General features: G+C 44.7%; 4 protein-coding genes and 1 long non-coding RNA gene across 13 annotated transcripts in view; 2 read left to right on the forward strand and 3 right to left on the reverse strand.

Moving 5' to 3' along the window:
- Positions 1–3,336: 3,336 nt before the first annotated feature.
- MYOG (myogenin) lies at positions 3,337–6,338 on the forward strand. Its single transcript, XM_051998615.1, has 3 exons — positions 3,337–4,056; positions 5,004–5,085; positions 5,457–6,338. Exons 1-3 carry the CDS (start codon positions 3,502–3,504, stop codon positions 5,576–5,578), a joined length of 759 nt encoding a protein of 252 aa, XP_051854575.1. The 5' UTR covers positions 3,337–3,501; the 3' UTR covers positions 5,579–6,338.
- Positions 6,339–12,538: 6,200 nt separating this feature from the next.
- PPFIA4 (PTPRF interacting protein alpha 4) lies at positions 12,539–73,608 on the reverse strand. Of its 7 annotated transcripts, XR_007953790.1 has the most exons (32): positions 73,486–73,607; positions 52,139–52,776; positions 49,218–49,319; positions 48,926–49,090; positions 48,605–48,679; positions 48,292–48,381; positions 47,481–47,672; positions 47,220–47,366; positions 46,207–46,341; positions 40,190–40,273; positions 39,503–39,634; positions 39,295–39,357; positions 38,139–38,230; positions 36,823–36,943; positions 35,673–35,881; positions 34,754–34,994; positions 34,139–34,174; positions 33,660–33,793; positions 33,232–33,395; positions 31,722–31,815; positions 31,239–31,320; positions 30,631–30,831; positions 29,543–29,605; positions 28,927–28,953; positions 27,736–27,911; positions 23,076–23,173; positions 22,617–22,792; positions 20,617–20,685; positions 15,726–15,900; positions 15,331–15,445; positions 12,769–14,882; positions 12,539–12,677 (listed from the first exon to the last, which is right to left on the reverse strand). XR_007953790.1 is itself a non-coding variant. In XM_051998602.1 (30 exons), exons 2-30 carry the CDS (start codon positions 52,370–52,372, stop codon positions 14,833–14,835), a joined length of 3,627 nt encoding a protein of 1,208 aa, XP_051854562.1. In that variant the 5' UTR covers positions 52,373–52,776; positions 73,486–73,607; the 3' UTR covers positions 12,539–14,832. The 7 variants fall into 7 exon arrangements, 2 of the variants coding, with proteins under 2 accessions (XP_051854562.1, XP_051854563.1); XR_007953792.1 differs by having other exon boundaries at positions 12,539–14,882; positions 34,937–34,994; positions 73,486–73,608; XR_007953788.1 differs by having other exon boundaries at positions 12,539–14,882.
- A 1,234-nt stretch (positions 73,609–74,842) lies between these two features.
- Positions 74,843–97,249, reverse strand: TMEM183A (transmembrane protein 183A). Of its 2 annotated transcripts, none has more exons than XM_051998610.1 (8): positions 97,043–97,249; positions 96,791–96,880; positions 92,613–92,771; positions 85,107–85,263; positions 83,851–84,031; positions 81,163–81,243; positions 77,410–77,565; positions 74,843–76,553 (listed from the first exon to the last, which is right to left on the reverse strand). In XM_051998610.1, the coding sequence occupies exons 1-8, from the start codon at positions 97,155–97,157 to the stop codon at positions 76,368–76,370; spliced, it is 1,125 nt and encodes a 374-aa protein (XP_051854570.1). In that variant the 5' UTR covers positions 97,158–97,249; the 3' UTR covers positions 74,843–76,367. The 2 variants fall into 2 exon arrangements, with proteins under 2 accessions (XP_051854570.1, XP_051854569.1); XM_051998609.1 differs by having other exon boundaries at positions 85,107–85,266.
- Positions 97,250–110,196: 12,947 nt separating this feature from the next.
- Positions 110,197–115,902, forward strand: LOC127562699 (alpha-1,6-mannosyl-glycoprotein 4-beta-N-acetylglucosaminyltransferase-like). Its single transcript, XM_051998607.1, has 4 exons — positions 110,197–110,437; positions 111,746–111,876; positions 112,794–112,950; positions 114,661–115,902. Exons 2-4 carry the CDS (start codon positions 111,769–111,771, stop codon positions 115,806–115,808), a joined length of 1,413 nt encoding a protein of 470 aa, XP_051854567.1. The 5' UTR covers positions 110,197–110,437; positions 111,746–111,768; the 3' UTR covers positions 115,809–115,902.
- A 15,863-nt stretch (positions 115,903–131,765) lies between these two features.
- The window catches only part of LOC127562705 (uncharacterized), a 15,995-nt gene continuing 5,041 nt past the window's right edge, over positions 131,766–142,719 (reverse strand). For both annotated transcript variants that reach the window (XR_007953794.1, XR_007953795.1), the window contains exons 2-3: positions 138,501–138,615; positions 131,766–132,035 (exon numbers count right to left, since the gene is read on the reverse strand). This is a non-coding gene — a long non-coding RNA (uncharacterized LOC127562705). The remainder of the gene's footprint in view (positions 132,036–138,500; positions 138,616–142,719) is intronic.

Genomic DNA, 142,719 nt, shown 5'->3' on the forward strand with positions numbered 1-142,719 from the left:
GTATTATTCCTACCTTCTTCCTAATAGCTCGACCTCTCTGTTTGTAGGCCAAGTTCATGTTAACATTTTTGGCTGCCATATGGTTGACTCCTGGTTGAGGAGTTTTATTTTATTACAAATGAAGAAGTGAAAGAAGTTGTGATTTATCTGAAGTCACACAGCAAGGAAACACAGAGCTATGATTTAAATTCCAGTGCTTACTAACAAACCCTCAGCTTGCCTTGACTGAAATTCATACTCCCCCAACCCTTTATCATCATGCAGAAATAATGCAAAAACCTTCAGCTTTTTCACACCAAAAGCAAATGCCGCTATATGACATCCCCATTTCACAAATGAGCATAAGAAGCCAAACAGAAATGACCCCTCAGCCTCTTCCCTCCAGACCCCTGGCTATCTTCCATTTATTCCACAAACCTTTGAGTATAGGACCTGACAGAAGGCTCACCTTCTCTTCGTGCTTCTAAATATCCTTGAGGCTAACTCCTACCTTGTGGAATAAGAATTTGTAGGACAGGGAGAGGAGAGCACACTATAGGCTTTTTATCCAAAGTGATCCTAGCTCTTGGTCTCCAAAGTGACTGGAGCTGCCTCATAGGATATTTCTATCAGTGATATTTTTCAGTTAATGTCCTTTTCCCTTTTTCTCCTTACAACATACATACACCCCTCATTATACCATCTTTGTTCTTTTCCTTTAGCCTTACTAACATTGCAAAGCAAAACATGGTAAGTACCTGTATGGCAAAAGCAATATGTGATAAAGAATATGGTTTAGATGCTTTTTAAGATGAAAAGGGAATGTCCAAAATGGGTGGAAAATGAATGGTTACTCCAGCATAAAAGACAATGTAGAAAGGACCATGTGTTCTAATGGAAAGAGTAGAGAGGGGGAAAACATACCTATTATGAGCCAGGTACTGTGGTAAGTGTTTTATAAATACTATCTCATTTGATCCTTACAACAAGAATGGGATCTAGGTACTATTATTATTACTCCATTTTACATTTGAGGAAACTGAGGTAGACATACATGAAGTGAGTTGCCCAAGGTCATACAGTGTTGGCAATCATCACAATAATAAAAAAGGAAAAAATCCTAAAGGACATCAAAGCTCAGATCAATGTCCTGACCGATACTGACCCCATAGAATAGATAATGGAACCTAAGCTCACAGCAGGTGATTAACAAGCGCTCATTGATTGACTGATTGATAGTTCTAAGTAGAGAAGTGGTGGGCCACAGGTACAGAATGAGACATGTGCCATTGTATAATCTCAGTTTTGATTGGTTCTGCTTAACTACACTCTTTTTCTTACAAAAGTGGATTTTATCAGGAAAGGACACTGACAAGTGATACTGATTATTCTTAGACATCAACAAATTAGATATCAGCCCCAAAAAAGTTTTAAATAAAATTTTAAAAATATATAAAGAGTTTTTGATCTAGCATCACAATACCTGGGCTTGAATTCTACCTCCTATACACACTATTAGAAAGTCATTCAATTTAGCAAGCCTCAGTTTTCTCATCTATAAAATGAGGATAATAATGCTTGTTGTCCCATTCTCCCTGGGATTTCTTGGAAAAGTGTCTCATAAATCTTAACATGCTATTTAAATAGGAGTATTATTTTGTTTTTGTTTTATCATGACAGAATGTATCAGGGGAGTTGTGAAGCCAGCTTGAGATGTGAAGGTTAACTGTTACTGAGTCAATGGAGGGCCAGGATAGAAAATAGATCATTCATTTATTCATTCATTCATTCAACAACCACTTATGTGCAAAGTAAAGAGATTTAGACTGGGAAAAAAATAGAAAACTACTTTAAGGCAAGATCTCTGCCTTCATGAGGCTTACAATCCATCAAGGGCACCAGAATAAGCCAATAAGCGTTCATGAATGACTGCTTCCTGTGTCCCAGGAACTGCGCTAGGTACAAGATTGTCTGTTCTTGGGAAACTTGCATTCTAGAGCTATAGAATGATAGACTCTTAGCCTTAGGAAATTTCTTTGAAGGCTGATCCAGCTCTCTACCCAACACAGGAATGCCCTCTGTGCCATCTCTGACAGAGAGTCGGGCGCTTCTTCCTGGGTGTTGGACAGCTCTCATTGTTCTGTTAGAAGAGTTCTCCGCCTACGGGGCCAAAAATCTGCCTTTGTGAAATTTTCACTGAATCATCCTGGTTCCCCCCTCGGGGAGCCAATACTTCTTCCACATGATAAATAACACAAGATTACTAACAATGCAAGGCAAAGCATGGCAAGTACCTGAGTGGCCAAGGCAACCGGTGATAAGGAGTATGGTTTAGATGCTTTTTAAGATCAACCCAGATCTCAACCTATGAAACCTTCATCCTGGTAAGCGCCTCTGGAGCTGTGTCTAAAAGACCAATAGTTAGATGCTTTTTAAGATCATTCCTGCTCTCAGTCCTGTGGAATTTATAGGCTATTCTAGGAGTTCACAAGAGGGGAAAGACTTCGGTTAACTGGAAAAGTCAGCGGGTGAAGAGAAGGTGAGATTTAAGGGATCCTGCTTTCTCTCCTCCCCGAGCCTCCAAACTCCCAATCCTCACCCTTCCACTGCAGCCAGAACCGTTCCTGGTACCCCTTTGAAGGATCCCTGATCCAGAAGAAAAGGTAGCTTCAAATAGGCCGGAGAGTAGATCAAAGTCAGTGGGGACACTCAGATCCCCCCGGCTCCGAATATTTGTCCCTCTAGATTTAATTATTCTGTCCCCATAGGCATCAGTTAGCTTCTCCCCTGTTCTGAGACTCTAACAAGAAGCTACGGGGTTTACACTCTAATAAAAGGGGCTTGGGTTAGACCTAAAGAAGAACTTTTTGGCGATGAAGCCGTATGACTCATAGCATAAAGCTGACGGCTTCAGGGATGGCCTTGTTGAGGAAGCTGAGACTTGCACAGAGCCGGTGACTTAGTCATGATCATGGGCTTTGAAGAACACAGACTGCTTATGGAACCCCTTTCCCTAGGCTGGAGTCTTTGCCTCCAGGACGGACTCTCACGAAATTGGGATGTTTATGGGAGCCTCTATCAGAAAACGGGGATGTGGGTGAGGTGACCTTTCACGGTCCCTTCCGAGCGAGCCCACCCCCTCTCCGCGCTGAATCGCCACTTCAGGGACCCAGGGGGGCCAGGCTGCCTGGTTAGGCGTAATTGAAAGGAGCAGATGAGGAAAGAATGCTGGGCAGCCTCCTCCCCTCCCCTGCCCCACGGGGGCTTCAGAGAAACGAAAACTAATCAAATTACACCCAACGGCCTCCCTCCCCGTGCACAGGAGCCACTGGCCCTGCTTGGGGCAGGCTGGCCTGGGCCAGGGGACAGGGGGGGCTGAAAGCAGGAGGGAGGAGGGAAGGGGGAATCACATCTAATCCACTGTAAATGTCTTGATGTGCAGCAACAGCTTAGAGGGAGGCTCAGGTTTCCAAGGGGTCGGCTATATTTATCTCTGATTCCATGCCAGCGGGAAGGGTTTAAATGGCACCCGGCAGTTGGCGTGAGGGGTTTGAGGGGTTGCAGGAGCCCGGGGGCTGGTGGCAAGAGCAAACATCTCCCGACCCCATGGAGCTCTATGAGACTTCTCCCTACTTCTACCCCGAGCCCCGCTTCTATGAGACTGAAAACTACCTGCCTGTTCGGCTCCCGGGCTTCGAGCCCCCCAGCTACGAGCGGGCTGACCTTGGCCTGGGCCCCGACTGCCGGGTGCCCCTGGAGGAGAAAGGCTCTGGGACCACGGAGCACTGCCCAGGCCAGTGCTTGCCCTGGGCCTGCAAGGTGTGCAAGCGGAAGACGGTGTCTGTGGATCGAAGACGGGCAGCAACCCTGAGGGAGAAGAGGAGGCTCAAGAAGGTCAATGAGGCCTTTGAGGCCCTGAAGAGGAGCACCCTGCTCAACCCCAACCAGCGGCTGCCCAAGGTGGAGATCCTGCGCAGTGCCATCCAGTACATCGAGCGTCTGCAGGCGCTGCTCAGCTCCCTCAACCAGGAGGAGCGCGACCTGGCCTGCTACCGCGGAGCCGGGCCCCAGCCGGGGGTAAGTGGCAGCTTCTGCCTCCCTCCCCAAGACCGCATGTGCCTGGGCTTGAGTTCCAAAAGCAGGGGGGCCGTATTTTGCAACAGGAGGGAGGGAAGTCAAGGAGCAAAGTCAGGGAAGATGATTGAGGGTGGCCATTCTGGATGCATTCCCCCCTTCCCTCTCATTCTTAATCAGAGTGGGTGGGAGAGGGGGGCCTGAAATGGTTCGAGAAGTCCCTACTGGGCAGATGTGGGGCTGAGGGGGGAAGAATTGTGGGATGACTGAAGAATAAGTGTCAGCCCCCGACAAGAATGAAAGAGTTAAAGGCAGGAAGGCATTCTAGAGAGGTGAGGAAAACTGCCAGAAAGAGCCTGAAAAGGTAGCTTGGGAGAGGGAACTTACATGATGGAGATGGAGCCAAGAATATTGGTTTGAGCATTTAATTGGGGGTTGTGATGTCAGCAACCTGTGGCAGCCTATTCGGTCCCAGTCCAGAGAGTGGGGAGGACCAGAAATTTATTGCTGAGAAAATGCCCCAGTTTCCCAGGGGGAGTTCTTGTTTTGTAGGGAGCAAGAGGAAGGGTTCTCTCTCTTCATGGCAAATTCCCATCCTCTTCAAGAACCAAAAATACAGGGATGTCGACTAAGGTCACTACACCGATATCAGAGTGGTGGGAACTATGGGAAGGTTGCTGACTAGAGGCAACGACAATGAAACAAGAAGTTGAGGTGGAAGGTACAAATTTGTCACTGGGACCCGTAGAGTTCCTTGGACTTGGAGAGCCTTAGAGACTAGTGTCTCCTGGGCAATTCTCCCTAGAGATGGGATTCTGTAACCCAAGCTACGAACATTGGGGATTTTAGTTCTGGTTCTTCTGGGGTGATAAAAAGGAAGAAACCTTGCAGAATTGGATTGTTTTCTGTCCTTCGAGTCCCCTCACCAAGCCCCCCACCCTGTCTAACAGGTGCCCAGTGAATGCAGCTCCCACAGTGCCTCCTGTAGTCCTGAGTGGGGTACTACCCTGGAGTTCAGCGGCAACCCTGGGGGTAAGTTCTGAGTTACCCAATTTTCCTTACAGCCCCTATTCTCCCCTTCTAGGACTGCAGAATCCATCACACTTGTTATCTCTCATCCTTCTCCCTCTGTCCCTCTGAGTCCAGTCCCGCCTGTTCTCACTGATCAGGGAAGAGATTTGTGTCTTTCATCCCCTCTCCTCCTCTTCCACTTCATTCTCATCCTACTAGCCTTTGAACCTTCCCAAAAGCAAAAAGTGCACTTGCCCAGAGGTGCCTCTACTTATCTCAAATATTCCACCATATCCTATTGCGCTGATATGGTGAGTCCCCATTTCTGGGCTCCAAGTCCCACTCCGCTCCCAACCTACAGCTGATATTGTGCCTTCTCCTCCCTGCCCCAGACCATCTGCTCCCAGATGATGCTTCAGATGCCCACAACCTGCACTCCCTCACGTCCATCGTGGACAGCATTACAGTGGAAGACGTCTCTGCAGCCTTCTCAGATGAAGCCATAGCGAACTGAGGCCGTCCAGAGGTGGGGGAAGCTCTCCAAGGAGTCCAGAGCCACAGGTACCACCGCCTTCAAAGTGGGGACCTCACAGCTGTGGATGTTCCAGTGCCAGGAGGCCGTCCCCCAGACCTACAAGTTTCACAGACTTTCCCATATCTCTAAGAGGTTGGATCATAACCTTGAAAAGGAAGTGTCTTCCCCATTCGGCTGGGTTTTTCCAGCTCCCTTCTCTCCAGGGAGAGGAATCAGGGAATATTGGGTGTCCCCTCCTGCATGTCAACCTGGGCCAGCAGTTGCCCCTTTCCAAAATGCCCCTCTGTCTTATTCCCCCCAAAAAAGAAAAATATTGTGAATGAAGGGGTTAGGATCCTGGGCAGTATGGTTCATATGTTCTCATCTCTCTCTCTCTCTCCCCAATTCCAGTGGCTGGGCTGGGCCCGCCCTAAATAGGGGAAATGCTCTATCCAGGTATACCTGGGGGCCAAGTTATTATTGGGATCCTCCCAGTGTTGTTTTGTTTTGCTTTGTTTTGTTTTTGTAAAGTGGACATTTGACCAATGTCTCCTTGCACCAAAATCAGGGGCTCCTGAAAATGGGGTTGGGGAGGCTGGGGGGAGGGGAAGATGCTGTGGGATTTTGAGGGATGTTGATTTCATTGTTTTGTTTTGTTTTTTTACTAAGCATTGTGTGGTTTTGCCATGTTTTGTAATTTTTTGCTAACTTATTTAGAGTTCCTTTTTTTAAAAAATAAAAATGAATAAAAATCGGTTTATCTGAAGAACACAACCGTGGGGGAAGGAGGAATGGAGATAACTGGCCACGTTCCAGTGGGTAGGGGTTTCTAGCATTGGGATAGGGAAGGGAGGGTTAGGAAAGAGTTTGGGGGAAGGGACAAAATGAGTGACATCAAAATTCATAAGGTCACTAGGAGATAAAGTCAGAGCAGGGGTACTATGGCCACTGCTGACATTCCACCCTCCCTGGGAGAAAAGGGAAAGGCTTCAGACAAAACAATGAAGGGCATCAGGATGTAAGCCTGACAAATATCCCATTGCACTGTATTCCATTCCATTCCATTCCATGGCACGCCACTCCCAAACACTCCCTAATTCATTCCAACTCAACAAACATTTATTAAATGTTTGCCATGTGCGAGGAACCATCTGAGGCACTGGAGGAACAAGGGTAAAAACAGCGAACAGTCCCTTAACTCAAGGAACTTCCATTTCCCAGTAAGGACACAACATACACACACAGATCTAAGGGACCAATAGGTAATTTAGAGGTGGGACATTTTTAAAACCCAGGAGGTGAAAAGGGGGATCACATAGGCTTTGTGAAGGAGATGATACTTAAGCTGAACCTTGAAGAGTATCAAAGAGGTGAAATAAGAAGGGAATTCATTCCAGAAATGGGGGAATTGCCTTCAAAGGCATGAAGACTGAGAATATTGAAATTGATAAATAGCAAAACTCCAAAATGCTGGAATTGGCTGGAATGATGCACAGATAAAGGGGTGTGATATAAAATGTCTGGAAAAGACAGTAAAAAACTTTATTTTGGAGCCAGATTGTAAAAAGGCTTTATTGAAATGCCAATCAGAAAAGTTTGCAGTTTATCCTAAAGGCATAATGTCAGGTTGTAGAGTTTGTTATTTTATACTGGAGATAATTTCAGGAGAATGGAATGGGAACAGTGATATGATCACTCTATTCTGTACATATTCTTAGCTCTCGTAGCTAAGGAGGTGCCTTCTCCTCCACCACACCCCTCCTTTGATTCTTCTCTTAGCTTCCCATAACCCCAAGAGAGAAGATCCAGGAGTCCTCTAGGGAGATGGAGAGTGATTATAACAAGTAAGGGTTAGAGATGATCACAAGTTCACTTGCCTTGCAGTACAGAGACACAATTCTTCCCTTATCTCTCCCCTGACTCAAAACTATGCAATGATCTTTATCATTAGCCCATCAGCTCATTATCAGAGTAATTATTAAAAGAGTTTCAAAGGTTTTCTTACTCTTGAGGTTGTCAGTGTTTCAAAGATTAGATGGAAAAGTTGAAAACTCCAGCTCATCAGACAATGTTAAAAACAGGTCAGATAGTTTTGGAGATAATGTAATGATTAACTGAAAAGGTTTGACATTAGCTATAATTTGAGTTTCCTTAGCTCCCCACCACACATACACACAGACACACACACTGAAACTCAGACTCCTTTGAGACTAATATGAATTATAGGTGATTAAAAAGAAGTTTATTACTTTCCAGTAATATGTCACATTTGCAACTGGGCTAATGTCCCATAAACATCAGACACTAAGAAATGCATTAATGATAGCCATATTTATGCTGATGTTTTCAGGTATAATCATTCATCTTCTTATTTTATTAGTATCATTTACTGCTTCTCAGTTTAAAAAAAATGTATTATCTCAATAACCTAGATCACAATCATATGTGAACTACACACCCTGTATATCCTAACCTGAGGTCCAGCATGGTGGTAAACAAACCTGTGAATTAGATTTCCCTCTGAGCTTCGGAATGGTTATCCAATCCAATTTGATGATAAAAAAAAAAATTAAGTGCCTATCAGGTGCCACAAATAAAAAACAAGGAGTTTACAGTCTACTGGGGGATACAACATAAAGATAGATAAACATATCCATGACAATCTGAAAAGAACAAAGTGCCAACAACTTAGAGGGTCAAGAAACGTTTCTTCAGGCCTAGAAGATGGAGCCTATGTTGAACTCTGAAGAAAGTAGGACTCTAAAAGGTAGAGGTAAGGAGAAAGTACATCCTAGAGCTGGGGAGAGGGGGAAAGGGTACAGCCCCACACTGCCTTTGTAAAAAGGATTCAAAGGCAAGAAGGAAGATGGGCGTTGGAATGTTGAATAATAAGTAGATCTATTGGGCTGGAATGATGAACATGTGAAAGGGAATAATATAAAATGTCTGGAAACAACAATGGAATCTATATTTAGGGCCTCAGAAAGCCAAGTTCAGAAACATGCAGTTGCCTAGTTTGGCTGGAACATAGCAAGCATGTAAAGGAGTAATGTGCAACCAGCCTGGAAAGGTAGGTAGGAGCCAGATTGTAAAAAAGCTTTACAAAAATGCCAAGTTTCCATTTTATCCTAGAGGCAATTTCTACTGCCTCCCGAGGGAGGAAGAAAAGAATAAAATGGGCAGAAAGGTGTTCTAGGAAGAACATGTTGGCAGCTGTGTGGAAGATGGCTTGGGAAGGGACCATATTCCACGGCAGCTAGGTGGTATATTGGATAGAGCAATGACCCTAGAATCAGGAAGGCTAAATTACAGCAGCAAACAATGGCTTGACTTGCCTTCATGACAATTCCATCCTTCAAAAGGTAAAGGAAAAACCAAGGGAGCTCAGGTATTCTGGATCTGATTCTCATTCAGAGAAAGGAACTGGGGAGGAGGGACCACTCCCTCCTCGAGTTTGTAACAAAATGGAGAGGAGAGCATGGGCAAAGTTTGATGTGCATCCCAGATTTGAGGACGATGATTTTTAAGCATTCAGGAAAAGGAGACCATGGATTAAAATTCCACATGAGATGAGGGAAGGAGGAAAAATCTTAACCACAAAATGATGAAGCTACAAAAGTAAATAATTCCATTGAGAAGGAAAAATGTGGATTGTCTAAAGAGACTGATATAAAATTTTGTAGAATTCCCTACTCAGCCCGGCTTTTTAAAAAAAATGTTTGAAGTGTGACATGATATATAAGGTAGCGCCAGGAGTGCCAAAGTTCAGAACGAACCAAGGCCAGTGAATAAACTATGGACAACAGAGAGGTGAGTTAGTTGTATCATAAAAACAGGAGAATCAGAGAAAGGCTAGACCACCGCTCAGGATGGGAGAGACAAGAATAATGGGCAGCTGAGACAGAGCAGAGAAGTTCCTTGTTTTGTCCCTGTTTTCTCTGCCAAGGCCAATGCCCTTGGGACAGGGAAATATAGAACAAATGTGGTTAATGAGGAGTGGATGATCCCAGACCAGTAAGGAGATAACTGTATTAGGAGAGTTCCAAGCTGTGCTTGATTAATTAAAGTTACCTAGGCCAGGTGAGCTGCATCCTAGGTCACTGGAAGAATTGACAGATCTTATCACAGCTGCATTCTCAGTATCTGAAAGGCCAATGAGAGCAGAATATGGATAAAAGTTGCAATTTCAGGAAAGGAAAGAAGCTAAGAACGAGTTTGACCCAGGTCCTTGGAAAGGATGAATCATTAAAAAGATAGTTTGTGAGAATCCAGAAGGGATTACAAAGACTCAGCCCGCATAGCCAGAACAAGAACAAGTCATGGCAGACAGACAGATGTTATTTCCTTTTTCTGATAGGGTTACAAAACTGGGAAGATTGGGGAAATGCCGCATATTATCTTATTTGATTTTCATAACCACCCTGGGGAGAGGATGCTGTTGTTATCCCCATTTTTCTGATGAGGAAACTGGGGCATAGAAAGGTAAAAGTGATTTGCCAAGAGTAACATAGCTAAGCAGTATCAGAATTCCTGATAACACATTTCAATGGATTCAGAATTAGTCAATAGATCAGACTCAAAGAGAGTGGGTGATGGTTCAGAAACCTCCGCTTGGAAGATCTCCAATGGCGTGCAAAGGAGAAGCAGCTAATACCCTAGATGTCGGTCAGGATCCAAAAAGATCTTGACAGCCTCCATCCCTGGACTGAAACTAATGAGATGAGATTTAATCAAAATAAATGTTAAGCCTTACAGTTGGGTTCAGAAAATCAAACTTACCAAGCCTGGGGAGACGGCGCTAGATGGCCCTTTGTTCGAGGAGGATTTGGAGACAGCCCAAGAGATGTGACCTGGGAGCTTGGGGACTGCAAGAAGGCCGGGGAGCTGCCAGTCCCACCAGACTCTGCCCTTGTCCAGCTGTCTTGGGAACAGGGGCCATTTCTGGATGCCCCAGCTGTCTCCAAACATTTTCATTGGTTCAGGTGATTTGGGGCTGGGAGGGATTTTAAAAATTACAAAATCCAACTATTGTTTCAAGGATAAGGAAACTGAGGTGACTCAGAGAGGTTTGTCTGTGGTTCGTAAGCAAGTAAGTATTGGAGATGGGATGGGAATCGGTAGTCTCTTCTTCTCCTACTAGACCAGAAGTTTTCAGACTGATCTGGGGAGTCCTGGAGATTCTAAAGACAATTTTGGGATTCAGTAGAATCAAAATTATTTTCATAATAATATAAAGATGTTTGACTTCCTAAAAACAGTCTTTATCAATAGATAAAACCCTTTGAGGAGTCCTTAAAGTATAAAGGATCCAAAAGCTCGAGAACCTAAATTAACACTACGTTACACCAGGGTCCCTTTCCCTCTCACTATCCTTCAGGATTCATATTTACTCCCCCCTCCTTTGCAAAGCTTCCCCCCGCTGCTCCGCTCCCTGAGGGAGCTCTGCCCCCTGTGGTGCCCGTCTGCACCCCACATTTGGCACTAAGCATTTGTGACAAAATGGCATTTTAAGTGGAAGAATTGGGGAAACTGGCAGGTATGACTTTTATTCCCAGGTATATGTGGAGTGGACCCCCTGCTGACTCATAGCTGCGGAGCTGAGGGGGTGGAATGGATGTCATTGGTTCTTCTCCACAGACGGGCAGAGCTACGGGAGGTCGGAGACTAGGATGGGAATAAGGAAGGAGTCTGCCCAGAGATAACAGAAAAAGAGAAAGGAGTGTTTCTCCCTGACAAAACTGGCTGGGCCCAGTCCCAGACCAAGTGGAGAACAGAAATTTAGATCAGGAAGTGATCGGTTAACTGCTGAGCAGGCAGGTTTCACATGTCCTTGTAAATGTTTGTAAATTTGACTGGCACTTTGTGAACAAATCCCTCGCTACCCTCAATTCTGTCTGAAGTTCGGGAAGAAGTTGGGGAGAAGGGGGCAGCAATTGCCCAGAGATCCCGCTGAGCGGATGCTCAGGTAGCAAGAATCAGCATGGCTTGTGTGGCTGGAACACCAGGCCTGGAGGGGAGGTCTCCTTAGTAGTACAATTACCCCCCAGCTTACAGAGGGGCTGTCTGCAGGTTGCTCCATCGCCCAGCTCCACATCTCTCTTCCTCCCATCATATGTATCTGGCAGATGGAAACTTGCGGGGGGGGGGGGGGAGGGAGGATGAGGGGGTGGATGAGAAGGAATAGAGAAGAATCAAATATGACAACTACCAGGGGAATGGAAATGACAATTGAACTGGTAGGTTATGCAAATTGCATGCAAATGACTGCAGATAAACTCGGAGCCCTCATGCTTTAAACACCTAGATGGAACGAGTCCTTAGTGGAAATCTTAATAGTGTTCTGGGTGGGGGGTAGGGAGAAGAGAGAAATGGGGGGGGGGGGTGCCTGTCCGGAAGGTGAAGCTCCCGACTTCTTGTCTTTGCTCCTGCTGAATTCCCCTTCCCTTCCCTTTCTGCTCCTCAATTTCTCCTCTTACCAGAAGGAAAACTCCAGGAGGGAAAGGTACAGACTCGCTAGGTCAGTCAATTATGCTAACGACCGTCCACAGCCACCCTGCTCCTGTGCCTAACTTTCCTGCTGAGAAGCAAGAGCTGGGCATTTCTCCTCTTCTTAAGAGAAAAGGATGATCTGCCTGCCTTCTGGGTAAGCTGACATGGGAACTCTCAGTGCCGCCCAGCAGGCGATTCTCCCTGGGATCCAGCGTCAGCCCCTCCCCTGCCCTGGGCCCGGAAGGTGGGTTACTTTCTGCCCCAGCATGCTTCCAGCCCTCCCTCCCTACCTTTTCGTTACCCCCCCGTGTCCTCGACTTCTCTCCTGAGAGCTCAAAGTGGCAGCCGCAGACAGGCGGGTTCTTGATTGAAAAAAAAGGCTCATTTTTTTACTGAATTTCGGCCCAGGAACAGCCTCCAGGGAGCCCCAAACCCAGAACATCCCCAGTCAAGAGGACCAGAGGCAGCGTGTATGTTGTTTTAAAACCGGGTTGTTTATTGTTACACACACACCCCTGCCACACACACATACACACGCACACACGCACAGAGGGGCGTCGCACACCCGTTCCTGATGCAGTGATCCGATACAGTACTGAGGAAGGAAGACCTGACGAGACAGAGGAGGCTGGTAAGGGGGCTGGGGTCACTAGTGACTCTTCAAATAAAAAAACAGATGGAGTCTTAAGCAAGGTACACACCGAGACAAGACCCCACCGCCGTGGTGTACCGCAGACCCCCGCTTCCCACAGCCCTTGGAAGGATGGAGACTCTCTAGCTTCTGCCCCTGGATCAGGCCAGCCAGGGCAGCTCAAGGTCCTAGAGAGGTGGGGCTGGAGGTGCAGCTATTGGCCCAGTCTCTCATTCGGCACAGCCCATTTAGAGTGGGATGTTTACAAAAAGAGAAAAACTAAGTCCTTTAAAGTATTCAGATAGCACTGCAATCCCATGATCCTAGACGCCCAATCCCAGGATCTTACTCTTTAATACTCTACAACCCAGCAGTCTAGTATTGCAACAGTTTCTTCTCTCAGCCTAGTCTCCTTCCGGCCCATTTCCTGATTAAAAGTTCCAGCTCCATATCTCCCTCGGCCTGGTGGGAAGGAAGCGGGGAGCAATGAGCATAAGAGAAGTCCCAGAGGACAGAGGAGGGCCTTTCCAGGGACCACCACCTAAACCTCTGCAAGAACTCCTGAGCTCCCCAGGCTGAAGAAGTGCCCGTGCAAGCAGAGGTTTGGCACTCCTCTTCCTTCCGTCACAAAGCAGACAGAAGACCAGGCCAAGAGCTAGCACCATTCTGGACCCCTCCTCCGGGAGACAGGTAGCTCTGTGCCTCAGTTTACCTGGTTTCTAAGCCCAGCAGATAAACCAGCACACAGCTCCTCGAGTCCCAGAGGGAGGCCTACCTGAATAAAACTTGAGCCCTCTCCCAGAGAGAGACCCCGGAAGGACAGTGGCTTGCAGAGGTCCCAGGCAAGCGGTCAGCATCTCTGGCTCCTTACTCTAAAACCCGATCCCGGACTCTCCACCTTCCTCCCCACTCACTCACTGCTAACATAAACTCTAGGCACCTGCAATACTTCTGGGTGGGGAAAGAATATGAGGGGGATTTCCTGGGATACTCCAGGACAGAGGGCAGGCTCGGGGCAGAGGGAAAGAAGAGTCTACAGGAGTCCGAGGGTTGGAGACTGGGGGTCCATCAGATTCTGAGCCACAAAGGATACGAGGGCAGTCACCGTCTTCCAAGAAGTTCCTCTGCTCTCCCCTCTCTTCCTCCCATCTCCCTCCTATTCCCATGGCTTGGGGAGAGCTCAGGGCAAGTGGAGGAGCACCCCCGCCTGCCGCCCTGCCCAGGGCTGGGAGCCAGTGAGAACTGATGACGTTCCCCTAGGACCCACCGCCCCCGGGGCTGCCAGAGCCTGGGCAGTGAGCGAGAGGGGAGAGGCCCTGTGGCCACGGGCAGCTTATTGCTAATGGAAGACAGGCTGCCCTCCCCCCTCCTGCCTGAATGTCCCATTGCTGGCGGACGCTTGCCTGCAGTTCTGTATTCCATTTCTTCTCATCCCTTCTTCCACATCAGCGCCAGCCCCTTCCCCCCATGTTCTCTGGCCGGGCCCGGGGCTTGGATCCCAGAGAGACTGAGCGGGGACCTACTGTGATGGTGGAAACTCTCCCGCTCTTTCCCTCTGCCCCGAGCCGCGGGGAAGCCCTTTGCTCTGCTCCGCTGCCTTCTCAGAAGGTCCCTGTAAACCCCCAGGAAGTCCTGAGAGCTGGGTCTGTGGCTATTGCTAATGGAGAAGTTGTCATAGGGAGTCAAAATCAGGTGTTAGGCAGACACATTCTCCAGGCCTGGGAGACCCTCCCCAGAAGGAAGAAAGCAGACCAGAGCCACAACACGGGCTTCTCTTCCCCGGGAGCCACAGTCCACACTGCTCTACTGGTGCCATGGGCCGGGCCCTGGCTCCAAGGCCGGGGGAGCACAGCAGAGGGAGGGGGGTTGCTTCCACCTCCCCGGGCGTTCTGCCTTCTCTCCCCTGCAGTCTGAGAGCGCCCGAAACCTGGGGCACAGAGAGGTCCCACCAAAGCCTCGGGAAACACATGGACACAGGGGACGGGGTCAGAGCTCGAGGATGAGTATATGCTGAGATCCGGGGGCAAGTGGAAAGTCACAGACAAGACTGGGAGCTACTGGAAAGGGAACAAGCAGGAGGAGGATAGGGCCGGCCAGGCCGGGAGGCCGAGGAGGAGGCCGGCTGGGGCCGTGGCTAGTCCCGGAAGGCGGAGAGCATGTGTCCGTAGAGATAGTGGGAATGAACTAGGAAAGACAGACAGACAGACAGACACAGAGAGAGAAGACGGGGTTAGGAGGCGCCCCGGGTGGCTCTGGGGAAGACCCCATCCGTTCCCCTCAGAGTCAGCTCCCACCTCCCTTACTCCCCAGAGCAAAGCAAGGCAGAAAAGGCAAGAGGGTGGCCAGGCAGGGCGGTGGGCAGGGACGGTGCTGGAGAGGAGGGGCCAGGTCCGAGGGGCCCAAAGCGGTTGTGGGAGGAAGCCGGAAGCCCAGAGGCAGCGGCGGCCGCTGGGCCCAGTGAGGAGAAGCTCTCCTGGTGGGTGTCTGGGGCGCACCCCAGCTCGGTGGGCGTGGAGGGGCAAACGAGGAGAGCCAGTTGTCTGGGGCAGGGTCGGGGAGGGGCTCGTGCGGCAGGAGTAGGGGTGGCCCCACTTGCCCACCGCCAGCCTGGCAGAGGGCCTACCCCACTTACCCCGAGCCACGGGCACACCCCCCGTCAGACCCGGGGTAGGGAAGGTAGGGGGGAGTTCAGCAGGAGTAGGTCCGAACCGTAGAGGTCTCCAGTCTCTGTGACCCTGATGTCCCAGCTGGGAGGAGTCAGAAGCAGCAAGAACACACAGAGCAGGGGTTAGTGCGCCGGGTGGGGCATGGGGACGCAGCTCTGGGCAGGGGGTGAGGGCCAGACCATTAGTGTAGCATCAGCCAGGGCGGCTGGGAAGCCAGGGAATGGCAACCAGCCTTGGGGATGAGTGGCAGGACGGGGCTCGGGGGCCACGCTCATCTCCGGCAGCCCCCCTGGCTGGGCTTCTGAACACCAGGAGGGGGAGTTGGGGGAGACCCTGCGCTCCAGCCCGGCGGCCGGCTCACCTTCTGGCAGCATCTTCTTTGGCGGAGCTGGGGGGGGCTGCAAGGGCCCCAGAGTGGAGACTCGGAAGCTGGTGGGAAGGGTCTCAGCCGAGGTGCTGAGCATCCCTCCGTGGGGGTCCCGGGGGCGGAAGCGTTTCCTCCAGGAGGGGGCACGGCGAAATACCTTGTCGTCACCCTGCGGGGTACAGACAGGCATGGGGGCCCACAGACACACACGGGAGGCAAGGGTTCCTCGGGACCTCAAACCTGCCCTTGTCTGGGGGAGCCTTTCACAGCTGAGTCACTTCCCATCTTCTGGCCCTCAACTTCCTCATCCATGAAAGGGGTCAGTTCGAGCCCTTGGGGCTCTAAGCTCTGGGACTTCCTCAGGCTGTTTCTCTATGGGGGTCCTGTTGCCCTGCTCCAACCACCTCAGCCCAAGCTTAGCATCCCCATTTTTCCTACTCCCTCCTCCCCAGCTTCGTGTCTTCCATTTCTTCCCCCCAAGAGAAAAGGGAAGAGCTTCCCCACAGACACGTGTCCCCACTCTCATAGCAAAGGTGCCATCCTTCCCAGGCCCAGCTACACGGAGACATGCCGGGTATCGGTTCCCTCTGCATCCCCCTTCAGCCTGGTTTCCAGCTACCAGCACCATGAGGTGGCTACGCTGCTGTGTCACACCTCCTGGGTAGTCAGCAGTGGGAACCAGCCAGCTCCCTGCCACCCCCCTCTTCTGGAGGGTCTTTCAGCGGCGTCTCCCTCCCTTCTTTCTCTCTCTGTCTTAGTGCCATAACTCAGCTAACCAGAAATATCACAGTGCATGGAGCTAGAATCAGGAGGACCTAAGTTCAATCTTTCTTCAAGTATTCACTAGCTATATGAGGGATCCTGGGCAAGTCTTTTTTTTTTTAATCTCAAAGGGCCTCAATTTTCTCACCTGTAAAATGGGGATAATAACAGCACCTAGCTCCCAGGGTTGTTGTGAGGATCAAATGAGATACTATTAGTAAAACACTCGTAGAACCTCAAAGCACCATATAAATACTGGCTATTATGACCCTTATTTTTGTGTCCATTGTTGTTATTCTCCCCACTGCCTGCCCATCCCTCCCTTCAAAGAATTGTCACTGTGGGTAGCCAAAGATAAATACGTACTCTTCTCATACTCACCTGGCACTTATCCCTTGGTGGTCCTTTTTAACCCACCCTCTGACTCTAGATAGGCCTACCCTTCACCTGCCCCGACCAAGAGTCAGCTCCCCAACTCTTGAACACGCCCGAGCTCATGCCCTCTCTCTGCCTTTGCCTCACAACTCCAACATTCTCCATCTTTTGAAGGTCCTCCTTCCTTCAAGGCCCCTCTCAGTGCTACTTCCTTGGAACCTCTCCTGGCTCCACATCACCATAGCCCCAGACACACACAGAGCCTGAGTAAAATGATCTCTCCCTCAAGTTTCTCAGAAGTCCTTTACCTGGATCTTTCCTTACTGTGTCCACCTTCCCTTCCTCATTAGGTTCTAAGCCCCTTTAGGCCAGGGTCTGTTTCTAACTCTCTATGTCAAAGCCTAGCACAGGGCCTTGGTGTTTGTCAGGCACTTCAGAAAGTATGTGTCACACGGAAGCCTTGGGTTCCCTCGCAGCCCTCCTCCGGCAGTCTGGTGGACTTGCCGCTAGCACCCCGCACCTATCACGGTGTAAGGCACCTGCTCAGCGATTGGTGACTGGGGGAACAACTGCAATCCAAGCAGCGCTCCCCACAGACAGTCGGAGGCTTAAGGAAGCCTCAGAAACGTTCCAACAAGGAGGAACCTGGTCCTTGAGAAGAACCTGGGGCCACCCTAGACCACCCCTGGATCACAAAGTCTCGGCCTTTTCCCCCCCGAAGCCCTCTCTTCTCCGGAGTCTCCGCAGTTGCCAGCACTGCCACGGCCCCTGCCACATGTCATCCCCAACATTTCCTCCCTCAGAAGTACTTGGAACCTAGAAAGTCAGCCCTCATTTCCCCTTGAGTTGACATTCCAGGCAGAGACCAGGAATACTTAAGAGCCAAAGGAGAACGACATCACAGGGGCCATTAGAACCAAAGCCATATTTTTGAAGATGAAAACAGAGGGAGTTATTTGATATCCACTTGACTGGAAAGGTCAACTTTCCTAAATCAGAACCCACTGCGGGCCCCAGGGCACTGCTATGGAAAAAAAAATTAAAAACAAAACCCAAACATCCCCTCCCTGGGGCTAGCTGCAGCCAAAGGGCTCAAACCCTGGCTTCCTGCTGGGCAGGCCAATTAGTGACCGTGAGCCTCGGTCTCCCTTCCTGTGAAATGAAAGGCTCAGACCAGGCACTTTCTAAGGTCCTTCTCCCCACGAGATCCTGCGGTCACAGAATGCAGAATCGGGCCCTGCTCATCTATCCTTCTTCGATCCCTCCCCGCTCTCAAAGGTCGCAGGAGCAGAGTGCGGACTGGAGCTTCAGACCGGGCAACGGGCCTGAGGGCGGCCTGAGCCCAGTGACAGACAGGGCTCCTGTTATCTGATCATCAGGGTCACCTTTTCTTTAGTCCCAGAGAAGCTGAGCTGTCCTTCCTGCGGACAAAGCCATGGCCCTTCTCTCTAGCCACACAGCGATTGCCCTATGGAGGCATCTTTACCTGAACTACTGCTGCAAACAGCCTCTCAAATTTCTCCCCACTCCAACCCATCACTCCATGGGACTGTCCAAGGGCTTTTCCCCACATCACTCTTCCCCTCAAGCTCTGGTGGGCTCCAGTTTCCTCTAGGATCAAACAGAAACCTTTCTGTTGGCATTTAAAGCCCTCTGTCCCATCCTACCTCTCCAGCCTTGTCCCTCACATATAACATACCATGTCCTGACCATGTACCTTGGTGATCTTTAGGGCTAAAATGCTCTCCTTTTCCGTCTCTGACCCGTGGAAGTCCAGATTTCCTTTAAACTCCACCCAAGTCAGACCTTGTGCACTGAGAGCTAGCCGCCTTATGGGTATTCTGCTACACATGTGTATGTATAGAGAGAAAGATGGGTGGCTGGATGGCATGGATGGTAGGAATAGATGGCTGTGATTTCCCTGCACCACGTTAACTCCTCAAGGACCAGCAATGTCTCACTTAGCTGCTCTTTCCCAACATCTAAAACAGTATTTAAGAAATGCTTATTGACCCAGCACACAAAAGCCAAATGAAAAAAGGAATTAATTAGTGTAAAATCTTCCCAAAAGTGTGTATAAGGTATAGGGAATTGATAAGACCAGACAGATAAACAAAAACTTAGATTCATGGCGTGACTGACAAAGGAGGCAAGTTTCAAAGAATCCTTTTTTTTGCACATCTGTTGAGAGCATATATTAGGCTTCATCATGAAGCTTTTGAAATGATTGATATATTCTGTTGGCTGAAAATTATTAAGTTTGAATCCTGTGAGACTTAGCAAGTGTGTATTGTGAAATTAAATCTCCTTGGCTTTTTTAACTCCTTTCATTGTAATTTTTATATAAAATAAAGCCATTCATTAACATTTCTTTAAAAATGCTTGTTGACTGAATGGTTTTGAAATATGAGGTTAAAGTAGACAAGAACCATTCAACAGATAATCTGATAGATTCTACTACAGAAAAGATAGAGAAAAGGAAGGAAATTCTGAAAAGGAAAGAAAATAAAGCTGGTATGAAAAAAATAGGAATCAGAGAGCAGGGGGCTTTATCAGCAATGAAGAAGCTATCATGAGCAGAGGAAGAATAGCAATGTATTAACTGAAGGGAGACAAGCATATTAGTCAAATGACAAATCAAAGGAACTGGCAGGTGATGGGGTAGGTGTCAGGTGAAAGGTACAGAGAGAATGCAGAGAAGCACTATGTCAAGTAAATAGAAAAGGTCAGGGGGATTTTTGTCAGTTGGATTGCTTCTGGGGGTATGGGGAGGTGGGGCTGCCTGGCCAATACAAGGGAAAAGCCTGAAGAATAGAAATGGAAAGGACTTTGTTTACTTAGAGATCAGGAATACTGAGAGTGACTTGGATTTGGGGAGGAGCAAGGCTGGAAGCTAGAAAATAGATTGGAGATAATTGATGAGTTAAACCATATCAAATTGAAATGACTAACAGGTTGGTTACCTGTACTTCCCTAAAATTTAGCAACCTTTCTTTCTAATATTAAAACACCCCTTGGAGCGTGTATGCTGATATCCTCACATATTGTAGCAATATACTTTTGGGCCCAAATTGGCTAATTGTAAACACCTGTCATATTGAAGTTACCATAAAGAGAGGGAGAACCTCAGAGAGAAATACAAAAGAAAAACTGTGATCTCACTGGTATGATCTTTGGAGGAGGAAACAGAGTCTTTATGTAGCAATGGTAAAATGATACCCTAGGACTGTCTCTACTACAACCTCTCCCAAAATCTATCTAACACAACTTAAGGAGACCCAAACACTGCCCACAAGTAAAACAGGATATAAGCAACCACGGAGGGTTTGAGAGTTTATAATCTAGGCCCTGATGCTTCTCCCAAAGAACTCCAAAATCTCAAGAACTGGAAGAGACCTCAGTGACCATCTGAGCTAACCTATAGCTAAGCAAGAATTCCTTCTATAGGATATCCACAATCATGGGGCCTTTGCTTAAGAGACCTTCACTGAGGGAGAAACTACTTCTCTAAGGAGATCACCCATTCGCCTTTGGGACAGTTCCAACTATAATCACTTCCTTGCTGGCAGAGAGCCTAAGCTTATCTCTTTGCAGCTTTTACCCAGTGTCCCTAGATCTGCCCTCTCAGCCCAATCAACACAAGCCTCTTCTCACTGCACCTCCTGCAAATCAGAAAAGCTTATGAAGGTCGAATCTCAATGATGACCAGAACTCCCCAAATGAATTTCAATTAGTGTTGGGTACTCACATCATCCAGCTTCCGATCTGTGCCCAAGGCCAAGAGGTTGTTAAATTCCCTTTCCATCACTTGGCGAGCCTAGGAATAACAGAAGGAAGAGAAAAAAACAAGAGCTATATAACCTTGAGCCCAGTTCAACTCTCCCCAGACTCCCTCAGACAAAAGGAGAAGCAGCATGTATTAAATGAGAGGAAATAAACCTTAATTTCTTCATCTATAAAAGGAAGATATCACACTTTTACCACCAACGTCACAGGGTTATTATGATAAAAGTATTTTGTAAAATTTTTAGGGTTATATAAATGTACTTTGTAAAATACACATATATATTCTATATAAAGTTATATCAAAGTACTTCATAAAACTTTTAGGATTATATAAATGTGCTTTGTAAAGTGTTATATGCGTATATACACATATATGTCCTACGTGAAGTTATATAAAAGTACTTTGTAAAACTTTAGGGTTATAATAGGATTATATAATGGTAGAGTTGTTTTGTCAAGTACTTTCCTGGGAAGTGTTGCCAGCCAGCATCAAGACCGACTTAACCAGAGATCCTCTCAACTAAAGACTTTGGATTGGTATAGGCTGACAGAATTTATTTAAAAAAAAAAAAAAAAAAAAAAGGTAAGATCATTGACCACATTAGGGGAAAGGCAACATGATTTTTATAAGTAAAAAAAAATGCGTCTTTAAGCTACTGAGGTTCTTTGAGAGGATAAATATGTAATGATGGGAAACCAGTGGACATAATCAAAATAATAAATTATAAAAGGAGAGACACTAAGACAATTGGTAGGAAAGAAGGTTCTTGTGGGAAGAGCTGTTAATTTCCAATCTGTCTCCAAAAGACTTCCATCCAGTTTGCTTTTATGACCAAAATGACCACTACATTTCCGGGTACGATCAGCAAATACCACCCTAAATTTGTAAAAGCCAAAGCAAGTTCACTGTTGGAATTCTGTGGATAGTTCTGGTTGCTATCTGATAGATACAAACAAGGCATTTGGAAAAAGTCCAAAGCAGGATGACTAAAGCCATCAGGAGGTGGAGATTCTTTGTCCCAAAATGACAGACAAGTGCTGGGGTGGAGGGAGGAAATATGATCAGAGTTTGTAAAATGGTGAAGGGCAGGGGCAAAGCTAAAAATGGGCTTGCTCACCAGACCCCGACCATTCGTATTGCTGGCTTTTCTCCTCCACCCACCTTAATGCTTAAAATAGTTTAAATTTGTGACAAATAAAAGCAAGTGCTACTTCCCACATAGAATTCACTGCCATGTTTTCTTGGGAAAGTCTCTTAACCTCCCAAGGCCTAGGGCTTCTCATTTGTAAAATGAGATTGCTGTACAAGATAATCTCTATGATTCCTTCCAGCTCTAAAAACAAAACTGCAAAAGGAAAAATGATCCTCTGAAAGTTATGCAGACCCCAATATAAATAGATTCAAAGAAAATTCATCCAATTCTTGAGTGATGAGTTTCTAATGAGTTATGAAAGAAAAATCAGGAAGATGTCCTAATTAGAAGACCATTCATGCCCTGGCCAAACTTGTTCCTATCAGGGAGAGAGGGCACAAGGAAGCAGACTGAAACTCTGATGGGCTTATACCTTGGCCCACCCCACCCCCGCCATTGCGATCCTACTCAGTTTTCTGAGAACAGACCCAAGGGTGGTCGAGGATAGAGCAGCCTCCTTAAAGCCATTGGCCCGCTTCATTCGAGAGCTAAGGCAGAAGCTGGGACCACTCAGAGACACCACACGATGGCAAGAAAGGCTTTGCCAGACATGAGCTGGCCTGAGGAGTCTGTTGAAGAGGCTCTTTTAGTGGGGTTCAAAATGTGCCTCAACCCACTGCAATCCAATGTGGCAAACCAATTTTCCCAAGCCCTGGAAAAATCCAGTCTGTCCAAGTGGGTGTGTGTGTAATTTTATTTCCCCTAAGCAACCAGGTCCTAAGTGTTGGCTTGACCTGCTGTAGAGAGGAAGGCAAGGAGGGCTTCCCACCTGGGTGTTCTGCGTGGGAATCTGTAAGACCAGAGCCAGGGTGTTGTGGTCAAAGTTCTCATCCAGAGCGAGGAGGGCCCCGTGCACGCCGCTCTCGTGAAGGTTGCCGGCATAGTCCCGCAGCCCGATGGACTGGATCCAGTGTATCACCTGGTCATTGGTCCAGACCAGCACATCTGGGGGGGAAGGATCAAGGGAGAGGGCAGCGGCCCTGCCATCAGCCTGGGCCCCTCAAAGAAGCAAGGGGACACAGTAGAGAAAGAATGCTGGACATGGAGTGCATGGGACTCCTGACTGTCTGCAACGAGCTCAGGTAAGGCAGGTTCCGTCCCTGGGTTTTGCTTTCCCCCTCAGTAAAATGTGGCCAAGTTTCCCTCCGGCTCTAGATGGAGGATCCTAGGGTCCAAGGAAGGCTGTCAGAGCTGGGCTGTGCCCTCCCCCGACCCTCCACCAGCTCACCCTTGATCTCATGCTGGCTCTCCTCCCTTCTTTTCTCCAGCTCCTTTCGGTCATAGTTAAGCCTCTTCAGACACATGATGCCATACTGCAGGCTGCTCCTGTTGGGCACAAAGCATGGTGCTGAGTCCAGAGTGATGGCGGGAGGGGAGCTCGGGCTGTGCCCTAGCGGGTAATTTAGAGAGTGCCAAGTGTACCTTTCCTCACTAGTTCCACCAAGGCTTCCTCCTCTCCCTCCCCATGGGCCAGCCCATGCTCAGCCCACAGCGCTCTCAGGACTTCTTCCCCGCAGCAGCCAGAGTAAGCTGCCCTTCCTCCCCATGGCCCACCTACCATTCTCTCCATCTCATCCAACCCCAGACAGGAGAAGGGGATTCTGGGTGTGTATTCTCCCACAAAACAAGGGGCAGGGGGAATCCCAAGGACAATCAGCCCAAAGGGTCACAGGACTGAAAGTAACTAGAAATGTCCAAGGGACCAGAGCCAGCCCCCAGCCTGACCCTCATTTAGAGAGGAGGGAGTTGAGGCCCCAAGAGGGGAAGGGCCTGATTCTGATTCACACCCTGAGCAGGAGCCAGAATGGGAACTACACCTCCTGAGTCCTGTCCCACTCACTATCTGGTTTCTCTCTGCAGACAGTCACCAAGCAGCTGGGATCTCGAGAGCAGACCCCTGTACTGCCTGAGTCAACTGCACGGTCAGCAACATGCCCTGCTCATTTAGGTTTCAGGACCCCTGGCCCAGCCTGACTGACTGCCCAGGAAGGAGCCATAAGGAACCATTTTTGCTGGGCCAGGATACGATGAAAGAACTGGCCCCAGAGCCCGCTTCACAAGGTGGTAAGAAGAAAAGTGCGGGAAGAAGTAATTATGATCATAATCATAAGTAATTATGATCATAATGAGCCATGTACATTAAGATGGGTGTGAGATGGAGTAACTTCCAACTGAGATGGCCTTTTAAGAGAGGGGAAGCCAAGTCCTAGAATGGGGCAGACTGAGCCCCACACACGGGGCCATCCAATTTCACCTTGGTCATGGCTCCCTTCAGGAATCCTTGATTACTGACTCTCTACTACGTGCTTCAGCCCAACACAAGCTTCTCTGCTCTCCTCCGCGCCCCAACCCTCCCTCTCCTGACTTTGGGAGAACACCGAGACCACCTTTCCTGGGATTCCTCTGGGGTCACAGGGGCTAGATCTCACCCTGGACTCTCGGGGACTCCCCCTCGAGTGGCCTACGAGACTCCTTCGGCTCCAGATCTACCCCTCTGCTCCCTTCAGTCCTCCCCAAGCCTCCCTGCCGGCCTCAGCCCCACACCATCCTCGGCCTCTCCCTCCTCCCCTAGCATGTCTTTGATGCTCTAAAAGCCAGCCCACCGGCAGCCCGGGGGCCCAGCTGTGATCCTGGCTGCCTCCGGCCTCTCCCTGCCCCACCCCCAGGGGGCTTCCCGTCTGCCCCAGTGGCCCTTCGCGCAGGGACCGCCCCATCTCTGCAGGCGCTCTCTGCTTGGCTCCTCCCCACACTGCTCCCCCTGGTTCTTGCGGACAGCTCGCCGTTCCCACTCACCTCCGAGTACTTGGGCCTTATTTTATGTGTATACTGCGCACATGTATGTGTATTTACTTTAGGTACATATATGTGTATTTATGTATCATGTTCACCACCTCACCGGGGCCCTATCTGCATTTTCCTGGCAGAGACACTGGAGGGGCTCGCCATTTCCTTCTGCAGCTCATGTACAGATGAGGAAACTGAGGCAGGCGGGGCAAAGTGACTTGCCAGGAAATAGCTGAGGCCGTATTTGAAGTCGGGCCTTCTCGCCCCTTTGTGGCACAAGCTGGCTCCAGACCATGGTCTAGCCTCCTTCCACCAACCTGCCATCTATAGTCAAGGGGTGCGTCCTGGGCACCCGGCCGCCCCAACAGAACTCAGTACTTGCGCCCCTTCCCCCTCCTACCTGCTGTGAGCGCGGGTCCTCGCCTCTAACCGGGATTTCTGGCACCTTCCCTAAGGAGTCTCCCGACCTCCAACCGCTCCTTCCCAACCCATTCCCTTATCACGGCCAAAGTCACCACATTGTGGTCAAACCTCCAGGGACCTACTGCCTGTAGGACTAAACCTGTGTTTTCCTGACATTCAATGCCCTCCACAGCGGGCCCCCAACTTACCTTCCCAGCTCACTGCATCCTCCTCTCTTTCAGGTATTCTACACTGGAGTGGGACTGGTCCTCGACTCACCTGCCCTCCCCTTACTACACTCCCACCCTCTCGCACTCTCACTCGCCCATCTCTGCCTGCTGAGGGAGCCCTCCAGCTTCAGGCCCCAGCTCAGAGGCCCCTGCTCTAAGGGGTCATCGTGCCCCGAGTTCGCCACCCCAGCACTGCGCTGAATGCTCCTGTGGGCTAAGGAAGGTCTCTATCTGTATATGGCCGGCACCAGGAGAGGAGAGTTGCTGATGTTGGGGGCTTCCGAGCCCTGCTTCTGAGGGGCGGAGGGCGGGTCTGGATCTGAAGGCACCAAGACTAGGTACAAATCCAGCCTCATCTACTTACGATCTATATGGCCCTGGATATGTTACTTAATCTTAGACTGCCTCCATTTCCTCATCTGTAAAATGGGGATGATAACTCCTACCTCCCAGAGTTTCTGTGAGGATTAAAAGTGAGATATTTATAAAGCAATTTGCAAGGCATAATGTGCTATATATAAATGATAACTGTTATTATAGTTGTTATTAAAGTTAGTAAAATACAGACTCATCACATTTAATTCTCTCACTAGGTAAGTATTTTAGTGATTATTTTCCAGTTTTACAGCAGGATGGGACTTGAACTCAGTCTTTAGAAACCAGACCAATCTGCCTCTCAAATGTACACAATAGGCACTTAATAAATGAATATAATAGGGAAAGAAAATTTTTAAAAATGAGCATGATAGGAAGACGTCTCCCTTATTGAGTTACTCCTCTAAGAGTCTTTCCCCTGGGCAGATCTTGTGGCTGGACTGAGGCTCCATGCCCTCCACCTCCAGTTGTGTGGGCAGAAGGCGAATGTGTCCAGTCAGCAGAACAGGAAAGGAGACCATCCGGCTCCCTCCTCCCCTATCAATTACCGAGCTGGGGAGTGAAGGGAGCAGGTGCCCTGGCCTGGCCAGCTCCCTCCGGGAGGCGGAAGGAAGCCTTGACTTTTGAGTCGGCCTCGGTCCTGGTGCCCCAGAATCACAGGGCCCGGGGAACCAGTGCTGGTACCATCAGCTCGCAGTTTGACAGACTTCACCTGTGGGCCTCAGTCTAGCTCTAACCCAAAATGATCTAGGAATCAAGAACACCTTTCGAGACAAACCCACAAGGCCAAGAGAGCGATGAGCGTTAGAGAAACTTGCGCATTTCCTCTATCTGCTCTGGACAAGGCAGGACCTGGCCCTGGTTCAGACAGAGCCCACAGGCTCCTGAAGCACACTATTTCTCCAATGTGCCATCAACTCAAGTAAAAAAAACCCTGGGAATAAAAGTTTTGATTCTCTGAGGAGGCCCTGAGCTTAGAGGAAGGTCTGGGGGAGCCGCCCTTTGAGAGACATGATAGAGTGATGGCTAATCAATAGCATCTTTCCTTTACTCAGGAGTAATTTTGGCAGAGAATCCAGTTCGTGAATCCTCAGTGCAAGCAAAGGTACAGAGCCAGGAGAAAAGTACAGAACCAGCCCTGAAAGAACCAGTTTAAAAAATGCTAGAGAAGAGATTGGTAAAGTGAAGTCATTCTTAATTTCTTAAACATTCAGGGTCAAAGGCAACTGGACTTAAAACCAGAGAATCCCAAAGTTGGGAAGGAAATCCAGCATGTCGTCCCTCTCATGCCTCCAGGATCAAAGGCCATATTCTCTGTTAGGCTTCGGACAACCCTTCAAACCTGGTCCTTCCCACAATTGCATTCTTCGGGACTTTCCTCTCCTCCGAGGACTTGGTAATGCAAAGGCCCCTGCCTCCTGATTGCTCCTCTCATTAGTCCCCTCTCCTGCCTCCACAGCCCCACCCTGGTTCTGCTCCCGGTCTGGAATCTTCTCCCTCCTCAGCTCCGAGTCTCTCTTCCTCTGGCTCCCTGTAGAACTCCACTTGAATCCTATCCTCCACAGAAGACCCTTCCCAGCCCCAGGCCCACTACTGGTACCTTCCCATTAAGATTATCTTCTACTTAAACGGCCTAAGTGTATTTATTCATTTGAAGTTGTCTCCCCCATTGGAATGGGAGCTCTGTGAGGACAGGGACTGACTTCTGCCTTTCTCTGCATCCCCAGCACCCAGCCCAATGGCCGGCACATTTAATAAATGCTTACTGATTAATTCACTGAACTCAGAGGTCACTTAATTTCTCAGACAAAAGATGATTTCCCTCTATGGCATCCCTGTGTAATGGTTATCCTGCTTCTTCCCCAGAGGGGCAGTTATGACTCTCACCTTAAAAGTACAATGAGAGAAACCAAGGCTGGACTTAAAAGGAGGACTTCCTACGAGTGAAGGCTTGGAGACTGCATTGGAATGGAATACCGGCACTGCCGTCTCGCTTCCTACAGCCAGGCAGCCCGCGACCAAATCTGGGGGATGTGCCGTCCACCCCAGAATCAGGGGGCCGGCCCAAACGTCCCTGGATTCCTGACCCCAGCTTACCGATGGAAACTGTCCACCATCTTCAGATGGACCCGAAGGTCCTTCTTAGTGAGATGATCCAGCATGCGGGCATCCACCAAGCACTCCATAAAGTAGCTGCGGTACTGGGGGAGCCCGAGGCTGGGGAGCCACTCATTCCCAATCCACTCGTGATTCATGTCTCCATAAGCCAGCGTCTGCCACAGCAAAAAGGTGAGGGATGGGGGGTTAGCAGCCTTCACATATGGTTAGAATTGTCAATCCAACTTTTACCCAGAAAGGAGTAAAGAGGTTTCAACACTGACTTCCCTCTACAGTTTTTTATAGTTGGAGTGATGGTGAGGGGGTAGAAGGACAACTGGAAATTGGATCTGTTTCGAATAATCTAAGCTGATGGGCCTTTGTCATTAACCTCCCTTCCTTCTCTTCGGCTTAGCCTGATGATGGCCAACTGGATGCTCTACCAGAAAAATGCAATAAGGCCCTCAGAGAGCCCTCAAAGTGAATCACTGAGAGCCGATAACATATGATCCCAAACAGAGCCAGATCTCCATGCCTCAGGACTGGCCTTTTAGCCAGTGGCACATTTAGCACGTGGGTTACACTCGGGCCTTTGCTCTCTGATTACAGGCCATTTCTTGGTTGGTCAATACTTCCCAGGCAGGGCAAGGCCCACAAGAGACTGATCTATCTGCCATTTCTGCCCTCCAGAGAAGGAGCCATAAGAGCAGGGCTAATGTACATGAAGCTCAAAAGAAGACCAGGAACCATTAGGCTCTCCCATCACTTTGCCAGGTATCCTGGCGGTCCTGAAGGAACCATTCCCCAACTTTCTGGATTGTTTCTCTAGGAGGCAAGGCTAAGAGTAGTAGGAGAGTCAGCTATCTGGAACATAACATGTAACAGGGAACTCTCAGAGAGGCCCTAATGCCACTTTTTTAAAAATACACATTTCTCAGTGGCAGAAACTCCTGCTCCTCATGGCCTTTAGAGCATTTATTTTGTGATAAGATAATTATGTATCAGGTGATGGTTCAATATTTCTGACCCACGGTAAAAACCAGTGGACAGTTGCTACACCTTGCTTTGGACACATAAATGTATAGCTAAGGCTCTTCTGCAGAGCGAGACCAGAAAGGAAAACTAAAGTCAACTAGAAGAGTTGGAGAGAGACTCCAGAATCTCCAGAGGGAGTCACGCAGGGGATCTTACCTGGGCCCAACTGCCCTCCTCACTGTCCTAGCAGGAGCAAGAGCAGCATGTCAGGAGAAAGAGACTGAGTCACTTCTTGCACAACCTCTACCTGCACATACCCACCTTGAAGAGGCAGAGGGAGGAGGTCACAAACTGGGGGCAAGTGGGGTGGGGCTTGGGGAAGGAAAGCGGGTGGGGGTGTATGATGTATTCATCTGGAAAAGTGTGCCTCTCACACTCACACTCTCACATCCCCTGTGCTTGGTCCTTGGATTTGTCCTGAAAAGTGATAGTCAGAATGCCCGGATGCTCCCAGCCCCTCCTTGAGGTCCAGGATATGGGGCCCCCTGGCATCAGAGCCCAGGACAGCCCTCTCCACTATTGCCACCACAGGCCCGGGCTGGCCTGGGTCTCTTTTAGAGCACCCACAGCCCAGGAGGGAGCCCAGGAGTTCTCTGTGAGTTAGAGCCCTAAGAGCTCTAACAGAGACAGAGTCCTAACCCTCCTCCTGCTCCTCCCTACTTCAAAGGCAGAGGGTCCCTCCAGCTTTTCAGGGCCCCCTGGGCACCTAGATCCCTGCAACAACCACCCTCGTCTCTGATTCCCAACCCGAAGGGGGGTGGGGTTGACTCACTGTTTTTGTGGATGTTGCCAGTGTCTCCATCTCCTCGTGGGTGACCCAGACATTCCCAGAGGACTACAAATAGTGGGAGGAAAAAAGTTGGGAAGGCAAAGGGAACTACAGTCAGAGCCCTGTCTCTGCCCCTGTGCTTCCCTGCCCAAACCATTAATTTCCTGGCCTCTTGGACATTGGACAATGAAGGAGAAAAACACATGGATTTTCAGAATGCTCAGGATAAATTCTTAATCGCAAAACATCAGAGGCAAAAAGAGAGAGACAGACAGACAGACAGACAGTCAGACAGACACAGAGAGACAGAGACAGAGAGACAGAGAGAGAAAGAGACAGACAGAGACAGAGAGAGACAGACAGACAGTGAAACAGAGAGAGAGACAGAGACAGAGAGAGACAGACAGACAGTGAGACAGAGAGAGACAGACAGACAGTGAGACAGAGAGAGACAGAGACAGACAGAGACAGAGACAGAGAGAGAGACAGACAGACAAGCAGACAGACAGAGAGACAGAGACAGAGACAGAGAGAGAGAGACACAGAGAGAGAAAGAGACAGAGAGAGAGAGAGAAACAGAACAGGATGGTCCCCAGACATGCATTTTCCTTCCTTTCCTCAAAAGCATGAGTCACCAAAGGGCAGTCTTCAGCTTTCCTAGTAAAGATCCCAAGGGCAGACTTTTCCTAGAGCACAGACATGACATGAGTCCTTTCCTCTATTCCTTCCTCCTCCTTCAAACTCCCCTACTCTCACCCATTTCAGGATGGCCTAAACCAAGGGTGGGCAACTCTGGGCAGAAGGCGCGGGATCATTTGCCTGGGCCAAAGCTAGGGACAACAGCTTTCCACTGCCTGGGCTCGGTGAGTGGATCATGTGGCAAGGCCGGGAACGAAGTTATAAAGATCCAAACGGCCCTGGACAGAAAAAAGGCGCCGTCCCGGAGCCGTACTCTGCCGGGAAGGAAGGAAAGCCTCAGCTCAGAGACCCTCTAGCCCAGGAATTTCATTCTCACAGGCGAGTCAGAGTGGCCACAGGCCCAGAGGGCCCCCCCCCCGCCGGGGTCTCCCTGGGGCTGCGCCCCTGCTCACCGTCCTGGAGGTGGGCGGGGCTGAAGGGCTGGTCAGAGACACCATCTCCTGGATGGCCAGCCGCAGCTTGAGCCGGTGCAGGGCGTTGCTGATGCCGATCTCCCGCTGGATCTCCGTGTCTGAGAGGGCCGACATGATGGCCCCGCTCTTGACGTTGGCTCGGCAGGCAGCCACGTACCAGGCCGGCATGCCCACCCACAGCTGCCGAGAGAAAAGATGGGGGGTCGGCTCCCAGGCCCTCCGTTCTCCCTCTCCCCAAAACCAAGCCTCTCCCAGGGATGAGAGAGACCGAGACAAGCTGGCGGTGGGGGATCTGGGAACAAGAGGGCCCTTAGGAGCAGGGCTCCAGGGAGACTCGGTCATCTGGCTGGGCTGTCTGCCTGGTCAGCGCTTGTAGGAAGGGCCATACCAAGGAGCACAACGGCTGCTGGGCACAGGCATTTCCAGGACAACGGGCTCAGCCCATCGGAGGCCACCCCTAGACTCATCCCAAACAGCCGGCCAGATTACCGATTGGACACCTCACACTAACTGCCAGGGGTCCCAGGGACCCCGCAGTCCTATTTGGGGGTCTCAGCCCCTTTGCTCCTCCCCACTGCCCTGCTCACCTCCAGCCATGAGACCACAGTGGGGCCATCCCAGTGGGCAAAAGGCATTCCTTTCCGGCGTGCGTCCTCGAGAAGCTGGTGTCTGGTGGGGAAAAAAGCAAAGCAGACTCAGAGGGTCCTGCCCGGCCCTTTTCTGTGCCCACCGACATGGGAGCCAGGGGCTCTCCCCAGACCCACACCTGGGAACAGCTCCCCCAGCCTCCGGAAGACTGGCTCTGCCCTGTTCCGAGAAACTGGGGAAGCAGGGCATGGGCCTGATGCCCAAAAGGTCTAACTGCTTGTCAGATACTCTAGAACTGCCACACAACCATGATATAGAAACACAAAGACCTCTCTCTGACCATCCTTCCGGAGGCTCCCTTAAATCTCTCTCCACAGTCAGTCCCTGATGTGTCACTGGGGGCTGCCCTGGGAAGATGCTCGAGCCCATTGGGTCGGGGATTGCCCGGGGGGAGGAGGACTGACCTGAGCCCCAAGCCTTACTTCTTTCTCAAGCGCCGGTCCTTCTCAGCCTGGGTTCCCAGCTTGGCAGGCACCAGGGGCTCCTGCAGATTGAGCTCCGACTCAGACAGGAGGACTAGAAATGAAGAAATGGGGATGTCAGTGTCCAGCCTCCCGAGATCCCAGGCAGATACACCCCCAATTTCTCTTAGCAAAGCCCAGCCACATTGGGGAAGATGGGGGCAGGGGGTGTCAGAAGCAGATTCTACTCAAACCTGAGTGAGACCCAAAGGGAGGCCATCCAAGGGGACATCTGTCCAGAGCCTCAAGGCTTCTCTCCCACCCCCAATGAGTGCGGGGGCTTCAGGGAGCCGCCTCTGCCCAGCCTCCCAACTCTGTTCTGTCCCCTCCCCACCTCAACCCATAGCCAGAGAAACATCCTGGTCCTGTCACCACAAGTCATCCCGTGCCCCAAAGCCCTGGGCAAAGGAATGACTACAGGGGAGGAGCCTGTCTGTGGCCCAGCCCCGCGCTTGTCCTGGTCCCTAGGTCACTACTGGGCCTGCACCCCAGAGCCTCCTCCGGAAATCGTGGCTGCTTTCCGAGCCCGCTGGGCAGGAGCTGCCCCCCCCCCCCGGGCAGCAGGCAGCAGTTTGTCCTTCAATCAGTCACTCAATCCAACATTTATTAAAGGCTCACTATTATACAGAGACCTGGAGGTGTTTAGCCCTTCTCCCAAGATAGAGAGCTGTGAGTGAATAAAACCCAACATCAGGTCCCGGCAGGGAGAGATGTGACCTAGCCCTTCCCCAAGGGCTCACTTGCATAAAATGAAGGGCTTTCTGTGCTTTCCTCAGTCACTGAATAACATATTTTCTGAATGGTCCCAGAGCCCTGTGGCCAATCCACTGAAAGAGGCAACATCTTATAAAGAGCGGTCTCCGTAATCCCCACCAACTGATGGCAAACAGTGAAATGGAGAATTCAAAATGGGAGTAACGCCATCAAGTCCTACTCCTCTTGCTCTGGGAGCGGAGTTGTGTTGAGAGAGAAATACAGGTATGGCAGCTCCCCGGGGGGGATAGGGCTCTGGGGTAAAGCTGAAAAGCCTTCAGCCTCCAGAGACCCTCCCCCCGATCCACAGTCTCCTGTTTTCCTGCACCTGAGACCCCTGCAAAGCACTAGCCTGAGTGCGGCTGCAGCCCAGCCCCCATCCCTTCCCCTCTCTGACCAAGCTCTCCTCCTGCCCCGGGCTTTCCTGAGGTGGGGCCGGCAATTGGGAGTTTTGACCTAAAAGTTCTTCCCTTCCAAGTCCTACAGGCTGCAGGCTGAGCTCGGGAGTAAGGACAGACAGAGCTGGCAACAAGGACACAGCCAACCACTGGAAACGCCACAGGGCTGAGTAAGTTCTCCCCAAACCCAGGGCCCCAAAGGCATCACAGCCATAGCACCGAGAGCCTGAGACCAATGGGAATAAGCCCCGGCGCCTCCCGGCCCGCCCCTCGCCCCTTTCCTCTTCGGCCGCCTCCTGCCACCTGAGGGGGTCAGAGACCTTGGCCCGTGGCTCCCTCTCGGCTCAGCTGGATCAGCCTGCCCTTCTCCTTCTTCCCAAAGAGCCGCCCGATGGAGGACTTGATGCCCTTGCGCTTGGTGCCCTTGTGCAGGGAGTCCTGGCTGCTGTTGCTGCTGCTGGGGTTGCTGCCTTGGTCATCGGCACTGCAGGAAGGAGCCAAGGGGGCGAGAGGAGCGGAGGGAGAGGCCGTTAGAGCCGGGAGAGGGGCCGGGGGCTGGGGGCCGCCTCAGCAAAGGCTCAGAGCTGGTTCCGTGTGCCCGGCCGCCTGGCAGGGGGCGGCTGAGACCCCCACCAGGGCGTAACCTCTGTGGGGACAGGGACTGCCCCAGGCCTCGCCCAGGGCCTCGTGTGCCGGCAGGCTGGCGGAGTGGGGCGGGGGGGGGGCGGCCAGGGCCCACCCCGCTCACCTTTTGCCTTCGTCCTGGCTCAGGGCCGGATGGCCAAGCTTCTCTAACCGCAGAGTCCTGGGTGAGGAAGGAGGAGAAGTCTCACATTTTATGGTGGTTTTATCTTCTCGGTTCTCTTCCCGAGCCACTGGTGACTGAACAGACAGTAAAGCCGTGAGGGGCACAGGGCCGAGATGAGGTGCCTGCCGGCCACCAGTGCTCTGACTGACCCGCCCCCACTGACCCGCACGGGCAGCTCCTCCAAGAAGCCAGAGCCTAGAGGCCCCTCTCGGGGGGAGGGGAGACTCCCCGGGGCCGCAGGGGCTGGGCAGGCCGGGAGAGGCAAAGACAGGGGAAGCCCACTTCCTGAGGGGCACCTGGGCCAGTTTCATGAGACCCAGGGCAGACTTTCAGAGCCGGCCACCCAGGAGTGGGCAATGAGGAGGAGCGGGGGTCCCAGGCTTCTGAGAGGTAGCCCCCGGGCCCTCAGGAGCACTCACCAGCAGCTTCCTCCTGTGCTTCCTCAGGTCACTGGGCTGCAAGAGAAAGAGAAAAAGTGGAACATACAAATCCCCCCGGGCACCCCCGAAGCTGGCAGTCGGCCCATGCAGGGTGAGGCAGCACGGTCTGGGGTGGCGGAGGAGCTGGGCCTGCAGCCTAACTCTGCCAGGACCGGGGAGGACAAGGCCGCCAGCCTCCCGGCGCTCTCGGGCGCCCAGGAAGAGCCTGGCACTGAAGGCACTGCCAGAAGGGGCAGTGTCGGTCTTGGGGGGAGACCGACTGGGAGGGAGTCTGACGCTGGCTCCCCACAAGGGCAGGACACGCTAGGCGGAAACCAGCCTCGGGGTGACGTCCTCTAGAGCAGCCAGTCGTTTCTACCCCCAGCAGCGGGTTCCCGGACCTCTCCGGTCCCAGAGACCCGGGAGCAGCCTGACCTGGGAGCGGGCGTCCTGGGCAGAAAGCGCCCCGCTCCCAGGAAAGACCAACCAGACTCTCCCGCCAAAGGCGGCCCCGGCCCCAAGAACCCCGCGGCTCCCTCCATCAGTTCCAAGCAGAGACTCGTGACATCCTGGGTTCCTGGGAAGATCGGAGGAGACCCAGGACGCAGGTCTCACCAAGGTCATGACACCCATTCGGTCCAGGTCCTGGGCGGCACTGCGGGAGGTGAGTTTGGGTGTGGAGCGCCCACTGAGGGGTGGAGAAGCACTGGCCAGAGACAGGGCGGTCAGCGAGGTGGGGATGGAGCTGCGCTTGCGCAGCTGGGTGAGGTTCAGCGCTTCCATGCTGCCACTGGTTACCCGTGTCTCGATCTCTTCCGCCCGGAGCTCGGTCGATTCCTTCTCCTCCTGGATCATCCTGGCAGGAAAGAAAGCCCTTCAGCCACGCGGCCGTCTGGGCGGGGGGAGGCCTGCGGGAGAGCCACCCTCAGCGGCTACTCGGAGGCCCCGTCCTCCTCCGGAGCTTCCCGGAAGCAGCCTCCAGCAAGGCCCGCGGGCCCGCGGAGGAGCAGGCCGGCTCCGAGGCCCCCAGCTCCCCGGGCGGCCTCGCCCAAGCTGCCTCACCCGGACCTGGCTCGCTGGCCCTGAGCTCCTTCCCACTTCGGACCCATGCTCCTCTTTCCCGTGCAGTGCCAGCCAGCAGGCCCTCCGGACCCTGACCAACCTCCCGGGGAACGGCTGCCTCCTGCGCCCCACCGAGGATTCTGGGAGCCAGCTGAGAAGAGCAAGCAGGGCCTCCTCCCCCCGGGCCCCAGGACCCCCTCCTCTTCCTGCACCCTCCCCTCCTTGCCCCGTCAGGCCCCAGAGGAGGGCGCCCGGAGCCCCCTGCCGAGATGAACACCAGCCTCGCCCTGAGACAGTGACCCCTGTGGTACCCGACGCCATTCCTGAGCCGGCCCAGGTCTTATCCCCAAATAATATGCAATGACATCGTGTGTGTGCAAAGCAGCACAGAATCCACATTATCCCCAATTCTCAGATTCAGAAGAACCAGCCCCTCCGAGCCCTCTCAGCGTCGGGCAGCCTCGCCTCCAACCTGATCTCCTCATTGATGGCGTCCAGCTGTTCCTGAAGCATCATGGCCAAGGTCTGCGCGTCCGAGTGGCCGCTGGGAGAGATGACGCCCACGGAGCCCACCATGCCCTCGGGCTCCTCCTCATCCACATCGGAGATCTCGGGGTCACTGTCAAAGGCGGGGGCGGCCGTGGAAGCCAGCCCCCCGGAGAGCGGCGAGGGCTCCCAGTCCTTAACAAAGTTTGGGGGGTGGAGAAAGCAGGAGGAGCGGTCAGACGCCCCCCAAGGTGGCAGGACGCCCCCCAGCTCCTCCCCTGCCCCACCCAGGTGCGCACCCACACACCCCCATCGCTCGGGCTCCCTGGCCAAAGCTGTCACAAGCCACAGGCCACAGGGGGCCTTGGAAAGGCCCGGTAGAACCATAGGCCAGTGCCGCCCGTGAGCAGCACCGGGGTCTCCCCGCAGCTCTCCCTGCAGCCTCCCTGGGCGGGGTTCCCAGCGGCCTCTGCCGCCTCTTTCTCCGACATCCAAACTGGAGCAGAGACAGATAATGGGGAGGAAGAGGGAGGGGACCAGGGGAGGCCTCCTGTCGCAGCCCAAGCCCCACACAGCTCTGGCCGCCTTTCCTCAATCCCGCCACTGTGGAAGTGGGGTTCGGGGGAGCCGAGCAAGGAGAGGAGTCCTTGGGGAGGGCCTCGGAGAGAAGGGAGCACGGGCAGGGACGGGCCCTTCTGCGTACAGAGGGAAGGCGCTGGCTCAGCTACTTCCCAGAAAACACCATTCCGGGCCCACTCAGTTCCTCACTTGTCTCTCCCTCTCTACATGGCAACCACTTTTCTGACCTCACTGTGCATTGTGTGCGTACACACGCACACACACACACACACACGCACGCACACACACACGCACACACCCTGACTGGCCACCTGCCAGTCCCACCCCCCTCTTCCCCACCTCAGGGAGGAGGGGGCTCAGGGGGTCCGGGGCCCCACAGCTGTTACCACTGACAGACGGCCTTGAGCCCCCGCGGCTGCAGCTGTCAGTGGTTGAGGGGAGGGCTGAGGGGCGAGGATTTGCACCACACGCCAGCCGCCGGCGTAACTGGAGCCAGGCACGCGGCAGGCTGGACCCTGAAGGCCCCAGGGGAACTTTCCCCCTCCCCTCCTCCTCACCTTGGTGGGCTCCTCGCGAAGGGCAGAAAACCTGCGGTGAAGGCTGGGGGTGGGGCCAGGGGGAGCGTGGGCCCCGGCACTCATAGAGAACCGAAGGTCCGCAGCACTGCCCATGTGGGACCTGAGGGGAAGGGGAGAGCGTGCCTTGAGCACAGGGACCCCCGATGCTGTGCCTTCCATACTAGGCAGGACTGTCAGAGAAGGGTCCGTTTGGACACCCCCACCCTGGGGACGGGCAGTCTACGCAGAGCTGGATCAGCACCCGGGCCTGTGGCAAACCTTGGGGAGGCTTCAAGCCTGGAGGCCACACCCCTGGGCTCAGGAAACTTCTCGGGCCTGGAACCCCCTTCTAGGGTCCCTGCCAACACGTCAGCTCTCCTGCCCCTCACTGTGCTCAAGGACCCCGAGGGGGGCGGACTAGGAGGGCCTCTTCAGAGCACTTCTAGGGGTGGGAGCAATGGAGGTCCCAGCTTCTCTTTTCCCCCAGCATCAGCCCCCTGGGCCCAGAGGGTTAGGGGTACAGGCCAGAGGGTGCCAAAGACAGAACAGGAAGAAAAAAGGGGCCGAGAGCTCGCTCGCCCTGTGATGCCCCACTAGTGCTTTTCTACCGGCAGCCCCTCAAAGGGAAACGAGGCCGCAGGAGACGGTGTTCGGCAGAGTGGGGCTGGGGGTGGCAGAGAGCGTGGCGAGGGCGCTGGAGGGCCTGGCGGCCAAAGACTGACCAACTGTCTCCTCTGAACCACCTACGTGTCACCCCCCCAAGAGAATCTTGGGGCCACAGTCACTTCCCCTCTCTGGGGTCCGGCTTCCCGTAAAACGAGGGGCTTGGCTGAAGTCCCCCTCACTCAGAGTCGCTAGTGACTCCCAAGGCCCTAGTGTTCCCAAGCAGAGCACAAGTGGAACCAACCAAGTGGGCCGAGGAGCCGGGCTGGGTCCCCCCTCTGTGGGGGAGGAGGGCTGGGAGTCAGAGGCCTGGGGTCCGAGTCCCAGTGCGGACGCTGCTCTAGCCGTGTGACCCTGGGCCAGTCACTTGCCTAACCTCCCGGGCCTTGGCTGGGAGGGTCTGCCTCACGGGGGCAGGCGGCATTCTCCGGACCATCAAGGGCCATTTAAAGGCCCCTTTTTCTCTCTTGACCTCTGGGAGCCATGGTTACCTCATCTGGAGTAAGATGAGGCTCTTGTTTTTATAGGACAGAGGCTGTTGAATGGGATCATCCCAGGAGCCATGAGATGGTCAGCATCCAAAGAAGTCTTTCCTTCTCTCGGGATGCTCCAGGGACCCCTCCGAGCGTACCCAGACTCCTCAACTCTAGTACCTGGAATGGACGCCATCTGCAAATGGCCCCCCTCGACCCTTCAGCTGGTCCACCTCCAGGCGTAGCTTCTCAATCTCTTCTGAAAGGCGGCCCTGTGCCAGGCCAACCCAGGGAGGGTGGGGGTCACAGAGGGGACGGTGGGGGTTGGGTTGGGGCAAAGAGAGGGCAGCAGAGAGGGGAAAGTGGAGGTCAGGGAAGGGTGAAGAATTCCGCACAGGCCGCACCCCAGAAGCCCCACTCTAGGCCCGCTCCTGACACCTAGGATTACAGATCAACCGGTGCCGTCCTGGCCCAGGCCGGCCCAAGAGTGTCAAGGCTCAGAGGGGGATCTGGTTAAGGAGGGAGGCTCCAGCTCCCAGAGAAGCACCCAGCGCGCTCGCTGTCTGTCACACAGAGAGGACAGGGGCTGGCCCAGGGCGGGTTTGGATGGGAATTCCACCTAAGAGACTGCCCGGAGCCCCACTGCCGCTGATTCCACTTGCCCCCTCCATAGACGCAAAGCAGCATCCGGGGGCGAGAGAGCACAGGCCCTCCAGGGCTGGCAGGCTGGCAGATGGGGGGCACTCTGCGGACCACTGGCTCACCAGACTGCCCACAGACAGAGCCACGTCCCCTCTGGGACCACGAGGGGAAGCCCCTTGCGGAAGCAGCGCAGATCTGCCAGGCAGTAGAGGCAGATCCCAAAAGAACCCCCGAAGACCCCTCTGTGGGGCAGCAGAGGAGTGGATCACAGCGACCAGGCCCAGCACGCCCCTCTCCTGCCTGGGCTCAGGGGGCTCCAAACTCTCCCTCTGCCCATGGGCACACCTGGCACTCACAGAGGCAAATGCAAGGACCATCCCAGGAACACTCGCTGGGGCCCAAGCCCAAGGAGAACTTCTCACTGGCTCACACGGGCTCACACCTGGGCCCCAGGAGCTATTTGGGTGACCTTGAGCTGCCTTTTTCTCCCCCATTTGGGCTTTGCCGTCCTCATCCAAAAGAGGAGAGGGCAGAGCACGCTGGTTTAAATGCTCAAAGTAAGAGGCCCTGGAGAGCATCTCCAGAATGGGGGCACAGCCTGAACACTACCCCCCAGAACGGCCTGGCGGCCCCCGCCTCGCCACCCCGGGCGGTTCGGGCGGGCCTGTGGAAGGCAGTGGCGGCCAGCAAGTACCTTGTGATGGTGCTGCTCCTCAATCTGCCTCTGGGAGCTCTCCAGCTCCTGGATGAGCGTGTTCTAGGGAAGAAAGAGAGCCCCCGCGGTGGCGAGGATCAGACTCAGGAGAGCTGGAGGGCGCGCGCCCCTCCCCCACACGCCCCCGCCCCAGAGAAGGAGGCGCACCCACCGGCGGGACCCCCACAGCCCAAGCCCTCAGCCGCACCTTCTCCTCGAGGGCAGCCATCCGCTCCTTCAGGTGTAGCTGCAGCCGCTCATTGGACTCACTTAGCAGCCGATCCACAGTGTCCGAGAGACGCTTGTTGTGGTCTTCATTCATCTTTTCCCGCTGGCGTACCTGCCATGAGACACGCCACGTGGTACCCAGAAGCCCCTGGGACTGGGGTGCTCCTCGAGGAGCCAGGAGTTAGCTTTGCCCTCCTTTTGTCTGCTTCTTTCTTCTGGGAGGCTTCCCTCCTGGGAACCTGCTCTGGGGCCCTCCCTCTCCACTCTAATGCTACCTTGTCCCTTTGCCTTCCCTCAGTTTCCCCACTTTCCCTGTTCACTCCTCCCCACCCCCTCCCCTCTTGCCAGCTCCCTTTTACAGGATTTCTTATCCCACTGTAACTTTTTTCAAGGGCAGGGACTCCATTGGTATCCCAAGTGTTTATAAAGCACAATGCCTGACACCCAATATGTGCTTCCTAAATGCTCTCTCATCCCTTACTCCTCCTCGGCACCGGCCATGCCCTCTGAACTCCTGCCCCACCACCCCCATAACTCTGCTCCCTCTCTGCTCCGTGCTTCCCGAACACCCTTCAGAGAACCCCTTGAGAACCTGACTGGGGCCCCTTCTCCCTGCTGGGCGCCCAGCCACCCCTACAGAGCCCCTTGGGGGCTTTGGTGCTCTCACCCTGGCCAGCTCCTGATTCTTCTCTTCTAGCTGGGCCTCCAGTTGCCGAAGGTGCTCCTCAATGTTGCCGTGCCGCTCCTCAGCCTGGGGATGCCAACACTGTTCCTGACTCTCCCCTTCCTCGTCCTTTCCCCGCCTCCCCTCCCCATCCCAACTCCTATCCCAGCAGGGCTAGCCCCCAGAGCGAGGAACAGCCCAGGCCTTCCATGGCCCGGCCCTTGCCTCTCTGATCCTGCTAGAACTGGGACTCAAAGAGCTACAAACACATTCTTCCATCTTCATTCAAACCAGAACAGCCTTTGTCTTTCTTATAGAAACACCCCCAGAGGAGACTAGAGCCCTTTGGCCTGACATTGTGGTTCACAGTCCTCACCAGCGAGCAGCCCCCCTCCTGAGTCACCCTGGCCGGTAGCCAGCTGCCCCTCCTCCCAGAACACCCTCAAGACTCCAACAAGCAGCCGGCCCCCCTCTCTTCCAGGACAAACTGCCTAAGGCACCTTCAGAAGCCCACCTTTCAAACCTCTTGCCAGTTAAGCCTTCCCTTGATTTCTTCCTATTACAGGAGAATTGTAGAGAGGAAAGAAACTTACAGAGGGAAGAAGCCCTGGGCTCTGGTGCCAGCTCTGTGTACCCTTGTAGAATTACTATCATCTGTAAAATGACAGTTCCCTTCAAAATCTGATGCTGCCAGTTCTGGGCCCACACTCAAGGCAAGGTGCCTAATCAAGGCCTCTCCAGGGCAGACAGAGCCCTTACAGGTCCAGACCATATTCCAGTGCCACCCTGGGCTCCCTGGGCCAGAACCTGAGGCCAGCAGAAAAAGCCCAAAATGCACAGACAAGTTCTGGAAACTCTCCCACAGAAGGATCCCCAAGGAGAAGACACTGAACTCAAAGGTCAACATTCCCAGGTTCTAATCTGAAAATAGCAGGATGAACCTCACTCCTTGGAAAGGAGATGGTATAGGAGGAGAGGCGAGCTGACCTCCCTTAAAGGAGAGGCAGATATTCCCAAGCTCCCTTTAATTCATATATTTGTCATCCATGAATTTACCCAAACTTACTTAAAACTATTTGCCATATTGGTCAGAAAATAAACTGTTCTTCTTCCTCGCAAATCTGATTTATATAAAACTTGCCTGCAGAATCATCATTGTCACTACTACCACATACAGGTACTACTTTTCTTCCTTTCAAAGTGATTTTATCTTAGAGCTGTAATTCCTAAGTCAGAGCTCTATATTTCCACCTTGCATCACCACTTCCTGAGGGGAATGAGCTTCATGAAGTTCACTGTCCACTTAGAGGTTTAAAAGGATCACTCCTCTCCCTGGTGTGTGCTCTCTCCTCCAGGGCAGATCGCAGACCTTCCCCACTTAGTCGTCCTGGGTTATTCTCACCCACATCCACCCATGGATGGTCCATCCAAGGCAGAGGTTCATTGCTGTTTGGGGGGAGGGAGACAGGATGTCATTGCAGCCCCTGGACCACCCACAGGTTGTTTCATACTCTCACTACAAGGCCAGTCCATCTCCTTTTCTGGTTGAACAAGCCCTGAACAATTTTTTTCTGTGTGTTTTCTTATGCTGGTGTCACCAGTGGGGTTGGGAAGCAGTCTAACATTGCCCGCCGTGAATCTTGGTACTGCCCTTGGGCCAGTCGTGATTTCTGTTTTTCTGAGCTTGTGGTGTTCCAAGTTACAGTAGCATAGCAAAAGAGATGAGGTTTTGTGGCTGCAAGCACCTTGGGATCATTCAAAGTTTCACACAATTTCCCAAAGATGCCCCATCTTTTCCTCCTGTACAATTCTGGTCCCAGCTTTGCACTGTCTATTCAAAACATGTGCATGGTGTCCCAAAAGTCTAGGTGCAATTTCAAATTCTAGTAAATTATTTTAAACTTTAGTATTTTAAAACTGCACTGGGATTTTTGGGACCAACAGAAAGACAAATGTGCTAACTCAGTAGATCATTCTTATTTGCACTTTTCCCTCAAAATGGAATTGAGTTGAGAGGGTCTTTTTCATTTGGGTGGGGTTTTTTTTGGTTTGGTTGGTTGGTTGGTTTTCTGGTATGGACAATTAGACTAATTTCTTCTCCATGACTCTGGATTTAAACTGAGGAGGTTTTATAATGCTCTAGAACTCAATACAATTACTGTGATGCCATGTGTGTACAAGGAGCATTCAGAGGACTTCAACCCTTACAGAAAATCTTTCTTTTGTTCGGACTCTGCAACACAGTACTGCATCACATGATCCTGGCAAATGTTTTAGGTGAGCATATGTCTCCAAATGTTATGTCCCATTTGATGCCAATAATTCAACAGTTCACTGAACCACGTTCTCTCCTTACCTGCCTCTATTACAAAAATCATGTTATTACAAAAATCACTGTTTGATGAGGGCTTTAAAGAATCAGTTTTGTTCTGCTGAATTAAATGCTTTTTTAAATAATCAGATAACAGGCAAATGGGATCTGAGATTCTCTTCATCAGTGAATTCGCTGTATAATTGTCAAGATTGCAGACAGAAAAAAAATACATGCAAAAACCTGGCTATTCCCTTCATGTGTTTTCTTCAAGGCCACTCTTGTTACATCCACAGACCACACCCATAAAGATTTTAAAGAAATGAGAAAGAAGGCAAATAAGGTTGGCTACTGCTGATGTCTTTTCAGTTCAGAAAAACTGTTCAGAAACTTTTTAAAAGTTTCATTCAACAATCTTTTCTGATAATTCTTTTGTGATAATAATAACTAATATTTATATATCTTTATAATAATTAATATAATAACTAATATTTATATGTCTTTAGGGTTTGAAAAATACTTTACATACATCATCTCATTTTATCTTCAAAACACTATGCAAAGGATGTTATTTTTAATCATCCCCATCTTACAGATAAGGAAACTGAGGCTGAGAGAAGTTATGACTTGAAGGTCACATAGTGTCTAAAGCAAGATTTGAACTCAGATCCTCCTGATTCCAAGACTAGTAACCTATCCATACATGTCTTGACCCCTGAACATCATTAAAATGCTGCTGTTTCCAGGACAGATTTCTTCCATATTGGCCCAAGAGTTAGCATGGTTAGTGGACAGAGAGCCAAGTCCTCTCTATGACTCATTCTGGCTGTGTTTCCCTGGAGGACAAGTCTGGACTTTTCAGTGTTCTAAAACTAGAAAGGAAAGGGATTGTTTCCTTCTTTGTATTTGCATCTCAGCACATATTACCAAGAAGGATCTTAATCAATACTTACTGACTGATAAGTTGCAGAGAAGGTGCTGACCTGCACTAGAAGGCGGCATTTTGTCACCTGGAAATTCATTAGACTAATGGAATCACAGTCCCCACACCATCCCTATACATGAACAGCTGCAACTATTCCTCCAAACTTGTAAAGGGCCATGTCCTGGCCCTTTACTATCCTAGGTCTTGAGGCAGCAGAGTTCAGCGATGTGTCTCATTCCACAAACAGCACTCACTGATGAGCAAAGACAACCAAAAAATGCCACAGAGCCATCCCATTTCAAATCTTTTGCTATCTGCTGTCTTCCTTCTAATTTAGCCTATGAATTAAAATTCTTGAGATGACCTGGTTTGGAGGATCTCACCCCAAGCTCACTTCATGGCTATTTTCTCCTTTAACTCTTTTTACACTTTGATGAGGCGATGCAACTTGAGATCTTCCTCCAGGATTTTATTTGGTGTTGATAGGCTAAGCAGGTGCTTCTCTTGTATTACCACTGGATGAAAACATGTTTGAAAGCTGGAGCAGTTTCTGTAATCTGTAATAGCATTCTCGTGCTATTTTGAAACAATTTAACTCCTCTAAAATTGGTGAGAAAATTGATTTCTCTCCTTTTGTCCATTTACCCTTCACTTGCACTGTCAGTGTCTGAATAGGTCACACCAGAGGCGCTGTCCCTTCTGAAGCTGCCTTCTCATCTTGAGCCTTTCCTCTAATGGGTTGTTAACTTTGACTTTTGCTCCATCCTTATAATTGTACCAACATTTGCATTTAAAATGATTAAAACTGTCAGGATTTAGCCATTTCCTATCATTCCTGTGATGTCATTCAGCACTCACCTTTTTCAATTCACTCATTGACCAAAGCATAAATGATATGCTTTGTGAGCCTGCACAAGACTGGGAGACTGTGGCCTCTTCCATTTCTTGGCATTTTGGTTCTCACCCCCTCTGGCCACCCCGGCATGGATGACTATAGAGGCGAGCATCAGCGGAGACCATCTGCAGGATTCTCCCTTCCTTCATCTTCTGCAACAGATGTTGGCCATGAGCCACGGTTATCTTTGTGGCATCTTGTGTGCTGACACTCACCGGGCCCAATGGTGCAGATGATCTAGCATCCTGGGAAATGATTCTCCTGCTTCCCTACGACTCCATCATGAATCCAACTTTGCCAGGTCCTTTACTCATCTCTCCAGGGAGAATCACCGAGCTGACTTTCCGCTTAGCTTGTGGCTTCTCCAGTTGCACGTAGATCAGTGGTTCTCAAACGTGGTGCAGAACCCCTGAAAGCACCTAAAACCCTTTCAGGGGATCTGAGGCCAAAACTGCTTTCAGAACGGTGCACGACGTTTTAATTTCAAATATACTATGTCTCAATCAGTAAGGGCCCCCATAAACAAAGGCTCTCTAGGGTCCTTGGTAAGTGGGGTTAGTAAGGGCATAAAGTGACCCTGAGGCCACACGAGTCTGAGAGCCACAGGACTGTCCAACACCAACGTCAGTGTGTGTGTGTGGGGGGGGGGGGGGGGGGTTGGCTCCTAGAATAGTACTGCCTGACCTTGTGCCTGTGGACACAAGATGCCTATGGATGGCCTAAGAACTGTAGGCTTTTTGTTCTTTTTTCTCCCTAAGGCAACTGGGGTTAAGTGACTTGAGGTCACACAGCCAGGAAGTGTCTGAGGTCACATTTGAACTCACCTCCTCCTGACTTCTGGGGCCGTGCTCTACCCACTGCGCCCCCTAGCTGCTCCAGAGCTGTACGCTTTTTAGCGCCCAACCAGGGGTCCTCAAACTACGGCCCTCGGGCCAGATGCAGCAGCTGAGGACGATTATCCCCCTCACCCAGGGCTGTGAAGTTTCTGTATTTAAAGGCCCACAAAGCAAAGTTTTTGTTTTACTATAGTCCGGCCCTCCCACAGTCTGAGGGACAGTGACTGGCCCCCTATTTAACAAGTTTGAGGACCCCTGCCAGTCCCTTGCCATTCTAATACAGTCACTGTAGAAACAGGCTCTGAGCAGTCTCTGCTTTTGCCAGCTTCACCAATCCCCCCAGACCAAAAGAGCCCCCACAGCTGATGACTCACCTGGGGACAAGCTTCTCCACATCTGTCAGTGGCTTGCCCTACAACTCTCTCCAGTTCCCAGGGTGGCCTCCCACCCCAGGCCTCCTTATCCTGGGACTGGGGAACAATCGGCTTGCTCCGCTGTCTCTGTCTTGCAACACAGCAGGTGCTCAACAGGTATCAGTGGAAATAAAAAGGAACGACTGTGTTCCCTCTCCCCATCCTCGCTCTCCAGGACCTTTCTAGGTCCTGGACCTTAACCTGTGGGCCCTGGAGAGGTTTCAGGGAGAACTACTCTGCTAGCTGTACTGTTCTCCCAGGCAGTCCTTTGTGATGCATTTTATTTCATGCATTTAAATATTGTGTCCTGAGAAGGGACCCCGGCTCCATCCGCTACATTGCCAAAAGCGTCCAAGACAGGCACACAAATGCTACTGGGCGGGATGGAGAAGCCGTGTTCTTTCTGATCTGGCCGGGGAGAGCAGGCGTCGCCATTCAGGAACGGGGGTTCCTTGCAGCGGCCAGTGCTAACAGGTTTGAAAGCGCGCCCACGTGTGCGGCTCGTCCTTCTCCCCAGAGCTCCAGGAAGCCTCTCCCACCGACAGACAGCTGGCAGGCCCGCCTCCCGAGTGGGGCCCTCCTCGCACCCCACCCTCTGGGGCCCCGGCCGCGGGCCGGGCCTGGCCCTGGGGGCACTTGCCTTGGTGAGGGCGGCGATCCTCTGGGCCAGTTCGGCCTCCACCTCGGGCAGCGTCTCGGCCTTGCGCATGGTCTGCTGCAGCTTCTGCTCCGCCAGCTCCAGGAGCTCCTGCAGGTGCCGGGCCTTCTCCTCACACTGCAGAGAGGGCGGGTGCAAGAAGGGCTGGGACAGCCAGACCGGCTCCGACCTGGGCTCGTGGGGGGCCGGGGGCGCCAGGGCCCCCACTCTGGGGCCAGGGCTGAGGAACTGCTGACACGTGGGCGCCGCCCCAGACCTCACTAATCCATGAGTTCTAACTCTCTGCGACCCCATTTGGGGTTTCCCTGACAGAGACACTGGAGGCCGGCCATCTCCTTTTCCAGCTCTTTCTACAGATGGAGAGACTGAGGCAGACAGGGGGAGCAGTTCGTTCAGAGCCCCTCCCCCCCGGAAGTGTCTGAGGCGGGGTGGGAGGCCCAGCGCTCTGGGCCCCCTGACGCCACCTCGTGGCCCTTCCCAGAGCGTAGGGACCCTCACCAGCTGTTCCCAGATTCGCTTTGGAAGGAGCCTGGGAGACAAGGCCGGGCCCTTCTCCCAGCAAAGGAACCGGAGCTCTCGGGCGGAGCTGGGCTGAGCAGGGAGACCCAGATTTCTCCTACCCTGCCTCTGCTTCCGGCGTACAAATAAACCCCCCCACAGCCGTGACTCGGGCGCAGAATGGCAGAAGGGAGTGAACGGGGGGCAGGGCAGGCCTTAAGGGACATGGAGGAAACCCCCGAGCACCGTAAGCCTGGCGGGCGTCTGGTCACAGCATTTTAAGGAGGCAGAAATAGGGGGAAGGAGAGGCCGAGCAAGGTGGCCTGGGGAGTCCGGCAGTGGCCGAGTCCTGCTGGCACCACGCAGGCCCGACTCAGGCTGGGAGGCCCCCACGTCCCGCGAGCCCCCACGTCCCGGGAGCCCCCACATCCCGGGAGCCCCCACGTCCCGCGGGGCCCCTCTCCAGCCACCACCCCCGGGCCCACGCCCGCACATACCTGGCGATGCAGGGACTCCTTGTTGGCCAGTTCATTCTCCAGCTTGTCGTTGAGGTCATGGATGGACGTAGCTTCCCGCTGGGCCGCCAGGTAGCGCTTCTCCAGCGTGGTGATTCTCTCTTCCATGTCATCCTTCTGCGCCAGAGCCTGGCCACAGACAGAGGCATGCCGAGCCCTCCCTGGGACCAGGCGGCCCGCGCCCCCTTCCCCGGGCCCTGGCCCCCCGAGGCCCGCCAGGGCAAGCGCGAGCCAAGCTCTCACCTCTCGGAGGTCCCGCTGGTGTCTGTTGCTCAGCTCCTCCGACTTGATGAGGTCCCTGCGGGCAGTGCTCAGATCCTCCTCGAGCTCGGCCACCGTGCCAGCCAGGGCAACCAGGCGCTCCCGGGCCTGATTCAGCTCAAAGGTCTGCTTGTCCAGGCGCTCCTGCAGCTCCCCCGCCCGGCCTGCTTCATCCTCCAGGAGCACGGGTCCTTGGTCAGTCTCTGGGAGTCCCTCCCTCGGGGTGCTCCCCCTCCCTTGCCCCTGAGGAGCCCCGCCTCCCGCATCCCCGGATCCTTCCGGCAAAGCCCCTCCTTCAGGAGCCCACTCTGGCTGACGGCACCTGGGCCTTGGAGAGCTGGCCCCCCAGGAGGCAGCTGCTTCTAGAGCAGTGCCCGAGTCTAAGCAAGGTGCCAGTCTTGGGGGAAAGTGGGCCCTTGGAAGTGGCAATGAAGACCCAGAAGGGGAAGAGTGAAGGCCCAGTCATCACGAGGAAATAAGAGGGCAAGGACCCAACTCAACACGCTGCAATTAATTCAATTCACCAGGTCTCTATTCGGTCCGGGTTCTATGCCCAGCTTCATGGCAGGCAATGCAATCAAGTCAAAGGAAGCGGGGAGAAAAGACACAGAGAGATGTCTGCAGTAAAGGGGAGTGCCTCAAACACCAATGGGCTGGCCCCACTCTCCAAAGTGGGCCCACCTTCTACTGTGGGAACTGGGGATGAATTAAACGATGGCATGAAGGGCCACATGGCCCCTGGGAGGGAGAGGAGGGAAGAAGCCCCTTCCCTGCCAGTCTCCCAAAGACCCACCTTCCATAAGAGTCTTGGTCCCAACTCCAGGGCCCCGTCTTCTCCTGAAGCCCCATCCCGGGGCCCTGCTCCCTGCTGTAGAACAGATACCTGTGGGGAAAGGCTCACCAGTGAAGGGGACATACATAAAAGGGGCTGCTTTGGTGATGAGAACTGCCATCTTCCCACGGAGGAGACATCCCACCCAAAGACCACAGTTGGGGAACACTGGAGGAACGAAGACAGATTAAAAGTACGAGGCAGCCCCCGCACTCCAGGCTCATGGGAGGACACTGCCAGTCAAATGGGGAAGGAGAAGATGGGGGCAGCTTACCTGCTGGTGAGCACCTGCCAGCTGCTCCTCCAAGGTGCTCACACGCTCCAGCGCTGCCCGGAGCCTCTCCCGAACCTGGCCGGGTCAGAGCGGGGAGAAAAGGTCAGCTTGCTGCCTTCCTCACTCCGCAGGGAGGCAGGGGACAGGGGAAGGGGAGGAGGTCCCGCCAACGGTCTGACACTGGGCAGAGCCGCACGGGAGGGTGCCGGCCTAGGAGAACAACAGGCAGCTTTCCACCCTGAACCCAAAGGCGCCAGAGGGCGCTCGGATGAGGAAGCGCCCCACTGGGTGAGAGAGCTGGCGCCGGCGGGCTCCACTCACCTTCTCATCCAGCGCCTTGTGATGCTCAAACAGAGACTTAAGGGCCTTGAGCACTTCCACTTCACTGGAGACGCCAGAGGGGGACTGAGCCTGACGCTTCACTACTGTCATCCGAAGGGATCGCTCGTGACGGGACACAAGGCACTCCAGATGTTCCAGCAGCAGCTGGAGAACAAAGAGGGAGAGGAAGTCTTAGTCCGCTGGTAGGGGCTGTGCAGGACTGGCATGGGGCCCACCCCCACTCCCGACACGGTCAAGGGCTTGGGGCCCTCATCCGGTCCTTCCCACTTACCCTCGTGTTATTCCGCTCAGCTTTCAGCTCTGAGATCTCCTCCTCCCGTTCCAGAAGCTGCTCCCGACACACACTCAACTCCCGGGTTAATGTGGCAAACTCCTAAAACCCCCAAGACATCCATGAGCCTAGGAACCCTGCCCCCAAGGGAGGGGTCTGCACCCTCCATGGCAGGGGACAGGCTGTCTGACCCTTCCAGAATGGCCACCACCGTCCACCCCTGCCCCCAAGCACCCACTCTCCATCAGCCACTCCCTGGCCAGAGAGGGAGCTGCTCCCAGAAGGCACACAGCCCAAGTCCTCCCAGAGTATCACAGGAGGGAGAGCTGGAAGAGATCCAGATTCTCACAAGCTACAGATAAGGAAACTGAGCCTCAGGGAGCTCCAATGACTCAGGAGGCAGTTTCACCCTCCTCAGTGAGGGTCTGGTCCAGGGCGGGGGGATCATGTGGATAAAAAGCCATTGAGTCCTCTCCCTCCAATCCCCTACAATACTGCGTGGCCAATCATGAGGCTTCCCCCTTCTCCAAACCTCAGTTTCCCCAACTGTACAACGGAGACTTGCTCCCATTCCAAACAGCAGGAGTGATGGAAAGGAAGAGAAAGCTAAGAGAGCACGAAACCAACTGGTGCAGGTTCTGGAGGTGTCTGGGGCTGGAGCATTGGCTTCCTACTGAGTTCCACATGAGGTGTGAGCTCCTGCACGACCCCCCACAACCTGAATTGCTCTGGCTTCACAATGCCCGGACAATGACCACTGGTGCTGACATCTCAGTGCCAAGCCTCCCTCCCCCAAAAGCTCGGCAGATCATCAGATCACAGACTCAGAGCTGGGAAGAACTCGGAGGCCATCTAATCCAACCGCCTCCTTTACCCGGGATGCAAAATCAGAATTTAAGTGACTTGTCCAAACTTCACCAACAGTGACCACTGAGCTGGGATTTGAACCCATGCTCTATGACTCTGCTGAGGACTCCATGAGATCTCCCCATAGCATGTTGCCTCTAGTCTAGGTCTTTGTTCCTTTGCCTCTTCCTCCCATAAAAACGATGCCCTTTTGTATCTCCCTCAACTCTCTGCAGAAGGAGAGAACATAACACTACATATATCATCAGGCTTCTTCTATCTGTTGATTAGTTTTTGTTGAATAGGGGTTTTTCCTCCCTTTTTTATTCTTCAATTTATACAATTGATCTCTAGGAAGTGGGAGAAAGGGATATTTTGGGAAATTCAGGTGATGTAAAAAGATAGTAATAATATTTTGTTGGAAAAAAAAAAGAAAAAGAAATAAAACACTCCTGCAGGCCAGCAAGGGTAATGCTGGTCACAGAACTGACAGGGCGAGCCCTCTACCCAAAGGAGCTCTGTCCCACCAAGGGTCTTGCTTCATGTTCTCTTCCCCTCTCCAATCGAGCTCTCCGGTTTGAGGTAGAAAACGCATTCTGAATGTCTTAAAGCTCCACATAAATTCCAGTGGTTGGTATTATTCTGTTGAATTCCTCTACCACCTTTAAAAGTCAGTTCAAATGTCATCTCTCCCACCATAACTTCTCCTGCCCCTGATGACCTTTTCTTCCTCAGACCTCACAAAATTCTACTTGTACTTCTTGGATTCACTCATCATAGACTGTTCTATATCAGAGACAGATGGTGGTACTGTGGCCCAGTCACAGCAGGCTTGGAGTCACGAAGACCCAAGTTCAAATCCTGCATTAAATGGTTATTAGCTGTGTGAGCCTCGGCAAATCACGTAACCTCTCCATGCCTCAATTTCCTCACCTATAAAATGGGGGTAATCACAGCATCCACCTCTCAGGGTTGTCACAAAGAAAAAATGAGATATTTGTAAAGTGCTTTGCAAACCTTCAAAAGCTCCACAAATACTAGCTCTAACTGTTATTACTGTGATAATGATTATGAAGGTCACCCTTATCCATGACTTATCTGCCTGCTAGACCCTTAGTCCCATGAGTACAGAGGTCTGTGTCGTCTCCCTAATAGTGTTAACTGAACGAAACGAAACCAGGCTGAGCCGGGCCGACAGTGCCCCCTAACAGGCGCTTCTGTGCCCCAAAGGGAGGGGGCGGCACTAACCTGGCTTCGAGTTTTCCCATGCCATGCATAGGAGTGCCCACCCAGGGCAACAATTCTCACTTCTGACTGCGAGCAGGGCCACAGCCCATGGTGGGGAGGGAGGGGGTAGCAGCCTCCACACCCCATAGGCCCTGGCTAAGAGACTGGGCTGGTTGGGACCCACCTAGAGAGACTCATTTGTTCATTTGTTGGTATTGTTCTGTGGAATTCCACTATCACCTTTAAAGGCCAGTTCAGATGTCACCTTTTGTATCATAAAAAAGGCTCCCGGATAATGCATGTACCCCCTCCCCAAATTCATCTGCTCTCCTCCCAGCCAGGGGGTTTCTTTGTGGGCTGGAAAGCTTGGGGAGGGGAGAGTGTGGGGAGGGAAGGGAAGGGCCCCAGAGGGGCCCCCGGGCACACCGGACGGGCACATGGGATGGGGTGGTCTGGGTCACAAATGCCCAGCCCTTTCCCCACCCCACCCCATGACAATCCACAGGCAACAAGCCCAGGTGGCCCATGATCAAGAGTCCCCCCCCCCCAGAGTGGTGAGTGATGGGCCACTGGGCAAACTGGCCAATTTCTTCCCAGCCTGGGATGCCACCTGCTGGCAGGCTTGGCTCCCTGCAGCCAGGGTCGCCGCCCCAGGACCTTCCCCGAGGGTAAGACGGCTGAGGAAGCCGGCAGCTTCCAGTGTTCCCACTGGACAGGCCAGACTGACCAGACTGACCCACAAGGCTTGGGAGGGAAGGGGAAAGGGGCCCAAGGAGGGCAGGGGGAGCCACTGCATGAGGTGTGGTTGCTGGGGGGAGGGGGGAGAAGGGGCGGGACGCGGGGCCTACCTGGGGGAGGGCGGAGTTCAGGTGGCGCTGAAGCTGGTCCCGCTCGTGCAGAGCGTCCTGAAGCCGGCTCTGGGTGGCCACCAGGGTCTCCTGACTCTCTCGCAGGGATTCCAGCAACTTCTCCCGCTCATCCAACATGTTCACCATCAGCTGCTCAAAGTTGGCGTCAGCCTCCGCCCCGTGGGGGGGCCCCAGGGGGTCCCCCTCATTGATGGTGGGCATTACTTCACACATGGTGGGGGTGGTCAGGGATCCCTAGGAGGGGGAATGGTTCACGGGGTTGGCACCTCCAGGTCGACCCAGCTCACAGGCCTTAGAGTGGGCAGTGCCAGGCAGGTGGGCATGCGGGTAGGGGGTTCTCCCATACTGAGGCCATCAGCGGCTCTCGCCCGGGGTGGAGCACAGTGCCCAGGAGGCCTCTGAAGGGTGCTGCCAAACTGCCCGGGTGGACTTCGCAGGGCAGAAGCTGGGCCCTCTGAGTCCCCAGGCCAGTGGGCAGCAGCTGAGCGGGGCCATGGTGCTGCCAGGGCTGGAAAGGATGTTTCCTCTCACACCAGGCGCTGGAGCCTGGCCGAAGTCCAGCCGGGCCTGGGGACGCCCGTCATCTCCAGAGGAGAGTGCGCCGAATTGGACCAGGTCTGTGGGAGAAGGAGGAGACGTAAGGATCCGCTGCCAGGAGGAACATCTAGGAGCCACCAAGGCGGGGCAGACAAAGGGAGACGGAGATTCAGGGCCCAGGAAGGGAAGGCAGAGGGCCTGCCCCAGCCCCAGACCGCTCCCATCCAGCCATGCTGAAGCCCAGAGGCTGGCCTACAGCCCCCTCCCCCCAGCAGCTGTCAGAAGGGCAGCCGCAGTGGTTCCCCACCCACGTGGCCCACTGGCCAAATATAGAAATGATTCAGTCAGCGGCAGAGAAGCGGCAGCCAGCCCGCTGCCCAGAGCCCTCCTTGGAGTCGAGGGGAGCCGGGAGGAGGGAGGAGGAGAGAAGGGGACCTCTTCCCCCACCCCTCCATCCCCACCTCCATCCCAGTGCTGGCACTGCAGGGGGAAGGGCCCTCACACGCAGGTGGGGATGCCCGGGGTCACAGAAACAGCCTCAAAAAGAACTCTGGTAGAAGAGGTGTGCCCGAGGGGCACAGGATGGGCACTGGGGCAGGCACAGAGCCCTGACTTGTCAGGATGCCCTTCAGCTGCTGAGCTGGCTTTGGCCCAAGGCAACTCACGCTGTGGAACCTGCCAAGATTACGTGTGGTCCCGGCCTCCGTGCGGGTGGGGGGCAGCGCGGCAGATCCCCGCTCTCCCCCGCTCCCTCTGAGCTGGAGGGGGGGGACGAGGATAAGGGGCTGGCAGGAGGGGGCGGAGATCCCGCCCCCCCGGGGGAGAGCTCTCTCTGGGGGAGGCGGGGAGCTTGGGAAGTAGAGGGAACCATCCTCCTCTGCTTGGTAATGAGAAAGCCCTTTTGCATCACCCGGCCGGCCGGGGACTCAATGCCAAGGAGGACCCCGGGTCTCCAGCACACTCATGACCAGGGCGGACCTCACAGCAGTGGAAGGCAGGAGCTTTGCCTACCCCGTGGGGGAAACACCCCCGATCCAGACCCACGGCGCCGCGCCGGGACCCACGGGTCTCCCCTCACCGCGCAGTGCTGGGGGCCGCCGGCTGCACGAGAGGGGTCGGGCTCAGCGGCCACTGCGCTAGGATGTGAGCTGCCGGGGAGCTGAGAGAGCCCCTTTCCAGGGGGGCCCGAGAGGCGACCTGTGCCCAGGGGGGAAGGGCCATCGAGGAACAGGCGGGCTTCAGACCCACGCCGTGACGCCTCCTCTTCCACTCTGGGTGCCACATCCTCGGGCGCACAAGGAACCCGCTTGTCAATGTCAGCGGGGAGCGTGCGCCCCTGGGGCGGAGCGTGAGCGCCGGGAGAGCAGCAGCTTCCGGTGGGTGTCCCCAGCTTCAGCGCAGCGCCCCCTCGCAGCAAGGACGCAATGAGGGTTTGTTCTCCATTCTTCCCTTCCCACAGGCGCTGCGAGTCTGCGCTGAAGCGCTTCTGTGTGGCGCCTGCACGCTTAGAATAAGCACGTTGCACGTTGCGTGGTTCTGTGGATTCCCTGATGTGCGTGGGTGCGCTTGGGCAACATTCTTATTTATTTATTTCCCCCTGAGGCAGTTGGGCTTAAGTGACTTTCCCAGGGTCTCACAGCCAGGAAGTGTCAAGGGTCTGAGGCCGGATTTGAACCCGGGCCCTCCCGGCTTCAGGGCTGGGGCTCTGCCCGCTGCGCCCCCTAGCTGCCCCCAGGGTGACCTTTTCCTGGAAGGGTAAGGAGGACAGAGGCAAGGCAGCCGGGCCTTCTCCGAGCAGGAGACCCAGGGCACTGCATGGAAAGGGACGGCAGAATCAGACCATGAGGGGCAAAGGCCGAAAGGAAAACACACACACCCCTACACGCACAGGTTAGGTTGGGGCCCAGCGCCTGCAGAAGAGGAGGGGAGCGCCACCCAAGGCTGCTCTGGACAAGGAGGCGGGGGAGGGGGGCTGCCAGCCCCCGGAACGGCCGCGCTCCCTGGAGCCCTCCATGCTGACATCCGCCACCCTGAAACTGTCCGAGGAGGAGCCGGAGCCCCGACAAGCACCCCGGCCTCCGGGGCGAAGCGACGACCTCAAGCTAGGGCTCGGTACTTGCCCTTAAAGGGACCAAAGACAAGGAGAAGGGCCCGTGGATACCAAAATATTAGTCTCCCAGCTCTTCCTCATAGCAAAGGAGTATAAACAAGCCCCGCCCCCTTCCGAAGAATGGCCAAAGACCCTGGGGAAGCTGGGGGGGAGGGCTGGAATAAGGGCTGGAGAGAAGCGTGGCCCTGTGACGCACAAATGGAGGGAGCAGGAAAGGAAGAGCCCGCCATGGCTGCAGATGAGGAGCTGAGGCCGGGCGCTCGGTAGCTGGGAAGGCAATCATGGCCCTGGAGAAGGCTGAGGAAGAACATTACTGGGGCCGAGGGGGGAACTCGGCTGTGGGATGTCCTGTACTCTATCCACGTGCCTCACTGTTTCTCTCTCTAGGCAGGAAGACCAACAGGTGGGCGGGAGACACGGAAGGGCAGGGGCCAGAGAGGCTGAGAGAGGGGAGAGTACACTGAAAAATAAGGGTGAGATAAAACCAAGGCGTTAATGAAGCTTTTTTTATAAGAAAAGAAGTGATGGGAGACTAGCAATAATAATAGCCAGCAGTTCATACGGCCAGAGGTTAGAGCAAACAACATTGCAGAAGCTGTCACTGGGAGCAAGGCCCCCGAGGCTGCAGCCCCCGTCAGCCTCGGGTCCTCTGGCAGCTGGGGATGGTGAACCCTGGATAAGCCAGCAGCCCCTCTGGAAAAGGAAGGGTCAGGACGATCAGAGTAATGCAGGTGAGAAGTATGAATCCTGCACAACTCTAGCAGAGGAGCCTGGCCCTCAAGAAAAACTATGGCATACAAGAAAATGAATGCAGGGACCGAGTTTGGGGTAAATCCAAAGATCCCAGCTACCGGGGTCAAGAATTCACTACTTGACAAAAACAACTGGAAAGAAGTTTGGCAGAAACTAGGTTGAGACCAACATCTCACACCGCAGGCTAAGATGAGCTCACAGTGAGGACATAATTTAGACATGGAGGGCAACATCACAAGCAAATTGGGAAAGCATGAAAACACCAATCTGTCAGACCTATGGACAGGGGAAGAATTCATGACCAAACGAGATATAAATGAGAGGTACACAGGAAGCAAAATGAACAACTTTAATTACATAAAAAATAAAAAGATTCTGTCCAAACAAAACCATGCAGCTAAAATGAGAGGGGAAGAAGAGGAGAGAAATCATTCCAGCAAGTTTCGCTGATAAAGTTCTCATTTCAAAAATCTCAATCAAATGTGAAACAATTAGAGCCACCCTACCTCAGCTGATACAAATGGTCAAGAGGTATCAACAAGCAGTTTTCAAAGTATAAAAAGAGACAAATATACTTTCCTCCCTTTTTTATAAAAGTGGGGAACTATGAGAGTGGAACTACGGGAGTGCAATATGGTATATAATGTCATATTTAGTTGCTTTGTTGATAAAAGTTGTAAACTGCTTTCCCCTTCTCATCAATGGGATGCTTATCTAGGTAGAATAAGGAATTGACATGGGGAAACAAAAGTGAAGTTAAAAACAAAATATATCAATAATTTTAAAAAAGAAATAAGGAGCTATAGGAATGTAAAGTAATTTTTCTAAGGGATTCTCTGCACCAGTCCTCTTCTCATGCACCCACAAGCCAGGGAAAGGATGAAAATCTTGGGATTTCCAGCTATGTCAACAAGGTCCACTGAGAAAGGTACCAAGACTGGTCTGGAGGACTCCCTGTCTATGGTCCAAAAACCAGCCTAAGTGCAGATAAGGTCAAAGATCATTACCAGGAACTTGAAGGTAGAGGTGATATTTTTGGGGAGGACCACAGCAAGTCATGTTGCTGTCCACCGAGGCATGGAGAATTTGCCATGAGAAAGAAAAGTGCACAAGGATGAACCCCCAGACTCATGTTCTCAGATACAATGACTGTCCATGGGCCCAACGTCCCCAGAAGGAACATCATACCTGGAGGCATTACCCTCACAGGAAGCCTTCCTGGCCATGGACAACCGGCTAGCTGGCCCTGTTCTGCGGTCCCTTCCCTATCCTGACCCTCCCCGCCCAGGGCCTAGAGGGCACTGTCCAGGCAACAGGAATGCCCAGACCCACAAAGCCAGGAGGGAACCACCCAGCACCTCCTCAGGAGCCCTGCATCCATCCAGCACAGTGCTAGAGCTGAAGGAGACCCTAGGGCGGCCCCTTCATTAACAACAACATTTATATGGCATTCCTTCCCCAGTTGGGGGGGGGAGAGTAAGTGAAGCGGGCAGCCCGGAGGCACATAACCAGAAGGGTCTGCCTCCCCCCAAGCCGGGCCCTGGCCCACTTCTGAGCCTCTCCTGGCCAGGTGTGCCCTGCAGGAAGGGGGCGCGCAGTCCCATGTACCAGGCAGACAGGAAGTGGCCCCCTTCACTCCCATCAGGGGGCAGAGGCACCCCCCACCCCCAGGGCCACGTCAGGCTGACGGCTCCGGGCTTGGCTTTAAATAACACAATTATCATCTCAGCCTCGCAGAAGCCTCCCCAACTCCAGTGTGTTCTAAGTAACACTTACAGATCCCTAATTCAGGGGCGAAGCTGCCAGCTCCTTAAAGCAGGCAATTTGCAATGGGCTTTGCCTGTGAGGAGTGTGGGCAGACTGTGAAACCAAGGAAGGAAACAGAGAGAGGGCAGCGTAGGGGCAGGGGAGGGCAGCAGCGGGCCCTCTGCTTGGAACGAGAGGCCACGGGTGAGGCAGGTCCCGCCAAACAAGCGGGGGACAGAGGCCGCATAGGGCCCAGCTCCTGGCCTGGCTGCTAGGGGTCCCGCCTCACAGAGGGAGCGTCCCGAGTGGCCACAGGCAGAGGGCAATGCCAGTTTTAAATCCTCTGCCCTCCTCCACCACCCCAGCCCCAAGAAGTCACCCACAGCCTTCCCCTCGGCTTTCCACAAGGGTGGCAGGAGGAGCCTGCCATCTGCCCCACCTCCTGGGAACTCACCTCCAGCTTCCAGGGAAAGTCACCAAGGAACAGCCAAGATGAAGAGCCCTTCCTGGAAAAAGATTTCTTCTTCCCTCTTCCCCTTGAGCTTCCCTAAAAGCCCTCCTTCCCTCCAATCCAGAACTGGTACAAGATGAGAAGGGGGAAGGGAATAAGCATTTCTGTAGCACCGACTATGTTCCAGGCACTGTGCTAAACTCATCTGACTGGGAATGGGTCACAACATAGATGCTGTTGTTAGGGAATGATGCTAACTTGTACCATTATCCCTGAGTCCTCCCAAAACCTTGAAGATACATACTCTGAGGTCAGAATTCATCCATACCCAAACCAATGGTGGGACCCAGGACCAATGCATCCCTTACACATGAGGGAAACTGAAACAGAGAGAGGTTGACTAAGTGTCTGAAGCAGAATCTGAACTCAGCACTTCGGCATCCAGTCCCAGTCCTCTCCCTTGAGCCACCAGCTGCCACCAGCTGCCCCCTGTCTGCCTCAGCCTTTCCATCAATGCAGAGAGCAATGATGCAGAGAGCAATGGGCCTTATTCAAAAGGTCACTGTGAGCACCAAAAGAAACCAGACATTAAAATCATTTGAAATACAAGAAGTCCTGGACATATGAACGGTCAGTCAACAAATAGACATTATTCTGTACATACTATGTACTAGGACCATCCTAAGTATGGGGGAAAACAAAAAAAGAGCAAAAGATACTCCCAAGGAGCTCACAGTCTAATGGAGAGACAACCCACAAACAATTATGTACAAATAAGACATATAAAGGAAAATCTGGGAACCATTATTAGAGGAAAGGCACTAGCATGGAAGGGAAAGATTTCCTATAGAAAGTAAAATTTCGGCTGCAACTTTAAAAAACCAAGGAAGGCAGAAAGTGGTGATGAGAAGGCAAGAGCATCTTTTTGTAGTGGCCAAGAATTGGGAATTGAGGGGATGCCCATCATTTGGGGAATGGCTGAACAAATGTGTATGGTGTATGAATGTAATGGGATACTAAAGTGCAACTGTGCTCTAAGATGGATTTCAGAAAAGCCTAGAAAGATTCACATGAACTGATGCTAAGTGAAGTGAGCAGAACCAGAACATTGGACACAGTAACAGCAACATTGTGTGATGACCAACTTTGATAGACTTAGCTTTTCTCAATAATACAATGATTCAACACAATTCTAGAGGATCCTTGATTGAAAATCCTATTTACATGCAAAGAACTATGAAGTCTGAATATAAATATAAGTATAGCTTTTTCACTTTTTAAATTTTTTCTCTCATAACTTTTCCCTTTGGTTCTGATTCTTCTTTCACAACATAAATAATGTGGGAAAATGTTTAATATGATTGTGTATGTTTAATCTATATCAGATTGCTTGACATCTTGGGATGAGGGCAAATAGGAGGAAAGGAAGGAGAAAAAAATTCAGAATTCAAAATCTTACAAAAATGAATGTTGAAAACTATCTTCACGTGTAATTAAAAGAAAAAAAAACACTATTAAAGGGGAGGAGAAGAAGGGAAGAACATTCCAGGGAATAAAATGACTAAGCAAGACCTTTAAAGACATCTCTAGGAAGATCATCATCAATCAACCATTCCCCTGGTGAACTGTCCTGCTCTCTGGCTCCCCACCTTCCATATATTCCATATTGAGGCCTACTGCCTCAATCATTCCACTATATCCAGTTCACTTTACTAAGGATGCCTGGTCCTCAACAACAAGATTATTTGATGATCAATTCTGATGTACTTGGCTCTTTTCAACAGCAAAGTGATTCAGGCCAATTCTAATAGACTTGTAATAGGGAGAACCCTCTGCATCTAGAAACAGGACTCTAGGGCCCAAGTGTGGATCACAACATAGTATTTCAACTTTTTTTGTTGTTATTTGCTTGGTTTTTTCCTTTCTCATTTTTTCCTTTTTGATTTGATTTTTCTTGTGTAGCATGATAAATATGGAAATATGTATAGAAGAATTATACATGTTTAATATATATTGGATAACTTGCTGACTAAGGGAAGGGATGAGAGGAAGCGGGGCGGGGATTTGGAACAAGATTTTGCAAGGGCAAATTCTGAAAACTATCTTTGCATGTATTTTGAAAATTAAAAAAAATAATAACAAGCCAAAAAAAAAAAAAAATGCCTGGTCCTGTGCCTCTGAATTTCCTTGATCTGATTCTACCTTTCCCTTTGCTGTTCTGACCCTATTGCCCTTCCTTCACTGACATGCTCCCAGTCTCCCTTCCCCCTACAATGACCCATCAACCACAAGTGCCCACTCTCATTAAAGTCTCTCTTTGGGGTTCAGTTATTAAATATCTTAAAGCTTACAATATGCTTTTTTTCCACAGCAATCTGGGAAGGAAGGCAGTCTAAGTGTCATTATTCCCATTTTATACATAAAATAAGATGAAGTGACTTTCCCAAGGCCACACAGTAAGAGTCTTTCTTAGTCAGAGCCAAGATAAGATTAACTTTCTTTATCCCAGCTACCTATAGGGATTGGGAGGTAGGGATGAGGAAGTGCAAAATAAGAAAAATAGAACTCAGTACCTGTCATAGATTGATCATTCTCCTATTAGGATGAAGGTAGAGAAAGCCTTGTCTAAGTTCTTCTGAGCACCCCAAAGCAACAAAGTAGGTTCTGCACTACTAAGGAACCTAGGGAATTGAGGCAATTAACACAGATTGGGTCCCAACCCAAGTTTTGATTTCAATTTGAATTCAATTGGAAACTAGCTAAGTAGTTAACAAATGCTCCTATTGACTAGAGCTTCATCCAGCACAATTCAACAAGCATTTTTTGAGTACCTAAACAGGAATGGACATTAAAAACATGAATCAAGAATAAGAAATAAAAGAAGTCAAAGACTTGTGGACCAAATAACGTTATAAAAACTGACATTTTATTACATTTAAATGGACAGGAAAAGATTTATTACTGATATGGAAGTCATTCCTGAATCAGCTCTGTAGACAATCATTCAAATAACTTGTTCGAGCAAAGATCAAAAAGGGCACAAAACTCGAAGAAATAAAATGAAAAAATGATGTCACATGCAATTGAAGCAAGTCAGTCTGACCTATTCAAACAAATTGCTGATAATGAAAAATGGGCAATGGACAGTAAAAAATACATTGACAACAATTAATATAGTTTTCATAGGTTAACCAATGTAAAATAATTTATATAACAAATCCCATGAACCTAAAACACAAAGTAACCGGCTAATACTTGAAAATCTGAACGAGAACAGAGAAGCCAACGGAAACACCAGTATAGAAAATACTTATTCGTAAAATTTTGAACAGCTAACACAGCATAGTGGAGAACCAATCTCAGAATCTGGCAGATTTGGGATCAAATCTCACTTCTGACATGTTATTAGCCACATAATCTTGGACAAAGCACTTAACTTAGCCATATCATAGGCAACTGACTAAGATGAAAAGGTACTGATCCAAATTTACTGTGGAGTCTTCTCATCCAGAGAGTCTCCTAAATCAATTATATCCAAGATCCCCATTGTAAAATCTTATGGAGAAGCATAGTCTATCGATCACATTTATCAAGCATAAAGACAAAACAGTCCCTACCCTTGAGGAGTGTACATTCTACCAAAGCAGACAAGATTGCAAATATTTACCTATAAATAAGATATCTGTGAAGCAGTTTGGAAGGAGGCAGACACTAGCAACTGAGAGAACTAGGAAAGGCCTCATGATGAGGGAACTCAGAGAGCAGCAGTGGAAGTTTAAAAACCACTTTCAAAGATGCTTAGTGACAGACCCAACTAAGCAAATCTATCCCACGGGGATTCAAATATAATCCAAGAGTAGTCAGTGAGGGCCCACTGCACAGAGCTGTGGCCCTGCCCCTCCTCGTGGGTTATACCGAACATTTGTAGTCTCTTCTCCCTGGCTTCCATCCAGCGCATGGAGGCTTGGGGAGCCTACTACTGGCTGTGAGTGACTAGCAGCACCCTGGCACTCTGACTGGCGGACAGAAGGCTCGGGCGGAAGATCTCTCACTTTCTTCCTTGGCAGCTTCCCGGTGACAAGAATTTCTGAGAGCTGCCACACATGGGGGAAGAGCGGCATACCCCTCCTTACCCCCCCAGACGCCATGTGTTCCGAGTACATCTCAGATCAATGAGTACCGGAAAAGGAAGGGCCCAGGTTGTAAGTTCTGAAATGCTGGAAGAACCATGAGTTCCACCCATCAGAGGTGGTAGCAGAGACCACCAGAGCCAAATGCAGCAGGGAAGAATTAGGTCAGCCATGAGCACAGCCGGGGAGCAGAGACACCCACCTCCTGGAAACACTGGGCCAAAGTAAAGATGGTGGCAGTCCCCATAAGGGAGAGAAGGATTCCCAGGGCCTACTCAGCCCCTAGGGACCCTCCCTGGGTTCCTCAGTAACTTTTGTACTCCAAATTTGAAGTCATTCTCTCAAGAACCGTGTGTGTGTGTGTGTGTGTGTGTGTGTGTGTGTGTGTGTGTGTAAAAGAGAGCCACAGAGAGAGAAGTAGATGCTAGTGTGCTTCTATTCTTGATATATCTCATCAGTAAATATCTCTTTGTAAAAGCTAATTGATGTTAACTAGCTGATCAGTATTGGGGAGCAGTTGGCGAGGGCTCCTGAATAAAAGAAACTCTGGTCCCATGGGGTTATTCAAAGAACCCTAAGAGGAGAAGTGGTCAGTCATTCTGTGAGGACCTAGTTTGGGGAGTTAGTCCAGAAGAAATGCTTCATAAGGATAAAAAATGGAAATAAATCAACAGAAGAAAAATGGAAAAGATAAATAAATGTCCTTTTATAATAAAATGTCTTCTCCAACAAGAACAATGATTTACCACACTTGGATTCTAACACAATAATCCCAGATGTGCTTATAGAGGAAATATAAATAGCACTAAAGAGAACAAAGTGAAAAAAAGCAGCAAGTATACATAGAGGCAATTTATGCTGGAGGAGACTCAATTGTGAGGAACTGAGGAATTGATTCACAATATGTTAAATGAATAGGGAAAAAAAATCTTAGACCTCCTTAATACTGGAAAAAAAAAAAATAAGAGAGAGAGAAAATCAACAACTACCAACCTACATGTCTGTTTCCCATCTACATTAAATCTTTATGAGAATCATCTACAAGGGCATCCTTAATGATAATATTAGGGGGGAAAGACAGGCTTTTGTAAGTGATATTCCACAGTGAACTACATCTATAACAATCAGAGATGGTAGCAGAGATCACCAGGGCCAAAGGGATATAATTCAAAAGGATATAAGATCCCATTATGCTTACTGTGTGTTGATATTCTAAAAAATATTTTATTTGATAGAGGAAAATGCTCTTTTACAGGCTTCCTTTTAACAAGGTACCTCATAACAAGGCTAGAAAGCCTGAAGGTCTTCCCTCAAATTTATTTTTTTTAATTAGGTAAAAAAGGCATTCTCTGCCTCATCTCTTAATCCTAATTGGGTGTTGCCTCAGTCAGACTGAGATCTCTTAAAAAGGCCAAGGTCTCCCACTGACCCAGGCCCATCTCCAGTTGTCCTGATCTACATTTTCCACTGGATTCAGATGGCTCTGGAGGAGAGAATGAGGCAGGTGACCTTACACCTTCCTCCCATAAATCCAGTTCACTTGAATATCATGGCATCACCTCCTTGATGTCATGTCCTCTTCAATAATGAAGGCCAAACCATCCCCTCCCATCCATATGTAACTATTATGCAAGATTCTTTATAAGATGTGGCCCCAAGATAACCTTTTTCAGCAGCCTTCTGATCAAAAGCTGTAGATATTGAACAAAGGCGCTTTCCTGTTGGGAGTTCAAATGTTGGAGTTCTTGTTTTTCTCAAAACACAACCGGTTTAGCTTAGAGCCCTCCGAATGTCTCCAAATCCAAGGGTTTTGTCCTTCAGCCTCCAACCAGCACAGAGATGGAATGAATCTCTTGTTTCCTTCTCTTGGGGCTCGGCTGCTTTCTGGTGAGTCTTTCAGACCAGCTTGGTCTCAGTGGGGGGCGTGCAGGAGCCCAGCCACCTACCACAGTGGTGTGAGATGAAGATGAATCTGGTTGTCCACTGAACTCTCACTCGTAGCTTTATCCTCTGAAAACTCTTCGTCTGCCACCAACAGCCAAGTGGAATATATTCTGCCTTGCCTCGGAGAGAGGGCTTCTGGAGTAACTCCGCTGAAATCTGACCGAGAGCCTCTGTCTGTTTCTTTTATACAAGAGGGATGAATGGTGGGATACGAGAGAGAGGGATTATGGGTTTTCTCCCATAGTGCTCTCTGGCCCAAAGAGCTTCAAGGGAGGTGTGAACTCAAAGTTACAAAGTTTACTTTGTGAAGCTGGCATACTTGTGAACTCCAATGAGTAAAGGTGTGAACACAAGCCTTGTACTAATTAGTTCTACTTAGTACCTTGTTTCAGGTTCTGCCCAAAACATCTTCTTGTAAGATTAGATCAACTCTAATTAGTTAGCAGTTTGTAAGGATTCCAACACTTTCCCAAAGTGTTTGCCACTGTGATGGAAGACATTCAGTGAGGAGTTTAAGCTGAAGAGGGATTCTTTAAGGGTGATGGGCCTCCAGATTTTCTATGGGAAAACAACATCATATTGATTGTGTCAAACTCCCTAACACTGCAGAGCCTACTGGAAAGGATCCATGGTTTCTTAAAAGAGTTTGGCCTGACTATCCACACAAGAAAAACCAAGTGGATAAAGAATGTCTATAACTCAGAGGATGACATGCAGGTGCACAACCAATGGCCCTTGACCATACCTGTATCAGTGATGCATGTATTATAATACGAACATACATATGTGTACACACAAACACAGTGAACTGAGGCTAGAGTTAAACAGGAAGAGGAATGGGGTGGAATGCCTTCACAAAATTACACAAACTCTTTTAATGACTCAACTTCTCCCAAAACAAAGACCCAGGTTTTAAAGCCCAATAGGCTTTGTCTATATATGTGAAAAACATGAGATGCAATGGTCTCCAAAGAATTAAAAATGAATATCACAGAGGACAATAAAGAGGTGGGAGCAGGCGGTCAGCAAACTATAAGAAATAAGCAACTCCAGAAGAGAATCAGAGCAAAGAAATCATCAAAAAAATGCATAACCAAATGGGATGGGCTGTTCCCAGACAAGCTCAAACAAGTAGTAATAGCTTGGCAATTTCTATGGTTTCCTTATGTCAGGAAAAGGTGATGGAGTGAGTCTTCAGCATGGCAGGTGGAGCCCCTGTGGCAAACTTGGAGGAAGATGCGGACAGGAGGACAGACATGGATGAATTACAAACTGCATCACTGGAGAAAACAGCCAATGCAATAAGGTCTAATGAAGTGTCTGGATATGTGTCAGGCCCTGTGCTATGTTCAAGAGGTACAAAAATCAAAAAAAAGGAAACGTTCCCTGTCTACAAAGGGGCACACCTTCTAACTGGAAGGAACAATACTTATACAGATAAACAAATACTAAATATAAAGTACTTGTAGGACTAGCACAAAGCACAATCTGCTGGAAGGCTCAGGAAGGGCCTCCTGTCAGAGATGACTGGAGCTAAGCTATGAATGGGGCTATGATGCTATGGAGGATGGCCTATGCTAAGGTGCTGAGGAGGGAAATGTAATATCATGTATAAGGACTAGGAATGAAGTCAGTTTGGCTAGAACACAGAGTTTGAAAGGGAAAGTGTAGAAAGATGGGTTGGAGCCTTATTATAAAGAGCTTTAAATGCCAAACAGAGATGTTTCTATTTCATTCTAGAGGCAATAGGGAATCACTAGAGCTTCTTGAATAAAAAAGTTAACTGTCTCATATCTATGTTTCAGGAATATAGTTTATCAGCTAAAGATGGGAACAGATGGAAAAAAAGGAGAAATGAGAATCGGGGAAACCAAGTAGATTACTATTGTTGGCAATATTATTAATCTATTACCCCAAGCCCACCTTTCCAGGCCTCAGGTGCCTTCTCTAGCTGAGAGGATTGTTGCAGAGGATCAGTTAAAGAAATTGGACCTGTATAGCCTAGAGAAGGGAGGGGGCAGGGCATAAGAAAAACTATCTTCACCTAAATGAAGGGCTATTTTATGGAAGCAAAAGTCTTCTGACTCTTCTCCCTCTTTCATTTCCACATCTAAGCAGTTGCCCAGTCCTGCTGATCCCAATCTAATCTAATAAGCATTTAAGTGCCCATTTTGACACTTTTTAGACTTTCCATCTCTAGGAGCAGTGAGGGAGCCAAGTGGCCTGGAGTCAGGAAGACTCATCCAATCTGGCCTCAGACACTACCTAACCCTGCCGGCCTCCGTTTCCTCCTCTGTAAAATGAGCCAAATACGCCACTATCACTGCCAAGAAAACCCCAAATGGGGTCACAAAGAGTCAGAGGCACCTGAAAAACGACTGAACAACAAAATCTTGCCTAGGAGATCCTAATGACGTTCAGGCCTTCCCTCTCCAGCCCATTCCCAAGAAATCTTCCTTAAAGCCTGACCCCTGCTGCAAAATCTTCAGTCACTCCCCAGTGACTGCAGGAGAAAATAAAACACCTCACATCTGAATCAGCTTTCAAGTGCGGCCCCAAAAGGAGAGATCTGACAAAAAAGAAAATCGCACCTACTGCTTGGGAGGGCTACAGATGGGGAACAGAGCCTATATTTGCAGGCTTTTTTCAATGTATTTGTTCAGTTTAGTTCTTTTTTCCCCCTCTTTCCTCTTTTTCACTAAAAACATTCTTTGTTATTTGGGGTGTCCCTCTGAGAGCAGATGTGAAAGGGAGAAAATCTGGTGATGAAAAAAAAAAACAAACCCAAAAAATAATAATAAAATTTTATTATTTATTTTAAAACATGTTTTTTAAGAGAAATCCTTTGAGCAGGCTTGCTCATTGGTGTACCTGGCTCATTCCCATTATTAACAGCAAGCTCCTACAAGGCAGACATTGTCTATTTTCTTCTTAGTAGATCTCCAATACCCACCTCCAATACAATGACTAGCTTTTTTTCTTTTCAAACTGAACCTTTGATTTGATTGGTATAGGTAAGTCTCCTTTCCTAAGACTTAGGAAATTTCCCTTACCAATGCTGGCAGGCATTTACAATACATGATCTTAGTGCAATAGGTTCTTAAGCTTTTGTGTAACATGAACCTCTCAGATGAAGACTATGGGCCTCTCCTTGGAATAAAAATTTTAAATGCATAAAATAAAATATTTGGGATAATAAAACCAATTATATTTAAATACAGAATGCCCTGCCTTAGAGTTGTCTGGGGTAGTAATAGGTTAAGTGACTTGCCCCAATGTGTCAGAGGGTAAGTAAGTTCAGGTTTTCCTGATTCTCTATCCATTAAAGTACTGCTTCTCACAGGAAGTGCCTTACACATAGTAGATGCTTAATGAATGTTAAAACTGAAAAAGGATTAAGTGAATCTATGTTGCTTCCTCCCCCAGACCACACCTGGATTAGTGGGTAGAAGTTATAGGGAGGCAGATTTTGGCTCAAAATAAGTAAGGATGTCTTATTAACTAGAGCTGTTCCAAAACGGAACAGATTATTTTATAAGGTGCTTAGCTCTACGTCCCTGGATGTCTTCAAAGTGATCCTTAACAACTTGGAGGTAATATGATAGAGAAGATGACCCCTGGGGGTCCTCCCAGTGCTGCAATGCCATGATTCCAGAAAGTCTTGGGAAAGTGGGCAGCACTTACACATAAAGGGCACTGCTTTTATTACTTGTGCTACAAGAACAGACTTTGGAAGCTTCTTATTGTATCCACCAAGCCTCAGTTTCCAAAAGTCAGCACATTCAGCCAGGATAGTAAAAGTTAATTCTTAAGAGACCATTTCTTCCAAATCTCCCCATTTTCTCCAGGGAATGAAGGGGTTGATTGAAGCCATTTGCTAATAAGCAGTATGGTAGAGTAGAAGAAGCATGGGTTCTGGAATCAGAGGACCCTGAGTTCAAATCCTGATAATACCATCCAGGTAAACAAGAGCAAGGTTTTTAACATCTCTGAGCCTCAACTGCAGCTGTAAAATGAAAAGGTGGGGAGGGGAGTAAACTAGGTGACTCACTCTGAGGGCCTGTCAAGCTCTAACTCCACAATCCCATTTTATTCTCCTCTACTGACATCCATTGCCCTCCTATAGCTCTACTCCAGGGAGACTTGGAGATCAGGGGGCTATCTGAGAGGTGCTATGTAAGGTTCCATCTTTCCAAACCAGCCCCTTCCTGACTTGTCAGAAAATCTAAAATTAATGAAACAAGAGGCATATGTAAATAAATACAGTACTAGATAAAATTCAATAAGGGCAAAAACAATTGTTTTCCCTCCCCCAAAAAAAGCCTTTATTATTCATAAAAGGCCTAGGCCTTTACATAGCTTAAGTGCAAAGCTAAAGAGAACAGTGAATAAACTGTAGATTAAATGATGGAAAAAAGACCAAAAAGACCAAAACCACAAAGCAAGATCAGGATCAAGTCTCAATTTAATGGGAATCCAATCCAATGAACATTTAAGCACCTACTAAGTGTCAGGAGTATGAAGACAAAAATAAACAATCCTTATCCTCCAGTACTTCATATTTTACCAAAAAACAAAAAACAAAACAAAAGCAGGCAGAAAGGGACAGCTTCGGGTCCAGGTGGGAAATGCAAGGACTAGTAAGAACAAGGGGCACGTGGCACACCAGAGCCAGAAGGCAATCTTGATCTCCAGGCACTCTTTACTTGTAACAGCCCTTTAGAATTGGAGAATACCCTGTCCTTTTCTGCTCTCTCCTCCATTTATTCTTAACAGATTATAAATTCTTTTCCTAGAGGACTATGGAGGCTGAATGCAGATCACAACATAATATTTTTACTTTTGTTGTTTGCTTGTTTGTTTTTTTCTCTCACTTTTTTTCCCTTTTTTATCTGATTTTTCGTGTACAGCCTAATAAATGTGGAAATATGTTTAGAAGACTTGCACATGTTTAACCTATCCTGGATTATTTGCTCTCTAGGGGAAAGGGAATGTGGAAAGGGAAGGAAAAAAATTTGGAACACAAGGCTTTGCAAGGATGAATATTGAAAACTATATTTGCATATATTTTAAAAAATAAAAAGTTATTTTTTTTTAATTTTTCTCCTATAAGGTAAAGATGGTATCTTGGTCATCGAGGGCCTACCTAGGCCAGGGCCAAGCACAAAGAAATGTCAAAGCTTGTTGAATAAAACTGAAAAACTATCTACCCTTGGTCCTCCTGGGCTGGGGAAGCCTCTGGAATAACACAAAAAATAATAGTGTCATGGCTAGATATACTTCTCTCCCTTGGAGCTATGTGTCTCAGAAAAGAAGAAATGGACTAGATGTGCAGAACAAATTTTCAGACAAAGCTGATATGTCTATTTCTGCTTAACTGTGTTTCTTTATTATAAGAAAAAAAAAGTTTTCTGAGGAGATAGATGATAGTGATAGAAAAAAAAAATATATATATATATACATATTAACAAAAAACATTTTTAAATGTTGGAAGCCAGTAGGCTTTCTATGGCTAGGAGAAGGGAGTAGCTATCTCCAATAAGCTATGGGAGATCATAAGAAATAAATGTTCTTTCATTTCTAAAAATGGTTCTGGAAACGCAGATTCTTGGGACCGGGCAAAAGAAGGGGCCCATACTGGTACTTGACCTTTGTGTCTCTCCCTATATACCACATAAGTCACACATCTCTCAGATAATGTGGATTCCAGTCCTAGCTCTTTTTTTTTTTTTTAAGTCAGATGGTGTCTTAAAAAAAGACACCCAGATTTATATTCTGCCCAGAGTTCTGGCACACAGAACCAGATGTATCTTAGGGTCCCCCTGCATCCAGAAGACCCTACTCCCAGAATATAAGCCCTTCAGCATTTCATAATTCTGGGAATCCAGATGCTAGCATATAGACAGAACAGAACAGGTCTTAACCAGAACCAGATAGCACCCCAAAAGGTACTTCGACAGACTTACTCTCCTTTGGCCGAAATTGGGGTGTCTACCATCAGGCTGTTGTAGGCTCATTCATCTCCCTGCAAGACCTTGGGCAAGCCACTTAACAACTTTCCTATGCTTCAGTTTCCTCATCTATAAAATGAAGAGATTAGACAAGATGACATCTAAGATCTCTTCCAATTCCTTTTGTTGCCTCTTCCTTGAACCCCTCCCTCAACCACAACCCCCTAGGTTTCCCCTATATTTTCTTTCTTTACAGGGCAGCAAACCCTGCCACCTTTCCTAACCCTTATAACAGAGAGTCTCTCTCTCTTCCAAGCCCTTTTCCAGTTTTCTTTTTATCACATCCTGATTGTATCCCATTACATCTTTTTTTTCTTCTATATGAACTCATATCACTCCTAACCCACCCTCTTCTTTTAGAGAACTTTAAAAGAGTGTACCACTATCCTTCAATTACTAGGATCCATAAATTCTGAGTAAACCTGAAATTTTCCTTCTCCCTTACTCTTCAGACCCAGTCAGCTGCCTACTGCTGCTGGCTTGACTTTCTTTTTAAAGTACCTCCAATAATCCATCTCCCACCAACCTGTGCAAATGCAATTACCTCCTGTCTGGACTATTGTAGCCACCTCCTCAATGGATTCCCAATTTCTAATCTCTCCCCTCTCCAAGCTACCCTCCAAACGGCCACAAAAACCACCTGAGGCACAGGTCTGACTGCTCCCCACTCCTGATGTAAACTCTTCAGTGACTCTCTATTGGTTGCTGATCTTATTATCTATGATAAAATATAACCTCTTCAGCACAGGATTTAAAGCCCTCCACAACACAGCTCCTGGCCACTTGGCCAGTCGCTACTTTCCACTCTTGACATTCTTCTTCATTGCCAAACTGGCCCCCAAATTCCATTTTTCATTTTCTATACTTGGGATGCTCCCCCAAAATTTATAACCAATTTTCTTCTTCCATGCATTGCAGTCTTTAACACCTAGAATACATTTCTTCCTCATGACAGTGTGCCAGGATCTTAACCTTTCTTGAAGGTTCAATCAGCTCCTATCTCTCAAGCCTCTCCAGATCTACCTCATCGCTAGTGCTCATCCTTCCTTCTCAAGATAGGACAGTATGTAGGATGGAGATCATGGGTCCCTCCCACAAACATCCCACCTTCTCCATTAGAATGTAAGTTCCCTGAAGACTTCTTTATTGCCTTCTCATTTATAGAGTATCTAAAATGATGCTTGTACACAGTAGGTGTTCACCAACTGCCAGAGTGACTAATGAAAGTGGTCCAGTGGATGGAGTCAGGCAATCTGGGTTCGAATTCTGGCTTTGCTACTTACTGCTGCCTGTGTGATCTGGGGGACAGTTAATTCCACTTTTTCAGGGCTTCGATTTCCTTATTCATTAAAATCCTCAAGGAACTTGGACCACGTTATCTTTGGGGCCCCTTCCAGTTCTAAGTCCTGTGATAGCCCCAATGTTTCATGTGATCCTAGAAGTCAAGCGAGGGCTCCCCTCCCAACTAGATGCTTTCTGGACCCTGCTACCCACGGTACCACAGTCTGTCCAAAACCAGCACCACCCATGTCCTCTGTAGCTAATTATAGGTCAGTGAGCTCTCAGGACAGCAAAGGGGACAGATGGTGACTTCCTGTGGCCCTGATACACACAAACACTCCTTTCTGCCCATTCCTCCCATTTCCCTACTGGAGACAAGATCTTTCCAAAAGCTTTCCCTACCCTGCCCTGATTCCCACCGTTCCAGGGTGCCAATCCTGTCACCATCATGCAGACCCCACCCCACCTCATTTTCACAGCTCAAGCTTTCTGCCAAAAGCCCAAGGGGCAGAGTCCTTGGATGAAGAAGATCTCAGCTAGCCAACGTACTCCAACTCCAAGCCCAGAGAGCCAAAACAATTCTCCCTCGGGTCCCTACTGGGCACCTGTACCAGTCCTAAGGGTCCTCATTTATCACAATGGTTTATCTTGCTGTTATCATGTTCCCCATCTCCACCGTCCTCCCAAGTCCTGGAAAAAAATACTGCAAATGGCCCCCAGCTACAGCTTCCCCCCGCTAGACCACAGCAATCGGATCTGCGATGGCACTTGGGAGCCTGGCATTCCACCCACCCTCAGGCCCAGATCTGATGCCTCCCCCATGGTTATGACATCATGATATTCTGTTTCACAGCAGTATCCTTGATGCCAACAAGTACAATTCCCTTTGTGCCAGCCCCTTCCCCTTTCCTCCTTCCAGAGATGGCATCTGTGCCCAGTACCTAGTGAATTCTTGGCCCTTAAAAACCTTTGCACCATTCATCACCCAGTTACTTCCAGATGCCATGAAATTCAGGCATCGAGGAGCTGCAGGACAAAACATCGAGGGGGGAGAACACAGCACAGGCCTGTCCTTCCAGCCAGGACGGCTTCCCCAGAACGCCTGCCAGCTAACCCGTGGGAGCCTCCAAAAAGCCTGCTCCAAGCCTGGGGTCCTCTCTCTCTGCTTTGATCTGTTAAGTCCAAATGGAGGAAAGGGGAGATTGGATGAAAGACCACTTTGCTGGTCAAACACACAGTCATACCTACACATAAAGAGGGCTCCAGGTTCTAGGCCAGGTGTCCCTGGAGGAGACTTCGAGGCAGCCCCAAGGGACCACTTTCAAGCCTAAGCCAGAAACCCAACTGGGCCATACTTCCCTCACCATCAGGGAGGAACGCTGGGGGGGAGGGGGAAAGAGACAGCCCCATACCTAGGAGTCCTGCACAAGTCTTTCCCGGGAGAGTGACATCACCTTCTAGTGGCACTTCCTTCTCTCGTCTCCCATGATCCCCACTTTTCTCCTACCCCCCTCCACCAAGAAAACCATAAATCACCCTTACAGTCTTCACCACCTTTTTTCTTCCCCCCCCCTTTCCTTCCACCCTTTGGTAAAGGAACGCAATCTGGAGAGGAAGCCTGCACAAAACGTAGCCCCGCTCCGGATCCCTGCGGATTCTCACTTTTTCCACATGGTCAGGGCCCCTCCCCCCTGCAGGACCCCCGATTAGGGCTGGCCAGAGGTCCCTTCCCCCCAAGCACAGCACTGCAGAGGGAGGGCATCACCCCCCGGAAACTGATGGCTTAGACCACGGTGGGGAGGTGGTATGAGGGAAGAAGCCTCGGGGCGAGACCCCAAAGCAAACGGCCCTCCCCCACCTCGCTAGACCCCCGGGGCCTTGCCGGACCAGAGAGCTGAGCTGAAGAAGCGGCTAGGGGAGCGTCCCGGAAAGAAAGGGGGGCGAGGTCCACGACGGCCCCCATCTCTGGCGCTGCCACCTCAGCCCCTCCCGAGGCTGCCACAGCTGGGGACCGGGGTGGGGGGGTCAGTTAGAGGCGGGATAGGGAGGGACCGAGGGGTCCCCCCACCCCTGGCAGACGATGCATCACCCCCTTCCCCCCCCACCCCACACACACTCTCACACTCAAGGGCAAAGGCCGTGAAGCCACGGGGGCGGTCGGAGGGGCCGAATCAGCACCTGCCGGCCCGAAGGTAAGCAAGGGCTAAAAGAAAGGGGCTTCAGCCGTCTCGAAGACGCCGCGGGCACGGCAGTCCCCAGCAGGGGCGGGAGCCCGGCAAGGGTTAGGCCCGGCTGAGGGGTGGGAGTGCGGGGGAGGGGAGGGGAATGGAGGAACCCTGCCCCCCTCCCCGCCCGGCCCTCACCTGCCGCCGCTGCCGACGCCGCTCACAGACAGCAGGGAGCCGCCCCCGACCGCGGGAGCCCCGCACGTCCGAAGGAGCAGAGCCGGAGCCGAATTGGCTGCAGCTTCAGCCGGTGCCCGGCCCGAGGCCCCGCCCCCGCACGTCCACGCCTCCGGGGCGGAGTCTCTCCGCCCCGCCGCAGACCCCGCCTCGCCGCGGAGCGGCCAGCGGCCCCTGCACGTGACGAGGGTCGCGGCTCTCCTGGCGCCATCTTGACGGGACCCCCGGCCGGGGGTGGGTCGCTCGTGTGCTTGGGAGCCGAGGACTGAGCGGCCGGACCCACCCTCGGCCTGAAGCCGAAGCTATACCCTAGGCCTCGTAGTCTGGGTTTGTCTACTTCTTCCGACTCCTGCTCGGTCACTGTCGGCCCCAACGACAGACTAGGGGCTAGATCCATTTTTGGGGGTGGGGGCACCGGATGGGAGATGGGATAGGGATGCCAAGATCGATGCAGGGATGAAGGGGGCACCATAGCTACTCTTGGTGGAGGCCAGCGGTGGCCCGAGGGGCAGTCAGGCAACCCTGCTTGGACTCCCTCATGCCTCCTCCTACCCTTCCCTCCCCACCACTTGTCCCCATTCAAGTTTGTAGTAGGGGTGCCTGCCGAGCCCATTAAGAACACCCAATGAGCACTGCTCTAAGTGTGAAGAATTTTTATATACGTGCAGCACTGTGTACATGTCTTTATAAATATATACATAACATGTTCTATTTCAGTAGCAAATACTCGTTTATGCAGCAGGAGCACAAAAATATTTCCTAAGTCATTCCATTTTCCTGTTTTAGGAAGTGGAGAGACTGGAGTGTGATTCAAAACCCAATGAGTCATTAGACATGGCCATCTCCCTTGGGAAAACGGTGGCCCTTTTACCAGGGCTGGCTCTGAGAAAAGAATGGCGAGCCCACCTACCCTCCAACAGTGGGCAAGGGGAAGCTCTGTCCAAGCTTCGGGACATATGGGCCCTTTGACGGAAATGTGAAAAGTCTAAAGAGTGGTTGGGCCAATGGCACCCCAGGGGGCCCAGGAGCCAGCACCAACTTCCAGAGAACTTCAGAGCTTTCCTATTCTGCAGATGAGGAAACTGGGGCTTGGAGGAGTGACTTACTCGACATCACCTAGCACTAAAGTAGCAGGGAGGACTTCAACCAAGATCTTCTGATTAATCATCCCTAATTCAAATGTGATCTTATGCCAAGCGGACAAAGGAGCCAGTATCTACTATTGGCACTGTTTTTGTACAATGAGCTTCAAGTTTGGTTTTGCAAAGAGAAAAATGAGAACAAGACAGAAGTCAAATCAAAACACCGACAAAACAAATAATTTCAATCTTCTTTCAGTCATCCTATTTCTGGTACTTTCCAGTGTTTTAAAAAAAAAAGGGGGGGGGGGAGGAGGGAAGGGGGGCAGCTAGATGGCACAGTGGATAGAGCCTGGTCCTGGACTCAAGAGTTCAAAACAGACTCAGACACTTAGCACTTCCAAACTGTGTGACTCTAGGCAAGTCAACTGCCTCTCAAAAATAAAAAAGGGAGAGAGAAGAGTTTATAACTAGGGCAGGTTATTGTTAACTCAATACACACAAGGTATAGAATGAGGCCAAACAGGCTTCTTAACAGACAAAGTTGCATCATCAGGCATGAATTTCTCAGATTTTGCAGAACTAATGCAATAGAAAAAGGAGTGAAGCAAATACTCATTTTGTAGGTTGACCTATGTTATCAGCTACCTGGTACACAGGGTGACCCCCACAGCAGGTTCCACTTTTTGCAGGGTTCCAGGTGGGATCCGGTTGTCTAACCAATCACCACCACCACTACTGTGGAGATCTCAAGATCATAAGATCATTAAAAACCAGCAAGGTAGCTTTACATAAAAGTTGTTCTCTTTTCTCAGATCACCAGCTATAGAAATACTCCACCCCTGTCTACTACAGGGAATAAACATATCGGCATAGCTGCAGTAGATTAGGCTTCAGGAGGCACTCAGACAGGCATCAAAAGCAGCTGAGTGAAAGGTAAAGAAAGGTAAGGTGGATCAGGACCTCCTACTTAGCCCAGGAAGCCAATTTTACAAAGAAATAATGAATCAATTTTATTTTTTTAATGATATAAAATACCTACTTATTTCTAGAAGAATAACAGTGTCTTCCCTGTATTAACTTTTCTATTTTTCATTTTTAAATTTCATTACAATCTAACAGAAGACATTTCAGGTGCTTACTTTTTATCTATATACATGACTTGCTATCTTTTAATATATCCTAGGGAAATCTCAGGTTCCAGCTTTATAAACAGAAGCATCTGAGATTTTTTAATGGCCAAAGGAGATTTAAAACAACAAATATCTCCATTTAAAAAACACACCAAAAAAATCATTATAATTAGATTTCTGAGAACCCTACTACCTGTTTTATTTCCTGGAGAAAAGAAAATTCACTTATATGCAGATGGGCCAATATGGGACTCTAATCCACAAAGAAATGCAGAAGCTTTCCAGTTTGGGGATTCAAAAAAGCTGAACTCTCAAATCAAGATCATCCATTTTCACTGGGGTTAATAAAATAAAGGACACCAAACTCAATAGCACCAAAAAGGGCTTTTTAAAGCAAAGAACAGGGCCAAGTTTCTCCTTTCAAATGCAGAATTTACATTAAAATAGGTTTACAAATCATTGTTTCCCCCCTTGATTCTTCTGTTGCCCCATGTGAGAGCCCCCAGAAATTGAGCAGCATCTGAGTTACTAATAGGAAAGGCAATCCAGCTGCCCCCTTCCTAGTTGTATTCTGATGACTAACGGATTATCCAACTGGCTCAGGGCTGCCCCCAAAAACAGGAGGCAGTGACTAAGCTCTCAAGGAAAAGGGATATTGAGGATGCCACCAGTCAAAGAGACGAACACTGTGCACGGGGTCCAAAATGACTTGTACACCCTGTTCACTGCGTAGTTTCCGACCATTCTGGACAGGAGTATCCTGGAACACTAGCCTCACCCGATGATGCCTCATGTCCGTACTCACATTGATGGTAAACTGAAAGGAAAAAGCAAAATGAATATCCCTCTAGTGAAGTAAAACTTGATTTGCTACAGATTATACTTTCCAAAAAATATTCACAAAGGCTGCTCAACACCAAAAAAGCAGCATGATTATTCTATAAAATTACTAAACTGCCTTGTAAAGAACCATCCTTTAATGTTAATTTTATAAATTCATCCCAGTTTAAGCTCTTTAAGCTAAAAATAAAGACAATGATCCTTGAATATAAACCTAGAAGACTCAAAAAAATGTCTTATTTTTCCTCCTCTAGCTGCCAACCATACTATGAGAAATGGGACATTGTGCCAGAAGTATAGAAATAGCAATAATTTCATGATAAGCTGACTCAAACAGTCTAGATTTTGCAAAAGGGATGTCAACTTGCATGCTACGATGGAGATCCCTCGTATATGCCCTGAGGTCCATCTTGTATCTAAGGCATCATCTCTCAAACAACCAGAGCCTTCAATGTTTATAGACCATTAAAACACAACATCCAGTCAAGAAAGAGGGATCTCAAGTAATTACCCTCTTCAAAAGTTTATTTGCCCCTGAGCCAAAGGAGATTTGATGTGAAGGCAGGGGAATCATCAAAAAACCCTTAGAATAGTCTTTTTTCCCCTTTATGTTTTCATTACTGTCTCTTCTCTCAAACTTTGGTCCACAGTCAGTCCCTCAGAAACATAAGAGAACTCAAGAGATACATGCCCTCATCTTCAAGATCAACCAAAAACCACATTATTGTCAGGTCTTCTTTCTTAACCTACTGCACAAAGTCTTTTATATGGATAGGCTGCTAGTACAATTCAAGGGAGCTATTTAGTTAAGGACTTATTCTTTCTCTACTTACCAAGGTAAAAATCATGCCCATGACAATGGGGATAAAGATGAAATTGAGAGTGGTGACTTGTAGGAGGCAGCAGTCCTGGTCTGGGTTGGTGTGAACATCTTCATATTGAACAGGAGGCTGTAACCCTCCCACACACTTACTCTTTAACCTGGGGGACTAAACAGAACTGAAAATTAACTCAGTAGATTAGAAAAATATAAGTGGTTCTAGGATACCAACATTGAGAAACCTATGGCTAACCTAAGGATACCTACTGTTTTTTAATTCACCTCATGTATTCTCTGTAGGAGGGGACTAGATTATAAAGTAAGCAAAGACAAGAACAATAGCAGTCTAAATTCATATTGCACTTAACCAAACCCTTTCAAACCAAACATTCCTTAAGCATGAGCACAGGAAAGGAAGATACACAATATCCTAAGATTCACTAAAAAGGACAACAATTTTATAAAAAATAGTTACATTCAACTTAGAATCAATGTTACAGATGGCAAGAAACTTAAAGCCAACATTTCACAAAGAAAATGCAAGTGAGCTACAATAAATTATTTCCCCAGATCATACAGCCAATGAGCAGCAATACAGACACCAAAACTCGACATCTTACTCCTTCTACTGTGGTATCTGAAGTGGGGAATGAGAGCAGCAATCTTGTTTGGGATTATAGAGAGAGTGATGGACGGACACACAGACATGTGTATGTGCACATACACATGTGAGCACATCTATGTATGTGATCATACACACACTTAACAACACTCTTTAGTTGAATTAATAATCTCATTTCTCAACAAACTTCTAACCAGAGCTGATACAGGAAAAATCTCTGTTGTAATGAATAATATTTTAAATGTAGTTTTATTAATGGTGCAAATTATTTCCATGTTCTGGTAAATAATAATAATGTTTGATTTATTAAAATCTGAAAAAAAATTATTTTATTAAAAGGATAGATTTTACTTAAATTAATTCATCTTATCGCAAGACTGGCCCATTTATTAAGACAAAGAATCAGTATAGAATAATAGATAATAAAGACATTGATTCTAGTCTAGGTATTTTAAACCTTTTTTTATGGTATGAATTCCTTTGGCATTGTAATGTAATATATGAACTTCAGAATAATGCTTTTTAAATGCATAAAATAAAATCTATAGGAATATAAAGGAAAACAATTATATTAAAATACAATTCTCAATTTTCTAAAAACTTTATGAAGTCCAGGTTAAGAACCCCTTGTTCATTCAGATATTAACTATTCTTGTAGCCAAGAGAAAAACCATTTAATTTCTCTAAACCTCAATTTACTCATCTCTAAAATGAGGATTAATAGTTAGCTCTAATTCACAAAGCCATTATAAGTAGCAGAATCATACGAACTTCACTGACATAGGTTGTATCTGTGACTCTGGGCAGCCCACATAACATTTCTGGATTCTGGTTCCCTCCTTGTATTATCATAAGGAGGTTGGACTAGAAAGCCTCTAAATTATCTTAAATCTACAATCCTATGAATATGACTTTAAAATGAAAAACTTATTAAAAAAAAAAAAAAAGGATTACTAGTATTTACAACAATTACAGACCTACCAAATCTGTAGTAGAGAGTTTATATATTTCTTTTGGTAAGTCAATATTCCTAAATGAATAAAAAGTTTTATCAAACTTGGAACCCCTAGTAATTGATCAATCAGAGTATGACAAGTATATGCTTCCTGCTTCTAAGTCAGCTATTCAGTGGAGAGATTTGCTACATAAAAAGAGGCAGAGCAGAGAAGGAAACTCAAGCTCTGGTTACTATTCTTTAAAGAAATTAGAATTTTTCTGAAAGATTCTTAAGGTTGTCTTGACATAATTTTGTCAAACATGTTTCCTTAACATCTGACATTTGACAAGAAGTTAGGGGACTAAGAATAATTTAACATCTATAGATCAAAGTGAATGACTGCTATTTTCAGCAATATAGTTATTCAAGACTACTCTGAAGAACTTATGATGAAAAATGCTATCTATATCCAGAGAAAAAAAATTGTGTCTGAATAGACTGAACTATACTCTTTTTTTTTTTTTTTTTAAAGAAGTTTTTTTTGGTCAGATAGCTTATTTTTTGGTTAGGCAATTCGGGTTGTGACTTGCCCAAAGTCACATAACTAGTAAGTGTTAAAGTCTGAGGCTGGATTTGAACTCAAGTTGTCCTGACTCCAGGACAGATGCTCTATCCACTGCACCATCTAGCTGCCCCATTTTGTTTTGTTTTGGAGGGGAGGGGAGCGGAGACGTTTCTTTCACAACATGATTTTTATGGAAATGATTTGCCTAATTTCACATGTACCTTCTTAATGAGGTGTGGGGGTGGGGAAGAGAAGATCTGGAATTCAAAATTTTAAAAACAAATGTAAAAAATTAGTTTTGCATGTAATTGAGGAAATAAAAATATTAAAATAAAAATAAAAAACAGCTAGCATATAAAGACCAAAAATTTGAGCCAAAAATATAATAAATGCCCCTAAACATAAGCATATACTCTTCGCCAAAATTACATAAAAATCAATCAAAAAGTGATTCACTTTACAAAAATACTTTCCTCAGAATGTCTTACATAATAAATGGGATAAATCTTATTTGTAAAGCAACTCACTAGAATCTAAAGATAGATAGGGAAACAAAGCAGGCAAAGATGGATATGTCAATAAAAGGGACTGGGCCTTAAGGATAATCCCAATATAAGGCATTTGCCCTCTTGGACATCACAACTTCAAGTTAAATTTGAAATGTACTAGCTATGCTGCATTCCAAATTCAAAAGAACCCAAACATATAGGCACAAAAGCCCCCAGATACACTCAAACATTTGCTTTTTTTGAATGTAAATGATAGAACATCTAGATGGCACAGGAAATAGAGTGGTGTGCCTAGAATCAAGAAGACCTGAATTCAAAACCAGCCTGAGACACTTACAAAATCTGTATGACTCTAAGCACGTCACTAACTTCTGTAAGCCTGAGTTTTCATCTTCGGTATAACAGGAGTAATAATATATCTACCACCTAGGCTAAAATGAGATATCTCATTTTAAAACAAATTGCTGGTAAATCTCAGGTGTTACATAAAGTTAGTAAATTAAAAATGTAATTTCACTTAGGCAATTTTTCTATACTGTATACCCATGGTACAAAATGAAAGGAGAGCTATCTATACAGTAGTGTTTTAAATTTAAATTCCAGCGCTCCCAGGCAAATTTTCAAATTCTAAAAACCTAACAATCATCATTTTTGTGCACTGGGAGGAACCTCATCTTTCTGAATGTTCCCATTGGGTATGGGAGTCTCTTTGGCAAAAGCTATATTCCCTATGTTGTAGAGTATTCAGCTATATGTCATTCAACTCCAAAAAGGAAATCCATCTATGGTGATAGGATATATTTTTAAAAGATAGAAGGACCTGGAAACATCATTAAAACAATAGGGGAGGTCTAATACGGTCAATGAAAAATCCTGAAAGAGAACCAGCATTAAGGGTTCTGATTATTCCATCCAAAGGATTGGCTATTCCAATTAAATTCTTAAAAGACTTAAAAGAAAGGAAGATGTCAAGTCAATGTCCAGAAATCCGCAGTATGACAAAATCCTCAATGAAGTCTGGATGCCACTAGAGTCCTAGACCACCCTTCTCCCCCCAATCACACATCTCTTCAGAAATGCTGGGCAGTACTAGTGCTCACCAAACCCAAATGAGATATCAGAAGAGTTCATACCTGTTTTTTGAATTTGAAGTTAAATTCCCACATTGGTTCTTGTCTGTTCCCAACAATCTTTCTGTACCAGAAAAGCAGACACTGTTATAAGGAAACAAAAAACATCACAAAAGACTGTAAAGTGAAACAAAATCAGCAATAGCAGCCTCCCTGCTTGACAGATCTGGTAGCACCTACAGTGAGTATCATCTACAGTGGCACTGCAAGGCGTTGAGTAAGAGCCACCCAGCTCATCTCTATTTTTCACATAAAAAACTAGACAATCCCAGGGCTGCCCAGTACCAAGAAAAGGGGCCGATAGTGTTAACTTTAGAATCTATCAAGGTCACCCCCTCCTGCTCTCATCTTAAAAATGCAGAGATGTGGGCTACAGAGACTGGTGCACTCACTGATTCCGTAGACCACATTTCCATACTGAAACCAAAGGCTAGCCGGCAGCCAACAGGCGAGATGCCAGCAAGGCTGTGAAGCTGGGCAGAGAAGATCCCGCCCCTGTGATAAAGGAAAGCAGCTCCAGAGCCCCTCAGAGCAGAGGGCCCGCCTGAGAGCTACCATCAGGCTATTCTAGTTGTCACTGAGCAGCCCCTCGGGGCGGCCAAGCTACAGCTAGGGTTAAGCACAAGAAGTGAAGTACCTCCCAGGGGGTAGGGGGTGGGTCGTCCGCCGTGCTGGCTGTCCTGCCCTTCAGACATGCCCTGTACGTCCTGCTGTTCCATCAAAAATAATGGGCTTGGCTTTAGGGGGCAAACACTTCTGCTGCCATCACAACGGCTCCAGTGTCCCACACAAGCTACGCTATTGAAAAGAGAGAGAGGGGAGAATCAAATACGAAAAGCTGGAGTCGAGGACCAGGGGACAGTTCTCCTACAGGCATGCCAGCAGCTCCCTGAATGCCATGCGACTGTGGATCCATAACTGGCAAGGCCATGCATGGGTCACCTGCCACTCTGGTTCCCAAACCCTCTTCCATCTCAGAAAAATCTAACACGAAGGCATAGAAGAAGCCGTGGCGGCCTGAGCTTGCTGCCCACTGCCTGGGTCTGAGTAAAACCCTCACTGTCATTCCACTCCGGCTTTTTATATTTCATTTACTCCAATTTAACAAGCGACAGTACAAATAGGAGAAGATGGGCATTGAAGACCAACTTAGCCATAGCATTTGCATTCTGCACTGGAGCCGCTAGGATGTGTGTCTAGGAGCTCGCCCAATGTCACTCTACTCCCTTTATACAACAAAAACTAGGGTTGTGAATTGCAGGATGAGCCCCATGCCCACCACCACCAATCTAACTGTGGTAAATATCTGGGAAGTTTACCAGGTAAATGGAACAAAAGGCACACCATCCATCCACATCAGAAGCATTAGCAGCTGGTAAGTAAGAATTCTATTGGCCATGCATTCTGCTCCTACCCTGAATCTACCAGGTATATGATGCTAAGCTGAGAGCTTTGCTGATAGCCCTTACATGTAATCCTCACTCTTGGTTTCAGATGACAAAGAAAGGGAACTTCAAACTATTACAATGTATAACACACATAAAGCCAAACCAAGTCCCCTTTTATTCAATATGTATAAGGAAAGCTATGCAGTCACTCAAGATCTGAAGTGAAAGGGCAAGAGAAATGGTATAACTTTTGTGTTAATTAAAGCATCGGTATAACAGACTTGAGAAGGCTTGGAAAAGAATATTAGGTTGTAGGATCAAGGGCAAAGCAACCAAAGTGACCTGCAATTTAATTTAAATCTACTAACTGCCTACTATGCACAGAGCACTGTATTAAACACTAAAGGAGATGTAAAGATGTTTAAGATATGGCCTGCCTTCAAGGTCCTAAATAGTCAAGAAACATACATCTTGAAAATAGGTAGTAGTATTGGCTAACTAGAGAACAACCAGAGAGATTAATTCCCCAAAGGATTGAAGATGCCAAACTGTTTGGATAGAAGTAATGTCACCATTAAGGAGATTTCAAGGTTTCAAGAGAAAAGGAAAGAATTTATCACTGAGACACCTATGTTCAATCAGATACAATCAGATACTTGACTAGACACGTTGGGCATAAAAGTAAAATAATTGGCAGACTTCTCAAAGACAGGATGTTTCAAACAATCATATTAAACAAAGGTGTTTGACACAGGTAAAAATGAGAAAAAGAAACCCTAGACCTTAGAGCCACAAAAAGCTTGCCCTTTTCATGTGTGCTAAAGTTATCATTTTGTTTTATCATAAAAAGTATTGTTTATGCTATCCCTATCTATTTGTGTATATTTATACACATAAAGAAATCAATTTCTTTCCTTATCTCTTGGAAAATAAATTTCATTGTCCTCTTCCTAGCCCAACCCCAACAAAACTACCACCTAGAGTGTCCCAATATTCAACACAATGAAAATAAACTGATACGAAGAAAACAGGGAACACCAGTAAAAGCACAAAAAGGCTTTAACATTAGGCTACAAAAAGTCATCCCAACAAGAAAAGAAATTATTTCAGAGAACTGACACTTCTAAATTAAGAGAGCCAGTGTCGGTCCCCTAGTAGGCCACAACCTAGCTCCCTCCCCCTCCAGAATTCTGGCTGGGGACAGGAATCTTAATGGAAACTTAATATAAAATGTGCCCCCAAAGGCACATGAGACTATCAGTCCCAAACCCCATCAACAAGCTCCCATTTCCCTCTTACTTACTTTGGAATTCTTTAAAGTGCTGGGAGTGGTCTCTGGAATGGCCGGATTCTTGGAGATTCGAGCAGCAAACGGCTCATACATGTGGTACAGAGACCGGATCACACATGCCCGGAGACAGCGCAGCTTCTCCATAGACTCCGGCCGCAGGCGGAGGGGCAGGTAGGCGTCCAGCGTGTAGTGCCTGAAACAGGACACGTTACCCATACCAACATGTGAACGATCCCACAACAGCATGCCATGCCAGGACCACTACACGGCTGAAACCAGATGAGCTAGAACTTGGCTATCCTGTCCTATTAAGGTTCTCGGCCAACCCACAATGTTTACACCCAAGAGCTGCCATCTCCTACATCTTTCAACCATTCTACTTATTCCCATACAAAATACAGATGGATATATAACCTCCAGATTTCCATCTATTATGCACTTTTAAGTCTTTTTTACCCCTCTGGCTCCTTCTTCATTACTAGAATTGCAAACACTTAGAAGATTCCCTTTAAACTTATACTAACAGCAAGAGAAGATTCCTAGTGAGGTAGGACACAAGAGCCAGGTATGGTATAACAAAAATCTGAATCACTGCAGGTTCCTTTCTAACAATAAACCTAAGTCCTTTGCTAGAAACAAAAGTGAAGAAATAAGAAGAGTAAACTTGGGAAGGGAGAACCATCATCTTTACCCAAGCCAGCTATCTTCTGGGAAACTGCCTGTGCACCTTTCTATCCTGTTGAATCTTTACTTTGTCTACTGTTCCCCTATTCCCAGGAATAAGAGCTGGGATTCTGATTAAATACACAAGCTGTTTGCTCTTTTGCAGTTCACAACTATGATTAATACAGATACAGCAACACAAGCAAAAAGAAGGCATTATGAAACCTCAAAACTGACTAGAAGAGTTAAACTCAGAAGTTAAAGAGGTAGCACTAATGCAACAAATCAGTTTGAGAGTATAAGAAAAAAGGTATCTCCAGACTTAAGTCTGACCAGAAACAACCCCACTTGAAAGGCCATAGAACAGTCTTTTGGGAGAACTTAGGGCATCACTCTGGTGGAGGAAGCTACAAAGGTGAACAGTGACAGAAAAGATAACATTTGAGAGTTAGAAATTGTAAATATAAACTAAAAAGGCAGGAAAATAACCATAGCATGGGATAAAAAAACAAGAAAAGGGGTCACCATCCATGGAGCAGTTCCAAGCCATGGGCAGCACTGAAGTCAGCTATACAAATAGTATATTAAGCTCACTTCAGTCGCACCTTCGATACAATCTGGTCCAAAAGGCGGCAGTGCAAGTGACGGTCCAGGCGTCCTTACAAATCAGGGAAAATTTCACTATGTCCTCAGGACGAATGTATGAGGCCAACAAAAGCCAAATATCCATGGGATACTCTTCTCCAACAGCCCCCTCAGGGTCTTCTGAAATGAAATGAAATAAGAGTCAGAATCTCAGCCTTTTTCCTTCTGTAATTTAAACCTATATTGGAGGCTTTCTAAATACTTTCTGCCAAAATTTAGAGTCCAGTATTTTTCTGTGACGAATAGGATCCTCTATGATCTCCAAGAACAAATATACCTATTTGATATTCTTAAATTCTTCCACAGACTAATCCTAACCTACCTCTTAGCTTTATTCCACATATTCCTCCTTCAGCACATTACAATTCATACTTAACTTGTTTTTCACATCCATCACTCACTATTATTTCTGTTCTCCATGCTTTTGTACAAACTATCTTTCATACCTAGAACACAGTCTCCTCAATTTTCTCAGAAGCCTAAAATTCCTTCTAGGGTCAGCATAAATTGCACTTTTTAAGTAGTCTTTCCTAATTCTCCTAGCTACCAGCCTTGAAGGGCCACCCCCAACACCATCTAACTGACCTTGTACCTATTCTATCTATACCTCTGCATGTACAAGGTGTCCCCCTGGGTGGAATATAAGCTCCCTGAAGACAGACTTTCACTTTTGTCATAGTATCCCCAGAACCTAATAGTGCTTAGTATACAACAGTTACTTGATAAATATTAACTGAATAATGACAATATAGAGTAGCTCCCAAAAAGAAATTTTCTAGATAACTTTTGGTATCTACCACCCAAGGAAAGAGCCTTGCTCTTACCCTTCCTATGAGGCACGTAAGAACAGCTTTACTGTTATATAGATCAGTGTTTCTCGTGTGTGTGCATGTGTGCATGTGTAATTGTATCTACTCAACACAATTTTCTAAGTAGTCAGGTCAGGTACTATTGCATTATCTTGATTTTACATTTCTAGGAGACTATCCTAGAGAGGTTAAATTATGAGTCAACATCAAACAGCAGTAAATGTCAAGCTATCCAACCAAATTTAGTATTCTTTTCTATTTCAACAAATTATTATATCACAGCTACTTCCAGAGGACTTACTTAGGATTCAAATGACCTTATTCTAAGCAACAATTTTGACACTATTCATCAACTAATCTTTTTCAATTCAAAAAGCATTTTTCATCATTATTATTATTAGTCATTAAGAAAGCTAGCCTCAGGCAAGAAGACTTGGATTCAAGTCTGGCTTTTGACACATACCATATGATCCTAAGGAAGTCACTTAAACATTTAGTGCCTCAAGCAACTCTCTCTCTGAGTATAAATTATAGCTGCTGGTTTTCCTAGAGACAGGTTTCTCACTGGGAAGAGCCAATAAAATCAGACCCAAAGCAACAATAACAAAACTTACCATAAAATAGTGCTTTATGCTTTGCAGAGCACCTATATGATGATCACAACAATTCTACACAGGCAGCACTATTATTATTATTCCCATTTTACAGAAGAAGAAATTGAGCCTCAGGAAGGTCTGTTGACTGCCCAGGGTCATAAAGAAGCATAAAGATCAGAAATCACTCAGATCCCCCCATCTCCAAGTCCAGTGCTCTAAGACATCTCTAGTAAAAGTTTACAATGTACCAGGAAAGTAGGGACACAAAGTTTAAAGTAACAGTTCCCATCCTCAAGGAACTAAGAATCTAGGAGACAAACTGGTTCTAGAGTCAAATTCTACCTCTAAAAACATTTTTGTGAGCTTAAGTAACTCACTTAACCTTTTTGAGACAAAGTTCCTTCATCTATGAAATGAGATGGTTAAAGTAGGTGTCCTTTGGGGTTCCTGAAATGTCTATATCTGTGATCTTACTCTTAACTTGGGTTTCCTCATCTATAAAATAGCCCCATTCCCTCAACTCCAAGCAATTCCAGTATTACCTCAAGGATCAAATATAAGATTTTCTGTTTGGCATTCAAAGCCCTTCACAACTTGCCTTCCAACCTATCTTTCCATAACTTTCTTACATCTCCTAACACCATCATTGCTCCACATACTCTGTGATCCAATGACAACTGACCTCAAACAAAACACACTATCTCCCAATTAAAGGAAATGTCAGTGATCACTCCACATACCTGGAATGTTCCTCCTCATCTCTGCGTCCTGGCTTCCTCTGAGTCCCAGCTAAAATCCTATAGGAAGTCAATCCCAATCTCTTTTAATTCTAGTGATTTCCCTATGTCATTTTCAATTTTCTATCTACTTATAGAAAAATTAAAATTTATCTTATATTGTCTTCTTTTTGATCTTATTTGCAAGTCCTTGTCCTTGAGTAGCGTAGTTTGATGGGAGACAATATGAAAACAGTGATGTAGATCTCTGAGCAAGATAACAGTTATTGGCAGGGACATGCTAGCTGCCAGCAAATGGGTCCGTGGCTTGTCTTCATTAATGTTAAAGACCCTGAGCAAGGGAACAATTTCCCTTATATTATATTTTGGGGAGTACAGAACAAAGAACAGAACAGGGTATGTGACATCTTAGAATTAAGAACAACATGATTGGTTACCGAATTAAGGGACAGAGAACATCATGATTGGTTGCAGATTTAGTAATGAGGGCTAGCAGTATGACCCTCCTTCTCTCAGGACACTAAGAAGTGCTCCTTGTCTGAGTGCACATGTTGGAATAGTGGCCTGTAAATGGGAATAATAATAGTGCTGCCTATGTAGGACTGTTGTGATCATCATATAGGTTCTCTGCAAAGCATAAAGCACCATTTTATGGTAAGTTTTGTTATTTTGCCCTGTAACTGTTCAAATCATGAACCAAATTCATGGTTCTTTGTCTCTGAACTCAGTTCAGAGTTCCATTGGCTTATGATGGGTTAAATTTAAAAATCCAGCTCTCCTGCCTCAAGGAATTTGTGAATGTGTGAGAAAGCAGCAGAGTCTGGGCCTTATTTCTTTATTTCACTAAGCTATCCTTCAAGGATGTTTGGTTTGCCATCCAAAAGTCTAGGCCACTATTCCAACATGTGCACTCAGACAATGAGCACTTCTTAGTGTCCTGAGAGAAGGAAGGCATACTGCTAGTCATCATTACTAGATCTCCAACCAATCATGATGTTCTCTATCCCTTAACTCGGTAACCAATCAAGTTGTCCTTAATTCTAAGATGTCACGTACCCTGTTCTGTTCTTTGTTTTGTACTCCCCAAAATATAATATAAGGGAAATTGTTCCTTTGCTCAGGGTCTTTAACATTAATGAAGACAAGCCATGGACCCATTTACTGGCAGTTAGCATGTCCCTGCCAATAACTTATCTTGTTCAGAGATCTACATCACTGTTTTCATATTGTCTCTCCCATCAAACTACTCAAGGATAAGGACTATTTTTTTGCATCCTCTATGCTTAGAACAGTGCCTGGAAAATAGTAGGTGCTTAATGTTTACTGATTTACTGTCATCGGGAAAAATTTCTCTCCTTAAAATTACCTTAATGGATCTAACAACTTACTTGAATTTCATTTCTATTCTAAGAAAATCTCTCAAAACTCCTTTCTAATATGTAATGCCAAAGTCAGTTCTAATATGCTACTCCTACTTTCCAACCTTACTTGGCTGTTCCCCTTACCTTTTCTCATTTGTTTCTTCTATAAAATTTTTCTAACTGGCTGTTTCATGAAGTTCTACAAATTTCATCATCATTATCCTGTTTCCTCTCCAGTTTCTTTATGCTTTAAAAATTCAATCTCTCTTAAGAGGGTCTTTTTTTCTCTTCCCATCCCTGATACTCCACCTTCTTACTTTCAGTCCCAACAGACAGCCCTGCTTCCCTCCAAAGCCTCCACTCTTCTACCTTCTAATCCCAGAAGTCACTGCTCCAGATATACATTTTCAAACATCACTACTGTCCAGGACTGGCATTAGATACTATATTCTCGTGAGTTCACAAAAGAAGGGAGAAATAAAACAGACTATTTTCCTCATCTAAATATATTGACCTTCAAATGGCAAGAAGCTAACAAAAACTTTCATTTAAGAGACAAAATACCTGAATGTCAAGGATTAGCATCAATAATACCACTCCTTTTGGGAGAAAAAAAAAAAAAAAAAGAACTGGTCTGTATGACATTCTAACATCTTAATGTTATTAACTAGAAAACTCTAAGAGTATAAGAATGAAATAAAAATGAACTTACCTGAAGACAAACACTAACTGAATGTGTATACAAACTACAAGTCTGGCATGATAAGATGGAACTAGAGTCCAAATAATTGCAAGCAATCACAAAACATCTAGACATTCCTTAGGATAGATTTCAACACTACTTCAGAGTCCCTAGTGCCCAATATTTGTCTAGATTCACTGTCATTTTTGGCAGAATCAAGGGAAATGGATAAGGATTTCTCCTGTAAGATGCATTAAAAAAAAAAACTAAAAAGTCTCATAAATAAGAATTGACTCCTCTCTCTCTCTCTCTCTCTTTTTTTTTTTTTTTAAAAAGAAAAACGGTACATGGGGAAGCCAGATGGCACAGTGGGTAAAACATCAGCCCTGAAGTCAGGAGGATTTGAATTTAAATATAACCTCAGACAGTTAATACTTCCTAGCTGTGTGACCCTGGGCAAGTCATTTAATCCCAATTGCCGGGGGGAGAAAGGGGGGAACTTATCTTAGAAAAATGGTATAGTATTCATTTTTGTATTATATAAAACTTTAATATGTCCTGACTGTGCCATAAACCTGTGTCTAGCATGTTCATCACATGGCTGTGCATTGCCTTTCCCTGCACTAAAGCTAAAATAATTATATTTAATTAAATTAATTAAATTTAAGTGGTGCTGATCGTATTACATGTGAATCAAATATTCAAGTGCCATGTGCCAAGTATATAATGTTCTCAAAAGTAATAAATAATTTTATATTCAACTAATTATCATAGGTTTTTAATTTTCACCACATAAAACTGGCTTTTTCCTCCTGCCAAACTACAACTAAGAAAAGGAAGGCTGGTTATAACCATGATGAAGAGAAGCAAGAGGATAACTGAAGTAGATGAGAAAAACACTTCTCAACAGCCCATAGATTATATTGGAAATAGGAAACTGTCTCAATATTCTGTCAATTTCATAAATGTATTAGCATGCAATGAAATGAAAGTTGTTGAAAAATCCTGAGAGGCTACTCAAGACAGTTAACGTTGTCTTTAATAGAACAAAAATAAAAACTAACACCAGAGCATTAATAAGGAAAAGTGTTTCATCAAGGAAATGTGTTTTGAACTGGACCTTGAAGAAACTACAGGACTTGGAAAAATTGAAGGTCAATGAGAAGACATTCTAGACAGTATGAGAACAGTTTACATAAAACCATGGTAGAAGGCACAAGTAAGGCATATCTGAGGGACAGCGAAGAACCACATTGGAATGAAAGTGTAATATTGCAGAGTAGGGAGAGGTGTTCAGTTTGGAAAAATAAAAGTGGGGACAATAAAAGGATAGAGCACAAATACCAAATTTAGGCATTTGGATTTGACCCAGTAAGCAACAGTTTCAAAAACTGCGGTATTACACATTTCAAAATAACAAACTGTGTCATATTTTAAGGTTAATAAGACTTTCCCAATAACCACTCTGGGAAGCAGTTATGCAAACAACAATGTCTACTTTATAGATAGGGAAACTGAAGCTCAGAGAAGCTGTGGTCTTACACCTACTGTGTGAGCTAAGATTGAAATTCAAGCCTCTTGAAGAAAAAATCCTATGTAAACACAAATATTTATAGTAGTACTTTTTGTCATAGTAAAGAACTGGAATCAAGAACAGCTGAATAAAAAGCAGCTACAAATGCAATGAAATATTGAGTTGTAAGAAATGACAAAGGTAAAGAATTTTGATGAGTAGTGTGAATGATACAAAATAAAGCAAGCAAAAAACCAAAGGAACAATTTACAATGCACAAAAATGCAAAAGAAAACATTACTAAAAGACATCAAAACTCCTATAATACTTCACAAGAACTATAGTAAAGCATGGCTTCCTCCTTCCTGCAGAGAGATGGTGGACTACAAGGGTGGAATGAAGCCTATCAAGCTCAAATATGGGTCAATGTCTTAATTTGCTCTGCCTAACCAAATTCTGTTAAAAGAGAGGGTTCAGTTCCTGAAAATAACAAACCTGTTTTTTATCAAGAAAACATCTTTCTAAAAAATCCATGAATTCTGGTTCCAAATCCAGATCTTTTTTACTACACCATAGCCAGAAGTGAATTATAAAAATATGTTAGGAAAAATCAGTCTAATAGCTATAGATCAGACTGAAGGTTAATTAAATATGACAGAAATCCAAACTAAAGATGAAGTAGAGATTACAGTGGTTTATAGAAACTGACAGGAAAGATCAAACCTAAGAGATACCATGGAGAAAGAATGAACAGGATTTGGTAATTGGATTTGGATATCTGATGAGGACAGGAAAAGAAATGAGTTCACTATCTGACAAACTTAGTTTCAAATGATAATGATAATGTTCAACTGACAACATAAGCATAAAAATGAAACTACAAGTATACCCACATTATTTCTATGTGCAACATAACAAATTTTGGCACTTTATCAACAAATAAGCACTTATCATATTTTATGCCAGGCATTATGCTAGATGAAGAGATTACAAATACAAATGTGAAATGTCTCTTACACCTCAAGAAACTTTTATTCTACTTACATCCAATTTAGCATTTTATTCTATGTGATTTTGCATAATACACTAATATTTCATTTGTTTAAATATAGACCCTATTAAACTGTAAGTTCCTTGAGGAAAAAAACTGTCACCTTCATCCATCTGCAGGACCTATTAATCACATAAAAGACATGTAATATGAAATTAAAATAAATACATATAATTTTGTCTGATAACAAAATCAGTTACTATACATACTTTTTGGCGTGACAAATAAGAGCACTAGGAGTCAGGAAGAACTGGCTTTCTAGGTATATGACCATGAGCAGTCATCTAACTGCTCTGAGGTAACTCTCTAAAATTATATTTTGAGTCTGTAACAGTTAAACCACAGGTACTTGGAATAATGATGTACAGCACAAATTTGATAAAGTCAAATTTTTGCTACATCTGTTCAGCCTTACATCATGAATAGCCAGCAAGTTGTCCAGTGTTTGTCTGTCCTGTATTCCAGGACAATTATGTAGGTTCTTGCCTATTAGTAGTGACTATTATAATGATTGTACATCACCTTCCACATTTGGAAAAAGTTAACATAACAAGAATAATTGATTCACTACATCACTACTCACATAACACCTATGTAGCTTTCCCAATACTTTGATTCTGGAAGCCTTCTCTGATACTTTTCCTAAAACTACTGGTAATGTAGTCATATGTCACTACAGAAAAAATGTCTAAGACCAGTACAAAGTATGACCCCCACCTTTGTGTCTCTTGCTTTTCTTTTTTCTGGAGACAGTCTGCTCACGGATGCTCTCCTCTTGGGCATCCATCTCATCACTGCTGTCACAGGGCTCCCCAGCCCCAGAGAAAACTTCTTCTGTGGGGACCTGCGAGGCTTCCAAGCCACACAAAGATTTCACTAGAAGACAGGAGAAGAAGATGAAACAAAATCTCACCCAGGGGCACAAAACAAGCCAGCCAAGCAGCAATAACCTAACAGAAGACATTCAGATCATGGCACTGAAAATTAAGAGAAGCATTTTTAGAAGGCATTTTAACAACATACTCAATAATCCCATTATTAAGGATATACCTTCAGGGCATTGTCAAACAAATCAAAAATCTATATTTAGGATTGTCATTTATAACACCAAAAACTAGAAGCAACCTTCAATGTCCAAAAGGAGAAAAATGACTGAGCTATGTATGGAATATTGTATTTCAATAAATGATAACTATGAATACATAGAAACCATACAATATAATTTTAAGAACACAGCAGTGAAAAGACAATATGCACTTTGACTATAACTATGCAAAAGGCAACAAGGAATAACAAACACAGGGCAAATGGATAAAAATCATATAGTAACAAAACAACAGCTGATTTTAAAAGGAAAAGGAAAAAAAGACTCAGGATGAGCCAATCTGATGTAGAAAAGAATGGCTCCACTATCTCTTAAACCTGGCATTTTAAACTCTAAAAAAATTAAGCAATATTTTTTCTATGAACGTTTCTTAATTCATAAAACAATGAGTAGTTTCTTTTTTTCCCAAACTTTTAAATTTACTATTTATTTATGTTTATTACATGTAAAAACAATTTTTGACATTCGTTTTTAAAATTAAGTTCTAGATTCTCTCCCTTCCCTCCCCACCCCCACTCTCCACTGAGAAGATAAGCAATTTGATGGGTAGTCACAAAAAAAAAAATTTCCATAATAGTCATGTTGTGAAAGAAAATATAGACCAAAAAAGGGACCCTAAAGAAAAATAAAGTAAAAAAAAGTATGCTTCAATCTGTGGTCGGACACCATCAGTCCTTTCAGGGAGCTTACAGTCTAATGAAAAAGACAGTATGTAAATAACAGGATCATACATAGTATATGTAATTGAGATGAAAGTGTTCTGAAAGAAGGAATTAGCAGCTTGGAGGACTGGGAAAACTCTGCTATGGAAGGTAGGATCTGAGTTCAGTTTTGAAAGAAGATAGGGAAATGAAGGTGGAGACATGAGAAGAGAAAGCATTGCAGATATGAGACAAATAAGTACAAAGACATGGAGGCTGGCGATGTGAGGAGACTAGCATAGTTGGAATGTAGAAATTTGATGGGAATAAAATATAAGAGGCCAGGTTAAATGCCTGATCTGAGAGATGATAGGAGGCTGTTGGAGTTTATTGGGGATAGGAGAGGGTAAAGAACTGAGTGCTGAGTGAAGAAGGGGATGGAGTGAAGAGATGCTCAAGGAAGGGACACCAATAAGAAAACTACTGCAAAAATTATAGAGTTAAGGTTAAGAGCAAGTCAAACTTAAAAGAAGAGTTAGGGGGACACATCTTGCTCCTCAGTGAAGGTGAGACATTTTTTCATACTTTTTCAATCAGGTATGCTGATTTTTCCTCCTCCTCCTCCTCCTCTTTCCAAAGAGTAGTTTCTTGAAAAGTCCCAACCTGAAACAAACTTGAAAAGATGGTCTTCTTCCTTGATTAAGGATAAGATTAAGATATATGCCTTTGATACTATCCCTCTGAAATTTCTTGTCTTCAGACTTTACTTACTAACATTCCCTATTTCCTGGAAACAGGCTCAGGTTTTATATACTCTTTATGAAATCTTCACTTATACCCTCAAGCTAGCTGCCTATATTGCTCCTATCATTAACTTGCATATAAACCTTTATTTCTCCACCTCTTGTAATTTGGCCTCTGATACAACCTCAAAAGAAATTATTTTCTTAAATGCTAAATCTCAAACCCTTTTCTCAAATCTCATCTTTGCGCTCCTTTGCAACTCTAACCCCAGATCTTATTCCTGATGCTCCTAAATTATTCTCTCCTCTTTTCCTTCTGACTTCTCAAGTTTCATTTGTTGGATCATCCTACATCCTTTATCTCCTGGGTGCTCAATAAAGCTCAGTTCCAGGGCCTTTCTCTCTCTCTTTTGATTACCTCTCACTCCACTGGGTTCAAAGAGTCTTCCCATATCTGTAAATCCAACACTAATTTCTCTCCAGAACACCCCTCAAGCATCTCTGATAGCTGGATGTCCAGCAGGATAGCTCCTCAAATGACATCTCAAGCTCAATAAGCCCAAATCTAAATTCAGTTTCACATGCCCTTCCCCCAACCCTCCACTCTTTTATTTCTTTTGAATCTTTCTTCAAATCACCTAGATTTGTAACTTAAACTTCTAGTTATTCTTCATCATTCCTGTATCAATCATTTGCCAAACCCTGTTGATTCAGCTTCCACAACTTCAGTATTTTTTATCTTCACCCATATGATGATTATGTTCAGGTTCTGTGCCATTTCAATTGCCTCCAAATCGATCATTTTCTAGATACTTCACTTTTCAATCACTGCACACAGCTACTAAAATAATGTTATTAGTGCTTAGCGAACTAGACTTGAAGTCAGGAAGACCTGAGTTCAATACACACTTACTAGTTGTGACCTGCCTGCCTCAGTTTCCTCATCTGTTAAATGGAAATAATAACAGTACTTACCTCCCATGTTTGTTGTGAAGATAAAACCAGATATTTGTAAAATACTTTGCAAATTTTAAAATGCTATATAAATGCTAGCTATCATCATTATTATGATTACTAAGACACAAACTCACTATTCATTTCCCTACTCAAAAGCTCCCTTCATTGCTCAATATACAAAGTCTTTAGCCTGGCACATAAGTCCTTTCAATCTATCTTTTCTAGTTTCATTGCCCTTTACCCTCTTCATTCTACTCAATAGCCCAACTAGACCAACAGCTGTTCCTGAAACTCAAAATTTCATCTCTCACCTCTGAGGCATTTGAACAATCTAGCTTCATTTTCCATCACATTCACTGGTCAGAATGTTTTCAATTTCTTCCATGATGTTTGTTCTGATCTACCCTATTAATCTGGAGCAACTAAAGTGGATGGAATCTCATCTTCCTAAATTTAAATCAGGGATCAGACACTTACTAGCTGGGTGATGCTGGATAAATTACTTAATTCTGTTTGCCTCAGTTTCCTCATATGTAAAATAAGGAGAAGGAAATGGCAAACTAATCCAGTAACCAAGAAAACCCCATATGGAATTATGAAGAATCAGACACAACTAAAAAAAACAGATTGAACCCAATGACAAGTTCTCATGTCATTCACCAAATCTACTCTGGTGGATAGGCAGTGTGGGAGAGCCCAGAGAATGGGCCATAAAGCCAGTAAGACCTGAATTCAAGTCCCACCTTTGACAGATAATGATTTGTGACTTTAGGCAAAGAAAGGAGCTTACTAAAGTTCTCAGTCCTCTAGGCAACTTGTCTTAAGTCATGAATAGCAAAGAAAATGGTAACCCATAGAGGTAAAGAGTGTTTCCTCCTTCTGAAGTTCCCTGTTCCAGTGAAAACGTAGGTCTATTCCCATTCTTTATTATAAAAGATGTTCCAAAGGCGTTAGAGCAATTTTAAGCTCCTAAAATTTAGACGTTTGGAACACTCAGGATACAGGAGCAGGAAAGCAACAAATCTCCTCAACTTAAAAGAGACTGTACATTACAACAGCTCCAGGACAAAGGGCAAAAAGACAAACAAAAAGAAAAGAAAACTAAGGAAAACTCCGTAGGGAGAGAAAATAACCAGAATACAAAAGGCATCCATGGGAAAGCAAGTAAACAAAGGCTGAGGGTGAAACCCCGAAAAAAATTATAACAGAAAGCATAAACAAATCAAGCGAGGAGTCCCCGCGCCTCCTACACAAAATGACGTTTCTGTTCCCTTCACTCTTCGTTCCCCTGGGAAAGCACTTATTTGAGGATGACACGAGGAGAACAACTTCATGAAAATATTCTCTAGGGAGAAGATTAGGCAGAAGTTCAAGCCGGACGCGTTGCAATCGGAGGACCCCAAGCTCAAAGGCTCGGGCCCCTGCAGCCCCAGCACCGCCAAAGCCTACCTTCCTGCTGAACAGCATTGGCAACAGCTTTTTTGACTCGTCCAGACTTCACGACTGCCGGATCCGAGTTGGCATAATCTGCCACAGTCACTGAAAAACAGGAGAGTCTCTCACCACGGCGGCCTTTGCGGCAGGTGTCTCTCTCTCCTCCGTCCTTCCGGTGCGTCTCGCCCCTTCCCCGCAGCCTCGGCTCCATCTCAGCCTCCCCGCCTCCCCGCCGTCCCCTCCCCTCGCCCTCGCCCTCGCTCTCACCTCGGCCGGAGCAGGCGTCGTGGGCCCGGAACTTGAGTCGTTTCCCTCTCTTGGGCATGGCGGCGGGCTCGGGGCGGGGACAGCCGCGGCCTAGCGGGCCGGGGCCCCGGGCCATGTCTCGGGCCGGCAGGAAGGCCCGGGGAGCAGCGGACCAGTTCCTCCCGGCTCCGCGTCCATCCCACACCCAGGGCCCGCAGTTCTCGCGAGACCTCCGCTTCCCAGTCCTGCGTCGCTCCACGTCCGGTCGCGTTCGATGCCGGCGCCCCTCTCGCCGAACCAATCCCGGCCGGGTCCGAGGGAGGTGACGTCATCCCTCAGCAAACGGCAGAGACCAAAAGGAGGAGGAAGGGGACGGAGATCCCCCCACTTCGGGGCATGGTTTGTGCCCTTCCTCCCTGTCCGTGCTTGCGGCTGGCCTGGCTTTCAGCCGACTCCTATCCTTGCCCCCTGAGGCACTGATATCACTATAGCTTACTTCCCAACTTGTCGACGCCCGGGTCCGAACCCGCCAGTCCAGCCCCTCGTCTTGGATACAAGGGCCATAAAATAACCGAAAGTTACGTAGCACTTTACTCACATCTCCCGGGCGGGCGGTAATATTTCCACTCTTTTACAAAAAAGGAGCAGGCCGAGGGAGGCGGGCCTGCCGCCTCCCTCCTTAACCCTATTAACTCCTTAGTAAAAACGGTTCTGCCAAGGATTGAAGAATGCCCAACCCCCAACCAGGGACATAAAACGCTTTAAGACCCGCAAAGTGGTCCCTGTGGAGCGCTGACCTTCCTAGAGCAGCAGCTCCCGAGGCACAGCCCCTCGGAGCCAGCTCCTTCCCCGGTCTAGTGGGAGCTTTGGCTTAGAGGCCTCTACATCTGGGCGGCTATGAGGCCACGTGGCAGGGAATCCATTCAAACCCAGAAGGGACAGACTACGCCAAGCACCGCGAGAGCCCTTCCGGAAAAAAGCGATTTTACAGCATCTCCAGCCCGCCGGTCTAGCCCGAGGCTACCTTTACAGCCTTTCTTTCCCCAAGCTGGACCACCCAGGTGTCGAAACCTGCCTCTGGGCTCCTATTGGCTCATCCCTAGCCACCCCCATCTGCACCTGTGGAAAGGGTTAGAACGGTCTCCCGAAGCTCAGCTCAAAAGTCGCGCCTCGGGATGGTGGGATTCAGAGCTGGTAGAGATCCTCCAACTTAGCTAGCTCATCTTAGAGAAGAGAAAGCGCGTAACTGGGAAAGGAAGTAACTTGCCTGTGGTCACAATGGCAATGTGTACTGAGGCACCTAAATAAAAATCTACCCGCTGCTAAATTCCTTGTTAGTGGAAAACAGCCCCAACCTCCCCCTGCTCAGGCTCACAACTAGGAGTCACTGCAACATCTCTCCTATGTCCCCTTCTCTCCCCACACTGCCACCGTGACCTCACAGCTGGACTAGTATAACAGTCTCCTTGTAGCTGCCTTCCTCAGGTCTCTTCCCCACTCCAATCCAGCCTCCATTCAGCCACTAAAATGAATTTCATAAAACACAGATCTCGTAATACCATCTCCCTTCGAAAAGTCCTCCATTTGGCATTCAAAGCCCTTCATAATCTAGCCTCCTCCTACCTTTCCAGGCTTCACACCTTGTTGAGGCGTTTTTCAGTTGTATCCTGCTCTTTGGAACAGACACTGGAATGGTTTGTCATTTCCTCTCCACCTTATTTTTCTAGCTGGGGAAACTGAGGCTTAGTGAAGAGTCTTCCTGACTCCAGGACCAGTATTCTATCCACTGTGCCACTTAAGCCCATCTTTTCCCACCTTCCCACCCCCAATATGCTCTTCAATGTTTCCTGAAGAAGATAAAATCTCTGATTTTAGGCATTTTCTCTAGCTGTTTCCCATACCTGAAATTCTCTCCCTCCTCATCTCCATCTCCTGTCTTCCCTGACTTTGTTTAAATCCCATCTCTTATAGGAAATGTTTTCCCAAACTTTCTTAATTTTAACATCTTCCATCTTTTTAAAATTATTTCCTATTAATCCTGTATATGACTTAAAGTATACACATTTGTTTGCTTATTATCTCCCCATTAGATTTGAAGAGACTGCTCCTAGAGAGCGGAGACTGTACATTTGCCTCTTTCTTGTAACTTCAACACTAGTACGTTGCCTGACAATTGGTACGCTTCATAAATTCTAATTACTGACCAACAGATAACTTTATATCTGTAGGAAACTTTCCCCAACCCCTTCACCCTAACATGATCTCTCTTCTAACTACTGAAACACTTTCTTTGTACATCTATTAGGAAATTTGTCATACATTGTAGTTAGTTGTCTTCTTGTCCTTTCTGTCCCAGACTACAGGAAACCCTGTCTTTGTATTCCTCTCAGCATTTAACTAGTACCTCTCTTCCACATAGTAGGCTGACAAAAACTTTTTTTGAAAGCTTGAGCAATTTGATTTGTCACTTGATTGTCATGTTGGTATAATCAAAAATTGCCTCAGAACAAGATTTGATTCATTATTTCAATTTCTGAATGTACTCTATCTCTGTCCCTAGAGATTGGACAGTGGATCTGTGTAACTATATAGTGACCCAGAATAATTCTACATACTGAAAAAAATGCTTCCTGAACATGTTTCACATAATCATTTTAATTTTTCAACCAAGACAAGATAAAAGAATAATTGACTTTTCCAGAACTCATATCTGTGTAATTGGAAGGCACTTTGCACTTTGGAAGTTATCTAATGTTAGAATATTTGATGTCCACAAAAAAAAAAAAAAAACTGTTCTCTAGTTTAAATATACCATATGAAAGTAATATCAAGAATCAGTTATATTAAATATGCCTTCTTCAAAGAAAATAATTTAATCCCTTTGTAGTTCTGCCTAATCTTAGATATAGTATCATCACATCTGAATATAAAACTAATTATGACTTTCAAATGAAGGGACAGAGAGAGAAAAATCACCTCAAACCATTAGTCATCTGACGACATAAATAACATTTAATTATATGGCTCCACTGAAAAGCACATAAAATAGCTATTCCATATCATGGAAACTTTCTCCAGTGATAACAATTTTCATTTGATTTAATAAGTATAAAATTTTTAATTTGCCCCAAAGAATAGTAGAGACTCTGATCTTGAATCTAGAAGTATAATTAAACCAATAACTTGTCCTTTAAGCAAGACACATAAAGCATAAGACTATCAAGGAGAAAGGAAGTAAGATATGTTAAGGCACTACTTGCAGAAGTTGAAGCTTGTTAAAATGCTTTTAGATCAATTAATACCTATAAAACAGCAAGTAGTTCTAGGACAAAGTTTATGAAATACAGGGTTCATAAATTTAAGATAAAAAGATTAATATTTCCTTGTTTAAAAGGAGATAAAGTATTTGATATTCTCAGAGTACTTGAAAAACAGGTTTAAAATTACAGAATTTTTTTTTTTTTAAGAACAAAGGACCTTTACTTCAAAAAGCAATAGTAAAGTCCAACAACATTTTGTTATTGGTTGTAAATAAAAATGATATCTCTGGATGGAGACTATGAAACAGCTATGTGTCAAACATGAAATCAAAAGGCACTAACATAGGTGAATTCACATGAATTCAGATAACAATATGCTAGCAAAAGAGCAATGAGAAGATGTGTCTAATGAATTAAAAAAAAAAGTCAGCAACTTGATGATCAAATATTATTGTAGGTCTTATCATAAATTATGCAGACTAAGCTGCATTATTCCCATGATATTCTCTATGTACGATATGTACTATTCCACTAAAAAGTGCTAAGAAAGCTGCTGATGCATTCTTCTGTACTTAAAATTGGTCATTACATCAATCAAAGTTAAGTCTTTCCAAATCCCAAATTAATTTTCTTTTACAAGGTTGTGGTAATAGTTCTCTTGCTTCATTTAATATTAGTACATGCAAGATTTTCTAGACATTCTATTATATGTATATGTCACAATTTGTTTCCAGGTATTCCCCAAGTGATAGACATCCACTTTTATACCTGTTTTTTGATATTACAAAAAGTTCTGCTATAAAAAATATTTGCCCATATTTTGCACAAAATATTTCCATTTTTGTGAAATAAACCCAGTAGTAGTATTTCTGAATCAAAGGGCATGCAAAGTTCAGACCAGTTCATAGCTATACCCTGTCATTGTCATTATCTTTTTTAATCACCTTTGCCAATGATGGTTGTAAGACAGAATCTCAAAGGTTTTTTTTCTTATTGTTTTTCTTATTGTTAGTTATTTGAAGCATTTTTTCATATGTTATTAATAGCCTAGATTTCTTATCTAAAGAATCAATTGCCTTTAACCATTTACATATATATTATAAAATGACCTTTGTTCTTATGTTTTTCTATCAATTCCCTATTCTTTTTTGGGGGGGAGGGGTTATTAGAGGGTGAGACAATTGGGAATTAAGTGACTTTCTCAAGGTCATACAGATTGTAAATATCATGTGTGGGACTGGATTTGAACTCAGGTCCCCCTAACTCCAGGGCCAGAGCTCTATCTATTGTACTACCAAGCTGCTTTCCCCCATGTACCTTAATACATGGTATTATCATTTCTTTCTGTTTATCATTTCTTACAGAAATATCTTTTACCAGATATTGATAAAGAGAAATTTGCTCCATTCTCTAATTGACAAATAGTCAAAGGATATAAACAGAAGTTTTCAAAAGAAGAAATCCAAGCTATTCATAACCATCTGAAAAGATGCCCCAAACCACTAATAAATTAAAGGTATACATTGAAGCAATGACATTTTATCTCACACTGTTCAAATTGACAAAATTTACATAAAAGGAAAATGACAGATGATAGAAGAGTTAGGGGAAAACATGACTCTTTTATTAATATTAATATTAATTATTTTTAAACCTAGTGGTTCCTTGCCATAATTTTCAGTTTAACCAAAATAATAATTGATGTTCATATTAATGGAACTGTAAATTGGTCATCATTCTAGAAAGCAATTTCATATCATGTCCTAGAAGTTGCTAAACAGAGCATTCCCTTTGATTCAATGATAAATATATTACTAAGGCTATACTCCTAAAGGAAGCAAAGAAAAAGGAAAATGACAAATAAGTTCAAAACTATTTATAGTAGTTCTTTTGTGGTGTCAAAGAGCTAGAAATTAAGTGTGTACCCATAAACTGGATAATGGTTGAACAAATTATAGTAGGTGAATTAATGGAAAACTATTTTACTATAAGAAATTGTGAAGAAGACAATTTCAGAGAAACTTGGAACAACTCATATGAATTGTTACAAAGCAAAATGAGAAGAACCAGGAGAACAATTTATATAATAACAACTTGTAAAGATAAACAAGAACTCTGATTAATGCAGTGACTAATATTTTATATGATCCATGTTACTCAACTCCTGACATGAAAATAGTGGATTCAAGGTACATATTAAGAGTTTTTTTGGACACAGACAGCTGGAGAATTTGTTTTATTATATATATTTGTATAAAAAGGGGTGGGAGGAATTAGATTTTTTTCAGGGGGAGAGGAGGGAAAGAATTGGGGAAGTAATGGAAAACATTTTTAAATTAGTAAAATGAAGGGATTAGGTTTAAATTTTTTTCTGTAAAGATTTTATTAGGTTTCCATCTAATTCTAAAGATACTAATTTTGTAAAAAACTTTTCAAGTTTACCAAAATTTTCCATTTTATCCCATATTCAATAACTTCTAATAACTGGTTGAGAAGATTAGCTATATGCTTTGTAGTCTAGATAAAAAGAAAGCTGGCCCCATTCTCCGACACTCAAATACAAACAGTAAGCTCTTAGGAACATCCTAGCAGAGAGCAAATTAAAACAACTCTGAGGTGTCACCTCATATGTCTCAGATTGGCTAAGATGACAGGAAAATATAATAATAAATGTTGAAGGGGATGTGGGAAAACTGGGAGACTTATGGATTGTTGGTGGAGTTGTAAAATGATCCAGCCATTCTGGAGAGCAATTTGGAATTATGCCCAAAGAGCTATCAAACTGTGCCTACCTTTTGATTCAGAAGTATCTCTACTGGGTCTATAACCCAAAGAAATCATAAAAGAAGGAAAAGGATCCACATGTGCAAAAATGTTTGTAGCAGCTCTTTTTGTGGTAGCAAAGAATTGGAAAATGAGCAGATGCCCATCAAATGGGGAATGGCCAAATTAGTTATGGTATATAAAAGTAATGGAATATTATTGTTCTGTAAGAAATGATTAACAGGTTGATTTTAGAAAGCCTGGAGTGATTTCCATGAACTGATGTTGAACCAAAAAGCAGAACCAAAAAAACATTTTACACAGCAACAAGAAGATTGTGATCAACTATGACAGACTTGGTTCTTCTCAGCAATTTAATGATTCAAGGTAATCCCAGTAAACTTTGGATAGAAAACATGTGTAAATCAACACATGCTATGTTTATTTATTTTGATTTTTCTTGTTTTTTTTTCCTCTCTCTTGGTTTTTCTCTTTTGTCCTGATTTTTCTTTCCCAATATGATTCATAAGGAAATGTGTAAAAAAAAAAATGAATGCACATATAAAATCAATAAAAGTGATATTTTACATGAACTGGGGAAAATAAAAATAAAAGAATATATTTTTTTAAAAGACAAATTACATTGAAAAACTTAGGATCAGTGCAATAATCAATACACTATTTCCTCTTTGATAGAAAAGGGAAGGACTCAGGGATACAAATAGACATATATATTTTAGATATGGACTATGAAGAATTTGCTTTGCTTGACTATACATGTTTATAATGGGAGTTTTGTTTTTCTTTCTTTTTTTTAAGTTCCTTGAAATTGATTTTTAATATTGGCTCTTATATGTTAAATTTTCTGTTGAGTTTGGGTTTGGTTGAAAAAAGTCCTGAAAATCTGCAAATTTGTTGAATGTCCATTTTTTTTCTCATTCAATATTATGGATAATTTACTGAATATGATATTTTGATCACAGGCTTAGTCCCAGGACCTCTGGTTGGGAGTTTTGTTTTTCTTTCTATTTCAATTGAGAAAAGGAGAGAAAGAAAAAGCAGATTTTTAATGATTAATTTTTTTTCATTTAAAAATTTAATGGTTGAATCACTAAACTACCCAAAGTGGTGATTAATGAATCAGTGCCAAGGAGGGAAGTCGCTCTAGTAGAGTGCTCACAAGGCAAAGATGTTGAAATCTTTTGCGATGGCTTTAACAACAATTTAGATAGCATATTTATTATCAAATTTGTTAATCAAATGAAGTTGGCCCAGAAAGCTAGTCGGACTAGGGAGTCAAAAGCATCTCAGTAGGCTAGAATGATGGGGCTGAATCTCATAAGAAATGTAATAAGCATAAATGCAAAATCTGATGTTTGGGTTCAATCAATCAACTGCACAAGTATTGGATAAGGGGACATGGATAAACTGGAATTAAGTCCATGCTTATAAGGGGACTGAGAAACGTGACATATAAGTGTCACCAGCAGGTGGCACTGTCTAGCAAAGTTAACTAGGCACCTGCCATATACTCTATTCTATTTGAATCTTGCTTACCCATAACTCAATAGTTAAGGCATCCAATAGTAAGGCATCCAATCACAAGGTTGGTCTTTATCTTGTTATTTAAGAGAGAATTGTTAATGAGATACTAATTAATTCAATTCATAATAATTATAAATATAAATAATTAAAAATAATAATGAGCATTAAATTATTGGTTTAATTAAATTAATAAGATAACTTGTATTAATAATTATTAATGAGATAACAATTCTTACTAAGACAATTGATACTATTAATAAGATAATTATTAAGAAAAGGATCATAAACCTAAGAAAAAGACCATCAATCCTATAAATCTCACAATTACAGCTCAAATTCCCCAAAGCTAAGACTAAACTATTTTAGACAAAGGTACAAAACTGTTACCTTTTTTCTGGAGGAAAAAGATTAACTAATTAATTAATGATTAATGATTCATAAAGATCATGATTAATTAATTAATAGATGTGAATCATAAGAATTTATGATTGGTCACAACATAAAACAAACTTAAGAATTAGTTTAAAGAAACAAATTATTCAGGAAATGCCTGCTAACTGCAAACATAAGGAAGGAGGCAAGGAGTTAAAATTGCACTGGTTATCGTTTCATTGATTTCAAGGAGCTAGCAATAATGAGAAGCTTCAGTACATTTAAAACATATACAGCTCTTCTCAGAAATTTGAACAGGTGGATGAGCAAGCAAGGGAGAGATGTAGCTGCACTACTCCCAGTCTCAATCTCCATTCAAAGCCCCTCCTGGAGTATCTATCTCACCAAGAATCTGACTACAGCCTGCCATCTCAAAGCTATACCTTTCTTCCTTTTATGCGTTTTCAAAACCAAACTGAAATCAAAGCTCAGTTATTTAGGCTTGGCAGACTCCCACTGCACCTTCTGATTCTACTCCTCAAGGTAAGAAGCTGCTGGGAATACTAGTTACCTAAGAGAAAGGGGGGAAAGGGAGAGAGGAAGGGAGTCTTATCCCAAAATATATATGTTACTGAAACCCCGTGTGGGTTTGAAAATAACTGATAATAAGGGAAAAGATAAGAATTTATCTGATTGGAGAAACAAAAAGAAAATGTAAAGAAGGGTAGCAAGAAAACATTCTCTAGCTGTTGACCAAGGACTTTTGCAGCAAGGAGAAGGGTTAAATTTCTATTGGGGAGTCCAACCCTTAAAAAGCTACCCCAGTTTCAAGGCACTAAGGGAAATACCCATTCAAAATCATGGCTCTCAAAACCTCATCAATGTACTTAAAAGTTAGCCAGAGGACTCATTAGCTCTGAACAAAAGCTTTCTGGTTAATAGTGAAAAGAAAAAACCTTCCAATGTCTATACAGGTTTCTACCTGTGAACTCACCCAACCAGTAAAAAAGATTTACATGAACTGATGCTGAGTGAGTATAAACATACAGAGAATGAATACAGGATACAGGATCCTGGAAACATTATTTCTTCTGGGAGTATTATCTCTGTGTATTGCATCATATCTCTGCTGTATATTTCTGGCTATACTAAGTACTCTGTGCCAGCATCTACTGGGATTTAGCTCTTCAAGATAACTGTTGACTCTCTGTTTCCTATTAAGGTGACTGGAAAAGGAGGTGGTAGCCAGAAAGTCTCTTTTTGACTATAGTAAAGTAATTAGCACAACTGCGACTTGGCCACCACATCTATCCAGAACCAACAAAAGTCAGCCAGTGTGCCCCCAGTCTAAGATTAAATTTATTCTTTTAACAACTAGAAGAAACTGTTCTTCAGTTTTTACTGATATACTAGCCTACATACCAATCAACCTTATAACCATCTAAAAGATGAGTAAAAAAAGTTTAAGCAAAATATTAAATAATTCTATTACGAAATAGCTATAGGTGATGCAATAGAAAGAACATTGGACCTAGAATCAAGAAGATGAATTCAAATTCAGCCTCAGATCTTTCTAGCTATGTGTGACCCTGTGCATGTCACTTAACCTCTGTCTTCCTCAGGGTTCATCATCAGAAAAATGATAATAATTTCACCTATCTCTCAGAGTTGTAAGGATAAAGTACCATAATATTTGTAAAATGCTTTGCAAACCTTAAATCTACATAAATGCCAGTTGTTATTACCCTTCACATCTCAGTAAGATTGGTCTTCCTACTTGACCATATCAGAGTGTTAGTGTTTAGAAACTGAACTCCAAAATATTGTTGGCATTCCAGGCCAGTGAAATATATTCTAGGTGTTTCAAAACAATTTGTAGGCTTACATTATCTCCAGTTTAAGAGGCAAAGATCTTATTAGCAGACTGTTAGCAGTCAGCTAGATTCTAAAAGAGAAAGCAATCAAGCAGTGGTGAACAAACAGTATATTTATAAAGAGAAAAAGCTTTCAGGTTTGGAGGTTTGTTTAGATTTGGATACTAACTAAACTTACTTAGTTTCAAAGAAAGCCTTTGATTTGTTCACTTTATGAAGGCTATTGATATGCTAAAGAATCAATACCAGGATTCTATTAATATGCCAATTTTATGATTTAGAGGCTGATTTAAAAATTAGAGCCAGTCTTCTTCCTTCCAAACCATTTAGTTAGGCATTCCAAAACCAGCATAACTAAGTCCATAAAACCAGCATTCTTGCATAGTTAAATTAATACAGTGTTATTATAGCAGAAATCTAGGAATCAAAAAGTTTATGCTTAATTCAATCTAAGTGACAAAAGCAACTTGGAGCCATGGTCTCTTATGTCTGAGATTACAAACACATCAAGAGTAATCCCTTCTTGAAAAGGAGCCACATGTGCAAAAATGTTTGTAGCAGCTCTTTTTGTAATGGCAAAGAATTGGAAAATGAGTCAATATCCATCAATTGGGGAATGGCTAAATGAGTTATGGCATATGAATATAATAGAATATTATAGTTCTATAAAAAATTATGAACAAACTGATTTTAGAAAGGCCTGAAAAGATTTACATGAACTGATGCTGAGTGAAACAAGCAGAACCAGGAATACATTATACATAATAACAACAAGAATGTGTGATAATCAACTATGAAACACTTAGTTCTTCTCAGTGGTTCAGTGATCCAAAACAATTCCAATAGACTTTGGACAGAAAATGCTGTCTGCATCCAGAAAAAGAACTATAGAGATTGAATGTAAATCAACATTCTTTTTTTTTTCTCTCCTATGGGTTTTCACTTTTGCTCTGATTTCTCTTTCCTAACATGATTCATAAAGCTATGTGTATAAAAAATATATACATTTTAAAAAATAATTCCTTCTTGTAACCTAGTCAGGACTTCAGCAGTCCTGACATGTTTAGGGAGTGGATAATATACCTTCTCTTTTAGGAGACTGACCACCTAAGACTGTAGCTTATGGATATTCCACCTGCTATATACCATTTGAAGAACTGAGCAGTTAGAATGTTTTCATTAAAAAGCTCTTGTGGAACAACAGCACCCTAATTTTTTAGGTTCTTTGGGGAAAGCAAAAGACACCAAGGATCATTTACAGTATTTCCTCTTTTACCAGTGCAAAGAAAGGGACAGGAAGAGCGTGTAGAGCATATCATGGATAGAGTGCTGGACTCCAGTTCAAATGTTGACCAGAACTTAATAATTATGTGACATCAGACAAGGAACTTAACCTTTCCCAGCCTCAGTTTCCTCATTTATAAAATAGAGTTGGACTCAATTGCCACCAAGCCCTCTACTCGCTCTAAATCTACATAATAACACAGCTACTAGCTTTCAGATGTTTGTCAATGTGAGGGCGATGAATGGGATAGACTATGTTTAGGACAGAAAACTATAATCTTTTAGGAGGGAGATAAAGGAGCCATAACTGAGTACCAAATTCCTATCCCTTCATCATAGTTTTCTTAGCTTTTCCTCTCCTGATTTCCTCTGCCAAGTGGGAGTTCTATAATCAAACTTCCTCACCTTTATCCAAAGACAAGACATGGTAGGAGGCAACAGGATCACATTTTATCAAATGTGGTTAGAGCAGCAAAAGCACATTAAACACACCTGGGGCTTTCAATTTGAAATTGGCAAATTTCCATTAATAAAATTAACTCAGAATTAGCAAACCTCCTTCCTCTCCTGTAACAATAACAGCTAATGCTTATAAAATGCATTAAGGTTGGTAAAGTGCTTTACATAGCTATTATCTCATTTGATCTGCACAACAACCCTGTCAGGCAGATGCTATTATTATCTTCATTTTACAGATGTAGGAACTGGGGTAGTGCATAAAAGGTGGGGAGGAGCAGTTAAGTGGCAGAGTGGGTAAAATGCTTGGAGTTCAAATTCTTGTCCCGATTAAGTGATTTGCCCAAGATCAGAGATGGAGGGATATGTAGAAGGAAAAGCAGAGGAGCCAGTGTCCCTGGTTGTAGAGTACCTGAGAAGGATAAGTGGGGTAGGTGTAAGAAGCCTTTATTGCTATCCTAATAGTACCAGCTTGATTAAAAAATGAAGTCATATCAGAACATTCATTGTTTCAGCAGAAAAATAAGTTGTAGAAGGAGGGCTTATAGTATAAAATAAAAAACAAAAACAAAAACTTGGGCTGGCAGAAACAAGACAGGAAAATGCTTCTCTCACTTCTTTTCAGAAGTTGGGGGTGGGGAAGTGAGAGAGTGCAGAGGGGTGCCTGGGGTTGTGTGAAATATTGCATATTCCGTTAAATTTGGTTGGTATATATTGTTTTTAATGAATTTAATTTCTCTCTCTCTCTGTGTCTCTCTCTGTATCTCTCTGTCTCTGTCTCTCTGTCTGTCTCTCTGTCTCTCTCTGCCTCTTTGTCTGTCTCTCTGTCTCTATCTCTGTCTCTGTCTCTGTCTGTCTCTCTGTCTCTGTCTCTCTCTCTCTTTTTTAATCTTTACTATAATGAATGATAGGATAGCTGAGTGATGGCAGTGCCAGACTTGGAGTCAGATAAACTTATCTTCCTGAATTCAAATTTGGCCTTAGACACTTACTAGCAAAGTGACCCTAGACAAGTCATATACTTCTGTTTACCTCAGATTCCTTACCTATCAAACAAGTTGAAGAAAGAAATGACAAACCACTCCAACATCTCTGCCCAAGAAAACCCCAAATGAAGTTGACAGTCAGACATGACTGAAAACAAATGACAACAAAAAATAAGGGATGGCTCCCTGGATAGAAGGCAGGAGAGGAATATATGCTGAAATGAAAGAGAGATTTAAATATATATATATATGTATATATATATATATATTTATATATATACAGAGAGAGAGAGAGAGAACTGAGTTTTTTCTAATTGTGGCTCTGCCGTTAACTTGTAAGATATCAGAAAAGTTTATTTCATCTTTCTAGATTTAAATTCCCATCATTTAAAGTCAAATGAGAGATTTGGACTAATTGATCTTTAGGGTCTCTTCCAACTCTGAGAGTCAATGAATTTTTTTCTTCTGTTATTCTTGGTGGAACAAGGATTATTCCCATAATGCCCTATAACCTATCCTACACACTCTCTCCCATATACCCATCCAAACAGATGCTTGGAGAGGGGAGTGGTGGGCAGGCCCACCATTCAAGAGAAACAATGGTTGTCAGGGGACTATGACCTACTTGGATCCAGCTTTGGCCAAACTCAAAAGAGGCAAGTTCTGGTCCCATCCAGCTGGGTCCAGTCCCAAATCCTGCCCCAAAGGGGTTAAAGTTTATTCTACTGAACTTTGGAGAAAGCTCTGAAATCTGAAGAAGCATCTGAGCCTTGTCTTCTGTGTACCCTGGGAACAAGAAACGGGGGAAAAAAACAAAACAAAACAAAACAAAAAAACCCAACAACTTAGATGAATGAGCCTGGAACTTCAACAATGGTGAGGAGTTTGAAGTGGATAGAATTTTGAATGTATTTCTTTCTGATCCTTTTGCTCACTGTTTCCTTCACAATTGTGGAGATTCAAAGCATGGGGAACATCCAGGAAAGGCTTTGCTAAAAAAAAAAAAAAAAAAAAAAAAAATTCACATTTTCATTTTCAACTAAAAACTGAAAAGATTTAAAAGAAAAAGGTGGGGCAGGGATCTAATAATAAGGGAAATAAGCATAAGTTCAGAAAGGAGAAGGGAGGGCTGGCATTTAGGGATCATTGAAGGCAAAGCATTTTTTATTTTCCTCCCTGCCTACCTTCTATCCCCAAATACATGGCTTCTATCTTACATAGTTCTTCCAGGCAGTCTATTTAAAGAAAAAGGCTTTTTTTTTTTAAATCTCATTTCTTACCTACTCTTAATCATTGAATAATTATTGCCTCAGACAAGTGAAACCTGGGAAAAAATCTTAGCTTAAAAAAAGTCATTCTGCTCTGTATATTGCCATTGGACTCCAAAGATTCTAGACAAAGTTAGGCTGGTAACTTTTCACTGCTTTGCTTCACTTAAATTCAATTCACTTGCAAGTCAAGACATTACCTTTCTGACATCATTAATCCTCTTTGAGAATGAAGGACAAACAACAATTAGAGGAAAGCAGGCTTCCTTTAATTAGCAAACCACTTGGGACACTAAAAGGCAGAAGTCATCCTGGGAAGTCTCCATTCATTATAGGAAGACTGTGTCTATTCAGTTTGGCTAAGAGGTAAAAGCTCAGGGGAAGAAAAAATACAAGTGGTGAGCAGTCATTCAATAAATAGAAAGGCAAGGGACAGTCTCTGCTCTCAAAGAACCCACAGTTTAAGGGGGGATGTGACATGCAAACTGCTCTTAGGATACATAGGATAAATGGGAAATAATCAACAGAGGGAAGACATTGGAATTAAAAGGGAAGGGAGAAGGGAAAGATGTCATGTGCCTAAAACAAAAAGAGAGGAAAAAAAAAAAAAGAAATTCTATATGGACAGCTCTAGTCTTGGGTGAAAATAAAGTCTTTCCAGTTTTTAATTCTGAATCTTAGCCCCTTCTCATAAAATCGCAGAATATCAAGACCCGAAGGAATTATGCATTATCTAATCCATCCCTCTCATGTTACTAATGAGGAATTGTGGTTCAAAGAAAATAAAAAAACTCACTCAAGGTCCTATATAACTAGTTAGTTTGGGAGCCAGGACTAGAATTCAGTTCTATAGAATTCCATCTGTGTGCCTCTTTTTTAATTACACCACGAAGCTTGTTCTCACTCTTCTCTACAGAACTGTACTTCACCCTAAGGACCATGTGTCTTTCTACTCAGCTCTGTATCTTAGTGCTAACAGGCTCAGTGCTTCTCAGTATCTTCAGCAGTTTGGAAGCTACTATCATCACTGATGAAGACCAAGCCCTGGTAAGTAACAGAACCAAGTGGCAATAATTTCTGAGATTAATTCAACTGATGGGGGTGAACCCTGAAATGGTGTCCCCTTTAATCTGTAAAAGAAGGGAGATTCGGGTCTCAGACTCTCCCCTGGGAAAAGCATACCTTCCCAGACAAGCCCTTCCCAAACTGTGGCTTCATTCAATTGGAGATCTTGGTCAAATCACCTTCCATTGAAACTGAAATCTTTTGGGGGTGGCCCGGATCCCCTTCAAGGGAACTGGGAAAAGCCAGTTAAATGATTTTATTCAATTGGAGATCTCTGTCTAATGGTCCTTTATTGATTAGCCCAGACAGCTCCCAGCCCCAGGCCAACATTTGCCCATATAACTAGGGATTAGTTACCACACCTTTGCCAAATTCGAATTTTGCCTGCTAAGAAAGCCTCCTCCTTAGTGAACAATAAAAATCCTTTTTTGCCACAGATTTTGGGATTTACAAATTCCTCGAAACAGAGGGGATCTCTCTCCCTCTATTCCCACACCTCAACACAAGCAATCAAAATGCACCTTGATTAAGCAACTACTATGGGTCAATTACTGTGCTAGTCACTGGGAATATAAAGACAAAAATAAGTATAATCTCTCTTTGTCACAAAGATTTTGGATATTAGATTTTGGAACTCTAAGTAGAGGAATTATACAGGGTTCGTAAAAAAAAAAAAAAAAACTTCATGAGGTTTGGGACTATATCCTAAAATTTCTTCTGTATCCTTTATAGTGACTAGCACAATTCTAAACACATAATAGATCCATAAAATATATTAGATGGTTGTTCAATCTCCACATAGAATGGAGTGGAGGATCTACGGAAGGGATCCCACTCTGCCTTTTTCAGTTAGAGTTTGGAAGTTATTCCTAAAAAGCTGGTGCTAATCCTATTCTCAGGAAGCAAAGAAGAACTTGACTTGGCTGATAGCCCAGGAGCAGGTCACATCTGGGGAAGAGAGCCTCTTGAGAAATTTTAAGGAATGGCAGAACAACTCAGACCTCTTCTATAATGTCTCCTATCAGCATCTGGCTGGAACCCCGTCCCAACAGAAGAGTGAGTTCCTGGGAGGGAAGCTTGTGGGAAAATTAACTCTCTTCAGAGGGGTAAGAGTAAGATAGCTGAGGGAGAAGGTGCAATCATATCTTAACAGGGTTCTGAAGAAAGAAGAGGGAATGATGGTTTAGGAGGGGAGATGGAAAGAAAACTATAGGTAGTAAAGAGAATGAATGAGCTTCTTGGGAATCCTTTACACTGTGTTCTCTAGGTTCTCAGAACCTTGGAACCAATGAGACTCAAGAGATTATATAGCCCAAAGTTTATTAGTCTGTGGCCCTGAAATGATGCTAGCCAAACCAAGGCAGCCTCTAGAACAAATGATGAGGGATGTCAGGTTTGTATGGTGACAGAATCATAGCTCTAAGACCAGAAGAGACTTTATAGATCACTTTTCTGATACCTCTTCATTTTACAATTTAGGAAACTGAGTCTTGTAGAGGTGAAGAGCTTGCCCAAATATCACTCAGTCACTAAGTGGAAGAGCTGGTATTCAAACCCGGGTCCTCTTACATCAAATCCAGCACTTACTTCCCCCACCTAATTCTCCTCCACTAATCCTCCCTACTTTGTCTACTCTAAAGCCATTTCAAAGGGGATAAAGGGCCCAAGAAAAGAAAGGACTTGGATTGGGCTGAAGGATCAGATTTAGACATTCCAAGCAGGCGAATTCTTTGAGTGAAGGTGAAAAAGTGGTATATAGGCATGAGATAGTTGGCTAGAACTGAGGGAGGAGAAGGACATAAGTCTAGAAAACCAAGTTTGGTCTAGATCATGAAGGGTTTTGAATGTCAGCCGAAGAAGTTTAGACTTTAACCTTTAGGCATTAGGGAGTTATTAATGTTTTAATATAATAATAATAATAATAATAGCAAGGAAATGACATGATCAGAACCATTCATTAGGATAATTTGAGACTACTAGAAATACTAAGGGAATTGGCAGAGGAAATACTAAGCAAAGTTTCTTGAACTATGGGTCACATCTTCATACATAATTGAATGTGGGGGTTGTGAAATTTATTATGTGATTTATTATAAGTAAATATTTGATTTTCATACTTATTTTATATCCCTAGATACACCCAGGGTTGTATACAAATTTCTCAATTAAAAAGGAGTCATGAGTAGAAGTTTTAAAAGCCCCAGAATAGGGAAAATGGGAGATCAATTATGAGCTTACAGGCTGAAGTTTGTAGAAAAAGGAGGTAGGAGAGAATGGGAAGAACACTGGGTTTAGGAGTCAAGAATTCTTGTTTATAGTATAGCCTCTGCCACTTATTAGCAATATGAATGTGGGCAAGTCATTTCCCTTTTTTTAGATCTCATTTTCTAAATCCATAAAATGAAAGATTTGGACCAGTAAAGTGCCTTTTGCCTGATTGTCTCTAACTTTTGGTTGTTTCTAGAAAGATGATCTTGGGTGAGTTATTTATGTCTTTCTCTTCATCTATAAAATGAGGGGAGTTGGAAAAAATGATCTCTACACTCATATCTTAAAGTCCTATGATTCTCAAAAATGAAAATTTTCACTTAACCTCTGAATAATTTGTCAAACCTTAACCTAGGCTATCTAGTTTGCTAAGAGGATTAAGAAAGAGGCAATTAAAAAAGGAAAGACAGAAAACAGGGGCAGTAGAGAAGGGCTAAGGAAGCGTCCCAACCCCATCACATACAAGTCCTCTAACTAGCTCCTAAACTTTCTCCCCAGAGCTGCTAACTCTAGGACTGTGCTCCAAGCAGGGGATATACCTCATGCACACTTTGCAGTCAGTGTTCAAGTCTTCCTCCAAGAGTGAACTGATGTACTTCACAGTGGTGGTCCACCTCTCTGATTCTGACCCTAAATCACTCAGACAGAGGAGCTTCAATATTAGCAGAATCTTTGCCCCGCAGATCCTCAGAGGGCAGCTGCTCGTGATCCACACCCCTCTTGCTGCTTATTCCTCCTTGGAAAACCTAAAAACCAACGGGAGTGAGCCCTTCCTCAATCCTATCCTGTTTAAGCAGATTGCAGACTATGCCTTTCTTATGAACTTCGCTGCCAACCTCTCTGACTACTTTCTGATGATTGAGGACAATGTCCGCTGCGCTCCCAACTTCATCGCTGACATACAAAGGGCACTGGCGATCTGGAAGGAGAGGCCCTGGGTGATCATGGAATTCTCTCAGCTGGACCTCACAGGCAAGCTCTGTCACTCCAGGGACCTTCCCCGTCTGGCCTCTTTCTTCCTCTACTATCTGAACTCGCCTCCTGAGAAGCTCTTCTCTACCTTCTACAAGATGCTAGGCCAGGAAAAACCCATCCAATTTAGCCCCTCGCTCTTCCGGTCCATGGACTTCTCCATCCATGAAGACAACTTCTCCTCTGACAATCCCTTTCATGATCAAGTCAGTTCCTTAAAACCAAAGGACAAATTTCAAGAAAACAATTTTGGGAAACCCAACAACCCACCAGCATTCATCTACACTGACATGCAGATTTTTAAAGACTATCTACCTGAGAAAGCCTATAGCCTGGAAGAGGATTTCTTCTGGGCGCTGGAACCTATGGCAGGCAACCACTTGACTGTGGCTTTGGAGGAACCAGCTAAAATAAGACGAGTGCAAGTTTTAACAGGCCCAGAAGAAGAGCTAGTGTTCCTACTTGGGGGAAAGGTAGAGCTGGGTTATAATCGCAGTGAAAACACCAAAGATTGTATGTACTATGTCCCACTTGGAGCACTACAAAATGGGAAATTTGATCATAAAATGCTGTACAAAGAAATGGAAAATAGGGTAAGCTGCCTGAGGCTAGTGGTGACAACTACCCAGGATGAGTGGATTATGATCAAACACATCAATATTTGGACAGCCTGAGGAACAGTGGAGAAGGAGGGTACAATGAAGGAGAGGGACCCAATCTGGAGTCTGTAATGACAAAGGGGACAGAAAAATAAAACACTGAAAAACAGCCAGGGGCATTTTTTGAGAGTAATAATAGCCATAACATTAATGTCAACAACAATAGTTACCTATTTATATATGTATATATACACATATATATATATATATATATATAACTAACTTTAATATTGGCAAAGCACTTTACTTATATCTCTCCTTTGAATGGACAAGTTGATAAAGAGCAGAGACCCCTTTCTATCCTTGGAAGGAGTCACATGGCAGTAAGGAGATCCATTCCTTCAAATCTATCCACCCTCCTAAATTGCCTTCCCCAGTCCAGCATGAGCAAATGATCCTGAAAACTCCAGGATGTTTATCCTGTCTGTCTATCCTTAAAACCAAGTGAATTTAGGGATAAAATTACCTTTTATCCACACTGCCAAGAATGTGTTTGATTATGAGAAACCTCAGGGGACCCAGATATACTGGAAGTTGCTGTTTTTTAAGTTTATGCAATAGTGGATTTTTTTTAAATACCAAGGAAGTAATTTCACTAGTTGAGCCCTTCCAGGACTCCCTATGGGGGTAGACCAGCAACCTAACTCCCGGGCATTTGGCTTTAGTAAGTAGTAGAGGACAACCTGAGGACAGAAAGGTTGCACAGAGGATAGAGCCAGGTCTGAAAAACAACTGAGCAATAAAAAAAAGAGGCAAAACCACATAATAGAGCCTTAATAAGAGGGAAATGGGCAGCTTTGGACCTGATGCCATTAGCAATCATCTATCCTCATTTATCTCTTTCAAATAATCCTCCCCCAACTCATCCTTACCCCAAGCAAGCCAAGCTATAATGAGAGGACAACTAAGCCCTGTACTCCCCAAGGAGACCACCATGGGTAGAATTTCAATAAATACTGATTTTTGTAAGACTGGTGATAGTTCCTTTCCTCCAAAAGAGCTCAGAATGAAGTCTTTGGGTTGAAATATATTGATCCTTACACTATCCTTATGAATAGGAAAGATCAAAGATCTTGAGGAACCTGAAATTAATAGATACTCAATAACTTACCCCAAGTTACAACAAAGCAAGGGGAGAAGGTTGGAACACAGATGTCCTCAATCCTAACACATAGTGTCTTATTAACTACATTCCAATTCCAGTTTTTCATGGAATCTGTCCTATCTGACTCTCTTCCTTTCTGGGAATTATCTAGGTAGAAGAAGGATTCTCAATATAAAGAGTGGCACATCTATTTTTTCCATTATTGAGCCACAAACTAAGATGTCATGATGCCATTGAGCTTTGAATAGGGAGAGGGAACGGAAGTCTTGACCCTCACTCGGGGATCTCAGGCCAAGAAATGAAGTTTACTTTTGTTTGAGGTTTGGGTAGAATAAGACTTATAACCAGAATAAAATAACAAAAAAGGCACCTTTTCAAAAGAAAAGGATTAGATTGACGGACCAACAAGATAAAACTGTACGTTAAGAAGCTACACACAAAGAATTAATACAAAGTGAACAGAGCCAAAAGAACAAGATGTACCATGACTATATCAGTACAAATGAAAATGTCACTAAAAGTAATGGTCTCGGAGAGCAAGTAATAAAACAAAACTCTGTCTTCACAGAGTAGAGGGAAACAATCAGAGAAAAATGGTTTTTAAATGTTTATATGATCATACTGTCTTGGGTATTTTTGAGGCAGGAGCAGAATTATGGTACAATTTTCTCTTAGTTCTCCTACCTGTCTGGCCACATTATCCAGGGTTCTGTCCTACACCCTGACCTTTTCTCCATTTTTTCTTCTCTCCTTTGGTAACTTCATTATCTCTAATGGTTTCAACTATCTCTACATGGATGATTCCTAAATCTATATATCTAGCCTGAGTCTCCCTCCAAAGTTCCAATTAGGCAAGTCTAACTTTTCATTGGAAATTTCAAACAGGACATGCCATAAGTATCTCAAACTCAACATGTTCAAAATCTTATGATCTTTTCCTTTTTTCAAAAGCTAAATGTGTATTTGTGGATACAGCTGTAATTATTCTCCTATGTCCTAGTACCCATTAACAACTGCCTGTTAGACATTTCTAAATGCATGTACAATTAGAATCTCACATTCAGTATGCCTGAAACTGAACTCATTCTCTTTTCTTCCCAAATCTACCCTCCTTTCTAATTTCTCTTTTCCTGTTGAGGGCATCACCATCCTTTCAGTTAGCTAGGTTAGCAACTTTAGAGTTATCCTCAACTGCTCATCTTCATTGAACTCCACCATATCCATTCTGTTGCCAAGTCTTACCAACTCTACGGCACAAAATCTTTCATATCTGTCCTCCTACCCTCACATGTCCACCATTATAGTTCATAGTCATTATTTTTCATCTAGAAGTAATACATAAAGTTCTCACTTTATATAAATTTAACAACATAAAGAATTTTAAAAGAAATTACATTCCCCCCAAATTCCAATTATGTTAATTTTTACTGTACAGTACTGTGCAGTCTCTCTCTTTCTTTCTCTCTCTCTCTCGTTTCTCCCTCTTTGTCTCTCTCTCCTCCTTCCATTTTTGCCCCTTTTCCTCCCCCATATTGGGGGCAAATTCAAGTTAACACAAAAATCGATTTATGTAGAGGTATTCACAATGGTCTGTAGTGTCTTAATCAGTCTTCTGTCTCAAATCTCCTCTCCAATCATTCTTCAGATAGCTATATAGTAGTGTTCCTAAAGCACACATCTGACTATGTCACTTCCCTATTTTAAAACTTCCAATGGCCTCTATTATCTCTAGGATTATATCCAAACTCCTTGGTTTGACATTTAAAGTCCTTCACAATTTGACTTCAAGTTTTCCAAACATTTCATGTTACCTTCTTTCATGAATTCTACATTCTTTTCCTCATCTGCAACATTCCATGTTTAATTTCTGTCCTCTGAACTGTGCTCCCCTAGGGACTCAAACTCAAATGTACTCCCTTCTCCTCTCTGCCTCTTAGAGTCTTTAGTTCCCTTCAGAGGCCAATTCAAGTATCATTTTCTCATTGGAAAATTCCCATACAAAGCCCATATTCCTCCCTGCTGCTCATCCCAGATGCCAAATAGCCCACTCCATGAAATTGCAAATATTTTGTATTTACTTACAACGTATTCAAGCAATGGCTGGACAATCATTTGTCTGGAAAGTTAAAATGAATTACTTTGGAGTATGGATTGTACTCTAGTTGTTAAATCCCTTCAGTTTTAAAAGTATGATTCTATGAGTCAGATGATACTACTATTGTTTGGGGGCAGAGGAGGAAAAGATTGTTCAGAATTGGTGGATATTCTAAGATTAAATGTCAGATTTCTGTACTTTGGCACTTGGGACAGTCTGAGCTCTACCACAAGATATGCTTGAGAAAAGAGTTGCTGTCAAGGCCTTAGCTATAGTTGTGACAAACACATTACTGTTATTTAGACCTGAATACATAGAGAACAGCTTACAGTACAGCCCAAAAAATAAGAATTCTTCAGGGACAGTAGCCTGAGACATACCAGCAAGAACAGCTCTACAGATCACCCTCCCCCAAATACATTTTTCTCCAAAAAGAGATTTCTCCTAGATCTTTCTCTCTCCCTACCTTTTGCAATCACCTATACATCTTTATAATGGACCAACTTAGAACAATTATTAGTCCAGATAATCTTTTTCTTCTTGCTTTTTTATGCATCTATAGGCAAAATCTCCAGTAGAAGAGAGATCAGCACACTAAGACGATTTGCAATAGTTGCTATCTTCCTGAATCTGTAGCTTGTGTATTCTGATTCCTTAAAGTAACAGATGTCAACTTAGTGTGAGGTTTCTAGTCAAATACCAGTTCTTGGGGCTGTTATGTTCAACATCTTTATCAATGCAAGTACCTACTATGTTACAAGGGATTGAGCTAGAAGCTGCAGATATGGGATTTTTTTTTAATTACCCAATTTCTGTTCTCATATAGATTATAATCCACCAAGAGGAATATGATATATGAGGGCTAAGTGTATTAACAACATAGAATATCATGGGGAAAGGACAAAAATATAAAAATTCTAAAGCAGATGTATGTAGGGGACATATTGGACCCTGACTTTGGGCCCTAGGCTGGCCTATAAAAATTACTAACATAAGCCTTTTCTTTTTTTTCTTTTTCTTTACAAAATAAAAGGATAGTTTTCAACATTCACCCCTGCAAAAAATTGTGTTCCAAATTGTTTTCCTTCCCTTCCCCCCACTTCCTCCCCTAGATGGCAAGTAATCCAATATGTGAAATATGTGCAATTCTTCTATACATATTTCCACAATTATCATGGTACACAAGAAAAGTCAGATCAAAAAGGACAAAAAAAAAAAAATGAGAAAAAAACAAAATGCAAGCAAACAACAAAAAAGGTGAAAATACTATGTTGTGATCCATACTCAGTCCCCACAGTCTTCTCTCTGGGTGCAGATGGCTCTCATCAACACAAGACCATTGATACTGGCTTGAATCACCTCTCTGTTGAAAAGAGCCACCATAAGAATTAATCATCATAATGATCTCCTGGTTCTGCTCATTTCACTCAGCATCAGTTCATGTCAGTCTCTCCAGGCCTTTCTGAAATCCTCCTGCTGGTCGTTTTCTTACAGAACAATAATATTCCATAACATTCATATAACACAATTTACTCAACCATTCTCCAATTGATGGGCATCCACTCAGTTTCCAGTTTCTAGCCACTACAAACAGGGCTGCCACAAACATTTTGGCACATGTGGGTCCCTTTCCCTTCTTTAGTATCTCTGTGGGGTATAAGCCCAGTAGTAACACTGCTGGATCAAAGGGTATGCACAGTTTTATAGCCTTTTGGGCATGATTCCATATTGCTCTCCAGAATGGTTGGATCAGTTCACAACGCCACCAACAATGTATTAGTGTATCAGTTTTCTTACATTGCCTCCAACATTTATCATTATCTTTTCCTCTCTTCTCTTTCATCTGTCTACTTTACAGCTAGATCCCTGGGAAAATCCCTAACTTTCCCATGGCAACTGGTGTCTTTTGGTTTTAGGGGAGACTGCCTGCTATGTAGCACTGCTACTCTGTCTCCCTAAAGGGGATACCCTCTATCACCATCTATTTTCCTTTTTCTCCTTTTACTCTTTGTGGCATTGAAGTTTAGAAGGAAGTTAGGAAGCATAGGGCAGGAACCTTCAGTTTTCAGAGATTCCCCTCTAGATTGCCTGCTGATGAACTGGGAGAAATTTGAGGCACAGAATCCTAAATAGAAGTGCCTGGTCTTTTTTGAAAAATAGTCTAGTTACAACATATCTTAGAAGATCAAAAATTAAGGCCAGTAAAAAGGTCACTAAATTACAATATTGTTTTACAATTGGTCTTGTTCTATAAAGAGGAAAAGAAATGATCTGAAGAACTATATGTATAAACCTTCATGGCTCTATTTCAAGATCTGGACCTTAGAGATTCTTGCAAAATGCTTTTAACCAATGCTCAATTGCCTATGACAAAATTAAAGGATTCAGAAATGCATACTTTGGGTGATCTCCTTTTTCAAGGCTAGTCTGAGAACTTAACAGTCTCTATGTAACATTGCTTGACCTCAGTACACCTTGGAGGATCAGGGTCTCTCAATTTAGTATTTTAATTGCACACTTTGTTGTTTGAATTTGTCTTGTCATTTTGTCTGTGTTTGCATCTCTGTTTGACAGAATGTCTGTAACCTAAATTCTGTTTCTCTGAAAGATTTTTAATGCAGTTAACCAGAAAAGAGTTTCTAAGGGCTGTAGTTAGAACATTGGCAAAGATTTGTAAGTATTCCTAACGCCACCCTGAGATTTTTTTTTCTACAATCCTGACATTGGAAACTAGAAAAATTAAAGTTGGATAATAAAAATTGTAGAACTACTAAAAAAAAAATCTGAGTAGATCCTGGGGTTCTTGAGATTAATCATTAAGGAGTTTGGCAATTAGTCATTTTGAGATTGCAGGGAAAAAATTCCTGAGATTTTGGGAGTAATTCCAGGAATTAACTCTCTAAATTTTAAGATAGAATTTATTTTAAGGATAATAAATACAGAAAATAAATTATGTAGAATTTATTTTGAGGAAATATAAAAATTAAACCTTATAAAAGTTTTATTTTTTTTAAGGGTTTTGAAAATAATTGACAAGATTAATAGCATCATTGTTCTAAGGTAAAGAAGGAAAGTTAGTTAACAGAAATGAAGAGTGAAGAAAAAATAGGTAAATAGCAATCTTTTGTTAACCCTATCTTGACTTCTATTTTATCTCCAAGTCCCTCTCTACATCATTAGGAAAGTAAAGCAAACACAGTGGAGCCCCCACATACCTTGCCCGTGCTCATGCTCAGTATTCCCTAAGCCCTAACACTGAAACCACCAGCAAAGGGAAATCCTGACACCTATCAGCCCAGCCCCTAAACAGTGCCCTTCATTGCATCCCTCCTCAACCCAGTCAGTCAGTATCTCCAAGGTCAGCCTAGCCCTTGGCGGGCCCCACCCAGATGCTGTACAGGAGGTGGGTGTCGCTGGCAGTACCTAAGTGGGGTAGTATAAGGTGAGGGAGCTAGCCAACACCTGCCTTTGGTAAGTCTGCCCTTCTCTGTTTTAGTTGCAGAAACATGTTATTTATGTGATTTATGGCAAATTATTTTATCTCTGCCCCAATTTTCTGATCTGTAAAGAGAAATAATAATGGTTTTGTTGTGAGAATCATATAATTGAAAAAGGCTAATGCTATTATGTGTGTGAGTCCTGGCAAACTTTTCTTAGTCACTGCAACTTCATGAGAGTAGACTTAATTGTCTTAATTGGCTAGTCCTAAACTCTGAGGATAATCAGAGGGATATGATCCTGAACTGTTACAGGCAGATTTCTATATCTGGGCAAGAGCAGAAAGTACAACAGCTTAAGGTGGGATCCTTCTGGTTCCGTTTCCCAATTTTGTTCCCTTGAATAGGAAGGTTTCCCATGCGATTATTCCCAAGAATGTCTATGAAGTGGAATTGCTGTCGATTATCAACTATGACTCTCACCTGAAGTCAAACAGAACTGAGGATGCTTTATTCTGCCATATATGTGGCTTCAACCTTAGCCTGAAAGATCAATTAGGCGCTGCTCTAATCATGTCCCTGCTTTTTCCTCTTATAGCAAATTTCTATAATCAGAGCCTAGTGATCAATAGAAAACATGAGCACAACACAAGTGTGTAAGATCTTTCTGGTTTCAGCATGAAAATGTGCAATCTTTATATCCTAAACAATTAAGTAAATGAATATTTGGTCTAGTCATCTGCCTGTTACTAGATGTATATGTCTGCATGAAATAAGGTTCTGAAATGTTTTGAACTATTGTAAGAACAATTGACTATTGATTTAACTATTTCCAGGACCCTATTATTCTATTGATTATTGGACTAAATCTTAAACATCTTTAGTGTGATTTGGAGAAGAGAATTTTTGTACAATCAGTTTTCTTAGGGGGATGTAACTTATGGAATATTTTTGTGTTATTTGCAAGAGTGCTGTTACTCATGCTTCCATACCAACCAAAAACCTCTTCAGTCTGTCCTCTTCTCCATTCAGTGCTCAACCTCTTTAAGATACTTTGGCACACGCTCCCTTGGCTACCCAAGTGACTCCTTTATTGTTTACCTACCATTCCTAACCCTCTTCTCTTTAGATTTGTTTCCTCTAGGCTAGCTAATTTACCCTCAAATGATGGCCAATGAAAGCTGAACCTGAGACTCGGCACTAACTGGATGCTGCTTTAAGCAACTTCCAGGCATTGAGCTCATCCCCTCTCCCAGAAAAACATCGTAAGGCAGGCTTATTTCTCCCAGCTTAAAGCAATTATAGAAGAAAAGACCACCCATTCTTTCCGTTAAAAAAAGTGGCAAATTGTGGAAGACATGTTGGACCCTGACTTTGGGCCCTAAGCTAGTCTTTGAAAATTACAGCAGAATATAAAGGACCCTGAGAAGCAAGAATGTTTTGAAGAATACAACTTGCCATGTCTCCTCTATTTTGGACTTTAAAAAAAACTTGATTTTTGGCTGGTTGCAACCAAAGTTTATAGTTTGAAAACTACCTTACTTGCAATGGTAGCAAATCCCCAAAGTAGTGCTTTTTCAATATTTGGGTATAACTTCTAATTCTGGACTCTGGCCTTTTCTTTCCAGTTATTCTAAAAAGAATCCAGAAAATCAATTATCTATGTCTTGGACTATGCATTAGGTCAGACAAGGAAACTTCTTCAGGTTTTTCCTGTTGATGGCAAAGATCATGTTTATTAAAGATAATTCCTTGCTTTAATACATACTTTTAAAATGTAATGTAGAAGTTTACTGTTTCACAGAAAATCTTTTGTTGTTCTTTGTATTTTAGAGTGTATTTAGAGTGCATTTAATTATAATTAATTATAATTAAATTATTATTATAATTAAATGCACAAATTTTTTTTAATTTTTAAAAAAGAAATTTTTCTTTGATAAATCTTTTTTTAAAAGTTTTAACAGATTAAAAACAAGTGTACAGCTGAATGCTACTACTAAAGCACAGCTTTCTTGAATTGTAACTGTGTAGCTGAGTGCTACACATCTAGCCACAGCTTTGTTGAATTGCAGAAAAAACTAAAAACCTTTGGAAAACAAACAAATCAAAGAAATTGAGACTTGGGCCTGTGGTGATTGAACTAACTGAGAGGGACCATATGATTTTTGTTCAGAAGTGTGTACAGAACTGTTATGCCACAGTTCTCTTTAACTGTCCTGAATCAGTTTCCTCGTACAAGTTTCCCTTGTCTCAGTCTTCCTAATTACTCCCCTAAACTGTAAATCTCCCTCTGGTCCATGAAGGCTGAGGACCAATTAGTCTAAGGTTATAAATTGTTAACCCAAGCAAGATAAACAAGAGAGTAGACTTCCTGATTATCTTCTGTCCTTGAGAATTTACAACATCCCTCTAAAACATTCCAAGGTATTTCACTAACATCTTTATCTCTGGGTATTCAGACATCATGTCTCTGGGTTTCTCTTTGATTCACAGCCTTTTCCAGCTGGGCTTTCCCACTCTTTCCTACTCTCTTCTTTGTCTCCAAAAGGTATATAAAGGTTAGAGATTCTCCATTCATTGCTGGAGAATGGCAGCTGGCAGTGAATGCTGGACGCTGGATTCTTTGAGATGACAGTCTCCTCCAGACCTGGGACCAACATGAATTCCTTGGTCCCAGTATATCTTTATCTCTGTCTGACTGGATAATCTGAGACGAGAGTCCTGTCCAGTCAATCTTACTCTCCCATTAATAAAATATTAAAAACTCTCTAATCTCTCTCCTGCCTCAGTTTCTCTGGCATTACAAGAACTACTTGAAAAAGGAAGTTGAAAAGAGAAACAAGCACATGACTAGACCTAATCTGTTTTCTTTTTGTTTATTCATTTTTAATACATATTGTTTTATGAATTATATTGGGAGAGAAAAATCAGAGCAAGGAAAAACCATGGGAGAGATTAAAAAAAAAAAAAAACAGAAAAAAGAAATGAACATAGCATGCATTGATTTACATTCAATCTCCTTAGTTTTTTTTCCTAGTTGCAGATGGCACTTTCTGTCCAAAGTCTATTAGGATTCCTTTGGATCACTGAACTACTGAGAAGAGCCAAGCCTTTCATAGTTAATCATCTCACATTCTTGCTGTTATTATGTACAATGTATTCCTGGTTCTTCTTGGATTCGATCAGCATCAGTTCATGTAAATCTTTCCAGGTCTTTCTATAATCAGCTTGTTCATCATTTTTTATAGAACAATAATATTCTATTGTCTTTATATACCACAGCTTGTTCAGCCATTCCCCAATTGATGGTATCTACTAATTTTCCAATTCCTTGCTACCACAAAAAGAACTGCTACAAACATTTTTGCACATGTGGGTCCTTTTCCCTCCTTTATGATTTGCTTGGGATACAGACTGAGTAATGGTTCTGCTGGATCAAAGGGTATGCACAGTTTTATAGTCCTTTGGGCATAGCTCCAGATTGCTCTCTAGAATAGTTAGATCACTTCACGACTCTACCAATAATGTATTATGTCTCAGTTTTCCCACATCCCCTCCAACATTTATCATTATCCTTTCCGGTCATCTTAGCCAATCTAAGAGATATGAGGTGATACCTCACAGTTGTTTTAATTTGCATTTTTCTAAACAATCGTGATTTGGTGCATTTTTCATATAATCATCAATGGCTTTAATTTCATAATCTGAAAATTGTCTTCATTATCCTTTGACCATTTTTCAACTGGGGAATTGTGGAATGCACAACCCATGAAAATGCTAAAAATCAGACCAGCTATTCTGGCTCTCACAGAGACCATGAAAAGTGAGAGAAAAGAAAGACAAACAGACACCGGTGTTCTTCCAAAGTGAAGTTCTCTCCAGAAGAGAATAGAGAGAGACTCCAGGGCTTCATTATCATTAATTGTACCCTTAAATGCTTTCTAACCACAATGTTGCTAAGGAAACACAAATGAAAACAAAAAGTAGATAAATCAGTGTATGAAGGGACTATGAGAAAGTTGGGTTCAAGGAGAAACTTTAGCATTCTCAGATAAACTGTCTCTCCTCCTATCTGGACAGGTGGCTTATCATTCCTACAAATTCTGTTCTCATGAGATCTCAGTACTCCCAAAGCTTCCTCGCCTCTGCCGGCCAATGAGCAGACTGGAATAGGGGTTTGTGCCAAGTCAGAATGACAAGAATTATGCTTGGAAAAGTACAGCTTGGAAATAGCAAGCTATGCACAGGCTAGGTAGGTGTGATTACCTGGGAGGTCACAGGGAATGTATATTCTTATAAATTTGACACAGTTCTTTATATATTTTAGAAATGAGACCTTTATCAAAAATACTGGTTGTAAAGATTTTTTTCCCAGTTTTGTACTTCTCTTTTAATCTTGTTTCTATTGGTTTTGTTTGGGGAAAACCCTTTTTAATTTAAGGTAATCAGAGTTGTCCATTGTGCCTTTCATAATGTTCTCTAGTTCTTCTTTGGTCATAAATTCCTCTTTCCTCCAGATTAGACCTAATCTGAATGGACTTTTTGCCCAAAGATGGTCCAGGCTCCAGAATTGTCTTATACAAGTACCAACATGCAAAGTGCCAGTTGCAAATGCATCATCTGAGGAAAGGATACAGTAAAGAAACACTTGGAAAACTTCAAGAAGTCACTAGGGAAAAAACCTTCACTGGCATTAAGAAGAAGGGAGAAAGGATAGCTATAATAGACTCTCAAGAGTAATGAGTAATCATTCTACAGGTATTTATTACATAAAATAGATTTGCTTATAATGAGATTTTCTTTTCTTTTTTTTTAATGTACCAAAACACTACCTTATTTAAATCAGTTTCATCTACCAGAGAACTTTTCATAAATGACTTTTCATAAATGTTTTGAAGATTGATGTTTAGTTGTGTACAATTATATTAGAGTTTTTTTGAAAAAGATACTGGAGTGATGTGCCATTTCCTTCTCCATCTCATTTTACACATGAGGAATTAGGCGAACAGGGTGAAATAATTTGCCCAGAGTCACAGAGTCTAAGGCCAGATTTTAACTCAGGTCTTCCTAACTTTAAACCCAGCACTCTATCTAAAATATGAGAGGAAGTTGGCAAAGAAAACCTGAAATACTGAGGCAAGCAGGAAAGGGCATGAATGAGGATCAGGTCGGCCTTAAAGTTCCACCTCTTTGGAGGTTGTGGATAACACCACGTTACTGTATCTAATCAGAAAGGCAAGTTATGTCATACCCCAGGGTTAAATTTTTCCTATAAATCTGGAGCTCAAATCATCTTTGCTGAATCCCTTTTGCATTAGCTCACATGACATTCTGCCTCTTGATGTCTTTCGCCTCACCCTCTCACTATGTTTCATGATGTTTTTTCCTTATAACTAACTCTTTTAGAGTGCTAAATCTCTTTTAGCATTAAGTCTCTCATCAATGGAATACTCTAACCTCATGGAGTATTCCTTTTCTCCTGGTTAATTGTGAGTTCCACTAGGCAACTTGTCTTTTCCATTGTTAATTGTTATATGCTCTCCCAACTCTGTTTCATATTTCTCATTCCTGGTATCTATTGTATCTCTCCTTTTTGTTTATAACCTCTTCTTTTAAATAAATGACTCTTTTGGAAAAGAGAATGGCCATTGGGAATTCATCACATCACTGGACCCCAACATTTGGTGCCAATTGCTCTCCTCAGTCTCATCACTTGGTGCTATACCTCAAACACATCATTTGGTGCTGAAACTTGCTGGCATTCTTCTTGTCAAAAGATAAAAGGTCCCCATACACTGAGGCTCTTAGTGAAAATCCAGTTGTTTTTTTCTCTGTCTCACTGATCATTTAGCATAATCAGGTGCTATTTGAATTTATTCAGAGGATACCTTGATTAAGTTTGTTGCCATTTCTGGTGTGGACCCCATTTTACTAGGGGTGCTAGATCTATGGGAATCTGCTATAAGGATGGGACAGGAATGGGTAGGGCCACTTGAGTGTAGGACATTTTGAGGGGTATTTTTACTCCCCAACATTGCAAAAGGGAACTAATTAACATCTGGACATTTAGAATTTAAAATGTGCCTTTTCTTCTCTCAGTCTCTTCATTTTTTTCCCCTTTGGTCTCATCTCTCAGTTAGCTAACTTGATTTGGCCTACTGTGATTTTTTAAAGTAAGCTCAAGTAGAAACAACTTTAGCAGATTCTGAAATACCCCTTCCAAAACATCTGGATGTATTTTGGGATGTTCCCTCTCTATGAAATTTCCCACATTCTCTGCCCTTGAAGAGTTTTGTTGAATCAGGCATAGCCAAGCCTTTTACTTTCAAGCCTGGATTCTTTTCGAGTTAATACCCCAATATCTCCAACAGAACTCCTCACCATTTCTGGCGTGGAAAGTAGGCTAATACCTACTATGAGGCTCCATTAGAAGCTCCAAACCCCTCTCCAGATGCTTTGGCATCAGCTGGATTCCTATATCCAAAATTCCCTGACTATTACTTCCAGAGTCCTAAAGTCCCTGGTTCTGGCTCCTGTACCCTAAGTGGAATTCCCTAAACCCTAAGAATTTAGGATTGACTTTTAAAATCTATTGAATTTAAAAATTGTTGACATCTCATTAGTATAGAGCACTTTACAACTAATTTCATTTGATCCTTACAATAACATGTTTTCCTTCTCTCCGTGTGTATAGAAGAGTATGACTTATGGAATGTCCAGTTGACCCACCAGGAAAATAAATGTGAATGTCAGAAAGTTTCAAAATGACATTTGAAAAACTGACATTTAAAATTTCTTCCAAAGATGCAGCTTTAAATTTGTGAGTGTTAAAATTGGAAATTTATTTAAATGAAATTAAATTGGAAATTATATAATTGTATGAGACAATCATTATTAAAATTGTGTATTTGATTAGATTTTATAAATATGTGTGCATTAGTCTCTAATATTGAAATATTATTATTGGAAATTTAAATCTGATTTTAAGCAAAGTTGTCTCTGGTAAGTTTATATGTTTATATAAAATGTTATGTTGCTTTCTAAATTGTATATTGTGATACTTTAACATATTTAACCTGCCATCTAGGGGAGGGAGTGGAGGGAAGGAGGGGAAAAATTGGAACAGAAGTTTTTGCAAGGGTCAATGCTGAAAAATGACGCATGCATATGTTTTGTCAATAAAAAGCTATAATAAAAAAAGAAAAGAAAAAATGATAAATTGCATATTGTGTCATTTGTAAAACTGTATGAGCTATACATTTTAAAATTTTGTCAGTACTAAAAGACATGATATAAGCTTTGTGAAGTTCTGCCTAAAATTATTTAGCTATTGCCTATGATCTGAATTTTAAGTTTGTTTTCTCTTGTTTTCTCCCTTAAAACAAAGGAAGAGATTTACTTAAAGAGATGGAAGGGAAAAGTCTGAAGGGGATGCACCCTTCCCTCTCACTGGGCTCTCAGTCCCATGCTTATAATCTTTCTCTCTCTTGCCAGCAAGGTAATCCACCCTAGGAAAAGAGCTTGGTATTAGAGATAAAAATTCCCTTACACAGGTGAAATAGTTTTGAAATCTCTTCACCTTTAAATTGCTTCCATATTTAAAAGGACAGGAGGGGAAAAAAAGAAAAAGAAAAACATCCTTCTGAGAGTTACAATTTGGCTATCACTTCTGAAGATTCTTGATTAGGATTTTTGGAACTATCTGAAATTGGGTTTTGAAAACTGTGTACTAGTTATTTGCATAATTTCATGGTTTTATTTTAGATCATTTGACCTTGGAATATGAGAGCATAATCCATCCTTTCCCCTTCACTAGATGTGACAGGGAAATTACTGCTCTCCCTTCACATGTTAGAGAAGGTGGAAAGAACTCCACTCAGCCCATCTCTAGATACCCTGCTAATTAAGTGAAATGTCTTCACTTTTAAATTGCTTACATTATCTAAAGGGATGGCTTCACCATATCTGCTATGCCACCTAGCTGTGCCTAGGCATTAGGTAGATTTGTATTTAAATGATTTAGGTCAACAATTTAATAGAAAGCTATCAAACTGAACTCATACGTGCACCTTAACCAGCAAGGGATACTTAAGCCTCTGATATTCAAAAATTAACCTGGATGGGAATTATGTTCTCCATATTTTAGTCATAACTCTAGTCACAACCAAGTTACCACATTTTTCTTGTTCTTTTAAAAGATCTGATTAGACTTGACAGTCATTTGAATTGGTAAAGTTTGAGTCTGTTTGTTTTGCTTTTTTTTTTTTTTTTTTTTTTAACAAAGTCAATCCTGGCAGGGTTTTGTTTTGTTTTGTTTTTAAGATTTAATCTACCTTCATTAATTTATTAAATAATAATGAAAGCCTGGTTATAATATTGTTTGACTTCAGCCTGTGGTATATTTTGAAAAAAAAAAAAAAAAAAGAATGCCCACTAATGTGGAAAATCCTGTTAAACATTGTGCCTCAGGCTATCCAAAATCAAGGGCTGAAACAAGTCTACCTAAGCAATTCCAGCTTAAATTCCCTAATTTTCCATATAGTGAATAGCCTAATTACAATGATTTGACTAAAATACTGCATTTCTATTATTGTTATTTTATTGTATAACAATCCTTGAGTAAAAAAAATCCTATCACTTTTTATAGTGCAGGTTGAGATCCCTGGACTGTTAGGTATGCATATAAATTCAGTTTGATGTGTAGCCTTCTGTTAAATTTTTGAGCTAAATTGCTTCTTAGGATTGACTTTTTAAATCTATGAATTTAAAAATTGTTGATATCTCATTAGTATCGAGCATTTTACAAATAATTTCATTTGATCCTTGCAATAATCATGGAAGAGAGATGCTGTTATTATCCCCATTTTACAGATGAGGAAAATGTGCATCTTTAGATTGGTCTGGGATCTGATCAGCCAGGCAGATGCCATCTGACTCCATCTCTCTCTGACTTCTCCCCAAATTCTCCTTGGCTCCTCCTCCTCCCCAGACCCTGCCTGTGCTCCCCTGAGACTTTAAAGTTGTGTTACCCAAAAGCAAATTGCTTAGTCACCTAAGACTCTGCCTTGCTTTGTCATAGTCTGAAGCTATTTCATGTAAATAAAATAGCAAATCTTTGCAAGCTGTGTTGGATGACATAAATTCTTTGTGTCAATTGGACCATTATGTTTTCCCAAATCTATTTTATATTACCATTCCTATCACCTTTATTACCACTTCAGTAATACTATGTGAAAATCGTAGTTCTATTACCAACGCATTTAGAGCATCGGCCAGACCAAACCAGCCCCAACCAGGTGGTGGGAGGCAAACAGAACAGGCTAGAGACAGGAGAGTCAGGAAGCCAAGAAAAGTTTAATTTTAAAATGAGGGAAACGCTTTCCAGGCTAAGAGGTGCTGGACCCCTCTCTTCTCTCCCTCCCCCCCTCAGTGTTGGATCCACTCTAGAGTATCTCAATACTTACACTAATGGATACACAGTGTACTGTAGCCCTGACTTTGAGGGGGTAACAGCAACAATGTGGCAGGTTTGATTCACAGCAGGGCTTCGTGAGCAGAATTGATTCAGGTTTGTCTGATGCTTGTCCAAGGTCAGAGAACACCTGCTGGTGGTCAAAGCAACATGATAATTATGGGATTGTGCCGGAGAGTGAAATCATTCCAAGGATGAGTGCAAAGGATTATTGTTATACCAAGCTCAGGTCACAGTTTGCTTGCTGGGCTTTAGCTCTGAAAAAAGGGTGTCTTCCCATATCCTGACAAGAGGGTTAAAGATGTATCATCAGCACAAGTTTATGATTATGTGATCCTCGGGCTTAATTCAATAATTAAACATTCATGAATATTTATTTTAAAAGAAACCAAATCCCTCAATGAGATTTTTCTCCCTAAATCTAGGGAAGTTCCAGTCAGTTTAAGTCCTGAATAGAGCAGCAGTCTTCTCTTTCACCAAGGCTCTCTAGCAAAAAGTTTTGGGAACTTTTTCAGGTGTTTTTTGTTATCCTATCAACCTTCCATATTTTCTACTGATGGAGTAGTAGCATATTTGAAAGGTTGACATATTGAAGGTTAAATTGATTTTGTTTATTCCCAGAGGGAAGAAGCTACTAAAAGGCAGAAGGAAAAACCACTGGAAGGTGCAGTGGAAAAAATGCTCCATTTGAATCCTAGCTTTGCCACTTGCTACTTTATGGTCTTCCTACGTCTCTCTGGGCCTTGGGCTCTTTGTTTGAAAAATGAGAGAGACTGATCCTGAGTCTCTGCTCAAATGCCACATTCTACCTGAGGCTTTTCTCAATTTCCTAAGTCTTTTCCTCCAAATCATTATTTATCTATCTTCTATATAATTATATATGTCCATAATATAAAATCGAATGATCTAGGATAACCTTCATTTTACAGATAAGGAAACCAAACCCTAAAGAGGTGAAGATTTTCCTCAAATCTCCCAAATTTCAGGAGCAGAAACTGAGTTTGAATAACTCAAGTTTTTCTCATTCTAGATCCAGGGCTATTTTCACTGCCTTACAGTGTCACCCAAGGAAGTCTTAAAATTCAGGGTAGAGGTTATTATGGATAAAGCAATGAGGAAAGATTTCCTAGAGAAAAAAAGAATTTAAATTAAACATTAATGTCATTGTATTAGGTGCTAAAGGCACTGCATTCTAATGTGAGACCCAGCAAGAAAATAATTATATATATTCAGAGTAAATTGGCTGGGGGTAGAGAAATATCCTTCCCTAAATCAATCAACAAACATTTATTCATGGTCTATATGTACCAAAAGCTGTGCTCAGGGAGATACAAAGACAAAACCAAAGTTGTTAATGACTTCAAGAAGATTTATATTTAGGTGGGTGTTTATTTGAGGGGGAGATGGGGAGAGAATTGGAGAGAAACAATATGAACAAAGATGAAACATGTTCAAAGTAATTTCAATTGGGGTGGAATTACTAGGGGGGATCAGAATAGACTTGTGTAAGAGGCAGCACTTGAGCTGAGCCTTGAAGGGCCCAGAGGATTCCAACAGGGAGCAATGAAAAGGGAGAGCATTCAGAATGCAAGCTAGAGATGAACTATGTACACAGCAAACTGCAAGTTGAATGAAGATTTCACAAAGAGGAAGAATGTACAAAAGTTTGGAAAGGCAGGTTGGATCCAGATTAGGAAGGATTTGACACTGCTAAAGGAAGCCTTTCCCAGATGATTTTTCAAAGAGGAATACATCTTTACAAGTAATCAATCAATAAATATTTATTAAGTACTTACTATGTGCCAGGCAGTGTGCTAAGAGTTGGTGATATAAAAACCTTCAAGGAGGTGTTATTCCACAGTTCTCTTTAACTGTCCTGACTCAGTTTCCCTGTCTCAGTTTCCTTAACTGTTCTGTCTCTGACCCAGTAAAACTAAGGATTATTCGCTCTCGGGTTATGAATTAGCAAGATAAAAGAGTAGATCTCCTGACTCTTTTAGGGATTTACAATATCCCTTAAAATATTCCAAGATAACCCACAATATCTTTACTTCTTTGTCTCTGGAATTTTTAGGTTTTATGGCTTCCCTTCCCTGATAAAAATAACTTTCCCTCCCTTTCTCTTCTTTGTCTCCAAAAAGGTATTTAAGAAGTTGGGGTTCTTCCATTCATGGCTGGAGTATGGCGGCTGGCAGTTGTATGCCGGACTCCTCCAGCCCTGGGACCAATATGGATTCCTTGGTCCCAGTATACTTATCTCTGTCTGACTGGATAATCTGAAACGAGAGTCCTGTCCAGTCAATCTTACTCTCCCATTAATAAAAATATTAAAAACTCTCTAATCTCTCTCCTGCCTCAGTTTCTCCGGCATTACAGAGGTTGCAATCTCATGGATGAAGCCACACAATTATACAAAGCAAACTGAGAAACAACAATCAATAAAAATATATTAAATATCTACTGTGTGCTAAGCACGGTGCTAAGTGCTAGAGATTCAGAATAAATAGGAAATAATGAAGAGAGGGTAAACTTCCTGAAGAAGGTGAGATTTTAGATAGGACATAAAAGAAGCGAGGGAGATCAATAGTCTTGGTAAATGATGGAGAATATTTCAGGTATGATTAGGAAAATAGTTAATTGAAGCTTCTATTGTTTTTACTGTTTTCTCAAGACCCAAATCAAGTTTTACCTTCTGGAGGTGGTCTTTCCTTAACCTATCCCTTGCTAGTGTCTGTTCTCCGAGATTACCTTCCTTTTAACATGTATGTGTATATGTACATGTGCATTTATACACATAAATATATATGATAAGTATATGGTTATTACTTGTGTCTCACATTAGACTATTTACAGAGTTCTTATACTTTTTAATCTCAAAACCCCTTTATATTCTAAAAAATTTTAAAGGATCCCCAAAAACTTTTTATGTAAATTATACCTAGAAATTAAAGCTAATAAAATTAAAATACAGCATCTTAATTAGTTTTAAAAAAACAATAACAATTCTATTACATGTTAACATATTTTTATGAAAATAGCTATATTTTCCAAAACAAATTTAATGAGAAGAGCAACATTATTTGTGAATCTCTATAATGTCTACCTAATATCTAGTGATAGAAGACAGATATTCTTATATCTGCTTCTACATTCAATTTGTGGTGATAATAGTGTTTTGATTGAAGTATAAGAAGAAAATTTAGCCTCATACAGACATGTTGTTGAAAAAGATAGGAGTAATTTCAATAAGCAACTATCTTAATATTTTAAAGGGTACCCCTAGGGGTCCTCTGACCATACTGAAAATCACTATCAGAATGCAAGCTCTATGAAGGCATGATGTGGTTTGAGGACCAGATGAGTTGGATGATGTTGACACCAGATGATAGTAGGTACCAAAAGTTGGGGTTCGGTCATGTGAAGAATTCACAATGGTCATTCTCTTTGGCAAAAGGTTACAGGCAAAATGAAGGGGTACAATAGACAACGGGAATGGTAAATATGAAATAGAGTTGGGAGAGCATAGGAAAGACAAGTACCTCAGTGCAACTCACAATTACCCAGTAGAAAGGGAGCTCCCCATGAGACTGGGGCATGTCCTTAGCTGGTAGGCTAAATCCTGAAAGATTTAGTTAGCTGTATGGAGGAGAAATGGGTTTGAGTTAGGAGAGATACCACATGGGAGGAGGGGTAAGGAGAAAATCAGGCAGAGTGCTGTGGCAGACTGACCCAAAAGAGAGTAAGCAGCCATGGGATGGCCTATAAGTAGGTTTTGTAAGGAAAATTTAAACTCAGGTATGGGACTGGGCCATGGCAAAATGAGACTACTTGAGATCTCTGAGGAGAGTAGGTCTCAGGAGTCTAACATAATTTGGATTTCAAAGTGGATGACCTCCCCAGAGGGTGGAATCATGAAGTTAAACTGATCTCTATCAGAGAACCCTGCTTGCCTCAGGGAGCAATTCTTTAGCTTCTCTCAATCCAAAACACCATTCAGGACCTCATCAGGGAGGAACTAAGTTTTTTGGGGAATTTTTTTGGGGGTAGGTGGGCTATTTTGTATTCCTAGTGCTTAGACACAAGGTGAGATATATAATAAGAAATGTTTATTGACTGATTATTTGACTGACTTTCATAACTGTCTTATGGCAGAGATATGCTTAGAAATAGCTTTAACCATCTTAGAGACCCCATTATTAAATTTTCAGTGGGAATATTTACTTATACCTAAAAAATAGAAAATAGCTACACACCAGGACTTGATTTATTGTTTTGTTAATTGTCCAAACTTAAGAAAGCATTAATGATGCATACTGAACTTAAAAGTACTTCTGAATATATCCCCTCTCTCATGTGAAACAGTTAGCAGGCACCCCTGGATTGTTCTATAAATATTGTTTTGGAAGGGATACAGTAGAAAACCAAAGGAATGGTCATCACTAGGCAGAAGGCCTGGTGAGAGAGGCTAAAACTAATACCACCACCTGGCATTTGTATAGAACACTGAGATTGCACAGTGCCTTACAAATTTCATTATCTCTTTTGAGGCTCACAAATACCTTTCCTATAAACACCTCCAAGCACTATTATCCACATTTTACAGAAAAGAGACTGACACGGAAAAAGGAGTTGACAGCTGATAAAAGTGTAATGGAGTATTTGGACATAAAAGTTCCTAGTTTTAAAAAAATAAAATCTTTATGTCTTTATTCTTCCCAAGTAATATTTATCAAAATAATGTGGCAACAGGGGAGTTAGCAGAAGGAAAGATCTTATGTCCTCCCCTACCCACAGTTTCTTCTACTTAGAGGAAATTTATAAGCTACTTTCCTTGTGGTTCTCATGTTGACTGAAGCTTCATCTGCCAGGGACATCCTGCTCTTGATCTGCAGTGGGTGAACTTCATGGGTTCCCCAATGGTCCTTAAAATGTTTTATTATCCAAGACTCCTGTCTGAAGGAGGTTCTCAGCTACCCCAGGGAGAGAAGTGAGGTAAGAGCAGCTACTGCTCCCCCAACATTTCCAGTCTGAGTAAATGTGAGAAAGCTATATTCAACTTTTTCTTAGTTTCAAGATGGAGATCACAGAAGTCAGTGTGTAGTACTGTGGCAAGAATATTCTAGTTCAGGCCTAGGTCGAGATCCTGCTTCTGGCATGTCTTAACTATAGTGGGTGGGCAAATCAGTTAAGTTACCCTGAATTTCATTTTTCTCAGCTATAAAATAATGGGGTGAGATTAGATGATTTTTGAGATTAAAAAAAACAAGTCAATGATCCTCTGATGACCATCTGTTCCCCCTAATCACAGACCCTTGAGGTTGAAGTTGTGACTTGGTCCCTATTCAGAGGGAACAATGGTTGTTAGGGTACTGTCACCTAGGAGGGGTCATAACAAATTTATTTGGTCACTCCAGAGATCAGATGAGACAAATTCTAGTCCCATCTGGCTCTGTCCAGCCCTAGGAGTCCAGATCTAACTCCACTGCCTGTGGGGGTTTAAAGTCCCTTCTCTTGGATCTTTCGGTACTCTGAAGTCTCTGAAATGCTCTGCACTTAGGCAATAGATTGACTACATGCCAGATGAACTTACCATTTGCAGTGGTTCTGAAGCACTTGAACTAGTTTGGATTTCCTATTTAATTCTTTACAATGCATTTATTGAATACTTCTTCCTCAGGCCTAGGGAAGTGAAGGTAGATGCCAAAGAAGAATAAGGCCTGGGGGTTGTTGTGCTTAAAGAGAAAGGTAGAATGGCTTGCAACCAGGTTACAAGCTGTTCCATCTTTATCTCCACCCAGGTAACTATGTCCTTTCCAATCCTTTTCTAAAGAGGTCAAGGGGAGGTTCATCGACAATTGAACAGATGGTGAGGAATTAGAGGAAGAATGTGCATTACATAACCCAATTATAACTATCTGCTTCATGGTCTGGGGCTGGGAGAGGACTCTTATCCCCTGCCCCCTTCTTGGTTTGTAACTATACCCTTGTATACTATGTAGTAACATTTCCCTACTCCAAAAATGATACCCCTTGAATACCCCAATCCCACCCTCTGTAATCACTCCTTAAAAGCCTGCCCAAATTTCACTGATATACTGATTTCCAGAAACATATGATGGATCATCCTAAAGACTCTGAGGGTGTAGGAGAAGCAAAAGTAGGCAGAAGGGGACAAGGGCCATATAGAATCAATCTCTTTCACTAGGTGGCAAAGTGTCTGTCGTGCTATTCAGTAACATGCAGCTCTTCCTGACCCCATTTGAGGTTTACCATTTCCTTCTTCAACTCATTTTACAGAAGAACTAACTGGAGCCAACAGGGTTAAATGACTTGCACATGTCTCTGAGGTCAGCTTTGACTGGCTCAAGGCCCAGCACTCTATCCACTGTGCCACGTAGTTATTTTCTCTGTACATTGATCTTCTCAGGTGGAAGAGAGCTAAAGGTTTAGGTGATCAAATGGTAGAAGGGAGGAAGGACTTCCAAAAGAGGTAAAAAGATGCTCTAAATTTCTGTAGAGATAGGAACTTTCCAGACCACACATCACACATTCTGAATCTCAAGCTCTACTCAATTTCATTTTTAGAGCTGAATCTCACCTGCAGCCCCATGCACTGTTCCACTCGATGCTCTCTCCTGGCCTTTATTGCATCCATTCTCCTGGGGTTCCTCCTCAGCCTGGGTGCTATCACAGACACTGATGAAGTTCAGGTTCTGGTGAGTAAGAGAGCCAACAGTGGAGTGAAAAAAATAAGGGGCAATGTAAGGCAGAATCTATCAAGTTTCATATTGTGTAATGAAATAGAGATTGCTTATGATGTAAGAATTCAGAATAGAGGGCTAGGGATTTAATGAAGGAAGGAAAGGAGCACTTATATAAAGCCTACTATGTGCCAGTCGTGTTAAGAGCTTTACAAATATTAAGAGCTAATATCACAAAGGAAATAGGTAGAATCTGAACTAGGCTTTGGTAGAATTTGAGCAAAGTAAATTGGGTTGGGAGAAGCATTCTTGTTGAGAAATCAATATTCTCAAAACTTGTGGAGGCTGGTCGAGTTTGGTCCTGAAGAAGCAACATGAAAATGTCAGCAATGTCATCCTCAAAGTAACAGTACAGGAAGTACAGGAAGGTGTACTTCAGGAAAACCCCTTTGACAACTCTTTGGAGACTTGATGGAAATGTGTACTTTAGGAAAACCCCTTTGACAGCTCTTTGGAGGATTGATTGGAATGGAGGAGATTTAAGAGAGATGAAATAAGAGGCTATTATAGTTTCCCAGTTTTTGAACTAGAGTAATAGCAATGTGAATGAAGAGAGAATGTATAGATAGTTTAGTAATTGATGAGATAATATGGGGTGAAAGTGAGTGAGTAAGGATGAGATTGTAAATCTTGGTGATTGGAAAGACAATGTTATGCTCTCAACAATAAGAGGGAAATTTGGAAGAGGAGTAGGTTTGGGTGAGAAAGTAAGGAGTTCTGTTTTGGACATTCTGAGTTTCTGATACCTATGGGACATCCAGTTTGAAATGTCCAGATGGCAGACTGAAGTTCAGTATGTGTGGAATTAACTGAGTGAAGACACTCTCATAGGAATATAGTCTTAAGCTATACTTTAATTTAAAAGTTGTAGTTATTGTCCCCTCCTATTTTCCACCACTTCTTAATTGTCATTTAAGTGCTTCTTTTAAAGGTGATGATAACTTTGAATTCTACATCTGCTTATAAATCAGTTCTCTAGGAAAACTTACATTAAGAGTTTATTATTATTGATTTGTATTCTTTTGTTTCTGGGTTAGATTTCCATGATTAGAATGTAAACCTGAACCTCCCCCAAACAATGGGAGAAAAGGTCAGGGGTGGAACTTTTGGGGGCTTCTGCATTTAGGCTATTTAATCTTGTGTTTCAAAATTATGTCTTGCACTCCTTTACTGACAAATTTGGGAGATGCCCTTTCTCACAAGATTGTAATTAATCCCTTTTTGCTTTTTTGAGAGTGTCAGATTGTTTTTGTGGACACCACTATTACACATGAGTAGAAAGACTAGATCTAAAAGCCTCTCTTCTTCCCTACTCCTTCCTTCTCTCCTTCCCTCCCCCCCTTCTCTCTCTCTCTCTCTCTCTCTCTCACACACACACACACACACACACACATCCCTCCACTGGATGTATGAGATAGTCAGGAAAAACTGGCACCTCTGATGGGAGGGCTTGCTGAACCCTTTCCAGTGTTGTGTATTCATCTTTGGAGTTTACCTTTCTCATATTTCTCACCTGTGGCTTTAAGACACTGTAGCATGTGCCTTGGTCACACTTCGGTAAAAGCATCTTTATAGACAGGCTAAACCATGTTGGGATAAGTAACAGATCTCAAAAGTGTTGGTGAACTACACACCTCTAAGATTGGCTAAGATAACAAGAAAAGATAATGCGGAATGTTGGAGGGGATGTGGGAAAACTGGGACACTAATACATTGTTGATGGAATTGTGAACTGACCCAACCATTCTAGAGAGTAATATAAAACTGTTGAGATATGAGAGATGATAGTTGAGAGATTCTCTGACAGCAATAGAATAGTCTGGATGGTCCGCAGGCTTTGCAAAAGAATTCACAAACCCCAATGAATACAGAATAATTTTGGAGTGGATATTTTACAGTTATTATGTGGGTAAGAGATCCTTTCTGGCAAGGAAAACAAGGAATAGTCAAGTTAAAGTTATTCCCCTGGGGGGTAGCTAGTATAAATAGGAAGGCCTCAGGGTGGGGATGGTGACATTTGGGAATGAGGCCTTTGCAAATAATGCATCAGGTAATATATGTGGACTGCCTTGGGAATGTTGAGGGTACACCCAACAATCTAAATGCCCCCACTGTCCACAGAGTTCCCTAGACTAACAAAAAATTAAGAAGTTATCTCCCCAGTGGCAGGGCCCACAAAGTGACACCAAGAGAGCTAGAGGGAAAATACTTGGTGCAAAGTTCTCATCCTTGAAGTATTGTTTCATCTGGAAAAAGTAGAAAACAAGAAAGAAAGAAAAAGAGAGAGAGAAAGAAAGAAAGAAAGAGAAAGAGAGGAGGGGAGGGAGAAAGGAAGAAAGGGAGGGAGGGAGGAAAGAGGGAAGGAAGAAAGAGAGAAAGAAATAAAGAGAAAAAGAGAGGAAGAAAGAAAAAGAGAAAGAAGAAAGAAAGAGGAAGAAAGGGAGGAAGAGAGGGAGGAAGGAGGGAAGGAAGGAAAAGAAAAAATAGAGAGACAGAAAGAAGATAGAAAGAGAAGAAGGAAGGAAGAAAGAAAGGAAGGGAGGAAGGGAGGAAGAGAGGAAGGGAGGAAGGAAGGGAGGAAGGGAGGAAGGAAGGGAGGAAGGGAGGAAGGGAGGAGGAAAGGAAAAGAAAGGAAAGGAAGAAAGAAAGAAAGAAAGAAAGCTAATCTTAAGTGCTTCAGACACCTTTTGAATTATTTCAAAGTGAAATAATTGTGAAGTGAAGTGAAGGCTGGGCCATTGTTCCTCTGCAAAGAGTTTGGTAGGCCAAAAGAAGTTCCCGCTGGCTTGCCTCTGGGATTAGAAGCTGGCCTGAGGGTGTTTGAAACCACTGAGAAGGAGAAAGAGTGTGTCCCTTTTCTTCCGAGCTGGGGAAGTAACTGCAAGCCTGTTTCTCTTGCATATTTAATAGAACTTTTTGCTATCAAAAGTCCCCTTTCTCTCCATATAATCCCATTGAACGAGATAAAATGAGATCTTTCAAGACACTTGTGAAAATCGAGTAAGGCTTCATCTATTTCAAAATTTGAGTAGGCCTGAAGGACTTTAAGTCAAGGGCATACTTAAAGTGTCTCCTCCCTGCTATCTTAAGGACATACTTAAAGTCTCTTCCTGCTATCCCCTCCCTGTTAGCCCCCTAAGGGCATACTTAAGTCCCCTTCTTGTTATCCTCCCTATTTCAGCCAAATATGGGCAACTATGTACTTGTTGGTCAAGTTCAATTTCTTGGATAGTTCCCGTGTTTAGAATGTAAGATCCCCAGCCAATAAGGATGAGGGTCAGTGGTGGGAGGGGGAATTTGCGTTAGGGATAAAAGCGCCGACCCTACCCCCTACGGGGCCTCCTCCCTTCGATTGTCTTCTCGATGGGTGGGACGCCCGTTCTGGAGAATGTAAATAAACTTTGCTTTGCTTCTAGAGATCTATCCAGCTGTTTTATTAATGGTTTCTGACCCACACACCATGAACATGCAAAATATGAAAAACATATTTGGAGTCAGCATACATGTTCACTCTCATTCCTTTCCCCAATTCTAAAACTCTGTGAGGGAAAAAATGCTCTGAACCTGATGGGGAATTAGAACCTCCAATGGTTGGCCCAGGGTGAGCTTAGAGGCTTCCTCACTTAGAAGGGCTGTGGCAGCCACTGCTCGGCGGTGGGGGTCACCCCAAAGACACCAAAGTTCTTGGAAAAGTAAGCCAGGGGTCTGGGCCTGAACCAGGACTCCTAGGACTTGACCCCACCTTTCATTAGGTAGTACTAAGGCCAGAGCAAGAGATTGGGTTAGCTTTCAGAATCTAAAACTGATAAGACTGTGGGGCATTTAGGAAAAAAAAAAAACAGGCCTTCATGGGTGGAGGGGCTGGAAGTTTAGCGTTTATATGGCTGCAGTCAGAGAAGCCTCTCAGGTGGGGCTGCAGATCAAGATACATCTAATCCATATTGGCCATGTACATTGGCAAGGGGTTATGTAGCCCTGGATTTGCCCCCTTCTAGGGCAAAAAGAAAAATTTAAATTGACTTAACTTTAGTTAATGAGCCTGAATGAATTGAATTA

This window comes from Antechinus flavipes, chromosome 4 (genome assembly GCF_016432865.1).
Source record: "Antechinus flavipes isolate AdamAnt ecotype Samford, QLD, Australia chromosome 4, AdamAnt_v2, whole genome shotgun sequence".
NCBI lineage: Eukaryota > Metazoa > Chordata > Mammalia > Dasyuromorphia > Dasyuridae > Antechinus > Antechinus flavipes.

Bases quoted from the DNA above. Each gene is read 5' to 3' on its own strand.
- TMEM183A (XM_051998609.1), bottom strand. From the start codon at position 97,157: ATGGCCCGGGGCCCCGGCCCGCTAGGCCGCGGCTGTCCCCGCCCCGAG. The intron at 84,032-85,106 runs GTGCGACTGAAG...GTCCTGTTTCAG, and splicing joins TGGACCAGATTGTATCGAAG to GCACTACACGCTGGACGCCT. The intron at 77,566-81,162 runs GTATGAACTCTT...AGTTCTGTTTAG, and splicing joins ACTTCAAATTCAAAAAACAG to TCCCCCAGGTTAAAGAGTAA.
- PPFIA4 (XM_051998602.1), bottom strand. From the start codon at position 52,372: ATGTGTGAAGTAATGCCCACCATCAATGAGGGGGACCCCCTGGGGCCC. The intron at 47,673-48,291 runs GTGGGTCTTTGG...GTGCTCCTGGAG, and splicing joins GACCAAGACTCTTATGGAAG to GATGAAGCAGGCCGGGCGGG. The intron at 34,175-34,753 runs GTGAGACCTGCG...TTTCTCTTGCAG, and splicing joins GAATGGGTGTCATGACCTTG to CCCAGTGACCTGAGGAAGCA.
- LOC127562699 (XM_051998607.1), top strand. From the start codon at position 111,769: ATGTGTCTTTCTACTCAGCTCTGTATCTTAGTGCTAACAGGCTCAGTG. The intron at 111,877-112,793 runs GTAAGTAACAGA...TCCTATTCTCAG, and splicing joins CTGATGAAGACCAAGCCCTG to GAAGCAAAGAAGAACTTGAC. The intron at 112,951-114,660 runs GTGAGTTCCTGG...CTTTCTCCCCAG, and splicing joins AACCCCGTCCCAACAGAAGA to AGCTGCTAACTCTAGGACTG.
- MYOG (XM_051998615.1), top strand. From the start codon at position 3,502: ATGGCACCCGGCAGTTGGCGTGAGGGGTTTGAGGGGTTGCAGGAGCCC. The intron at 4,057-5,003 runs GTAAGTGGCAGC...CCTGTCTAACAG, and splicing joins GAGCCGGGCCCCAGCCGGGG to GTGCCCAGTGAATGCAGCTC. The intron at 5,086-5,456 runs GTAAGTTCTGAG...TCCCTGCCCCAG, and splicing joins GTTCAGCGGCAACCCTGGGG to ACCATCTGCTCCCAGATGAT.